Genomic DNA, 144,179 nt, shown 5'->3' with positions numbered 1-144,179 from the left:
AGACCTGGTCTGAAAATTCCTTACCCACTGCAATACATCTCTTATCTATCTCACATGATAGGGGAACTGTGAATGCACAGTACTTGCAGGAATACAGAGGTCATCTAAAATTTTCCTTTTCACTCCCTATTTTACATCTGTACTTCTATGAGTGACAAGACCACTTACACTCTCGTCCCTATTTTTATTCTCCTCTAATAGATCTTGTTCCATCTGCCTAGTAGTACTACTTGCTACAGAGGCCACATCCAGTAGATTGAATATCTGGCAACTGTAATGCTGACTGGTTAGCACTGTTAAGACAGAAATTACTTAATCTCTCTACCAGTACAGAACATTTCTTCCTCCTACCTCTCACATGCAACACATATAATGCAACAACACAATGCCCAGAGAACTTCCCTGTGTGCAGGATGTTCCAGAAATACAGAATATGATCTTCTAAGAAGCAAAATACTTTAGACAACTCAGCCCTTAGGGTATGAACCATTTGAGAACCCATATTTTCCAATGGGCTGAGCGTTAAAATCTGTGTGTGCTTGGAAAGATTTACATAAATTGAAGGGACTTCAACTGCAAAATAATGCAGGTTGAGTTTCCAAAATGAAACAGAAGCTTCACAGAAACTGAATCTCTCTGAACTGTTCAGTAGGGTCTGTTTTTCCCAAGGGCATGTAGACTAACAAAAGCTCCGTCCCACACCTCCCATGATTAATTTCAGCACTTTCAACATTGCCCAAATCGACTTCAAGTGAAGTGAGCACAGCTTTCCAGGAGGCACCTAGCCTAACCATCAACCCTTACTAGTTTGGAAGGCCACTGTGTTAAAATTCACTAAAAGCCTTGTTCTGGCTGATAAAATACAATTTTATCAAACATATGTCTGAGTGCTTTTCTAACCAGCAAGAATACACAGCTGCTGTCACCACTGTACGTCTTTGGATTAAGTCCTACTTCACTGCAGAAGATAGACTGAGTTTTCCTATTACTTCAAAATCAAGAACAACCACATTAACTTAAATTACACAAATTTATCTTTATTTTTATTCATATGTAAGCCCTTTGTTCTCTAGTTTTGCTGGGATATGTCACAGCACAAGTATATACTACATGATCTTAAGATGACATAACCTCTTCTGCTTTGTTTAAGTACTCCTACCTTGGTACTCTGAAATTAGACTTGGTAATATTTTATGTCACCGAAGTTACCACAAACAGGTTTTCACCTTCAGATATATTCAATATGATGTTTATTCACAAAACATTTTCTACTTTATCTGAAACTGAACCATACAAATGAACACTATACACACAAGAGCACTACATACACTTGTAGACACAATATTACGTAGATTATTTTGATTATTAATGATTTCTGTTAACAAAGCATTATTTGTAATTTCAGAATTTGTTTTTAACTAAACGTAAATGATCTTTAAGTACTCCTAAGAAATTATTAAATGGGAAACAAATTGAAGAAAAGAAATGGGAGAAAAGAAAGAAGAGAAAAATAAAAGTGGGGTTGGGTGGGGGGGAAAGCAAGGAAAACGAAAAGGAAAAGAGTAAATGCAGGTGGATGTACATCCAATATAATTTTATGAACACCTGTTCTCCGGTTGATCAAAGCAAGTAAAAAAAAAGCTAGTATCAACAAAATGTTTTAGCAGCCCCTAATGTCAAATGAGGAAAGGAGGAATGCACAGACACCAATAGCACCTTAAACTGGTGGCTGCATTAGCTCAAAAAAGTAATAACTATCTATCTTTCCAATAAAAGAGACAAGCCCATTCTATTCTGCCAACTGTTTGTTGCAGAATGCAGTGTAACTGAAAGGCTTGGGATGCTACACTGACACTGCTGAAGCCTTGAGGACTTTGTGCTGTTGAACCCAACAAGTAGAAAGTTTTTCTGGCTGTTGCTTCTGTTAAGCTAAATTTCTACTACTGGCAGTAAGAGTATTGCTTGAATAAGGACTTCAGGATAATTCTTAACTCAGAGTAGAAAGGATCTGAGTATGCTCTGTAGTCCTGCCTTTGCATAAGGCCAGAGATAGGTATATATGTTACAGGCCCTACATTCACTTAGTAATTTCATTTCCCAATCAGAAGTTGCTGTTTTTACTCAGCGCTCTCACTGGCACAGTCTGCTACTTGTTAATTTTCCCTTTTGAGTTTTTATTGCAGGGAAGGATTACTTCTGAGGAAAACCTCACCCTAGTAAGTCATGTGCTGGATGTATCTTGAAAATGTTATTATGCAAACTATTTGGCAGAGAATTTCTCATGGTCTGCATGGTTATTCAGAACTGGTGCACTTGGAAAAATAAGCTGTAAACTTTTGGTTGTACAGGATTCTGCATAAATATACACGAAATTTTGTAGATAACATAAAGCATGTAAGAACACATAAATAAAGAGGTGCACACTACATTCTGCAAACTTAGATTAAAAGGGAGCACTTTTCTGGACATCCCAGCTTATTCCTAACATAACATAGCCTGGCTGTTTAACTGAGCTTCAGCTCCAAGTAACGAATTCTTACACTAATCCAAACATACTTACTTGAATACCCATAAAGCTTGAAGGACAAATAATAATACTTACAGGGAGCTGGTGAGGTCTTTCGTTCCCCTCTGTCTCTCACTGCCTCTCTTTGCTCCTCTGTGACAGCTGTAGAGCACAGAGGATGCAGCTGCCAGTATATATAGGCAGAGTATCCCTCGCCCCTTCAGCCTATCACAGCCAAGTGCTTTGCATTCAACATTCAGCAGCAGCATCCTTCCCCTCCTCTCACACCTCCTCCAAAATACAGAAAGAAAAGCTGCCCAAAGAGCAGAGGATCTCAGGGAGAAGCAGCCATTACCTACTGTAACTGCTGAGTGAACTCATCTGTGTTTCCCTCTGCAAGTGTCTGACCACACACGCTCCTCATCTGCCTCATGCACTACGTGGTACCTCTCCTGTGGCTGCTGCTGTAGAAGCAATGCACTGAGCCCCCCTATGAAAAGCTCTTTTAGAGAGGAAAGCACAGGTGGGCTTGAAATACCACTCAACTCTCTGCAACACCGAACTGGTAAACATATCCGATTAACAGTGTCACAATAATCCTCCAATATGCCCCATCTAACTTCTTCCAGTTTCTCTCTTCTGTCTACTTAAAAGCTATAGCTATATTTTCAAGTTTTTCTCTGTTCTCAAAGGGAAGTTTTATGAGGAGCTCTCTTTTTTTAGATGACTCCAGATAGCTGGCTGATTGTTTTAAAAAGGCATTACCAGCAACTCACAGCCTTAAACAGCTTATAGCCAGGTACGGCTGCAGGAGCTCCAGGACTGCCACTGTTCCCACACCAACGTTACAGCCAAGTTTTTTGCAAAGGAAGAAAATGTTATTTCTTGACTGTGTAGTATTTCAAAACACTTGTGGCTGTGTTTGCTGTTGTAGTGATACAAGCCCAATTATAACCACTGACCATTCTGAAAGAGCCTGATCAGAATAAAAAGCATAACCTAAAATCTGTGGATGGGCTTGAAGGATTCATCATGCTTGAGCGTGACATTCTCTGTGATCAGTCCTGCACTTTCAGTTCTTGGCTTGTGCCTGCTGTAGGATCAGCACATCACCTTGCAAGCATTGAGAAATCTCACTGTCACTTGCAGCTGGCTCTGTATTTTCCACTGCAAACCGACTCCTGAGTGAGTAGGGTTATGGCCTGGACAAATGTGAAACTCACCAAAATAAAGTGCTTTGGAGATATTCTCTATTATTGTTTTCCTTTCTCCCTGCGTTCAGGTGAAAAGACTGAAAATTCAAAATACATTGTACAAATCTAAGGGAAGCAGAAACAAGCTGTGTCCACTAAGCACAAAGATAACTCACATTAGTTTTGATGCGTCATCTAAATGGCTTGCAAAAGTAAATAAATTCCAAAGGACATTAAAAAAGTGAATCTACCATTAACACTGCTCCCAGCCACTTTGCTGAACCAACACCTCAGAGTAATCTGATGTGTTTTTACCTTTCTGCTGTAACTGTTATTTGCCTTAAAAGTTCCTGTGACCACAGAATACTTAAATTTTCTAAGAAAAATATATTTATTTAATTCCTCAGGAAGAAACAGGACATACAATGTGAGAGATACAGCGGAGAAGGTGAAAAAAGGGAAATAAATGACCTTCTAAAAGGTATTTCCCAAGTTTCTCTCTGTAAGTTTAATAACTCTTCTGGTTAATACTACTTTTCCTAATTCTCCTTATCAACTCTCGGTAATACACAAATACAGAATTTTTCTTTAACGGGCAAAACCAAGAGCATTTCATACTGATAGCTGAGCTCCACCACACTGCTCTCTCATTTCCTCAAAAGAAGAGGGAGAAAACACAATGGTTGAGATAAGGACGGGGACACCACCGGTTATTTGCTGTCATGGGCAAAACAGCATAGGGAGACTAATGTAATTTACTGCCTACTGCTAACAGACTGGAGCAGTGAGAACTAAAAGCAAACGAAGAACTCCTTCCTCCCTACCCACTGTCATCTATTTTCCCTGAACAGCGCAGTGCAGGGAAACAGGGACTCCAGGGAGCGATCAGTCCATAACGTTCAGTCTCTGCCGCTCCTCCCTGGCCTCTCTGTGCCCCATCTCCACGGGGCTCCCTCCCACTAAGCCCTGTCCCGAACTGCTCTGCCTGAGCTTCCCACGGGCTGCAGCTCCGGCCCCGAGCCGCTCCTGCGGGGGTATCGGCGGGCTGTGCCTCGTTCAAGCCACATCCACCGCGTTTCCTTTCCTTAGCTCCTCTCTCTCCGAGGCACACACAAATATCGCTCAAGGCACAGCTGTGGCAGTGATGCGTCCCGTGAGGAGCAGCCGGAGCTGCTCTGCTCTGACACGGGGCAGCGCCGAGCTCTGCGAGCAGAGGCCGCCCCTGCAGCATCCTTGCCGTGTAGGTTCAGCACAGCAGGTGAATGCTGCGGCCCTGCACATTTGTTCCAGACCTTTGTGTTGCTCTGCCTTGTTCAAAGGGAGCTTCTCTTACTGCTGAAACGTGGAGAAAAGAGAACTTCCCTGCACTGCAAAACTGATTAAAAATTCAAGATATCCACGTGTGAGATGAGCCTGAAAGGTGTAAAGGCCAAGATCTGTCGATGAGCAACAAACAGATCATGTTACTCAGAAGAGCTAACAGGATATGGGCTGCTCCAACATGTTTTTTCACATAGAAATTTGTCACCCTGATGACATATACTGACACTTGGCCATGTAATGACAGTACCAACTGAACACCATTTTAACATCTTTGCTGAACTCTTTGGTTTGCAAACGACGGGGAAAGATAACATGTTTGAACAGGAGGCTCCAGCTCTGTACAGAAGAGGATACAGACAATGTGTTATCAGTCACTTTGCAGTCCCATGTGCCAGTCTGTGAGAACTGGGCATGCATCAAAGCTGTGGCAGCTAAACAGCTTGTACCCACTTCCTGATATTTTTCATCTCTTCCATTGCTACACAATGCAGCTTAAAAATTGAAAGGCGGTTTTCTTACCCCTTCAGTCCAGCTATAATTAGGTTACTCACAGATTTGTTTTGCCCTCACTTGTGATTAATGGCACAGTACATTTCATGTTATCCCCCTGGTGTGACTACGTTTGGGCACAATGTGTTTGTGCTGTAGATGACCAAGTCTAATATTATTTGAACAAACCTGTTCTGAGCTATGATGTGAATGACTTCAAATTGACACAGGTATCACCAATGTCTCAGATACTGAGAAAATAAATAACTTGAAGGAATCATATATTACCATTAAGCTTTTTCTTGTTTTCTCCATTTGGTGTCAAATGGAGTGCTTGATTTACAGCAGATCTATAGATTGAAGATGATATCTGGAGGCTGCAGGCCTTTTTTCCTGCTTTCCTATTGCTTCACCAGAAGGAAACAGTAGCAGAACCCTGTGATTATTTAGCTTTTTTGGCCAGATAGTGGCCCCTCTTCCATAATACTGGTAATGAAAATTATCTACAACAAGGAAAAGGAAAGAAAAGTTAAGAATCACTCATATCTACCATATGTCCTTATATATTCCATAAACAAGGTCAAAGCTTGCATGAGTCACAAAGATGAAACAAGTGAATATTTTAGCAGAAATGTGCAACTAAATTTTTTTGGGGGAAAAAAAAAAAAAAAACCAACCAACAAAAACAGTGGATCAACTTCCTTTGGAAGAGAGTAAATTAAATAAAGCTTTCAGACACAAATAGATGGATTACTTGCATTGTACGAGGATAAAAACTAAATCTCCAGCAGAACATAAGTAGACTTTGCAACAGATTAGCCAGGAGATAAATCTCAGACAGAACTGAGAAACTGGGAAAGGGTCTTATCTTTCATGAATATTTTATGTGACTTGCTTTTCCCTATTCGGTTCTGTATTATTGTGTGAACGTGTGAAGGTAAACCAAAGATGGATAAAAAGGAAACCAAAGATGGATAAAAAGGTAACGAAGTGAACACTGAATGTGGACACAGACTCAAATGCATAGCATCAGAGGATTTAATATACACTTTCTGGCTCAAGGCAATCTAAGCATTTTAGTCTTATGGAAGCAAGCCTAAAGAAAAGAGAGAGGATGTCACAAACTGAAGAAGTGTCAATAGGAAAGCTGACAGGCTGTGAAGAGTCACAGGCTGCAATCACAGCGTACATGTTCTTCCAGTACAAAGATAGGAATAGCTTGTGCCATGAGCTGGGATGTGTTTAACCTAGGGATGCAGGCACTGCTGGGGCACTTATCCAGCTATACAGTGATAACAGAAAGAACTTCCTAAAGCACTGTGAGCCTAGTAAGACCTCAGGTCAGAAAAGCTTGTTATAGCAACAAGTTTATGAACTAAATAGTCCACTGAAGATGGATCTAGATGAGGCATGAGGATCAAAATGGCTTGAGACACAAAGGGAATATAGTGCTGTGCTTGCTCTTATGTAGGCGGTTTGTTCTGATCATATAAAGGTATCAAAGATCACAGCGAAACACAGAACAGCTTGGGTTGGAAAGAACCTTAAAGACTACCCAGTTCCATCTCCCTCACATGGGCAGGGTTGCCAGGCTGTACAGGGCCCCTTCTAACCTGGCCTTGAATGATGCTTGGTCCAAAAGGCATTTTGTCACCGCCTGTGATTAATGCATTGTCATAAGAACTACACACCACCATGCACTGCTTTCAATAATGCTGGAAGAGCATTTAAATATAAGTCACCAGTCATTCCTTGTAGGACAAGAACAACATTGGAGTCTCACCTACCTGAAATTACAGCAAGTACCATGGCAAGGGACCACACTGGTGTTCCTTGCCCTTCTTCCCTGACAACTTTGTTGCAAAGGTGTCTGTCTCCACCTCAGCCCTATGCCAACAATAACATTGGTCTTCTAGAGAAGACCAATGCCAACTTGCTTATTAAGGATTGCCAACTTATTATTATATAATTTTTATATATACTATATAAATATATATATATATAATATAAATATATATATAATATATATACTATATAATATAATATTATTATATTAATTATTATATAACTTATTATTTATGCTTAACGCATACACAAAAATTAAAGTTACCAAGTGCATGGATTTAAACTTTCTCCAAAAAAGACAAATTACTTCACACATAACAGACTCATGGCTCTGGACAGCTGAATCTTTCACAGCCACAGATCTCTAGTCTCGGGCAGGTTCAAACCTGAAGCAATGAGAAAGTAACATTCAGTACCTTCTGTGATGGTTTATGGTCTCTTTTTCAGAGGTGGCAGTAAAACGTGTACATGTCTCAACTGCTTGATTATGATGCGTGATTTTTGCTTAGGGGGGGTTGCATTTAGAGTAAAATATGAGGCTTTCCATCAGAGTCTCCAAATATTCACACATTATCTTGCCAGCTCTGTAAGAAGGGCAATCATCTCTAGCTGGGAGGCAAAACAGACAGCCAGAGAAGATAGCAGCTTAAGGGGTTGTAGGTAGCTTCACCGCAGCACAGCTAGCCACATCCCCAATCAGAACTACCTGCCATCTGCTCTCTTTACAGTACTGCTATATTGAACACCTGCGATTATTTAAGCAGGATTTACGTGTGACTGGAGGAGGCAGGCAGTTAAACAAGAAGGATTGTCCTATTCATTCATTACCTTTTTGCCCAGAGATGGATCAATATCTTGTTTTCAAGTACAGAAGCAAGTCTTCGCCCTAAGTTGTGTAATTCTGGTAAGCCCTTAGGAGCAGCTTCCATAAAGTGTTTTGCTGGAAAGGGCTCTCTTTTTAGCTTATGTTTCTTTCTTTCCACATTTGGCTCCAACTCCAGCTAGAATCCAGGTGGTTTCAATCTGGGTCAGGTTAAAGTGGCAGCACCTGCCCACTCACACTCTGGCAAAGTTAGTATCTGATCAGAAGCACAGATTTGGATCCTTTGTATGCTGCCATCAATGATACTAATTGAGAAACAACCTGAGCTTACACCAGTCTGACTTTCTCCATAGTTCTCTGAAAGACAGTCTGGTGAGAAATCAGTACTTGGTGGCAATCTCAGTTATGTTAGACATAATATTCTTAATGACGCTCAACTCCTCAGAATACTGATTAACTTTTTTTTTTTTTTTTTTTTTCATTTTATCCACCAAATATGTGCACTAAAAATAAACATGGAAGAACAATCTGTAGCAAATAGCCTCCATCATATATATAGACATATATATATATTTAATGAGAAGTGGAGGCTAAACTTTGTGCCAAGAACAAGGAAGATAAATCAAAGTGTGTGAATCTATTTTTCCCAGTAATGCAGTACAAACAAGCCAATAGACCCAGCACACACTTGCTGAATGTTAAAATTTGTTTGAGTTTTGAGAACAATGAAGTATCAGAGAGTTAATTTTCTAGCTTAATTGAGATAACTGAAACCAGTTATTTAATGCTCAACAACTGGGTAGAAAAGAACAGGTGGGAAAGAAGGTGCCTGCAAATAGCACTTACTGATCTGTAATACAGTTTCTTACCTTATAAGCTTAATAAAACTGGCTTCCCTTTCTGCCACACCCTTAATATCCAACTCCTATCATTGGCTGTGATATTTCTCCTAAATTAATGAGTCCTTAAAATAACTACTCATAAGGCATATTCCATTCTAAACTGTTGTTCCAGCATGGTACAATGCATTTTTTAAAAAATGTATGAAAATGGGTAAGAAATCTGCTCTTGAAAAAAATTCAAAAAATGTTATCCAAAGGAAACACTGCAATAAGGAAAAAAAAAAATGCAGAAAAAAAGACTGTCTTTTTTAACTGTTGTTACTTATTACAATGATGACCAGAGGGCTGAAACTCCTCTCATACGAAGAAAGGCTGAAGGAGCTGGGCTTTGGGCTTGTTCAGCCTCGAGAATGCTCAGGGGAGACCTCATTGCAGCCTACTTAAAGTTTATAAGCAGGAGGGAAAATGAGTTTTTACACAGGTAGAGAGTGACAGGACTAGGAGGAATGGTTTTAGACTAGAAGAGGAGATTTAGGTTAGATGTTTGGAGGCAGTTCTTCACTCAGAGGGCAGAGAGGCCCTGGCACAGCTGCACAGAGGAGCTGTGGTGCCCCATCCCTGGAGGCACTCAAAGACAGGTTGGATTGGGCCTGGGGCAGCCCTGCCCATGGCATGGCGTTGGGAATGGGTGGGCTTTAAGGTCCTTTCCAAACCAAACCATCCTATGGTTCTATGTTTCTAACGCTTACCTTGAGGGAAATGCAAGGAAGCCACAATAATAGCAAATGATTGTTTCTCTACTCCTTCAAGTCACTTCAGGACTAACACATACTTAAGTAATTAGTGGGCTGAGCAGGCCAACTTTTAATTAGTGTATTATTGTAATGTAAAACAAAAGAGGTTTTTTGTTTTTTTTTTTTAAAAAAAGGATGATTAAATGAGTAAAAATATGTTTGTTTCTCATCGTCATGTCCTTGAAAAAATCAATTACAAAAAAATGAACAGTTATTAACCTCTACAATCATATAATCAGGCTTTATATTTATTAATTAAATTCCATTTGCATAGCTGTGTAGAAAGAAAGTATGTAGAAAGAAAGAAAATGTAATTTTCTTTGTAACTCTCAAAGTCACACCAAGCTGGCTGGACAGTGCTAGAAAAGAACTCAACCAAAGCCAGGAGCATACTCGTTGAAATACTCATAAGTAAACTTTAAAAGAAATTTGTGGAAGCAGATGTAAGAGCAAACCAGAGCATGGATTCGCATAGATATTGTGTGCCCTGGGCAGGTAATCTTGAGATGAGTCTTGTAATTAATTCTGCTGCTCCTGCAGCTACAGAGAATTTTTATTCTTGCACACCGTCATAATAATGTATTTTATTTTGTATCTTAACTGCCATTAGCACAAATCACTTTTGTGAGATGGTGGGGTTTATTTTCTTAATTTACTCATTATGTTCAGTAACCTAGCACAGTAAGGCACCTACCCAGCTGTGGACATCAGTAATTGGCATATATGTACCTCTTTGCCAGGTATCTAAAGATAATGTTTGAATATGGGCGAATTTAAAACCTGGCAAGGCAGGCATGTGAGGGGAAGATGAGCATTCCTAGCCAGAAAATATTTTTGGCATGTGCAAGGCAACAGAAATCAGGAGACAAAAGCATGAGGTACCTGCCTTGTTAGCAACTAGCGCATAAAGGACTTCTGAGAGACTGGAAAGATCTTGTAAAAGGAACTTAATGTCTATAAACATGTGTTGACATACCCACCTGAATAAAGGCTGTACGGTTGCATGTCATTATCCTCAGCAAACATGACAAGGAAGGTGTTACTAAATAATTAAATAAATTCTAGTGTGTTGTGATAAAAAGAAAGATTCTGGGAACAGATGCCAACATTAAATATAAATTTCCTTGGAGGAAAAAGAATACTGAAGGAAGAGAAGATCATGCTATAAGAAAAATGATTAAAACACTAAAAAAATGAAAGAAAGAGAAACAACAAGAGGATGTATTCATCCAGTTAGGATGTATGTGTTCATCCAGTTAGAGCTGGCTGCTTTCCTTCTGGCTCAGGCTCCAGGGCAGCAGCAAAACTCAGGATCACTGCAGAGCCCTTCTGCTATCTCATGGGTGTCCAGCCTTTTGGCTTGCCTTGGCCATGCTGAGTGAAGATGAATTGTCTAGGGCCACATCTGTGACTGTTGCTTTGAAAGTAATGCCTCCTAAATATTTCCATGGGAACTACAGCCAATACAAAGAGTACAATAATATTATTTATAGAGGAAATTCTCAGCTACGAAACATTCTTTCATTCTTTTTCAACACAGTCACAAGCAGTAGCTATGCATTTTTGCCAGGGATGAACAAGAGCCTGCATTCCACACTTACAACAGTCTGCACCAGTGGAGGTGACCCACTGTTGCTGTTTCCACTGCTGAAACACCTGCAGCCTCACTGTTCTCACATCTGCTGTTTCATCTCCACAATTGTTTAGCACGCATCGATGAATGTCAATGGGTGCAATTTTTTCATATGGAGGAATTTAGTGGCACATCTGTGCTTCACCTGTACTTTCATGTCAAACGCCATTCTGTCACACTGTCCCTCTGCTCTCATCTGTCACACAGCAACAACACTTAATAGGATTCCAGTGATAAGGTGCAGCCTCTATTGCCACACTACCAATATCCATCGCTGATGTTATGGGCCAACATCATAAAACAAAAAGTATTGCTTTTGGAGCAGCACTCATAAAATATATAATATAGTTAATGTGTGTAAATAACAAAAATTATTTTTATTTTTTTTTAATTAAAACATATGGAAAAGAAAGCAATAAAACCATAACACAAGTAGGAGATGTGACCTTGTTTTTATAAAATAATGCACCAGGTAGGTTTGATGGCAGTGCTTGCCATTCTCAGTGAACTCTCAAGGTGTTCCTCAGAACTGTTTGATGAAAAAACTCTTCCTGTGCTTCACCCTTGAAAACAGTTGTTCATAATTGTATGTACTGCCAACAGCTGTGACATAGATAAGGCATGGCTGTGCAGTGAGGGATATTTCTCTCTGGTAAGAGAAGGCTTAAACAAGTATGGTAAAGAGGCATAATCCGATTTTGGATTGCAGCTCTATATATTGCATTTAAAAATTTGCAGGCAATGTATTTATATCAACTGAAAAGGGAATGGCAAATATGCCAAAAAAATTGATGTTTTTTTTTTTTACAGTCTTGAAGCCTATTCTCAGACTCCTTTATGAAGACAGAAAGCACAGCTGCGTATTTTTTTTTGCCTTTCACAGGACTGTGTTTATCCAGTATCAAAATCCATAAACTTATTTGCTGTAACTTGAGTTGGCACTGCACTGTGCCTTGTGTCCATGTTCCAGCCCAGAGGGGGTTAACAACACACCGATGTCTCGTTGGTGCTGATGTGAAATGCCCTCTGTTTGAGCATATAAAGCTACACTTCCCTTGTTGGTGTTTACAGAGCTTTCCAAATGCTTTCGTGACTTAATTGGTTAGTCTGAATCAATTGATTGAATAGGTTTATTAAGAGGAATGAGTGAAAATTAAAAAATTACTTGATTTGAGGATTTAAATTTCTGGGAATGATAATTCTATATCTACATGTATGATCAAGTTTGACTCATACTCTAATTTATGTTTGGTTCTTAGTACTGAACAGCATCAAATAGAGTGGTGCAGATTTCCAAGCTGTATCTCTAAAATCCTCTAAAAGGCCTCCTCTGAGTCTATACTGTAACATTAAACTTCCATTATACATTATTTAGGAAACCTACTGATAAGAGGTTTCTAAAACCAAATTCAGGCCATAATTAGCACGCTTTTCACATTTAACAGAAAGACAGTGCTAACAGCTTTCTAGTTTCTACTTTTCAAAAAATGTTCTCCAGTCTTCTTTTTTTTGTCCAGAGATCCATCATTTTGTTCACAGAGTGCTTCCACTTCCTTTGCAAATTCTGTAAAACTAATTGGTCCATGATGTTTGGGCAGAAAATATTACCATTTTATGGAGCACCTAAAGTAGATGTTAACAACGACAGGGAAAAATACCCACAAGTTCTCTCTCTAGGCTTACTTATCACCTCCTGTCTCTGATCTGTCACTACAATACCAGGTTGTATTTCTCCTAGCCCACTCCTTGCATTTTCCATCTCAATCATGGTCCTGGCCAAGGAGGTCAGGCACTTCTGCTCCCTAGAATACATGAAAGCCACATTATGTTTGTAGTTCTTAGTAAGTATCTTTTACTAAACATACAAAAGCTTGTAGTGAAAGGACATAACGTCCAGCTCTTTCTGTTTTTTCTATTAAAGATGCAGCATAGGAACCACGGAGGACTGCTAGGAATGTCACATATTGAATGGCCAGTACAGTTTCAGGAAGCTCAGTAAAATTAATTCTGAAGTAACAAAGCATACAGAGGAAGCATGGAAGAAAAATCTTCAGGGTCAAAATAATGGACTCAGCCTAAGCAATCTTGGTGGCACCATTTAATGAAAACTTCCATTTGATTGGCAGTATGATCAAGAATATTAAGAGCTCAGTATCCAGTAAAAACAAGTTGGTGAATTATACAAGAAACATTCTAGTAGCTTTTGATCTATTACTGGAATGATTCTAGTATGTTCATATTCAGTATGTTCTCAGAATGGAGGTATTAATTGACAGCCAGCTGAAAATGAGCCAGCAGCATGCCCAGGTGGCCAAGAAGGCCAATGGCATCCTGGATAGTATCAGAGGTAGTGTATTCAGTATGGCCAGGGAAGTGATCATCCCTCTGTTCTCAGCCCTGTTGAAGTCGCACCTCGAGTACTGGTTGCAGTTTTGGGCCCCTCACTACAAGAAAGACATTGAGGCCCTGAAGCGTGTCCAGAGAAGGGCAATGAAGCTGATGAGCGGTCTGGAACTCAAGTCTTACCAGGAGCGGCTGAGAGAACTGGATTGTTTAGTTTGAAGAAAAGGAGGCTCAGGGGAAACACACTATAGCTCCCTGAAATGAGGAGGAGTAACCTCTTCTTCCAGGTTACTAGTGAGAGGTTGTGCCCTTAAGTTGTTCCAGGGAGGTTCAAGTTACTAAGAAAAATTAATTCTCAGCAAGAGTGGTTAGGCATTGGAACAGGCTGCCACGGAGGTGGTGGAGTCACCATCCCCAGAGATACTCAGTAGAAGGGTAGGTGTGACCCTGAGGGACATGGTTAGTGGGCATGGTGGTGATAGGTTGATGACTGGACTAGGTGATCTTAGAGGTCTTTTCCAACTGCTATGATTCTATGATTTTCACTTTCATCATGGCTCTCCTGAAGTTTAAGGAGGGACTTCTCCTCAAAGGCAGTCCTCTGCTCGGGGGAAAATTCGTATGTGCAGGCCTGGAACAACAGGATTAAGACAAGGAAAGTAGAAGGAAGGAAAAACTACAAGGAAAATATAAAGAGCTTATGTTTTTCGAATTTCAAAAGCTCAAGAGGGACTGCTCAGTGCAATTAAGAGATAGCAGATTAAAAATAGAAGGAAACAGTTTTTCTCATGATGTGTGGTTAAAACTGCAGAAAAAATAAGTAATTACCACAGGAAGCACAGCAGTCAAAAACTCAGCAAGATTCTGATGGGGTTGCAGATATATAAGGATATCAAACATAGCATGAGCAATTTGAAACTGCTGGAAGGCAGATGTATTTCTTCAGGGAAAACTGTCCAACTTTTTAAAAATTGCACAAAGAAATGTACAAATCAGAGTGAGATACAAAGAAAAAAGCCTCTGAACATGTGAGATAATGCACCCACAGGACGCCATTATAGAAATGCCATCTCGTCCTAAATCCTTTGCATTTATTCTCTCTCCCTTTAAAATGGTATAGAATAGTACAGAAGAGGTCAGTATGAGACATATTGCAAAGACCAGTTCCTTTATGATACGGGATGAAGGGAAAAGGTGTATGCCGGCCACCTTCTTTGGCTGCTTTCAGCCCATCCTAATGTGTGTTAATCACCTGGAAGCACAGACAGTAGGTTCTAGGAGCAGCTAGAGTGTTTCTAATTCTCTGCACTTGGATTGCTTCTAAAAGCAGAAAGTGCCACATATGGTATTTCTGAAATTTCCAATCACTTTTACACATGATTGGTCATAATAATGATGCTTGCCATGTCCTATGGGAATATTTGTGTTATTTCATATATCTGTATGTGCACTCACTCTGCCATGTGTCAGAGAAAAGAAAGTTTAAACTGTGTTATTTTTTTCATTTAAACTAAACACTTTGTTCGGAGGACAACTTTGAGGGTAAAATGCAGGCAGGCATTATTAGCAACCTTGTGGTAGCAGTACTCTGACACCGAATTTATAGCTTTCCTGATCAATATGTTCCAGTGCATTACTATTGTTAATGATGCAGCAGTCTTTTTCTAGGATAGTTTCTCCGTTGAATTTAGTTGGTTACTTTACATCCCCGATCCACCATATGAGATCATCGTTTCCTTATGCAGCATCCTTCTGTGCATTTTAAGAGGTTGAATTACTTCAGCCTGCACAACAGTATTACTCACATCAGTGCTTGACACTACCCTAGCAAAGAGACAGGTATTTGGAATAAAATAAAAAGAATTTTCTGAAACATAAGGATGTCAAAAACTTGTATCTGATGTGGTTGACTTGAAATATTGACAGGCTACCAATAGTCCTCTCCTAAGGTCATAAGCGTTCCAGCTTCTTGCTACTACTGTGCCTTCAGTTCTCTCCCCACATCCTCTGCTCTTACACCCTTCTCAGTGGCAGAAGCCAGGTGACTGGTAAAGAGGGAAGCTGACTATCACAGTTCACCACCCTGAGCTCGGTAAAACTCCTATTTTCACTGCAGATATTCCAGTTTCCTTGTTTTGCTTTTCATTCACACTAGTGGTGGGAGATACACACTTTGTATGGCAGACATTCAGCACGCTCTTCTGAAAAAACCTTTCATCATATATCAGTATTTTTTCTGAAAACTTTTTTTGAAATCAAGTTTTCATTGGGGCATGTGTTGTTTTTCCCTTTTTTTGACATTGACAGAAATATTTTATTCCCCTTTCCTCTTCCAGCCATGTCTCTGAACTGTAGTTCTTATTCCATTATCTTCTTCCTCTCTGAAACCCACAGTTCAAGTAACTTTTCTGTTGAAGCTATTCTACATTTTACCACACATAACGTGCAGTGTCATTATATGAGACCAATGGCATCCTGGCTTCTATCAGGAATGGTGTAATGAGCAGCACAAAGGAAGTAATCCTGCCCCTGTACTCGGCACTAGTGAGGCCTCACCTCGAGTACTGTGTTCAGTTTTGGGCACAGAATCACAGAATTTTAGGGGTTGGAAGGGACCTCCAGAGATCATCGAGTCCAACCCCCCTGCCAAAGCAGGTTCCCTACAGCACCTCAGTACAGAAGGGACACTGAGGTGCTGGAACAGGTCCAAAGGACAATAAGGTTTGTGAGGGGCTCAGAGAATGTGCCCAACGAGGAGAGACTGAAGGAACTGAGGCTGTTTAGTCTGGGGAAGGGGAGGCTGAGGGGAGACCTTGATCTGCTGTTACATGGAAGGTGACTGCAGCGAGAGCAGGGCTGGTTTCTTCTCACTGGACACAGGTGACAGGATGAGGGGAAATGGCCTCAAGTTGTGCTAGGGGAGGTTTAGGTTGGATATCAGGAAGAAATTCTTTACAGAACGGATTGTTAAGCACTGGAATAGGCTACCCAGGGAGGTGCCATCTGTGGATGTGTTTAAAATTCGTGTGAATGTGGTGCTAAGGAATATGACTTAGCAGAGGGCTGTTAAAGTAGGGTAGTATGGTTAGGTTGCGGTTGGACTTCATGATTTCTAAGGTCTTTTCCAACCTGAGCAATTTTATGAAGATAACTCCACTGCCTGCTCCATAAAATGAACCCAATAGGAAGAGAAGCCCAATCTCACACATTTACAATGAAACCAAGCTATAGGAAATGAAGAACTGAGTTTTCTAACAAATGAGATCTTTTCCAATGAAATTTCAACTGGTTAATAGAATTCTCTTATCAACTGGGATTGTCCCTTTTTTGTCCAGTAACCCAGCACACAAAGATATTGATGTCCCATCAGAATGCTTCACCTCACAAGCACTGCCTTCAAGCCCATGTTTAGAAGCAGGTAAAAATGATTCTCTTAAAAATTTTAAACTCAAAATTTTTATTCTAAAATACTTTATGAGCTCTCAATGATTTCAACAAAATTGTCTTAAAAAGATGTCAAAACAGAAATAACTTTAGTATAATATGTTGGATTTGTAAATATTCACAAGCTTAATACTTAACAGATTATGCAGGTTTAGCAGATTGGATTACTTGGTGAAAGTACAGAGATATCTTCACTTTCAAACATTAGTAAGTTTATCCTTACCTGTTTGAAGACTTTGCTCCTTTTCCAGATACTTTGGAAATGGATATTTTCTATAGTTTTCTTATACTCTTGTCCTTTTAAGAACACCTCACAGTATGCAGCTAAAGAATTTTAATCTCAAGAAATTACTTTCCGATAACTACCTGGTCTTCACTGCTATTGAGCTTATCTTGAACTTTTTAGTTAATAATTAAACATGTGCAGCACAATGTTCTCAGCACAAATTCTTTCTCGGTAAGGAGGAAAAAGAAAGCTGAAAACATTCTGTGGCCCTCCACAGGCATTTGGTTAGAGTGGGAGGATAAGTAACATCTCAACTTCTCACTGAGCCTCAAGTGAAAACAAGCTAGAGGCCAACACAACATAGAATAAAAAGAGCCAATGGCCAAGCAAACCATGCCTCCACCAACTTTAAGTTCAGCAGTTATGTTTACAAAGTTATCCACACAACTGTGTCCAGAGGTTCACACTGGGAGGCAGGCAGGCCAACTTATAACATGACTCCCTCCAGTCTCGGGATGAAGCCAGACCCCATATCATCCCACCATAGAATGGCTTGGGTCGGAAGGGACCTCAAGGATTATGTTCCAATCCTCCTGCCACAGGCAGGTTTGCCAGCTGCTAGATCAAGTACTAGATCAGATTGCCCAGGGCCCATTCAACCTGGCTTTGAACACCTGCAGGGATGGGGCATCCACAACCCTCCTGGGCAACCTGTTCCAGCACCTCACCACTCTCTCAGTAAAAAACATCCTCCTGACATCTAATCTAAATATCCCCTCCATTAGTATAAAAACATCCCCCCTTGTCCTATCACTGTCTGTCTGCATTAAAAGTTTATTTTCTTCATGTTCATAAACTGTCTTTAAATATTGGAAGGCTGCAATGAGGTCTCTCCACATCCTTCTCTTTTCCAGGCTGAGCAAGGCCAGTTCCTTCAGCCTGTCTTCATACAGGAAGTGCTCCAGCCCTTGGATCATCATCATGGCCCTCCTCTGGACCCTCTCCAAAATCTCCACATCTTTCCTGAGTGGGGAGCCCCAGACTTGGATGCAGTACTCCAGATGGGGCCTCACAAGGGCAAAGAAGAGAGGGACAATCACCTCGCAGTCCCTGCTGGCCACCCTTCTTCTAATGGCACCCAGGATACCATTGACATTCCAGATTGCAAAGACGCACTTCTGGCTCATGTTAAGTTTTTCACCCACCAGTCCTTCTCAGCATGGCTACTCTCAAGGAATTCTTCTCCAAGTTAGTATACATACCTTGGATAATCTACTGAACCATCTTAGTGTATGTGATTGTTCCTGTAACTGTCTTTCATCCTGTTTGCTCATCGAGCATCTCCTCCATTTCTACCATGCCCTAAGATTCCATTTTCATTGCTGCTTCAGTTCCTGCTCCCTTATCCCTTCAAGGACTACAGTTCTAGGATTTTGTTTGCAAACGAGTGCATAAAAGAAAATAATGCCTCCTCAGGCACATTTACCTTCTCTGCAATGTGATTTTCTAAGAGAAATCAAGGGCATGTCCAAGCAATTCATTTTAAGTATGTTGAGGCAAACTTTTTAAGCCGTGAGTGATTTTCTGCCTTGTTTAGCCAGCTGTTTTCACAAACCACATAGTCTTCTACCCACCCATTCTGTCATTATTAACTTATTTCTTTCCATGACTAATTGTGTAGTCAGAGAGTTTTTAAAAAAAAACTGTAATCCTCACAGTTTGCCTCACTTCTGTTTTGGTTTTCGGACATGATTATGAGAGAACTTCACTGACACAAAAACTGAGCATATACAAGTTACACAGAATGCATCAATATGTTGCAGAAATTCAGAGGAAAAGAGAAGTGTACTGGAAGAAATTAAATGCTAAAAAAGTCTAACTAAATTTAAAACACTTCGAAATAGGATGTATCTAGCAGCCACTGTAAGTTGTGCATTTTCACGATATGACTTGGCCATTGGTTTTAAAACATTCTCAGCATAAAATTATTGTTGATAGAGCATTAAATTTACTTTCCTTTAGTCTTGATGGCAATTGCACAGACTATGTAAAGAATGAACAAGGGAGAGAAAACATCAATTCCACAACTATTTCTCTGATTACTAAAAACAGTGATTCTTCCACCTCTGCGGAAAATGCATCAAAAGGCAAGTGAAATGAAAGTCTTCAATACAGAGTGTCTTCACCAGCTTGAGAGGAGGGGAAATTAACTTCATAAGGGACTGGTGACCAGTACTCAAGTAATGCAATAGCTACGTTCCAAATAATACCTAAAACAAAAGCAAGAAAATACTACCCAAGAGTAATTTTTCTCCCACTTCATTTCACAGAAAACGGAATGCCCTGGGTTGGAAGGGACTTCTTCTAATCCACACCCCTGCTACAGTAGGCTCCCTATAGTGAGCAACCCAGGAAAGCATCCAGACTCTCCACACGCTCTGGACAGCCTAGTTTGCTGCTCTGATATCCTCACAGTCAAGAAGTATTACTCATGTTCGCACAGAATTTCCTGTGTTCCTGTGTGTGCCCGTTGCCTCTTAATTCAGTCACTCAGCAACAGCAAAAAGAGGCTGGCCCCAACCATCGACTACTGTCCATCAGATATTTATAAGCATTGATAAGACCAACTCTCAGCCTTCTCTTCTTGCGCTGAGGAGCCCGGGACAGGACACGGTACTCCAGATGCGGCCTCACCAGGGCAGGGGAGAAGGGGAGGATCACCTCCCTTGACCTGCTGGTCACGCTCTTTGGAAGGCAACCCAGGATCCCACTGGCCTTCTTGGCCGCCTGAGCACCCTGCTGCCTCATAGTCAGCCGACTGTCCGTCAGTACACCAAGTCCTTTTCCGTCAGGCAGCTTTCCAGCCATCCCTCCCCAAGCCCGTAGGGTTGCCTGGGGCTGTTGTGACCAAAATGCAGGACCCGACACCTGGCCCTACGGAAATTCATAGAGTTTACCGCGGCCCAGCGACCCAGGTCCCTCTGTAGTGCCTTTTCCCCCCTCTGGCAGAGCAACGCTCCCTCCCAACTTGGAGTCATCCGCAAACCCACTGAGGGTGCACTCAATTCCCTCATCAAGATCGTTAATAAAGATGTTAAACAGAAGCGGCCTCAGTACCGAGCCCTGGAGGACACCACTCTGGACTGGCCGCCACCTGCACTTAACTCCACTGACCACAGCTCTTTGGGCCCGGCGTTTCACCCAGCAGAGCACACGCCCATCCAAACCGTTGGCAGCCGCCTCTCCACAAGGATGTTGTGGGGGAGAGTGCCAAAGGCTTTACTGAAGTCCAGGCAGACCACATTGACAGCCATACCTTCATCCACTGAGTGCCTTACCTTGTCATAGAATGAAGTCAGGTTTGTCAGGATCTACCATTCATAAAGCCATGCTGATTGGGCCTCATCCCCCAGTTTACTATTAACTGGTCTGTGAGGCCTCCCGAGATTATCCATTTCATGGCCTTCCTACTGAGGTGAGACTACAGGTCTGTAGCTATCAGGATCATCTTTCCAGCCCTTCTTGAAGATGGGTGTCACGTTTGCCAGTCCAACGGGACGTTTCCAGTTAGCCAGGACTGCCGAAAGAGGGTGGAGAGTGGCTCGGCAACCACATCCGCCAACTCCCTCAGCACCCTAGGACGCAGTCCATCTGGCCCCACGGACTTGTGAGCACCCAGCTTTCAGACAGAGCAGGTCCCAAACCATCTCATCGTGGATTGTGCAGGGCCTATTCTGTTCCCCATCCCTACTTACCGGCACAAGGGGCTGTGTGCCCAGGGAGTAACTAGTCTTACTATTAAGGACTGAGGCAAAGAAGGTGTATGGGAGCTGCTGAGTCACAGCCTGAACCACTGATTGATCGCCTGAGGCAAGGACTGACTCAGCCACGGGAGCACGGGTGGAGGCAGTTCAACTGTGTGACCCGGAGGGGTGCAGCCTGGCTCCACCTCTCCCAGACCCCATTTGAGGGCTGACTGCCGCTGGGGAAGGATCTCTTTCCGGAGATCCCTCCCTTTGCAGTTTTCTACTGTGAGCCTAGGGCCACGGCTGAGCGTCTAATTTTTGATTCTCCCTTTCCACCACGATAATCCTTCTAATGATAAAACCCGTATAATACCATCCTAACCACGCCACTCTGCTATCTGTATGTTTGTAAATCATACAGAACAAGTACCTCAGCCTTACCCTGACCCTTGGTCACCACGTTGCCCTCAGCATCATCCAGCAGGGGATGGAGACTCTCCCTAGCCTTCCACTCGCTGCTGATGTATTTACAGAAATATTTACTGTTGTCCTTCACCTTAGCGGCCAAGTTCAGTTCTAGCTGGCCTTTAGCTTTTCTAATTTTCTCCCTGCACGGCTTCACTACGTACTCGTAATTGCCATAAGTTGCTTGCCCATTCTTCAAATACCCAAAACTTTACTTTTGTTCCCGAGTTCCAGCCAAAGGTCTCTGTTCAGCCTGACCAGCTTCCTTGCCCATCAGCTTGTCTTCCATGACTCGGTGATGGTCAGCTCCTGCACTTTTAAAATAACTTCCATAAAAGTATGCCCAGCCTTCCCGGGCTCCTGTGCGCTCCAGAACTGCCTCCCAAGGGACCTTCTCAACCACGGTCCAAAGGAGGCCAAGGTCTGCCCTCTGGAAGTCCAAGGGGGCAGCAGTTCCTGCTGACTCCCATCCGTGCTTCAACAGGGATCGGAAAATGCAGTATCTTGGGATCACTTTGCCAACTCCCAACCAGCCGCTCCCTCCCTCCTCCTCCCCAACAGGAGAGCAGGAGAAAAGGGAATGAAAAGGCTTATGGGGCGAGATAGACAATGGGGAGATCTCTTAACAGTTACTCCGATGGACAAAAGAGACTCAACATGGGAAAAGTTGAATGAATTGATGTTATATTTGATGTTAACGTTGTGGCTTTGTGATTTTTGTTGCTGATATTCCACCTCAGAAGATCACGTAAAATAGTGGGAGTTAAAGAGTTAATGTTCTGGTTCCTTGAACTGCCATTCATGGGCATGTGGGGTCCTCGGATGGGAGGGGAGGAGCGGCATTCCCGAGGACCTAGCGCGCAGAGGAAGAAAGGTGGAGCTACTGGCAGGACACCAGCCTCTTCTTCCCACTCTTGGTTTGCCACGGAGAAAAGCACGTGCTTCCCCTGCAGGCTTCTAACATGAGATCTTGTATTTTGGATACTTCCGTCTCTCTCATTTTGTTTGATTTTGTTGGATTCAGTAAATTCAGCTCCTCCTCAGACAGTTGCCGTTGATTTTGTTTTTGTTGTTGGTTGTTTTTTTTGTTGTCAGACACACGTGTTGTCTCCCTTCCCCCTCTCCTGGAGCGCACGGCCCACATCATGCCTTGCCTTGTTAGTCACAGAGCCGGGGCCGGATGTGCCGCGCTGTTAGAAGGTAGGATAATTTTTGTTGCCACTCCTCTTTCGTCCCCTGGGTTTGTGCCCCTGTCACGGGCTCAGATCTGGAGACCCCTCCATGAAAGGTAAACCAAGTGGCTTTCCCTTAGCTTCACCGTCAGGGGCTGGATTGCCGTGGAGCCTGAACTGATACACACAGGTGTAGTCCGGGTGGCCCCAGTTGCTCAGCACTCGCAGCTTGATGTAATTGATGAACCCGGAGTGCTCATTCTGCAATGGGAAAAAGAAATGAACTGTGTTTTCCTCTCTCCTCTTTGGCCACTGACAATGCAGGAGTGACACACTCACGCAACATCCTACTTCAGGCTGCCTTGCTAGGTCTTCTGACATGCTGATAAGCTGCCATAGCGCAATCAAGACATTTCTTACCCTGCTCCACCTCTTTGGCCACGTGAGTTTTAAAGAAATAAAACAGCTACCAAAAGCTGCAGCAAATACACAGCCAAGTTCTTTGCACTTGCTTTGAGTGTGTGTTCTCGCACAGAAAAACGCAGGGGTCGTAACTCTCATTGCTTTCTCTAGAATGTCACCCATCAGAATGGCCTCCCTGATGCTGCCCGTTACCGGCAACGACAAAGTCCTTGGAAAGCCACACATCCCCAGTGTGAAAGTAGCCCGCCAACAGTACTGCACCCTACGTGAGGCAGCCGCTTGCGTGCAATTGGAAGCCACCTGGTCATGGCAATTTCTGCTGCAAGTGTAGCTGGAGCTTAGCGGTGCTATAAGCTGAAGCAGCTCTGAAGCTTAAAAGCCAGAAGGAAACAGAAACAGCCCAGCGGTCCGGGCATATGCAGGCAGTATAGAGGCAGCAGCAGAAATGCAAGAGGGCCCCCATATGCCTCAGGCTTGGAAGCTTTTCCCCAGCCAACCGCGGTTCCCCTCTCCCACGCTTCACGTCCCTCTTTGTAACCTTACCTGCAGCTGGAAGGTCTGACTGGGATCCTGGCCTGGCGTGAAGGTGAACTCTCCTAGCAAAGTTCCTTCCTCGTCACCTTCTTCCTGCAGGCCCTACAGGAAGACAGGGGTGGAGAAAACAGAACAGTGGAATGTGCTGCTGGAAGAGGATCACAAAGCCCCACAGGGCTTTCTGAAGCAAAGGTGGTCTAGGACCATCCACTGTGCCACTTCCCTTTCCCTCTGCCTCTCAAACTACCAACTCGCCCCAAGAACGGGAAACCTTCTTTGCTGTGCTACCTTGGACAAAAAAGGAACGCTGTGGAAATGGAGCAACTCTGAGGAGCTTGTTACTTGCCCTGTGCAGGAAAGAACCGCACGCAGCAGCCCTCTTGGATCTGCAACCACCCTCCACGTCAAACGCTACGCAAAACTACCACCACAACCCAGAGGAATCACTTACATAGACAGCAAAGTCCTTAGGAGCACTGGAGGTGCTGTCTGCATGGTAGGCCGTTGCTGGAACTCCATGGTTTAACGTAACTGCCGTGGGAAAGATGGCCCTGGGCAACTTGATGAAGACGTGCCCTTGGCTTCCTGGGAAGGGCCAGCAGTTACCTGGCTGATTGTCAGCCTGAAAAGAGAAGAAACAGCGTTCATGTGCAAAAGAGCGTCCTGGCTGAAAATCCTGCTGCAGCATCAGGGGCTCTGCAGGTGTACTGGCCCATCAGCTCTGCTCCAAAGCACAGGCATACGGGCATGGCGGTGAGCTGGGTGCACAACCTGCAGAAGCTCTTGGGCTCCTTCTTTTGTGGGGCAGCTTGCAAAAAATAAAAAAGAGGGGCTGCTGTGGCTGAAAGGCACCTGCCCGGGGCAAAGAAGGGCCCACCTGCATGAACCTTTCCTGCAAGGGGAAGCTCCCTCTCATCCAGTCCCACCCCCTTCCCCCGGCACCAGCCAGGGCTCCGACTTGTGCAGGTAGCTCAGGAGCAGTGCCAGGATGGGCTGGCAAACACAACATGGGGCCCTCCTGCAGTGCACGCCCTCCGTGCCCTCTGGGGTTCATTAAGAGCCCCAGCGTTCTCGCAGCCCAGATCTCTCGTGGCACCTTATGGGTTCTCCTTCAGTGCCGGCCAGACAGCTCCACAATGGCTGGGAAGACAAGCAAGCTAGCCTGGCAGAAGCTTCCACAGAGGACCTGGGGCAGTCTGGCAGAAGAAATTCTCTGCCAGGATACACAAGAGGGGAGTAGGTCCTCGCAAGAAGGGGTGAAGACAAGGGTAAAGGCAACCCTCAGCAGGGCGTTTGGCCCCCTCTGCCCCGCACCATTCTTCCTCTGTTTCACATTGTTCTTACCTCAAGAATAATCTCAGGAGGCCTCATATATGGTGTCACCAGCAACGAGTGCCAGAAGGCTTTCCCGCTTCCAATCCAGGAGGGAGAAGTCTTGGAACGAACGATAGCGGCGCCTGCAAATAAAAACACGGGCACAGTGGTCAAGCAAGGCCAGGAGGAACCAAGGGCTGCTGACTGTGTTTTCCACACGAACAGCTGCACAGAAATGCCGGCTGCCTTTGCACTGTCCTCTTCAAAAGACTTTCAAAGGCAGCCATACATCCCCAACAGTGATACTCCCCTTGTTCTCACTTGCCGTATCCCTCTGCAACACAATGCAGGGACTCGCTCAGCTATCCTAAGGGGCCACATAAACTGACAGCCAGCTGAGCAGTCACGTGAGAAACAACACCAAGTAGGAGTAGTGCTTTTCAGATGTGCTCCAGCCCGCTGAAGGCTCTCTCAGCAAGCACATTCTCAGGGCACAAGGTGGCCATTCACTCCTCACCCCTTCTCCCCTACCCTGCCCAAATGCCCGTCCAGTCAAACTGGACAAGACGCCCTTTGGAACCACCATCTGTGGTCTGGTTGTTTCTACAGCTTAACGGCACCTGAAGTTTTGCTGGCATAATTACGCATCTGGAATGGGCTTTCTTCCAGCTTCTCCAGGACTTGATTGATCATCTCTTGAACAGCCTGGGAAGGAGGACAAAGGAGAGCGCTCGTCAGAAGGAAAAGGGAAAAGAGTTGCCTCCCAGCTCCCCTACAAAGCCTGCCAAAGCAAACTCGGCTGCTCCACTTGGATGTAATTCACGCTGCCTGGGAGTTGCCTGCGAACCTCCAGAGCTCTACTATGACCATCTGGCACGGGAACAGAGAGGCTGCTCACTCCAGCGCACTGGACATGGATGCGGCACAAATGGGCTTTTCCTGTCGAGATGCCCCATGACAGGCAGGCTGCGCTGACAGTCCTGCTGGCCAGGAGATGGGGCTCGAGTCAGGCACGAGGCAGGGATTGCCCAGAGGTCACCACAACTGCTGCAGGCCAGCCACACACAGAGAGTTAACTTAAAGCAGAAGACAGAGCTTGCCTACTGCAATGGGGAAGAAAGGCAAAACGCAGAAGGAACTAATGCCTGCCAGGCCTCGGGCTAACATGGCCTTTGAGATTCCCATCACGGGAATCACCGTCAGCTTAGGCTTCGGGCAGACCTGGGGCCGTGTGAGCTCAAGCCACCAAAAGAGACGGTATCCACGGAGCAAGGGCTCTGAAACCAGAACAGCCTTCAGACTGGATGCCCCACGGGGAGGCTGAAACAGCGTCTCCTGTGCATCTGCACAGGCCCCAGGCACCCAGGCTCAACTCAGGGTGCTGGCTTACAGGTCTTCCAGGAGAACCTGCCACCTCATGCATAGCAGCAGGTGCAGGGAAGGACTGACAGAGAGCAAGAAACAACTAAAAAGCATCTGAAATTCCCATCAGAGTTCATTCCTTTCCCCTACAAGAGCTCCGGAGCAACAGAGAAAAGGACCGATGGTGATGCACCATCATTTCTTCCTGCTGGACAAGCCTTTTAGCTGTCTGTGACAGGGAACGCTAGCGAGATATAATGCCACAGTGGGGAAAGAACTCTCTCAGCAGAGCTTTTTGCTATGTCCTCTTACCTCGCCGGTAAAGCCTGGGAGCTCAGTTCTCTTCAGGGCCTCGTGGAGAGCACGCAGGGTGATGTCCTTTGCTCCCCATTGCAGGAAACGAAGCTGCTGCTGGATCTTCTCGAGCTCTTGTTCCATGCTCAGCATTTCCAGATCATCACCCACCAGCCTAGAGACAGCAGGTAATTAATGGAGAGAGCGCACACAGCTGTCTTCTCACAAGCCGTGAGATGTGAGGCAGAGAACGAGCCTCACTCCGCGTGACGACAGGGTAACCGAGGTTTAATAGAGAGCTGACAATACTGGTTGGCAAGCTCCAAGAGCTCCCGACCGAGAAGCTGCTTCCTGGCTTCCTGGCTAACTTTGGGGGAACTAACGGACATGGAGAGATAGCAGCTCGAATGGGGAAGGGGAGAAACTCGGGGCATTGGTCACAGAAGTTGGACTCGAGTAACAAGTGGTCATGGACAAGGGGCAGAGCTCTTGTAAAGGAGAGTCCAGCCAAAGGGAGATTCTTTTCTTACCATGAAGTCATTTCTTCCGCTGCCCTTGAGCCTCCAGCAAGACTTCCAACGCAGTAAACACCTGCCAGGAATTCCACAAAGCTCTCAATAAATCATCTCTATAAATGTTCTGCCTTGGGCTGCCCACTCCCCTATCCCTGGGCAGAACAAATTGTTGGAGGCTTCCGAAAGAAGCATCCTCAAATCAGAGCTCTACTGAGACTCACCGAAGGACACCACAGCCACGGTGAACAGCAGCAGGGAAACTGTCATCCAAGCCTTAGGTTGCCTACAAAGAAGGAGAAGCGTGGTGAAGAATGGTGAAGCAGGCCGTATCTGTACAGTGCAGAAGACGATTACGGAGCAACAGATGTTTAAAACTTGGGAAGGAACCATATCCTTACCAGTCCCCACGCCTGCCTTGCCGTCGTTTCGCCATTTCTCCGAAGCACAGCGACAAAAGACGCAGCTCGAAGCACAGCGACAAAAGACGCAGCTCGAAGCACAAGCCACAAAAGACGCAGCTCGAAGCACAAGCCACAAAAGACGCAGCTCGCAAGGAGTGAGCCAAACCCTGTCCAACAGCTATGCCGCCAGGACCGAGAGTGGCTAAGGGCGGGGACAAGCTGCCTCAGTGCTGAGGGCCCTTTGTGACTTCACAATGGTCAGTGATGTCACCGCAGAACAGGCAGCGCCATGTTTTGAGGGACAGGGAACAGGCTTTGCACCTCCTGCCTGCAGGGGAAAAGATCCTACAAGGTCAAAAAAACCCAAACACCTCCTGCCCAGCAGCCTGCTTGGTAGGATTTTGCTGAAGGGGAACGGGCCGGGAGCTACAAGCCGCCTGCCTTTTTCGGTCCCTGCTTTTGATGCCCTGTACATCAGATGTCTCACTCCGGGTACCCAGACTTTTCCAATGCTTTCCTATATCTGTCTTCCTACTGTCAGCCAGCGCTTCATTACAGCCAGGGCACAAGCAGACGTGAAGCACCACAGATGTTGGTAGAAAGCACCAACAGGAAAAAACTGCACGTAGTTCTCCCTGCTCGTGAGAATTTCCACGCACGTACATGCACGTCAGTTGTTGCCTTTTATAAGATGTCAAGTAAATTATCCCGTGGTCAAAAAAACACCAAAATTCTTCTGATTGCACCAACCTCTAAGGCATTTATTTGTGAGGTGGCTTTTGCTGATCCTCTTTGTATCCTTCCCCGCCACGGAAGGGGCAGAAGAAAAAACCACTTGCACACCCGCTCCACCAACTACCCGCGCAAGTCCTCTGAAGTCTTTTTTCATAGTCCTCATGCTTTTCTTGGTGACTTCATCACTGCCGGCCTGAACTATCAATAAGGGGTAATAATCAGAAGGGCCAATGAGACCAGGAAGTTTCCCAGAAACGTCCCTGACCCACGCCCCAAGGAGGCAGCAGTCCTCCCTACTGGTAGGGTCCAGCTGACAAGCAGGGCCCTCCGCTCCTCTCAGCAGGGAGCTGCCAATGACAGCCACCCTTCTTTCCTTCCGGGTGGAGGCAGTCTTGACGCGTGAGGTTGACTGCTTTGCCCGGGACAGCCTCACAAGTGGACCTTCCCCCACACCCTGATCCACCTCTCCCTCGAGTTCCGGGGCCTCACACCTATTTTGCAGAGGCACCTGGGGAACCGAGCTTGGTCAGGACGGCGCTTGCCTACATCACCTGGCCGGGACCCATTTCCACTCCTCCTCTTCTCTCAAACTGCCTCGCTCCGCTTGGCAACAGCAGGGCAGGGGGCCCACCTCTGCCTGATGAGTATCACCCCCACGTCTACCTCTCAGAGGCTTACACCACAAGCCTGCCTCCCGCTCACGCTTTCTGATACTCCTGAACCTCTCAGCCTCCTCCTGGAGTGCAGCCACCATATGGAGCACATCATCCACCTGCTCGCACTTCAGGCAGCTTGCCTTTCTGCCTGCCTTCTCCGGCACCAACGGCCTCAGTCACTTGCTGCAGCCACAGACTTGAACTTCCGCTTCTCTCAGTCACCACTGTATTTCTCCCCAGGTCTTTCCACCTGGTGGACACCACGGTGAGATACGTTATCCGGGAGGCAGGCGGCAGTTCTACTAGTGGGCAGAGATTCCAGGCCCCCTGCACGCTGCCGCGCCTCCCCGCTTCTCTGCCCAGCCCACTGCCGTCTCGTGCCCCGTAAGCTCGCCCTGCTCGCTGCGCCCCGCAGCAGGTTATACACGCAGGGGCGGTCCGCCGCCGCTCCTGGCTCCGCCGCCTCGGCGTCAGTTCACTGCTGCCGCGCGGAGGACAATGGCGGCCGGCAGTGCTCTCTGATAGGGCCACCCGTCAAGCCGAGGCGATTCCCTGCTGCAGTGCGGAATGCGTCCGCACCGTGCCGAGTACCTGTTAAAGCACGTTCCCTGTGGCGGGCTACCCAGGAAAGCGTCCAGCCTGGTTCACTGCTCTGATAGCCACACAGTCAAGAAACATTCCCTCGTGTTCGCATGGAATTTCCTCTGTTCCTCCGTGTGCCCGTTGCCCCTTAATCCTGGCTGTAGGCACCAGCAAAAAGAGCCTGACCCCACCCACTCGACTACTGTGCATTAGATATTTACAAGCGGTGATAAGATCCCCCCTCAGCCTTCTCTTCTCCAGGCTGAACAGGCCCAGCCCTCCCACCCTTTCCCCACGAGGGAGATGCTCCCCAGGACACGGTACTCCAGATGCGGCCTCACCAGGGCAGGGGAGAGGGAGAGGATTACCTCCCTTGACCTGCGGGCCGCGCTTTTCGGAAGGCAGCCCAGGATCCCACTGGCCACAAGGCGTACTGCTGGCTCACGGCCAACCCGTTGCCCACCGGGACACCGAGGCCGTTCCACGCTGAGCTTCTCTCCAGCAGGTCGTTCCCTCACCTGTACTGACGCATGCCCTTATTCCTCTTCAGGTCTCACTGAACTCTGCTCGTCAGGCTGTTCATATCTCGCTGAATGGCAGCACAGCCTTCTGCTGTGTCAGCCACTCCTTCCATCTCCTCTCCCTCTTTAGCTCTTCTGAGCTCCCCTTTTCTCAAGTGTCACACTTCTGCCTGCATCTTGGCTCAGCACTGGAGTCCATAAACCCAGGGTGCACCTTGACTCAGAGCTGCCTGCTTTGTTTATACTTTCACCTTCCTGTTAGGAACTTGAGGCACCTGAACCCTGCAGCCAGCATGTGGCAAACACCCGATTACAACCATTCAACCTGACAAATCAAGAAGTGTTGTAGGACCCTGTTAGGCACAGCTTAGCAACTTCTGATAAAGTAAAAACATCTGCTCTCACCTGTTTGAAATGACGAGCAATTAGAGCAGAACATCTTCAGCTGTGAGTTTGCAAGATTAGTGTTGTACAAACTGATTTATTTTGAGGTCTCAGATGTGACTACCCACAATATGTAATGAAAATCATATGGCTCTTGGACATAGTTGTGGTTATATTAGGTTCTCAAAACCTAATTAAAGGAAGAAAGGCATAATATTTGAGAATATTGAGATTAATCCCAAATTATTGGGATATTCAAAGCACCATCTCTTCTCCAACTGTTGTGAAGTTTCCAAAATGTCAGACAATCAATGACTGAATCACAAAGCAATATGCAAGGTGGTCACTGACAAACCAGATTAAAGAGTAACTAAATTAGCAGTGACTTAAGTCTGAAGTTGTCTGTAGTTCAACTTTCTTGGTGGGAAATGTTTCCTCTGGTGGTGGTCTTCTTTGCAGGTGCAAGGCTGAAGCAGCCATTTGGTTTTAAACAGAATTTTATGCTTCTGTGCATGCATCAGGATGAAAGTGCTGCAGTTAAAGGCTGCAAAGCACTTGTCTGATTTCAGTTTACTTGTAGGTTCAAACGCATTTTTTCAGTATTTTGCAAGGTGAGCTTCATGCCAAAAGGCTTCACGGGGGTTCAGACATTGCCTGATCATGTCAGATACTGTCCGTTTCCTGTAACTAATGTGACACCAGCACAAACCTCCTATCAGGCACAACAATTATTTCAACTCTTACATATTCCCATCTCTGACCCAGATTAATGCTGTACTTGGGAGTGTGCTGATAGCACAGGACCTGCTGAGGAAAACACCTCAGGCCAGATTTGCAGGCATCATTTTGCACATGCCGCAGTTGCGGGTGGGTTGCAGTAACATGCAGATGGCAGTACTGCTCTGCCATGGGGCAGGCTTAGGAACACCTGTTCGCCATGATTCCTTTTTTTTATATAATGCCATCCTCTTGTCCGTTCCAAATGTAACACATAGTGAAATAACTTTCTTCAAACAAACGGTTGTGCACAACTTCTTTAGATACAGGACATACTGAACACAGATATTTCCACAGAACAGTGGAAACAGAGGCATTTTATTCTGTTTTCCTTTCAGCTCTTCTTAAGAGATGTTTAATGATAACCCCCCCCCAAATAACCTAGAATTAAGACAAGAGATAAGCTGTGAACACAGACACACCCAAGAGAAGACATTCATTCCAATATAAAATGAATAGCATTGTATTAACGTTTATTTCTAATTACAAGAAACAGAATATCAGTCCCTTATTTGTACAAAAATACCTGAAAGATTACAATTAGGTTCACAAGCCAAAAAGCTATTTACAGTATGAAGCAAAGCATATTGAATAAAGGTTTTGTCTCTTAAGTTAATACCTTTTGCATTCCCTGAAACTTTAAACTTTATTCCATTTTACAGTCACTAAATCTTGCATTGTGACAATATAATTTACGATAAGCAAGTCTTGCCACTGGAAAGGTGCATTGATTGGTCAAACTGTCAGGTATTTAGTGCAGAAAAGATAAGACAAAACATCTAAACTGAGGCACGTGTTTCTTCAAGATTAATTAACAAATAAAAAGTTTTTTTGTACTTTTAACACCTATCGTAACATAACTTAACTAGTAACCTCATTACCAAAATGGTTTGGCATTTTCCTTCTCAACATATTCAAGATTGCTACATGAAGTATTTATTTAGAAAATAAAATCACAGGCAAAAAGATAAAAATTCAACAGGCTCCAAAACAACCCTGAGCATCCCCTTTACATTCATGTCATTTAAATACAAAAATAAGAGTCAAATGTCCTTCAGTCCTTGGTATTCTGAGCTGGCAGCCAGCTGAATCTGTTGGAAAACTAAGGTGGTATCGACTGTTTTCCAGCAGAAAGAAGACAAAGCAGTGATCTGCTTAAGTAAGATTGTTGCCACTTTGAAGGTGGTCACTTTCTCAAAACAGCTCACTTTAGCTGGGAAAAGTACAAAATACTAAGTCAACCATCTACATACAAAAATCATGATTCATAGTCAAACTTTTATTCTCAATTTAAATAAGATGCAAGTTTTTCTTTTTTTCTTTTTTTATAAATATGAAACACTGCAAGTACTATCCGCCTACTGGGGAAAATGCATGGCTGTCACTAAGCTATGTAAACAGAAAAACTTAAAACTACAGCATAAATGGTCTTATTAAACTGGTAATGTAGTCAATACAAGAATCGTTTTTCTCCTAATAGGGGCCAAATAGAAGCATGCAAAGTGAAGTCAGACTGAAGTTAGCTTAATTTCAAGGTTTTAAAATACATCGTCTAGAAAGCAGGAACACTCGTTTCACTATGTACAATTTAAAAAAAAAAAGTTTCTACTAAAAACAAAATCAAGTTTCTTCATTTTTATATCTAGACATTAAATGGAAAAAAATACTAAATGTGTTCTGTAAACTAAAATACAGTGTTTCTATACCATTGACATAGTTATAAGCTGATATGGATGACTCAGGCAGGTTATGGTTTGTCTTAAGCTATTCTCAACACTACATGAAGACCTAAAGGTGTGGAATTTTCTTCCTTGTCTACCCTTTCCGATGGCTAGGATTTCAAACCCAGTGGCAAACATTTAACGAGGATGAACGAGTCTGCATAAATCGTTCTCCATCTCAAGAATGCTCCATTCTGCACTACGTTCTCAAAGTTCCCAGGCTAAAATATTTCACACTACGGATAACCGCATGAAGTGTTGGAAAGCTAATTCAGTAACAGTTCCTGCACGGACTGTGTTGTTCAAAGAATGCTTTTTGCAATTAAGGGAGTAAAAGGGGACTCGTTTAATTTCAGTACTGATTTATCATCAGAAAGAATCACTGTGTAAACATTAAATAATTGATTTAAGCATTAACAGTAAAGTAATTCTGATGACAGACCAGCACCAAAGCAGGATATATGCTTGTCTGCAGTAGGTACCGGTGTGCATTAGCGTGTACGACACAAGAATCACCAGTTAGCTCCGTGGATGGTACTGCCAGCAGCTGGTTCACAATTGCAAATCCCAGTGAAATCAGTTTCCATTCTCAGTATGTTCTTTCTCACCATGCAAACTTTCATGGCCATACCAAAAAGCAGAAGGGAGATACTTCTTCTATGCCCTATTCCCCAAGAGAGCTTTGTGTCACTGTATCTTTACAGTATGGAAATTGCTCTTTGAAACAGTCCAAAAATTCAAGGAGCTATAAAGCTAAAAACTGTTGTTTTTGTTTGTTTGTTTGTTTTCATTTTCCCGAACTAAGACTACCTGCAGAAGAATCTTCTCACAAAAATTTCAGATACAATTGTCATTCAGTCCTATTCTATTTAGTAACAGTAGGTTTCCTCAGGAGAACAGTCAAAAGGCTGTAAAAAACAAATCACCACTTCAATAATAAAAGTTTGTGCATAGAATCTAATACAGTCTTCGCATGACTGGGTGCCACTAATATGCCACCAACATACTACAGCCATAATGCTACAAGTCAACAGTTTTGAGAGTGCACGCATGGTGGTATGTTCTTTTAGAATTGTATCCTCGTTGCTTCTTCAAAGACATCTGCAGATCATGGAACCTCAGGTCTCCAGAGAAGTTTTGAGACACACACGCACACACACACACAGACACACAACACGCACACTTCTTGATTTTCTTCTAGATCCGTTTAGGCTGAAGCATTCCATACATTTTAGGGTGCAGATTAATACCCAACTCCTGCATGAATTTTAAAAGCCACATCAGCTCCTAATATAGGCTGCATACAATATCCAAAACAAAGAAGGAGTGCAAAAAAAGTGATCAATACAAAAAGTAAACACACTAGTCTTAATTGTCAAGATTATTCCAGGGCAAGAGTTCTTTTCAAAGATTTCTCTTCACACTTGTTCCTGTTAAGTGGCCCAGCCAAGACAGTTTCCAGTTTTGTTTCAAATTTACTAATGGTTGTACATACCCTCCCCCCCCCCATTTTTGGGATGCTGGGACACTCAGCAGCAATCACTCTTAGGTGTTAGACAAACCAGTAATGTCGGTCTGTTGGCACCTGTCGAATCCATCCCTTTCAGAGTCCCAAGGTGCATAATATTTTTATTTATTTTTACCAACTTACAAATCTGCCAATTCCCCAGTATCAACGTTCTCTTACAATTCTAGCAAATCCAGTCTTCAGTGAGAGTCAAATTTGAGGTCATAAGGCCACTCGGATGCAGTGGTGTTTGAGTTTGCAGGGCAAGACTCCTTTGTTTAGTTGATAGAATTCAACAAGCTGGATTAGATCACTGAATTTGGTGTTCCCATCATCCAGGCTGAAAAATATCTGTCCATCATCCTCACACTGGGGAAATAAAACGTCCTTTTCAAGTTAGCACATGAGAAGATGCAAGCGTTGCAAACACAGGACAAGTAAAAGTGTGTGACATGACATAAATGATGGGCACTGCACAGAGAGCCCAGTGTGTAGAGTTCTGCGTGAAACCAGGCACAATGCTAGAAAAGAATTTATGCTAAGCCAACTGGAAATCTTTTCTGCACAAAAATGAAAGCTGGTGGGCAGAGTAATTCTACGTTGTAGAGACAGCACTGGTTTTTTTTACATAAAACAAAAATACCACAAAAATAATTGATGGCTGTTTCCAAAATTAGCAAGCAAGACAAGATGAGAGGGTTTGGACCAATAAGCAGGTCTACATGATCTTAAACTTCTGCTGCTCTTTCTGGCCGAGACAAAATCAACCAGCTCTTACTATCTCAATAGAACATTTTTTAAAGCTCAACATTAGGGGATGAAATTCCAAATAAAATTTTTAAAACTTCCTGTAACTTATTCTAAGGTTGCCAAAGTGATATGGAGACAAGTGCAGCTGTTGCTGCCAGTCACAGAGCACAAGTTGTATTGCATTACTTCTATACCTCAGTGACTTAAATCAGTTTTCCAAGTAATGTTAAGATGGAATTTTACTCAGACATTTGACAATTCTAAAGAATTACATTTCCTGATGGAGACATGCCTGTTCATGCCATTAGTAGGTAAAAAGAGGCCTCTCTGGATAATGCCAATACTGTCTGTTTAAAGCTTATTTTATTTTTTATGATCAGTTTTGAAAAGAAAAGAAAAAAGTTACTTACCGGCAAAATTTGAAAATGCTTTATTTTTTGATGATGGCAAAGTGTAAGTACAAATGCCTTTGGATTGCTTTGGCTGTCCCGGAGAAGAAATAGCCTAGGAGAGAATATTTTTAAGCACACAGTAAATACAATAATCCATTTCTCCATTAATAATCAGAAGTACTGAGTAGTTTCGTACTGCTGCCTAACTCTTTTTCAGTTGCTTTAACAGGCAGTTTGCTTTTCATTTTTATACCAGGCTTATGAAAGACTAACTGAAGAAGAAAAAGTGAAGAATGCATGTCATTATTTCTTCCCTTATGTATGAGGGCTGCTTCGAAAGTAATGCCTCCTATTTTATGATGTTGGCCCACGATGTCAAAGGCAGATGGTGATGGTATGGCAGTAGAGGTTGAACATTCCCAGCAATATTTCATTACATTTTGCTGCCGTGCAACAGATGGCAGCAGAGGGGCAGTCTGACAGAATGGCATCTGATGTGGAAGTGTGGATAAAGCCAAGTGATTAAGTCACTGAATTCCTCCATGCAAAAGAAACTGTACCCACTGACATTCACTGACGTTTACTGAACATTTATGGAGACAGAACAGTGGATGTGAGCACAGTGAAATGGTGACTGATGTGTTTCAGCAGTGGCAGCAGTCATGTGAAAGATAATCTGCATGAATCTCCAGAATATAACCACAGAACTGTGTATGGAGCTGAATATAAGCTTCAACTACTTTGGAAACTATGGTGGGAAACCGGAATATTGTAAAGTTTACACCAAGTGGGCTCCCAAAAACTCAAATACAGAGGCAGAGAGAACACGGTGTGCAAGGTTGTCAGGACACTGAACCAATAAAAGGCTGAAGGTATCAGCTTCATGGATCACATTTTTACCGGTGACAAGACATAGTGTCACCACTACAAGCCAGAGTCAAAATGGCAGTTTATGGAGTGGCAACATGTGAATTCCCCATCAGAGAATAAGTTCAAGACACAGCCCTCAGTGGCTAAAGTGATGTGTACTGTCTTTTGGAATAGGAAAGGGGCAATCCTTCTGGATTTCCTGGAACCCAAGCAAACCATCAACTCTTGACTGCTGCATCATAATGCTGACTAAGCTGAAGGCTCAAGCTTTCAGACTCAGGCAAGAGAAGATAACATTTCCTCTGCAACACGGTAACACCAGGCCCCATAGCAGTTCATAGATGGTGGAGCACATTGCCCATCTTGGCTAGACTGTCCTACCACACCCACCACGAAATCCCAATTTGGCACACTGTGATATCCATTTGTTTAGGCATAAAAAGGATGAACTGTGTGGGCAACAACACTATCATAGCAGCTGTGAAACTCTGGGTCACTTCCACTGGCACAGATTTTTATGAGTGCAGCATGCATGCTCTTGTTCTTCACTGGTGAAAATGCTTAGCTAGTAATGGTGTTTTGTAGCTGAGAATTTGCTCTATCAAATAGTTTTTATTGTGCTCTTTGTATCTGTGTTTTTCTTCCCACAGAAATAAATAGAAACCATTACTTCTGGAGCAACTGATATAGGAGGCATTACTTTCGGGGTGACCTACGTATGCATGAAGCTTTTGTATTTTAATATACAAGAATTTGTTCCGATTCTCCAATATCTTGCATTAGTTTACAGAATTTCAGCGTTAGTAAATTACACTTAAGCTAAGTGGCTGCAATTCCACAGAAAAAGATCATTACTTTCTTAAAATGATTTCTCAGTTAAGTAAGATCCAGGATGGGGAAAACACACACTGATTTTCCCCGAAGAGACTATTTTTCTTTCAGTATCCTCAGAAAAGAACTTACTTTAGGAACTATAACTAGCAACAACACATACCATGGAACTGTCACTTCTGAGTTGACCCACAAAGTCCTAATTCAATCGTTAAATCTATACTTTAGCAAGGAAAAGTATAAAGACATTTTAAGTCCTCAAAAACGTCTCCTTTCCTTAACATTTATGAGCTGAGGTAGGAGAACCTCTCCATGCCACAGGAAACAAGTATATCCCTTTGGCATGAGGCCCAGAATGCTAATCACAAGTGGACTTGTGAGATGGCCAAGTGTTGTAGTTGGGCAGGCCTCAAGCCCTCTTACTGGCTAACCACTAAGGCAGGAACATGCTCTTTCAAGGCTGAGTTGCAAGAACTGCTTGTACTTTACGGACCTGAAAGAACTTACCCTAGCTTCTCAGAGCCAATTGAGAAATGTCAATACCACAAAAATGCATCATCGTAACCAGGATCACTCCAATACCAAGAGATGGCATGTCTTGCCACTACGGGAAAACATGCTTCACTTTCCTTTTTCTTCCTAGTAAGACAAGATGTGTGGAAAAGGAGCCTAAGACTTTACAAATTGGGATTCATCTCAGCAAGAAAGATCTTACCTGCCCCTGCCCTACAGTAACTCCAGCTGGTCCTGCAGATATTTCTAAATTACCTTTCATCTAGCTATTTCAGATAATGCAAAGTATCATTAACTGGGGGTACAATGCACAGCTCAGCACAATTGACCCTGCAGGTGTTTAAGCCACTTCTTTGGCAAAAAAAACAGCCTGTCTGCAGTAACAATGACTGCATATACAGATATACCCTCAACAAACAGCTTCAAGAAACAAACAAAGAATAGAAGCATCACCTGCATATTTACATCGCCGGATATGTTAACAAGAGCCACTAGAAGCCTTCTCTATTCTTCCCCAGTGTTAACTTTTTAGCTTCCTTTGTTCAAGAACACACATAGCAGGAAAACACACACAAGACTTTTTTTGTTCTGAAAACTGTCACCTACAGATCCCAGAACACACAGGTAATACAATTCCTTTGCTGTAAGTGAATGACCTCACTACAACTGAATGCTAACTAATCTCAGCCTTCCATAGTGACTGAGTTGTCTGAGTACAAATTGAACAGTCTCAAAGGCGTCAATGATTGTATGAATACTCAAGAAAGCATGGGCTACTAGATTCTTAATGCATCATGTCAAAATGGACCCAAAATAGCCAAGCAGTTCCGTTATGAGAGAGACCCAGAAACTCAGCAGATCAGCTGTGCCCGCCTTCAGCAGTGCTCTTTTGCTTTCACTGGTCTGATAGCTAAAATCTTTTTCATACAAATCTCAATAGCTTTGGGCCACCAACACTGACCAAAAAACAAACAAGCAAACAAACAAAAACAATTAAAAACACTGTTTGATGAATGTGATGAATGTGCACAAGCAGTATTTCTCTAATGTGTTTCGTTCTCCACAAGCCATGAATCAAAAAAATTATTTATGCTCCTGAGTCAGAAAATGCTGTTGCAAGGTTTGACTCCTCAAAAGACAATATGGAAACTTCTACCTAAACCCTGCAGGCAGTGAAATCAATGAAATTAAGACAACTATGTTCTTCTCATCCAATAAATAATTCATTGTTGAACTCCAATTTAAGGAGTTTCCCTAGAATTACCATAGCTACATGCAACTAAGTGAAACAAAGAAGCTCAGAAAATACTTAAAATCTCAGCTATAGACAATTTACAGAAATGGAACAGGTACTTTCTTTCATTTATAACAGAAATAAATAGGAAGAAATAATCATTAACTGCTCTGATACATGCAAAAAAGCACAAACAGCTGATTACAAATGTGTGTGCAAATGGATAATTACAGCTTTGTCTGAAGAAATATTTCCTCAATGCAGGTTAAAGTAATTAATTGTTTTCAAATTCTAACATTCTCTAAAATTTGATTACCTCTACTGAAAAAAAAAAACAAAAAACATCCAACAGAACAACAAGTTGTGTATTCTTAATGTTTTCCAGATTAAGTGTTAGAACCCACTCCTACAAACATGTACTCAGGCTTTTGGAATTCCAGGCAAGTTACAATGGGATTGCTAAGAGTCAGGTTACTCATCAGCGCTCACAAACCTGTAAGCCCTTACAGCAGAAGTTATGTTCTTATCCATAGTACTTACCATGAAATCATAAATACCAAACAACAGCAATACCTACCCATCTACTAGCCCCTGCTGCTTAATAATCCTGTGAGATTCTTCTCTGGAGATTCTGCCATGAAACCAATGCTGTGTCCTATGAATAACTGGAGGTGAGAGGGAAAAGAGACAATGGTTAAAAAACAGTAAGGTGTACCAGTTACTTCCACATGATATTTATTTAAACATTTTAAAAGTGGGTATAGTTTTGTTGCAGAACATAAAACGTCTGTAATTGATTAGTATAAAAATGAATCATTATGAAGAAGATGCACCAGCTGTTGCATAACCATGATAAACCAAGTGCACAGGCAGCATCTCCATGGACTGCAGGATTTGCAGATACACGATCAGGGTAGTGATACATTGCCCTTTCACCATTTCTTGAAAATGCTGCACCTGAACAATTCTTGGAATACAATATATGAGCTAACAAGGTCGAACCCAGTCCCTTTAACTCTAGAAGAATGAAAAGCACTTCAGATTGTGCTTTCGAGGGTGCAGCTATCCTCAGATGTTTTTATTATTGCTTCATTGTTTTTCTAATGATATGTTTAAGTTCTATTCAGCAGAATAAAAACTCAGAATACCTATGTTCCCTCTTAAGGAATGCAGGACACTAATATGCAGTTGGCTATTATTTTAATAAACTTACAATGTCAAAGAGACGTTCAGGGCTCACATTACAGGTATCTGTACTTCATGCAATCATTACAGAATAAAGGCTATTTTGAAGACTCCTACTTAAAAGATTATCAAATCACTTGTTGACCTTCCTTGTTTAAAATGAAGAACTGACTTTTGGATTATTATTTTTTTTTTACTGGAAACATTATATAGTCTCAATTTTTGTAAAATCTGGGTTAAAAAGATTAAAATTGAAGCAAATCTTAAGCGTGCCTTAAAAGATAGCTAATTTTCTTCTATTATGTCTTTATAGGTAGGCATACTAATGACAGAAGTTACTCATAAACATAAAACACAGTATTTCATATAAAGGCATTAACAGATTGCAGTCTATCTTTGCAGGAAATGATCTTTTGCTTACTCAAAAAAGCCTCTTACACTATGCTTACAAACAGCAGAATTTACCTGTACTCAGTGTGGAAGGGTGGAGTGGACTTTGGCTACCCAAGATGTTCATTCTTGTGCTACGTTTCTATAGAGAAAATGAATTACCATTAAATCCAGACTAAAACCTCAACAGAAGAGAATTAGTGCACATGCAATACAGATTTAATTTACAGGAAACTTGGGGCTCGGCAAGTTTAGTGCCAGGATGAGAAAAAGAAATGCAACTTTGAAGGGAACTAATCTACAAGCAGCAGCTCAGTTCAGTTGGCTTAAAACGCAAGCCAGATGTTAATGGTGAAAGCTCAGTATCTTTAAAATAAAAAAAGGAAAAGAAAAAATATGACAGAAAAAAAGAAAAATCTGATATGTTTCTGCTCAGGCAAAATACTGGGCACTCAGTAAATCAAGCAGTATTTCCCTCCCATACATAAAGCACTAGCTAGTGCTTCAGTGATGACTCCTATTCCCTAAGAGACGAGCATGGGGGAAAACTTGTACTGCAGCTGTCTGTCCACAAGACACTATAAACAAGTTACATCAGTTTTCATTGCAAGAGGTTCTGCCTCTTGTATATTCTGCAATTAAACTTACTGGGAGCAAGCCATTAGTCAGAGCCCCAGACTCTTCCATGTGGGGAAGCATTTAATTTGACATATTCCTCCTCAGAGACTGGTTTTGCAAACTGGCAGTAAAGTTCTGGTGAGTCTGCTTTCCCCCTCAACTTTCCTCTGGACACTAGGGGGACAGAGAAGCAGTGGTAGAAGGTTGTTGTGAATGTGACAGTTTTGCTAAAGATGGATATTGACTTTCAGATCTGCATGCTTGCAGTGTGATTGTTTCAGGTCGGATCTAAGCTATACTATGACCAGCACTGCACTAGTATCATAGCACACTCTGTGTCTTGGCTCTCAACAGACACTGATGAAAAAAAAAAAAATAGAAAAGAAGAGAAAATAGCTACCCTCCAAGCATGTCCTTCTTCCATGGCAGCACTCTGTGCTTCAACAGGATTTTCAATAACTCTTCCTATTTGCCCCGAAAAATCCATTGCTACTAGTGAGTTTTCAGATACACTTCTCTGAAAAGGAATTTTCACTTGTTTCAAAAAACAGGGAAAGAAAAAACCAACTTGAGAGAGTTTCATTTCAAAATGTTTTGCTTTCAGAAGACTTTCCAAAGCTATCCTTCAACAACACGGGAAACAAAGCTAATTTTCTTTCCCTTGAAAAGCATTAACAGACACAAAAATACATGGTGTTTCTTCATAGGCCATATGGAATGGAGAAGATCCAAAGTTTCTGTTGTTCAGGTTGCCCACTTGCCCTATTACCATACCCCACTCATTTCCAGGGCCAGCTGGGATCCAAATATAGCATCTTCAATTTTAGATAGCTAACACTCAGCTTTTGGCCCAACACTTTTTATGAGATTTAGGAGTGTGTTTTGCCAGACCTAAGCTGGCTTCTGCAGGGACAGCCAGATGTCTCTGTGCTGTACATCTCTTAAGTGCCTGGCATATCCAAGATTTTTCACTCACGTGGATAATGTAAACCTAAGATAAGTGGAGAGCCAGCTACATAAATTGTACTCATAAAAAATGTGAACTTTACATCGATATGCTACATAATGCTGAATTCACATTTCTTAGTGTAAAATTTTCCACTTTTAAAATGCAAAAGTAAATACATCTTTTTAAGCACAATAATTAGGGAAACAAAGTTCATTACTTACTACTGGAGTGGAAAAGTGTGGAAGCATGGCTTTTCTCTGCTGGGGAATTCTGTAATTCTGATACAACAGCATTCCATACTGTCAACAGAAAAGTGAATAAATTGTTATTCAAAGGTATGCCCTAGAAAAAAAAATTGTAGTGATTCCACTTAAACTGGAACAAGGTGCTGTCAGTTTATTTCCATGATCAGAAACTGTCCCAGAGCAATTTGCATTGAGGAATAGTGATTGGCAGGTGGGAACAGAGCAGTAAGTATGCACAATAACTTTATTTAAAAGGTGGCACTTGTATAAGATTGAGCAAAATACACAGCTCATCTCTGCCATTCTCAGCTATTAACTTATATTCCTTATGGAATACGAGCTTTCACTCAAGGTCCAGATATCACCTCCTCCTCTTTTTACCTTCCAATAATTTGAAATTAATTATATATATATATATGCATAAGAAGTTTACTAAAAGATAACACAAAGATGAAATCAGCTTTCATAATGTTATAATGCTTTCTAATTCACTCGATGTTTTAATAAATTTTGACAGAAAATAACACTTCCAGTATTTTTCTCATCTTTAAAAAGTGAGTGAACTACTCATGTCCCTCCTTCACTGAGATCAATTTTAGAAACACTAGTAGCTAGGACAGTAGGAGAACATCTACTCAGTGCCCCCCCAAGAGGGGCATAAATGAAGTATATCAACACTGCTTACAGAATGTTCTAATTGAAGTTGTATATGTAATTTTCTGAACACATAAGATGCATGTCTACACATTCAGTATGAATAGCTAACTCTACACTGGGGAGGTTCTTCCTTGCCATTCCAGGATCATAGTGTGTTGACCAGTGCACCTAAACTCTTCTTTCTTTTGATGATACCATAAATGATAACCTCAAGGCACAATTCACTACAATTAACTGATCCACTCTTTCTGCAGTTCGCTCACAATGAAAAATTAAGTATAAATCAGAAATAACAGTAACAACAGAGGGAAAAGGGCATTTTGCTGTAGAGGTCTGGAGTGGAGCGAAAGACACAGATTTTGCTGATGTGGCCTGCTGCTTAGGCAGGAAAAGCAACGGTAGTCATTTGGGTAAGAGACCAAGCAAATGGAGCCCACAGCCGCCTCAAGGAACATCCTGGCATTGCCTTGAAGCTGTGTCCCCATCCTAGCGGCTTCCTTGCAGTGCTAATGATGACAAAACATCTTGGGCACAGCTTGGCAGACAGCAGTCACAGACAGCACACGGTGTCCAAGGAGGACCACATCCTGGCCTCATTCCCACTGCAGTATCTGGGGCCAGCCCTGCTCCCTGACATAAAGTAGAGGGATTTTGTGGTTGGCTCTTTCCAAGTATCTGGAATTATATGCTTACTATAGAGAGAGCCAAAGTTGACTGAGTTCAGTGTTTCCATTTCTGTTTTGGTGGATCTAGTATGGGGTACCACAGTACCAGTTTCTACATGCCCATACTTTTTTAAATTACATTTCTTTGTTAGATTTTGAAACAGAATACTAGAGATAGGATAAATGCATGGAAGAGAAGTGGGATTTTCATGGGCAACCCATTAGAGAGAACTGGTACATATTTTATATATTTTATTTTTCTATAGGTGTATATTCCCTTTAACATGATGTAGGACTTAGGTAGAATGAACAAAGTAATAGTTGTTTTTGAGGCAGCATCTTCAGGAATAGATTTAAAAAGAAAATAATTTCTGCTTCAAACAGCACAAAATAACCAACGTTCTCCTCAGTTCTTCCTACAGTAAATTTGTTTAAAAAGTACTGAGAAGCCTCTTTCCATATTATCAAGAAATTTAATTATTTAGTCTCAGGTATGAATAACTTTAATATAGAGACAGAGGGGCTTATTTTTGTTATTTAACTTATTGCTGAACCTTCGAAAAATTGAAAAAACTAAGAAGTGTGTAGAAAGCAGTCTGTTCTAGGTGAGATATTCACTTACCGCAACCAAAATGTTTTCTATACGGTACTTGCAAATAAGTGTCACACAGTTTTGTTGGTTCATTCACATACCTTTGCCTCAAACTCTGAAATTATACTGGATTCATATGCACAGAGGATTCATCTCAGTGCAGTGCTTAAAAGTTCGGGAGGGACAGTTCTATCAGGCATGCTGCTCTTAGCCATTATTTTGGAGGTAGACGACATTCAAGAACATGTAGATATTTTTTAATGAGCAAAAAAATGGCAACTGCAACTTGACAACAGGTGTAGCTCTATTTACAGAAGAAATCTGATACCTTGAGGAGTCGAAAGGCAGTCATCCAGCATGTCCTGCTTTGCTCATCTTCAGCACACAACAACCTCAGTTCCTTTGTTTCATTTCTTACTCTGTTGGGCTATAGTGGATTAGAAAGAATTCAGCTCCATTCAGTAAAAACCAACAACACTGTAAGTTTACTGTAAAATAAAGGCAGATACAGTATATGTCTACAAATTGGACAGAGAAGGCTTACATCGCTCTGAATTCAGCCTCATCAGAAGCTGAACAAGTTTTGAATGAAATTCCTTTCTCTGCTTGATCCAGCAAGATAAACTTCAGAGCTCTGTAATACTTGCAATTCTTGCAGTTTGTAGGAACAAGGTACTCAAGTCATTTCAGAATGAGAAACAAAGAGTATACCTGATTTTGTTTGTTTGGAGACCCAAAGTTTCAGTAACTGATTCTAAGACACTCATAAGCCTTCAAAAATCAGATACGGAGACCAGATCCTTCCCTACCACACCCTCTTTGCTGTACCACCATCATTCCAATAAGTCATCACTCACTCTGGAAGTTCTCCTGCAGTTTAAAGCTTTTCCTGCTGTTTATGTTCAGATTTTTATGCATCTCCCTGAGCAGTACTCTCATCATCTCCACATGTGGGCCTCCATGTTGCAAGCATCACAGATCAGCCCTCACAACTTTCTAACCTAATGCACTCAGTTGCTGATAGTGGCAGCTTCTGAAGCTGATCATAAATTAAGTGCCCAATGCCTGTAGGGAATGACAGGCTTTGTCCTGAATGGACCAGAAATGCCTATATTGGCATGATGCTGTCCTGCAGGGAGTGCTTGGGCTCTTCCCGCTGAGTACCTTCCAAATGTCTGCTTCCATCAGTTCAGTACATATCCTTAGCCAGCCTCTACTAAGTCAAACCGAAGCAGACTAGCTCCAGAACAGTTGCTAGGAAGGAGATGACTTCATTTCTGTCAATAAAACCAGCTCCCATCCATATTTTCTTGACAGAAAATGAGATGGAGCTTTGAAGTACTTTTTACTGACATTTCAGTGGCAGCACATAAAAGGGACAACTCTGGATGCAATCCGATCAGGAAAAAGACAGCTTATGCTGCTATGCCTTACTTTTCTTCCTCTATAAGAATAAGTTGTACAAGTATATGCATGTACTAGAGAATGAGTATCTCTAAAGGAAGCAGTATTAATAATAATTCTAAATGCTAAGAACTCTTCTGAACTGTTTTGGTTATTCTTGCCAAAAATGCAATCCTATCCATCAGCACAACAATTTTAGAATCCTTAAGGGCAACTGCTTATTTGTATTTCTATCTTCCATGACAATCTTTCACTTGAAATAAATGCAAACCTCTGGCCCATAATTATGGTACAGTTACACAAGATCACAGTTTGATCTTTGCTGCTACACAGTTCTGGTGCTCACTATCCAAAGAATCTTTCCTGTTTCATCACAGTACCAGAAGAAAATGATTTCATGTGTAAGGTGAACCAAGGCCACCTCACAGGCACACCATGCTTCAGCACTGAGCTGATCCTGCACAGAAATTTCCCAATCCAAAGAAGCAACAGACAAAGTGTTAAAAATGTCACATAAAATGATGGCAAGATTCATAGAACGTCTGCCAAACAAAAGACTTTCAAGATCAGGTTTTCCTGACAGGAATACTTGCTGACTTTTACATACAAACCCCATTTAGCTGGCAGGGCTCTGAGCTACTGTCACCATCTTGTATTCTGAAAGAACTTTGTGAGATTTACCTTTATACAAAATCCATACTCGGCAGGTGCATTGTACAACTTCTTGCCTGCTATCAATGAGAAGATATTGCTGTCTTCTAGGTCAGCCAACAATTGCAAATGTCTTGGCTCCTGCAGGAGTAATGTGTTTTAGAACATGTAAGAATAACCTTACATAAACCTCTGGAACACCTTGCTGCAAGCTCTGCAATCTTGAAAGACCAACATCCAACAGAGGGCAGTATGTGAACACTTTGCTCCTCTCAGACAGCCTGAAGTGGACATTGCATGCTGCAATTACCAGCCTACTAGCCTAAGGTGCTTCATAGAAGTTGACAAAGTATTTATTCCAATGCACTGAATTGAAAATGGCATAGCCTATTTCATTGCTTCTGGAAACTCTGAAAATAAGATAATGCAAAATATTTTTTGAAGTAGCATTTAAAATAGATTAATCAACAACATGTTTGAAAAGTAGGATTTTTCTTGCTAACCTTGTTAAGGTGACTTCAGCAATCACAATTCTGTTGTCTGGCTAGGTTGGTTTTGTTATATAACACAGTTACAAAGCCACTGTCATAAACTGAGCCCAAGACTTGTTTTCATTTGATCATGGTTTGCTTACCCTTTTCTATGCAATAAAAAGGGAAACACTTTGTGCAAATATTAAAAAAAAAAAGCCAAAAAAAAAAAAAATCCACTGTAAAAGAAGAAAATCACATGCTAGTAGTTGCAACTTCTTTTTTTAATCTTACCTTTGAAGTTCCTTTTGTAGAACAATAAAGTCCTGATCTCCTCAAACACACATACAATTTCTTCCATGATTTCCTACCCAGCTCCTTCACATGCAAGAAACCTTGTATTTCAGGACAGCTACTCGAGTTTAGAAAGTTCTGTTGGAGATGAAAACATAAGTGATAACTGTCCTAAGCATTTATCATAAAATCGACATTTTTCTTTGCAGAAAAGACAGGCAAATTGCAAGTCACTTCACTGACTTTGGGCATTGTTTCACTATATGCTTAAATTGACCTACATGTTTTAACTGATTTACAGCCAAGATGGACATTCCTTCTCCTCCTATCACATCTACCTGGCTAACTTTCTGCCATTTCCTTTGTGCCATGACTAGCAGCCTTAGTGATGCAAAGCCCAATGAACTACTGTTCAAACCCTCCCCAATCCAGAATAGCTCATGTATTGACAGATAAATGAAATGTGCCAAGACATCCAGTCTCCACACCGTTTCAACTGGAGGCAATTTAGCAACATGGCCAGGGGCACAGAACAGCAACGGCCACTGGCAGCTACAGCTGGACTGGTTTGAATGCAGATGTGAAGTAGGAGCCTTAATTACGAAGTTTGTGTTTCTGAATGTATGTTTCTGAAGCAGAATCTCAGTGTTTATTATACAGCAGGTTTATCTATAGTATGGTAAAAACAGTCAATTCAGGTTCATGACTAAATCCTTCTCTGCATCCTCATTCTACTTGTGCTTGACCTGAAAGGACCTAGAGTAAGCATATTCATTATTTAAAGAAAGTAATAGCCCGTCCATACAATTCAGCCAATTAATCTAACTTGGAAACATTGGCCAAAATCTGCAACTTCATCCAAAGTTTTAGAGTGGGAACAGCCTACTGCAGGATTCCCCATACCAAAATCCCGTACAGCATACATGCACCTGTCCCAGGGCAAGGCGTATGACAGGCCTCGGGGATTGGACTCAATCACTTCCCGAGGCTCCTCCCAACCCCTGCAATTCTGTGATTCTGTGACAACAGAGTACATAACTCAAATAGAAACTCAGAGCAGTAAAAGAAATGTCAGCAATGATACTACACCTCCAGATCCAGAAGTATTTAAGTTACGTTCTTGGCATAATTAGAGGGACCACATATGGAATCATTTCTTTTGCCGTATGTCAAAGGAAGGAAGTATTAACTATGGTTAGCCAGTTGATGGATTGTTCCTTTACTACAGTGGGCTACATTTTTAAATGACAGAGAGCTTGGTAAGTAATTTAAATGCCAAACTCTTAATAAATTCATGTAATAGGAAGAAAAATTCATAAAACCTGTTGGTCTAGATACCTCTGAAATGTTGTATTTTGGTGTTATTTGGTAGGCAGTGCTCACAGAAAACAAACCAAAAACCACTGCTCTTTGTTAGAATTTTTAGTTGCATTAAAATTTACTCATTTTTGATTTCCCTCCCAACATCTTATCTAACAGACTAGAAAAGCATAGTCAAATGTCTTGCTGTTTATAGTATAAATCTACTTCCCAGCTCTGGAAATTAGAGACCAAAGGAAGGCAATATTCTCTCTAAAGGCAGCTAAGCTATAGTCCAGGTAGATAAAACCAAAAGTAAACTAAGATGCAAGATTTTTGTATATCTGAGCAAGCCTAACATCAGAGAAAACAGATCCCACCATTATTAATGCTACTGTTAAGACTAGAAATAATAACTCTTAAAGCTGCACATGATATTCTGACATGATGCTTCATTTCTTTGCTATACTCTGTGTAACCAACAAACCAGCGCACACACTCGATGTTTGAGGTAGTCTTGGATGCAACATGCTTAATGACTACTAGATTGCAGGAAGTTTACCTTCAACAAATTACAGCAGTCACTGAAATTATGAACAACAGTTGCATGTTTGTTTTTAAAAACAAAGGGATATTTAATATAAATGCGTTAAGTAAGATTTATTTTTACAGTTGTACAACGAACTAAAGAGTATGTATCCATGCTCTCTGCCCAACTTTCTTGCACTGTTAATCCCCATGAGTCAGCTCTTTTCCAGGACGGCACCTAACTGAACCTTCATGGAATCAACTCTCCTATTTCACAGTGTTGTACAGTTTTCCTATGAAATTGCACTAGGCTCCAAACTTTCCAAAATTTCTTGCTCTTTTAATCAGTCCTTCTTCTCATCCTAACGAGCAAACTTGATTCCACGCTTAACACTGCTGAAGAATCCAAGGTGTATTCACTTCTATTCCAACCAGTCTGGGTTCCTGATTACCACAAGATAAAGCACTGGAAAGAGTGCTTGCCCATTCAGAGTGCTTTCTCTCTGTGTGGGACACCTCTCTGCAGATTACCCAGACTGAATAAGTAGGCCATGAAGTACTTGCGTGGCGACATGAAGGAGAAGTTCCTGCTCTAGAAGTATTTAGTGCGCCATGAAAAGCTAGGTCCTAATTAGAGAAGTACGAGTGCAAAGTTGACCCAAGGACATTTGACTTTGTTGCACGTGAATTTCATTTTTAATTACAGAAACTGTCTTTTTGTTTCCCCCCAAAATGCATGTTAGTGCATCAAGCTCTTTTTGGTGAAAATGGAACCATTATTTATTAGATTTTAAAGTGGTTACAGGTCAAAATGAGCAAACTAGTTCAAAAGCGAGTGGAAAATTCAATTTTACCGAGTGGTCAATGTGAATTTGCACATGTGCAAAATGACAGAAATCAGTAGAGTTATTTGTACTTTGTTCATATACTTGAGCCTTCTGCTTTATAATTTCCCCATGTTATTCATGGTACATGTTATTCACGTCTTTAAGGCACCACTGTCTTACACACTGAATATGGTATTATTTAACAGTGTGTTTTAATTTGGCCTCAACACACCTGTGAGTTACATGTCTCCTGTTTGAGAAAATGACTTAAAGTGAAAAAGATTTGACCAGAGGGTTTAGCATAGTGTGCTTAAATGTAAAGTTTAAGTGAACAAGCTATAGGTCAGGGTGGTAGCCCTTCTGCATCGTCCTCAAAGATTAACTGACTGCACCACAGCTACTTCATGAGCAAGCAAGAAACTGTACAGTGACATCAAAAAACTTCAGTAAAAATTCAGGGCACATACAAGTCACTGCCACCCAGATTACAGAACTCTAACAACACACAGGGTACACACACCTGTAATTTGGGCTGGAAAGCTTTATGTGGGGTAACTTTGCAAATAATACACCTAGTTTTCTGTAATTATCTGCACGCGCTTGCTTTGGTACTTTAAAAATACTCGGTGTGTTAGGATTAGGAACCCAAAGCATAATCTAGGACTTCTATCTGAACTACTGATAGAAGTCAGCAAGGGGGGTAGCAGCTAGTAGCACAAAAACACTAGAGAAGGAGAGAAAGTAAGTCCTTTTGTGACAGTAATACACAGAGGCAGCTGCCTCTGGGTACCCACAGAGCATTTACCTGAGAAAGCTCAATAACCATGGAACAAATACATATGAATACAGCTATAAATACTTTGTGTTTGTACCTTACATTTCAAAGCCAATGAGTTAGTTCTTTGTCAGGTCCAACATTAATAATACCTGCTAACTAAGCAGTCTTTCCCCAACCAGCCATTTCTAGACCTTTAAATTCCCCCTCCCCTTTCCCCTAACCTCTCCCCTACTGTTCCAAAACCTTGTGCACACAGATAACTTCCAGTACCTGCAAAAGTTGTGACTGTGGAATACTGCCATTTGTTTGTTGGCACCAGGCAACCATCTGCTCTGGAAAGAAATTCTAAACACAAGAAAACAAATGTAAGTCATACTATATTTGAACACTTTTATATAGAATCAGTGAAATTTTGTTCCAGTCATAATTTTATCAAACTATCATTCTTAAATCAACTTGGAGATCTCTTTTCACACAAAGTAACACTAGGGCTTCTAAGTGCCATTCTTTCCTCCCTTCTGGTCACCAAAGCTGTAAGCCATGAGGCCATGCAGCCAGAATCTGGATTTTTAAACATCCTGTACACAGTACTTCCTAAGTTCATTTTCCCAATGCTTCCTCTTCTCCTGAGGGCTTTCTGGGTCTTTAAAGGCCTCTACTTTCTAGGGAGGAACAGGAAAAGTGATCCTGCAGGTTGGGTACTCAACAGCTCTTGTTTATTGCACATTTTGCCACTGAATTTCAGTGTTTACCTCTCTATCCAGGAAGGCTATCACAAACTCTCTGTAACTCCACTTGCCTGCAGAACAGGAGAAATAAAAGGATATCTCTAACTTGCAGAGCCAAACAGTATGAAAATGCATTAAAAGAAATCTCATGTGGAAATGCTGCAGAATCTCCAGTAAGTACTTTTACCTTCAATAGTACTCTCCTTTTATCCAAATTACAGTTCTTTGGCATTGCATCTGTCCGAACCTAAAACTCGCTCAATTCCATCAGAACACTCCACATGAGTTGCCATTCAAGGCTTATGTGTGACTGTTGATGCTTTCAGTTGGTTGTTCAACAATGAGTTTACATTCAGGACTTCAAACTTTTCAATCCATCTTTTGTAAAACCTACCCCTATATCTATTTGCAGTTCAGGATGATATAACACAGCCCACTATTTTTTCTTGTAACGACCAGTCAGCTTTGTGTTCTAGGAAATGAAATACTAAAAACTTAAAAAGGACAAGTGCAACGATTCTGACTGATGTCACATTCCCTGTTTCACATGCTACATTTGAATAATGTCAAAGTAAGCGTCTATTCTCTTCTCCCCCATCCTGTCATCACAAAGCAAATATTGCCTAACACAAAAACAAGGTGCTTCTGCAGACATTTTAATTTTCAGCCCTTCTTCACAATATCTCATTCATGCCGAATCTTTACATCACAAAAGTCAAACAGCTCCTTGCTAAACAGATTTACATTTTTTGATTTACATTTTTTTCCTTCAGTTCTCCTTTTCTTTTACCATGTTTAAAAGTGCTCATGTAATTCAGTACAATTCCGTTAAATCAATCTTGAAATATTTCAACATTATTTCAAGCACGAAGACATGCAGAAATGCCTGAAATAAAACAATGACTACAACACGATGAATAACAACAAAAAATGTTCTAGTTGAAAACATACCACTCTTCAGGCAATATAGATTTCAGTCTTTAAGGCATAAAGAGAAGCGCTGAAGAGAAATCACTCTATTGCCAGGTAGGTTGCACAATGAATTATGAAAGCTAACATTTACCAGCTTCTTTGAGAAGAAACAGTGCCATATGGCAATAGCTAATGCAATGGATAGGAAGCATTTGCATTCTTAAACCAAAAGAATGATTTATTCTCAGATTGCAAGAGTCTGGGACTGAATGCCAAGCATTCTGCGTCTTACTCCCCTACTCTGTTATTAATTAAAGCACACCACATTAAACTATGTGCTAGCTCTTATGATACCAAACGTTCTGTAAAACACTCATGTGTTTTACACTGAACATTTACAGTGAACACTCAGGTGTTCATTGGTTATCAGATGGGAAGTTCAACAGAAGCGCAAAATTACAAACATTTTGTGTGCAAGAAGGTTTCAAGCAGTAAATCAAGGCATGAGCTCCAAAGCAAGCACTAAGAAATGACAAACGCGTGTGGAGGAACATATGTGAGGATGCAGCAGTTGTGCCTGACTGTCCATGAGAAAGGAAATTAATTTCTCACCTGCAGTAACTTCTGCAATGAGTTTTCATGTGACCTCGGGTATCTTTTTGCTTCTGGCACCAGAAATACCAGACTGACACAAAATCTGTTCTAATCTAAACCTTCTTCAGATTGCCCTCCCTTCAGCAGTTTAGATGAGCTGCACGAACTGACTTAGGTTCACGTCACTTGCCTGCTCCCACTTAACTGTTCAGATAAAATCTGAGAAGTAATTCCCAAATAAGCAACTACACTACAGACAGTTGAAAATTACATCATTCTAAGGGCATGATAAGAGCAGTGTTACACACAGTTATGATATACCACTTACTTTTCTAACATGGATAAACATGAGGGCATGGAGAGGGTGAGTTTCAATAAGTAGCAAAGACAGAGCACACTAGTAAAGCACAGCCATATGGGAGACAACATTCAACATATATATATCATGAAGAACCGTAAATTCCTTGTACATAACAAGGGGTTACAAAGAGATTTTTTTAGTACTACTCTCAGAAATTAAAAACTTGATACTGTATACTATTTGATCAACTTGCATCAAATCAAGGAACTTTGGGAAAGAATGAGAAAATTTGCTTGTTTTTCTTGAATCAATAAAGATTTTTCTGTGTTGGTCACACTCCAACACAGCAATGGTGATTTTTAAACAAGTATATAAAGCCTCAACGTAGAAAAACAGTTGAGGCTTTTAGGCTGGGAATAGAATACAAGGAATATAAACATCACTTACAATTTCTTTGGAAAGATTTCTGTTCGGTTTTGTTGTGCTTTTTTCTTTTTTTAATAGATCTTCTAAGACCTAGCAGTGCCCATCACTGTTACTGCAACCCATCCTCCTCTGTGGTACAAACAATGAAGTAGAAAGACTCACCATGGGATTTTTGAAAAATTCATATTTTGCATAATTCTTCCTGAACAAAAATTTACTTTCACTTCCCATTGTGGACTCAACTTGAACTATGAGCTCATGATCTTCCAAGCATCTCTCTGTGGAAAAAGAACATAATGTTAACACACAACCAACGAGAAGCAGCAGCAAAATCAACTTCCAGAGAATATTAGTGAAAGCAACTTAGTATAATTCCATTATCTTTATTGAAGTTAACAAAGCATTTTATAGCTCTCAAATCATACTGTCATGAGGTTTTAAAGGAACTAGGGCTTAAGCATTACAAAGTTTAATGTTACATGGCAGAGTTTGTTAAAAATATCTTTTGCTGGGGCTACACAAGCATGGACTTCTGAGAAAAGAAGAAACAAGATTTTTTTGTGTGCCTCACTGTCTGTCAGTAGCTTAAATAATACACACTAATCTCTGCCTTGTTTTTTTCTATTTGCTGTGGAACTGGAAACATGGAAAGATTTAAGGGGGAAAAAATTGTGAAAAGGCCACTGTTAGGTCTTGAACTATAGTGGAAATACAGTGTCTTATTTGACTACGCTCTATTAAAATAGTTCATTTCAAGGTGAACTTCAGGCCTTTATTGTAGATGCTAGACAATGGGGTTTATTATGAAAAAGGTCACAGGACCTACTTTACAAGAATACTGACAGAGACAAATGTTTTGTACACATGACAGGGCAATTTTCTGCTCTACATTTGGTTACAAGGTAACTCCCCATAACCACTATTTCTTTGGTCAAAAGAATGACACATCAAAGCATGATCAGATAGCTTAACAAATCCAATTCAGTGAAAGCAGTAACTCAAAAGAGGGCAACTGGCCTAAGTGTACACTACTAAATGAAATCATTATCTTGGCAAATCTTCAAAAGTTTCTAAGAAAATACGTAACGTTCTTCAAAAGTCTCATAGCCTGTACTTTCCTCTCATATGTAATAGGGAATAAAAAGTGAGATCAAACAAAAAGTGACTTTCACGTAGCTCTATCCAAATCACATCACTGGCTGACCAAAAAAGTTTGGATAGCCCCTTCCCCACTTCATATTCCTGCATCCTGCATTCTCACAATTAGAAATGCCAGCCAGCCCCCCAGGTTCACTTGGGGAATATTCTGGATATAAAGCAACCGGTATCTCAAAAAGCAGCATGTTCTTGAATGTCACTTGAATTATCTGAGTTGGCATAATGACGCCAAGTTCTTTGAAAATTTAACTCCTCCCTGAATGATCCCATTGTCTTTCATCTGCACTTAGACTGTCAGTCATCACCATCTCATTGATGAACTCAGAATTTGCCATGCTTTTGCAATGTCCAGCTTTGCTACAGATTACATTTCAACACTGAAAATTTTCCACATTGGGTGGCTTTTACATTAAGAGCTGCTTCCTAATGCATTAGCCACAACACCACTTTTAGGGACAGTTCTTTGACTAATGTACACTGGAACACTACCACTGATATAACTTAATGACATTTCATACTACCAGAGTCCTCATCATCTGAATCCCTCTACATTATCTAGAGGCTTCACAGGTGAAGTTATATTGCCACTGATTTATTGCTGTTGTCATGGTTTGAGAAAACCCCTTAGGTCAATCTCCTCTCTTCACACCATGAGGAAAATGGTGGGACTTTGAGGGTGGATGGTCTTTCCGTTGTTTTTTTTTTATTGTTGTTGTTGTTTTTTTTTTCTCCAAAAATTTGCTAAGTTATATTGATAGTAATCTTCATCACAGTATGAACCCCGAAAGAAATGCTTTACTGCTGGATGCTTCTGTTACCTCACAAAGTTGTGATCTTTGCTTTCCTAACACTCTGTAGACTTGCCTAAAGGCAAGGACAAACCATGTCTCCTTTCTTCTGCAGTACAGAAGAACAGTTGTCAGTTTGGCATTCATAGGTCAAGTATATGAAAGGAAGTTAGTCTGGGTTGGCCGCTTGGAAAATCCTGGGCAATTTGCACTAGGTTAGTACAAGTGGTATGGAATGCCATTTGATATGCCAGCAACTAAACTTCAGCCCTGCTTTGAGCTTTCTTCTACAAAACCAGAAGCACAGATGCCAGCCTGTTAAGTTCAACAGGTCAGTTTGTCTTCAATTGTCATTGCAGCAAAAGTGACCAGAAATATCTCTTTCCTTATCAGATAGGATTGACTCAGTCTCCTCTAAGCAGGTGCTGGAGGGACAGAACATACTTCTTTTTTTCCTCCAAACTGCCCTCCATGACCAACTAGAAATATACAGAAGTGTGGAACTGACACAAGGTGGGAACATTAGTCAGATTCCATACTGAACAACACACAGGCATGTCCCATAATTAGTGTGAAAAAGCCCACCCTGTTTTTGTATTTTAGCAAGCAGTGTGGGTTACACTTTTAATTTGTTCACATTAAAGCAAATCAAATTCAATACACGTGTAAACAAAAAATATATGCATGAAACTCTGCATTATTATTTCTATTAATTTCTAATACAGATATCTCATCCTATTCCTAAATTAATGATAGTTAAGATTGGAGTAGCACGAGGAGAACAGCACATTTTAAGAAGAGCTTAGGTATATATTTCCAGATACAAATGAAATAACATGACCAAGTTTCACATTGCTTACATCTTGACCACAAAGCATTTTAGATAGATACTAGTTGCAAAGTGCAGCAGCAATCATTTACACATGTCAAATCTAAGCGAGTCTCATGATAGATTGCCACCATTGCCTCCAGTGAAAGTAAAAATAATCTGTGCAATCCAATAGCTGCTATTTGCAAGCTTGTATGTTGTTTGGAAGACAACTGAGTATGTGTGGAAAGTAACCAGTTAGAGGAAGGCTCCTTAAAAACTGGGACCTAGAAGATCACCATAGTGATAACTACATGGTAGCGCTGAAGATTTACTCTTGTCCTCAGTCTGACCAGTACTAAAAGATGAACTGGTTCTGCAAACAGAACTCTTTTGAAACAAACGTTAGGCAAGCCCAAGATGTTAAATGAAAGGAATTTGCTTCCTTTGGTGGGCTTCTGGATTGCCACCTGCAGCTCCAAGTCAGCAAAGATATCTCAATGTATCTTCTATAGAAACATAAGATCACAGGATTCTCGCTGCTCTGAAAACATTTTTCTTTCCACACTGCTAAATTTCTATCCATCATGGCTTCATATTTCTGCTACATCAGATGTGCTATCTTAATTTTAGAGGGAAAAATATGGAACTTCGGTCAGCTACTGGTATCTTCACCTGAGGTGAGGAGATTAGTACCTTAATCTGACAGTATTTGACATACATAGGGAGGCACTTAGGTCACCAAGAACCTGAAAGTATGCAGCCACATAGCAGAACTCAAACTGCAACCACAAGAGGGAGAACGCCTAGAAGCTGGTATTTGAAATTCATTGCGTATGTCGCAATGAACGCTTAGGTCCCCAAAAGATGAATTTTATCCCCTTCTCTGCCCACACCCCTTCAAGCACTAAACATGTAAATTCTGTATCGTGTCTTTTCCACACTTGAAACGTTCGCCTCACGCCCTCAAACAATGCGCTGTTTTGCCTGGCCTTCAGCTATGGAGCCTGGGGACAAAGTCTGGTGGCTGCTGGCGTCATCGCCTACACCCCTACTTCTGTGGGACAGCCTTTGTGCTCCGCTGAGAGCGAGAGCCCCGAGACAGGCAGGCTCTAATGTATATAAATGCAGCTGATAAGTATCTTGCTCTTTTCCCATCATTGTTAATTACCAAGTTATTTGTGTGTAAACAGAAGCTTTTGATTTCCTAATCAGCCTCCTGCCCGTTTCATTCAGAGATGTCACACACCAGAGTTTGACAGCACAATTAGTCACCATGGAAGCTATTGTGATGTCACAAACACTGAATTGTGGCATCATTGAATGAATCTGGCAGGAGAAGGATGTTGGTCACAAAGGAGAAGGCTTCTGTTTACACAATACCTTGGTAATCAGCAATGATGGGAAAGGGAATATAGCAAAAGGGAGCCTGGTAGTTTAATGAGCATTGATAAAACTCAACATTTGTAAAGGCTGTTACAAGTGTGCATATGGCACATGAAGCAAGGGACATAAAGATTCTGTAATTTATACCTTAATTCTTCACCTCATCCTACGTCCTCAAAACTGAAAGTATACCACAGCCATATATAAATGCTTCCTGTTAATTTTTTCACAGATTTATATATTAGGAGAGATACTCAATTAAAATCCCTGAATAATCAGAATATCCAACCATTCCTCTTCTTTTTTTTCTTTTTTTCTTCTTTCTTTTTTCGAGTGCTATTCTGGGGAGCAGTGAATCTATGTTAAGCAATGTCAACATGGGGCACTATATTTCCAGCAAATTCTTTCTTATTCATAAGGATTCTGAATTACGTTTTTAGAACTAAAAAACTCTATTAGCTACAGACAGCAGTCACAGTCCTAGTGCTGTTGACTGCAGCTTACAGTTTGTCTTCCTTTATTTTCTAGAAAAAGACTCACCATTAAGCACATCGACTAATACTCCAAGTGCTACGCTTTTCTAAAGCACTGTCCTATGGCAGAATTTTAGACAGCACATCTGAACAATATGTAGTTGCATATTGTGCATCAGAGCCACGCAACTCATCAGAGCCACAAAATAACAGGAAAAGCAAGACCGAATAACACAAGACTCCTTCGGGTAGTGTAATTAAACCGATTTGTGGTGTTATTTAACTCCTCACAGTTTTTCTTCTTGCTGCCTTCTTGGAAATGTAACCATGACACCTTAATTCCAGTCAGGTGAAGAATACTGCCTGGGGAGCAGATGCCACCACTGGTCCGGGGTCTGCCCATGTACCTGGTGGTGCCACTGCTTTTCCTTCCCCAGGTCAAGTTTGGCAGCCCCCTGTTCCCCCCCACCCCCGCTCCAGCTTCCATAAGCACTGCTGAGGGCATGTGAAACCGAGTGTGCTCTCCAGGGCTCTGACTGGTGATGAGCTGAGCTGCTCACAGGACCAGCTCCATGGATCAGGCTTAATTTGCCTAAGCTGTTTATGTGCAATAGCTTCAGACACAGCAAGGTAGCAACAGAGCTCTAGCGTGAGGATTAGGCAGTTACTGTTATTTTTTAAAATAAAAATAGAAGATGGGAAACAAGAGAAAGGCTTAACACAACAAATTGCAATACACAAAGGCACGTATGTGGCTTCAGCTAATGTCACAAATAAAAGCAGCAGAAAGGAAACGATCCAGCTGAAAGCGCATTCACATGAACCACCCGTCAGGTCCCCAGGTAACCATGCCACCCCTTTAACCATTCCCTACCTAATCCTAGGTGAGGGTGATGCTCCACTAGAGTCCAGCTGTTATCATCCACACAATGACTTTTGTAAACCAGCAGCTGGCAGAGGTCCCTGGCTGTCATGTCTGCTAGAATCTCGACCACTTTGCTCGTTCCATCTTCACTAAAGACTTTTACATCCTGCAACATAAAGGGTACACTTACAGATCAGCAGCTCTGGAAAGAGGCAAACCGCACGGCCGCCGCCGGACGGAGCGAGTCCTCGTTGTGCCTGGGCTGGGGGAGCTGCAGCAGGGGCACGTCGGGTGGGCGTGTGGCACTGGGCAGCACTGGTGGCGAGGCCTTGGCCTCCTGCCCCTCCCCCAGTGCCTCCCTGCACCAGACAAAGATGAAGCAGCGTTAATAGGACCACATAGACAGGAGCAAGCCGGCAGCAGGTTCTTTATCAGGCTGTGCGAGGAAAGCAAATGTGAAAAATGAAGGGAGTGAGCGCTCCTGCAGGGCACTGGGGTGCAGGAAGGCAGACGTGGTGGGCACCTGCTGTTCTCCCGTCGGTGCAGTTGGAGGCCTCTGGATGCTGGCGGAGTGGCAGGCCAGGACCCTGGGGAGAAAATGGCTTGTGGAGCCCTGCTAACTTTGGGCTGCCGTGCCGGGGAAGTGCCACGCGCGGCTCAGTACACGCAGTGCTCTCCTTTCCCGACTTCTCCATCCTGGATTCCGAGTGCTTCGGAACCAAACCTGCCTGACCCACACATCCCAGATAATAAAAGAGAGAAAGAGCAAGTCAGGAACCTTCTCCCCACCTCCTGGATTACACAGATGCTCTCCTCTTGGCATTGTTCTACTCAGACACGACACAGACACACTTGCTGTGGAATTATGTCCCCCACCAGCCCGCAGCCTGACGCTGGAGAGGAACTCCCCGCTTCCAACGCCGCATTCTGGCCGGAGAAGACAAACCTAACAAAAACCCGGAGGGTAATCCGAGACGGAAAATCTTACCTCAGCAGCACGTAAGAGGCAGCAGTCGGAAGAACAAGATGGCATTTTAAACACCGATCGCCTCTTGGCAGAGAGTTTGCTCTGCTGCCGGCCTCGGGGCCGGGCCGGGCCCTGCCCGCTCAGCACCTGTCGCCTCCCTGCCCGGGCTGCGGAGCGAAGCGGCCCCACCGAGCTCCGCTCAAAGGGTTACACGCAACCTTTGCGGTAGTGAATCAAACCACACCGCGCAGACCAATCCTAGCCCTCCCTCCGACTGATGTAATCGTTTCCCACACACTATCAGACTTCCAAATTATTCCCGCCCCCCCACCTCCCCCCCCCCACACCCTCCCATACAACAACAACAAAAAACTTACAAAGGAAACTCGCTTTCACGCCCGCCGCCCTGCGGGCACCCCTCCGGCAGCCCAAAGGGGAAGCCCCGCGGCCGCTGCAGCCTGGAGGGAGGAGTCAGCCCGGACAGCAAAAAGTTGTCTTTAAAAAAGAGCGCTCTGATCGGGCCGGCAAACTGCAAACCCAACAGCGAGCGAGACGGAAAGTTGTTGCTCCAGTTTGCAGGGAAAGAGGAGGCAATAGTACCCATTTAATTCTATTTCTTTACTGACTACTTTCCCGTCACAATCGACTGAAAAGGAATGGTACGAGTGAAAAGAATTCCCTGCTACTTTCTGCGGGGACACCAGCCGGTGCTGTCCCTCACAAGCAGCCCAAGCAGCTCCTCACCAGGCCTTACTAGGCCTGGGGGGCTGAGGCTGCACTCAGTGCCTGCTGCTGACCGGTTCCAGGCAGGAGGAAAGCTCTTCTATCAAGGGTGCCTCTCTCATACAGAGTAAGCTGTACAACCACCTTGCTCCTATGAATGGCAAGTCTTGGTGGGGTACCGCCAATGGAAGAAACCTGCCACTGCCTTTCAGACCCACTCAGGTCATGCTTCCTCGTGCTCCCAACCATCCGTCCTCGCCCTGAGTGCGGCCAGACACCGGGCTCTGGGGAAGCACGCTGGCATCTCACTGCACAGACACGAGCCGAGCTGTGTCAAAAACCCCACCATGCTTATGGCCACGGCTGGTCGCAGCAGTGCTCCATCATGGTGCCTTTAAAGCCAAGGGACAGGCTGCACGCAGGAATTAAGAAGTTAACATCACTGACTATTAATAGTGCTGAGTTTGCCATCAAGGACAGCGCAAGGCCGCGTATCGCCACTGACATCAGGGATATAAAAGACTCCATCAGCAGCAGACAGAACGGCCTGAGCTGAACCTCACAACAGAGGACAAGAGAGAGGAGTGATGTGAAACCCCATCCCTCTGCAGAGGCGAGACCGCCAAGGTCCCAGAGAGGCTGATGCAAAGTGTAAGAGGATGCCTTGCCCTGCAGAGTGCTGCAGAGCATGACCTACAGCCACAGCAGAGCCACTGACTCACAGTAAGGATTCGGCTCAAAACTTTCGGACACTTCCAGCAACAAAAGAGGCAGATAACGATATTTCACTAGCAGAGGGGTCCTGAAGTGAGTTGGTTCAATCCAACCCTCACACACTCCCTATCATGTCTCCCCTCCCCCCCTCCTTTTTTTTAACCACTTAAAGACATGAAGAGATCCCCAACCAAACTTCTTCCATCAGAAATATTATTTCACTTGCAAAATTTATTTGGAACTTAATATCCGCAAAAGAAAATGAAGCAGAACTCATTCTGAAAAAAGCACCGCAATAATGAAATCGCTTAGCTTGCAGCGGGGTTCAGAAAGTTAGCCTGACACTTCTGCCCTGCATCCCTCAGAGAAATGCAGTAAGATACAACAGCACTGCCTGCAACAGTGATTTACAAAAGGCCCCAATTACGTCAGCAGCACAAGGCACCTTCTATTCAAAATTAAGGTTAAGAATGCTAAGCCAACCAGAGCACTATATTGGCTGAACATTCAGTGCTTTACAGCGCAGAGGAGCAGATAACAGACTGCGCCATTGTTCTGCGAGGAATTCTTCCCTCCAGCTTTTTTTCTTTTTTTTCTTTTTTTTAAAGACAAAGGCTTAAAAATCAAAAATTTAAAAGAAGATTAATATTCACCACTTCACTAGTTGCATATAATGGGTTGTGTATCAGGAGTGCCCTCATGGCTATTTCATCTCCCAGCCTCAGCTCCTCAACCTCATAGTACCAAGTGGAGCATTTTACATGCATCAAGTAATGCAAACAGCATGCACTACTAGAGGACAAAAAAGTAAGCCCAGTTGTGTCATGATTACATTACTTTCCTCCTCCTTCTCCACTTTTATATTTGTGCTATCTTCTTTCCTTTTTGTGCAAAAGAAAACTTAAAAGCGTAAATAATCATCACAAAAAAAAAAAAAGACAAACCCTTAGGCTTTGAAGAGAAGTTATGCTGACAATCTTTGGAGCAAATGGATCAGCTTTTGCATTGTACAATCTGAAACAGATTACAGTGTAATTGATGCCAGTGCCAACCAACCTCTGCTGTGTCCTGGGCTCTAACTCCCAGCTGAGTCTAAGGAGAGAGCACTGAGGATGAGAGACCATCTGACAGCAACCTAGCAGAGAAAAGGCTGCTGTATGTTAGTTCTTCACACGTTTTCCTTTGTAATAGCAAACATCACAGGAAGCCATTAAAATACACCAAAGAGTCATTTCAGCTTTCTGTTGTACTAAGAGCCGCCCATCAATCCAGCAAGTTTCGATATTCATCTTCAAATGTCACTTGTTTGTTCAGACTTTAGAAGCATACCACCAACGATGTTAATAAAAAAGAAAAGTGAATCGAAATGCATGTACTTTGTACAAGCAGAAAGAGTGACTTATTCCTGATGGCACTTATGTCACAGACAGGTACACCAAGATTGCACCATTTTGATGTGATCAATTTTCTGAAAGCTCTCCGTGTTCATGGGCTTACAAGGGTAGGATGAAAGTTGGAAGTGCAGGGAAGCTTTTGGTCAACCCAACGCTGCTGAAGGCAGCAGCTTTGCATGCACGTTACCCTTGAACTGCTAATTGCCTAGCTGAATTGTAACAGAAAGATAGTCGGGTATGCTTCTTGGAGCTGTAACCTTTGGTGAAGAAAAGCCCCTTATGCACACTCTGTGCACATCTGCAAAGCAAGCAGCAGCTCAACCAACCCCAGCCCTGGAGTACCACCCAGTTCCCCCCCTCAGTGCCCAGCAGCACTGAGACAGCTTTGTGAAGTGAGGGAATTTCAAGCGCTGCAATGAAATAAATATATAGGTCAATCTTGTGGCTCTTTTTGCCTCCTTTGTTGCACAGCTCATGCAGGAAAGAAAGCCCTTCAAACAAACTGCAGCAGTAATAGCAATAATTTGGCAGATAGCACCACTTGTATACAGGTCATTGGACAGCACTTATTAAAAAAAAAAAAAAGTGACTTATTTGATCATTGCTTTTTTGCTCTCCACATACAAACATAAAACCCTAGGAAATGCTGAGGTTAAGGTTCTCATAGCAACATTAACTCTCTCCTCTGGCATATACTATATTTAGGTACACATTTAGCAGCCTATGAACAACAAAGGAGAACAATTGTTGTAAGATCAAGATCTTACTCTTTGACTTTCATATTCAGAGTAGCAATCAAAAGCAAAGGAAAGAAAAAAAAAAAGATTTGTCGTATTTGTTATAAAATCCCTGTTCTGTCCGCCTTTGCTGGGGTATCAAATTTTATATCCATTTCCAAGAGCCAAAAGAACAACTTGACATGAAGGTGAATTGTCACATGATCAGCAGTCATCAAACACTGATATTAAAGCCATCAAATTTCTGAGGGTCATGGCAACAAGGCAGGTTTTGGGAACCACAACAAGATGGGCAGAGAAGGACATGGTGGGATTAACACTCCATTGGAGTAAGAATCTATACTTGTATGCCAGCGCTTCAGAACTGCTCATGTACAAACAGTCCGGCCCAGATTCACCCCAGGTAATTTTAGAGAGTTAAATTCCTCTTCGAGCTCAGGGACAGAGAGAGGGTAACTTAAGAGCTAAAGCACATGATAAAGGCATTTGTCTCTGCTCACCGCAGAGAGAAACCAGGCTCCTATCTTGGGACCTCAGTTGGATGCCTTAAGCTATACTGGCTGGATTCAGGCCTTGGTGACTAATCAAGCAAACACGTTTCCCTACACGACTGGCATCACTACAGACTCAATTGTTGACATTTGAGCTTAAAAAAAATTATCTGGTGTGTGATGTTGCATATACAGAAAGCACATTCAAACAGAACTCACAGGATGAGAACATTTGGTGTCCAATTAAAGTTTAAAAACTAGAACACTGTGAAAACAAACCAAAGCTTTCTCTCTTCTCATTCAAAACCACATGTGAAAATGGCCATTTGTTATAGATACACCCGACAAAGCCCATTCTTACAGTTTCCATCTTCCCAAAGCTACAGGTTTGAGTGCCCTCTGTATAAGCTTAGGCTTGCACCATAATTGTGCCAAGGCTTCAAAAATCTCAGCTGTTTACATGGAAAGGTGTGAACTTCACCATGTGCTTTAAAGAAAAAAATGCACCGTGCACATTTTCGTGACACAGGCACTGCCTGTGCAACAAAAGATTTATTCCAGCATGTACTCAACATATTTGAAGGCTGAAGGTTTGAAAACTGCAAGTTGCTACCCTGTAATTTCCATATTTTACAAATAAATAGCAGAATGCAGATTTAAGTGCTACATGCCTACATACAGACAACACACTGATTTTCTGTCAGTATCTTCTAAAGCTATTTCTCTCTTTCCCTCTTTGGTTTAATGCTCACATGCTCAGTTAAGTCATTTGACCTATTTGACATTTTTCTGTCTTCCCACTCGATTCCTCCTTTGCCTCTGGTAATTTACAGGTAAAAAAGAGAAAGACTGATTTTCAATCCTCGCAACAGAATAACAATAGGCCTTTATGAATTTTGCTGAAGCTTCTGGGTATCTGCAGTGTACTGGTGGTGAGAAAACTGAGGAAGGAATTCAGACAGGCCTTGAAAAAGTTACCAGCTGTAGAGGAGGGAAGGCACCCCATCCGCCAACTCACCCAGTCCTGATCTGAGGCCCAGACTGGTGGTCACAGCACTGACACACTGCGTGTTCCTCTTTGCCTGTGCCCTCCCCCATCCAGCACTTACCATTACTTTTGATCATCAGCCTGCAAATGAGTTCTCTTCTCTCCACACAGCTCCTCCCAACTGCAATTGCTTTTCATGCAAAAATGCTTTCTAGTTCCTAGATCCTTTATGTAAGTAAAAAAAATAGTTACACTGTTACACTCCTTTGATTATGTAATGAAGACATTAAGTGGTGTTGATGGCATTAACCTTTATCTGCCATATACTTTACTGTGCAATTTATCCCTAGATAGTTTGCAATCTTCCTCAGCTGTGCTTACAGAATGCATTATTTATTGCCTGAGTTTGCTCCAACAGAAAGGTTTAGTAAAAAAGTTCTTGCAAACGCAATTTAAGTCCCTAACAATTCTAGAAAGGGTAATATAAAAAAAACCTAATACTTTCTTGATTAAAATTCTTAAGTAACCAAGCTAGTTACCAAGTATTTAAAATTGTTTTGTCATCGTAAATTACTCTTTAGAAAAACAATTATTACCACATCTTCCTTGCTATACAGGCTTTCGACCACAAGAACCACATTAATTTGAAGCTTGGCAGGCAGCGTAACAAGGCTCCAGGGAGCAGCCTTCCATAGGATTCACTAAAATGGCGCAGGCCCTGTCGGCTTGGACTGCTGCTTCCTTCCCAGTTGGACACTGCAGCAACAGCAGCTGCGGCCCTTGCCAACTGACAGCCCTGGCCATGCTCTGAGCCAAAGAGCCACCTCAGTATAGGGTCTGGCAACGAACATTTAGCTTCTCACTATGACCTACTGCAGTCCAAGAACAACTTCCACATGGGCAGCCCGCAAAATCCCCTTTCCCTTTCAGGCTTGTCTGAGGAAAAAGGAGCAAGGAGCTTACAGAATAGAGCACAGGAACACCATGAAGAGCATTACATACAATCAGACTGAGCTCCAGCCCTCAATCTCTAGTCTCATAAGGTTGGTAAAGAAACCAGAAGCCACCTTTTAAGATACCTTTGGAAACTGAAGATGAGTATTAGAAAACACTTTCATTTTTAGTGCATAGGAAAATCTTTAGGGTAGCTCCATGTTACATAGTATAGTAAGAACCCAGGTTTCTGACTGTGGTAGACTCAGTAGCAGAAATAAAACCCAATCCAACATCCATGGATGATGCCAAATATGCTATAATGGGAACGTCCAGACATGACAAAACAAATACATTTGTTTTAAGAACTGGTAGTTATGAAACTGGCCTTGAACTACTGCAATTCAATTTACATGGACTAATAACAAAGAAATGTAAGCAAGTACCATATTTTTGAGACCCAAACATGTAGAGATGGTCAGAAACTACAAATGCAATACGGAAGAAGACAAAGGCAGACCCTCTTCCCTGTCCTGTATATCTCTGGGCAGCTTGGTCTAGTGGTTGGCAACCCTGCACATAGCAGGGGGGGTTGAAACTAGATGATCACTGTGGTCCTTTTCAACCCAGGCCATTCTATGATTCTATGATTCCTCCCCTCCACTCCTACCCTCTCCGCTCCATCCTTCCAAGAACAAAAAAAAAAAAAAGCAGAGAAACAAAGGGCATCTGAGCCTGCTTCCTGGTACAGGCAGTCGTAGTGTTCCTATGTTTGTTTTCTACAGCTCTGGGGAGTAAAAGAAACTAAAAAAAAATAATTAAACCTAGTCCTCAGCTGAAGCCCCAGATCCTGAATCCAACATTTCTTGCCAGAGTACCAGGATAAAGGAGAGTGTTCACGACAAGTACAGAGGTGTACTGAATTACAAGAAGCAATTATCTGTCTTTCCAGGAGTCACTTCACTACTCTCCACATCCAAAGGAAATGATGTTGATGTCTTAGCTCAGGAACTTAACTCAGCTGCAAGGAGAGAGGGAGAAGCTAGAAACTAAAACAGAAATTGAAACTTTTTAAAGAAGTCCATGAGCTTGAAAACATGAAGATGAGAGCAACTTAGGGCAGTGAAAAAGGTAACACCAGCTAAAGGAAGAAAAGGCGAAAACTATAGAAAGACCCTTAGTGAAAGCTGGACAAGACCTCTGAGCACACAAGTAGCAATGACTGTTTAACAGTGTTGACCTGAAGAGTACTGGAAGTACTGAAAGTCACAGGCTAATGGCCTCTGCGTGCTCTGTGTTCCAGTGTACCTTGGAAACAGAAGTTTCCTGCACATTGATAGCCTCAGCTGAAATTCACAACAGATTTTCCCAACAGGGCTGAGTTTGTCCTGCTCAAACAAAATCGGGGTGCTTTGCAGTCAGCTTAGCTGGGGCAGCAGGCAAAGCATCACTGATGCCTGGCCACCAACTCCTTCCTCACTGTCTTCCACACTATTGGTAACTTTGAGCCATGAGCATTGGCTGATTGTTGCTACCTTCACCATTCAGGATGTTTTATAGGTTGGTTTGTCGCACACAATAATGCCTCCTCCAAAGCTGCTCACATATGGACAATGTTTTTGTGCAACTACGTATGCATCAATTGTGTGAGCAGAATGAACCCCTTACAGATAAGAGCCTGACAAAGCTTGTGTCAATGGGAGAAGAGGGCTTGTATCATCCTCTCTCCAGTACACATACAATTCTCATTTTCCACAATTGCTTTCATCAGACACTGCTCCATAAAACTGTTTGCTCCACTGTCTAATTTGTACTAAATTTAGACACTGGAGCAAAACAATAGTTTTCCACAAATTCAAGAATGATATATTGAAAATTTCCAGGACTGATGCAAAATGTGGGGATATGTCATGACTACACTCGAAATTTTCTCTTGAACGCAGCAAGTCCCATGCAATTCTCACTCCCTTCCAATCCAACTGGAGAAAAAACAAAAACGACCATTTGAGAAATTGATTAATAAATGTCTAGCTGCCTTTCGTCAAAGCATCCTGTGCAGAGAGAGACATCAGCAAGACACTCTGACATCTCCCCTTAGGCTGTCCCATTGCTGTACTGGCGGGACTGACTCATGGACAGTTCTGGAAAGCTTGAAACACCACTCATCTCTGTGCATCTGTCCCAAGGTCCATCTGAAGGGCTCACTCCAGGCCCATCTGTAAACCCCTTCCTCCTAGTGGGAGCACTGCAAACAACAACAACAACAACAACAACAACAACAACAAAAAAAAAACCCACACAAACCAACCCTTTGCAGAGCTCCCAGGGACAAATTCCCTGCTGCCATGGTTACCACTCCAAATTGTCTGGTGGAACTAGAAATAAAAAACTTCCTTGAGAACAGAAGGCTATATAATGTTAGCTCTTCCTCCCTCCCCTCACTCATCATTGTTAGCCACTAAATCAGCTACATCTGGCAAATTTAATTTGGGCTAAATAAAACGTCACTAATTAAAAAGATGCCGAACAAGCAATACATGACATTATAGAAATGAAGAGCTCAGTATCTGAACACAGCCTTTTAGGAACTGAAAAGATTCAGCTAGTTTTTACCAAAAGCTGCAAAGCAAAGGAAACTAAATGGCCCTCTGTGCAATCATACTCATGGCAGCATCCCCCAGCAACTCTCCCTTATCACCCAAGTGTATGGAGGTTTCCAAGCATTCCTTCCTGGAACAATGGCAAAGCAGCTAGCTTATCACATACTGTAACAATAGGCTGCAAGTCTGCAGCTTGAATTCTAACTTTTGAAAAGAAGATTACTTTGCTAAAGCTACAACAGCTAAGCTGTTTGGCAGACCTGCATGTGAGCTGCATGAAAGCACCTATGGCCACGGAACAGATCCTGAGCAGCAGCCTCCCCCCTCCTCTGAGAACAGATCTGCTAAGTGCTTTGGACCAGATCCCCAGCATTTACACATCAGACCACTGGTTCCTCTCTGGTTTTGCTGGTCTTTGCTTATGCTTTCAATACCATTTCTTAGTTTCATTCCTATTGATAGTCAAGTGAGATTCACATATACAGCATAGACATCCCTCACCAATAAAGTGAATTTTAACAGAATTCTCCCAAGATGATTAAGTGAATCACATTGATAATGCATCTATACATAAGGCTGTTGATATGTGCTAAGTAAAAAGATTATTCTTTTCAGAGTAATCAGTATTCATAACTTGATATTCATAAATAACTTAACAGTAGCCTTTATCGTCACCATTCCAAACCTCAATGTTAGGCATAACAGGAAAGTGATACATTTCAAAACCATCATATCTTCCTCTGCTTTCTGTTACAAAAGCCTAAGCAGAATCACAGAATGGCTCCACCAGAGCAACCCAGAGCCTGTGCTGGTGCTCAGTCACCTGCACAGCACAGAAGTGCGGCCTGATGTCCAGAAGGAATCTGGTGTTTCTTTGTGCTGAGTCATGCTATAGTGGCTCAGAGTGATACAGAAATACTTGAAAGTCCATTCATCCAAAGCCAATGGATATCTCTTTAAGTTAAAATACAAGGCAGCATGCTGAAACCAACATCATCATTTAAAAAAATGCTTCCTGATATAAAACTAGATAACATAATGCTAAGAGATTTGATGCCAGATCTTGCATGAAAGAAAATGCCACTTCTTCATTCAACATCTGCCTCAGATTATTTTACATGGAAGCTGCTGCTGCTCTGAAGCTGTTAAGACACTCAGCTTGCAATTAAGCCATCTTATCTTTGAAGCTGATGGGAAGTAAAGCTTTCTACTCCCTATAGACATCTCCCTAAAATAAGATAATCTGAGACAAATTCCAAATGCATTTACTCTGTGTTGTCCACTCAATTAAACATCTTGCTCAAATGCAATCAACGAGTCTTCTCTCTAATTGAAAAGCTTATCCAACAATTTTCATGAGACTGCCATTAAACATTTAAAATAATTAGCTGAATTAGAAAGACATTTATATTCAAATAGCTCACAAGCCTAGTTTCTTTGTTTAGCATAAGCAAATGAATATGAAAAAGATCCCCAGAGAAAAAGAACAAATATTGGGTGAATCTTTTCTTTAAGACAATAGACACTCCCTAGAAACCAATTCTGCACGGTATTAAATGGGAAATCTTTGAACAACGGCTTTATTACTGTAATTGACAGCAGAGAAACCAACCATTCGCAAGACTGAGACAACGACAAGAGATTTTACTCTGTATTTTTATATTTTACAGATAATATAAGTCGATATGTTCAAGCATGCTTTGTTCTTCCCCCTCCCCCTCTACTAAGAAGTGAAAGAAATCCACAATGCAAAGCCATCAGTAACTTTACTTCCATCCTGACACAAACAACTGGCTTCACATTTACATCATAGATCTTCTTTACAAATTATGCTGAGAAAAATCTAGGTCATCGAAACCTTCTTGAAATGAACTGTGTAGAAACTAAGAGCACTGATGTCAAATTTATTTTGCCTTTCACAAGCTCATTTTCTTTTTTTTCCAGATTGACTGGAAGGTAGGTCAACCTTTGGACATCTTTCTGATTCTGAAGTTTCTATGAGTGAGTAAATTTCATTTCCATCCAACAAAAAACATTCTGAGCAAGCTGCATATATAAGAACAACTTTAAGGCAGCTAGACTTAAATTGCCAAAGTACAACTTACATCAACACAGACGATAAGCAAACATCCCAGTTTAAAATTCTTGACAACATACTGCATGGAATATTCTTTTTCACTCAAAACTTTATTATCTAAATAAACAAACATATATGAATGAAAATAGCGTTTTGCTTCTTCCTTTTTTTTTTTTTTTTTTTTTTTTTAACAATTTTTGGCATGAACTTGAATTCTTAACCAAATTCTATTTTCTTTAGAATATATTGTTACTGTTGATCTCCATTTATCTAAACTAGCAATTTCATTCTACAGACTTCAACTTAAAACATCTGCCACTTCAGCTCAATCATCATGTCTAATTTTTTTTGCTTAATTACATTGCTGAACACATTTCAAAACTATTTTATTTCGAAGTGTCCATTAAAACAGCTACTGTGCTAATTTCTAACTGTCAAACACAAATCTACCCTGACTTTAGCCAATATATCAAGTTCTGAATCATCACTCTTTGTTCACTCATTTGGAGACAATGCCATTTGTGGGAAAAACATCATTGCCTCTTCCAGCTTTAGAAAATTGCGTCATTGAATGGTGGTTTAGCATAACAATATATCTTACTATTTGTACAGTGTAGGAAAATGAGATAGCATTTGCTTCTTCCACAATTTTCCCATCCTACTGCACAAGATTACACACTGGAAGAAAAAAAAAAGCCAACTGTAGAGTATTGATGAAAAATACTCTATACTGAACTGTTTCTTGTACTCCTATTAACAAAACAGACATGGTCAGACACAAAGTGTAACTTACAAGTGGTTTTACAGGTTTCTGGCTAGATTTCTGCACTATTTCTTTCATTGCACTCATCCCCACAGAAAACAACCCAAGTTTCATTGCTTTACTTCCATCAGCTGAGGCTCTGTCAGTATATATAGTAAGAATTTCACTTTTTGATATGTAACAAAATAGCTAGTGCATGAACTTATGCAAGCTACCCTATGAAAACTGTGTTTAGGGAGCAATTGGAAAGGTCCATTCTCTTCTAGACAACTGTGACATATTTCTTCTCCCATATACAATGCTACGTTAAGCCTAAGAGCTTGGTCTTCTGTGTAAAGACCATTATTTTCCATGTGTACAGAACAGAGTAGAGAAACCATCAGGGAACTAGCTTTACTCTAGAGTTCAGCATGAAAGCCATCTTGAGAGGACAAATTCGCCTTACCTCAAGCATTACAGTATCGTTCCAATGACTTTGCCACCCCAATTTCAAAATAATTTATTTAGGGAAATTTCTCCTTCAAAAACCAAATTATGTTTGTTGCATTTGGTTTTGTACTCAAAACAAATGCTAAGGATAGCTTTCCCTATTTCAAAAACTGCTGGAAAATAGCAGGTCGTTTACTTTTTGAAATAGTGACCAAATGCCTTAAAAATCCACTGTAGAAACTTCTGCTATCAATTCTCCTGTGGGCTTACTGGCTCTCAAACACCTTTTTTCCCTGTTTCACAGATTCCTGTTTGTTCCTCAAACCTATTCTTTCACAGAATTGGGGTCACTATAAGGTATTAACTACTGAGGGCTATGAGTATTTGACTTAGAAAAGTTCACATTTGTTTCCCAAATGATTTACACATAAATCTATCTGTTGAAAAATGCTACCTCAGATGTCTGAACATTACATACATGAGTTAAAATACTAAGATGATGTGTGGAGGAACACTGGCTTTAATTAATCTATACGACAAGAATCTAGTTATAAACTGGTCATTTTTCTGAAGTCTACAACAGATGACAAACAAAATTAGCCCTATGGTTGCCAGCATCTCTCCCGATACACAAATTATGCTGTTTCTGCCATGTGGAGTAACTGATAAGGAGGCCAGTCAATAAGGTGAACGGGCAACATAAATCTCCCACTCAGAAACAAAGCAAGACTTACTCCTTATAAAAAAGTTCAGTAACTTAAGGGAAGGAAAGAAGGTCTTACATCACAGATCGCTGTCTAGTTGAAGATTTTTTTTTGCACTCCATCCAAACCGCAAAGGTGGCATCCATTTCAGTTGTCACTATCTATCTCAACCTAAGCACGTAGTCTTCACTTATCATTAAGGTTCTAAGGTCAGTGGAGAGAGAAAGAGGCCCTTCAATACAGTTTATCTTCTATAGTTTTGCTACCATAAAATGTCATGAGTATTCTTGAAAGATATTCTTTTATATCAACTAGTAGGAGACAACCAGACAAGCAACTCAAATTACCTATTTAATCACAGAAATAAATCCCACCAAAAGACTATTCTATTTCTTGACACTGTGAAAAACCACAATAAATGGTTTAATAATATTACATTTCTTCATCTTTCTATTCTTAAGAGTAAAGAAGTGTTACTTACGATTAGCTCTTAGTAGAGGTATTTGTTAGAAAGTTCTATTTTACTTTTCGTACAGAATAAATTCAAAGGGAAAGATAAAATTTTGTAAGTAACTTTTTGTTTCCGCACGGAACACCAGAATTTTGAGCAGAGCATACACAATTTGGCCAAACTTGAGGCTATGAGCAAAAACATGGAAAGCAATACCTTCTTGAAGTAGCACTGAAGTGTTGTTTTTAAAATGAAGGGGTGCCTGAGCAGAAGGACAGTAAAAGACTGGGGCTATCATACCTACCCTGAAGGAATCTGACAGCAGGAGTCTGATAAGCGAAGGGTGAATAAACCCAACTCTTGTTAGAGTTTATGTGCCACTTTGTACACTGAATCCCACTCACACACTGACACTAGCTTTCAAAATATGAGGTCAGATACAGAAAGGTGAAGATCCCCCACAGCAAGAAACTCCAGTGTCTTTCTCCAGACATACAGCAAGCCTTGCAAGCTGAGATTCAAGAAAGGACTGTCCACAGTTGGAATAACCAGATATGTTCATTCACCTACATACCACTTTCAAGCAACAACAAAAAAATGCCAGCACACAATATGAAAAACAAGGCATTCCTACTGCTCGTTCAATGTACATAATGACTCTGAGTAAGTCTTGCATTAATGCACAACTTTTACAATTCAGTATCTAAGCAAAGTACTTATTCCAGATATTAGTACTTTAGCTGCAGCATATAAACCTAATTTGTAGTCACATTATGAAAAGTCAAATATGTCCTTTCCAAGTACTGCTAGTGCTCAGAATAACCCAAAATATGGTTATAGTGAAAAAGGAGAATCTCTCAGCCTTCCAAAGGACCTGTTAAGTCAGTAAAACTGACCTTGTGAAAATCTGCACCAACAGATTTTTTTTTACTTGAAAATAATAGACAAAGCCCTCTTATATAAGGAACCAAGTTTGCCACTGAAACATACAGCTGCGCTATGTAATGTAAGTTGCACTCAACTCAGAATTTAAATACTTCTCAAATTTTTCTACTGATATATTTATTGAACTCAGTGAGACTTTACTGGTTTGAAATTCCATTTAAATACTGTCACATTCTGAGGGAAAATAAATTAGTTTCTACTTCCCTACAATCATGGACTTCAAGAGGGAGTAACAAAGCACCTCACAGAGAGAAGTAAGCATTTCCTCCACGCTCTCCTTCAATGCCCTTACCCAGATATTGCTTTTAAGCAGTACCTCCTGATATAAATGTACATTCAGAAGACACATGATTGGTAGAAGAGATTAAATAAATGACACAGAATGCAGAGGTTACTGCAAGCTCATAAAGAAATGCAGTTACTGTGAATGATGTCTGGTACTGTAAACATTTTTTACATTATTTTTGCTAGAATTTTATTACTCTTCCTTTCCTTAATGGCTGCTAAATGTAGGAGATTAGCACTTATAAGGTTCTGGCTTAGAGGAAAAACATCTTTTGCATCTACAACATCGTCAATCATTTTGCTAGACAGGAATCAGTTAACAATCATAGTTTTTACAGCTGTATGTTAGAGAAGGCTCGAGAAAGAGGTAAAGAAGAAAAATTGATGTGAGCATGTTTAAAGTGCTGTAAAATTTATTTAATCATCTGCAGAACTACTAGATTGTTTATTTATTTAAGGGATGAAAGTAATATATAGAAAGCTTTCTGCAGAAACTTCATAAAGTTCATTCAGCTCTTTCATTTTAATGGTTATTCCCCAACATAGCAAAGTCTTTCAGCTTAGACCCATTTGGGCATGTGTTCGATGGATGAACTGCTAGAGATATTCAAAGCCAGCAGCTGCCATGCAAGAAATTTCCTGACCCACTCACAGAGCCCATCGTGCCCATATCACCTCTTGCAGAATTTCCTGCTTCAGATAAAAATCCTAAAATTTCTCCTAGACCAACTGTGTGATTGCTCAAGTGCTATTCCAAGCAAATAAGAGAGGGCAATCAGAATGAAGCCTACACACAGAGCAACTAGAGCAACCTTGTGCAGCTCTCTAAGTTAATTTCTTGTTAGCTAGACTGACTTTAAGTTCCTCTGTATTGCTCTAAGTGTTGCAATTAAGTACTGCTCTAAGCTATGCTTAATTAGCTTGTAAGCAAATGCTCTTTTGTAACTTGCAGTGTAACGCAGAACTGAATGTTCACTGAGTGCAAAGGGAAATCACACTGAAGGTACATTTGCAAAAATATAGTTGGTTGCCTCCTGACAGACTTTGCTGTCTTATTAATATCCTAGAAAAAATTAAGAAATGTGTCACACTGTACAAATAGTTTGAAATATATATTCCCCAGTCTTGGAACTGAAAGCAGTGCTTTCCTGCCAGCTCCAGCTCACAAGCACTCTATTGCTCTCAGAAGATGGAAGATTACGTTTTTCATCTGTTTAGTTTAAGAAAAAAAAAAAAAAGGTGGAGGGGGGGAGGAGAGACAAGGACACAAATTATGAAACATACAGATACTCAAAATAAACAAGATTGTGTGGTCCACACAATGGAAAAAATGTGTAAAATCCCCCAAAAATAAACAAGAAGTATGAACAATCTTCACTAAAGCGCAATTAGCCCATTAGTCAGAGTAAAATCCAACATTCAGGAATAAAGCTGAACTTCAGCACCTCCTGTGAAGTGCACAGAAAATGAAATTAGTATGAGGTTCTTAAGTACATTTAGTATCTTTCTAATACCACAAGCAAAATGACATTAGCTTCGAGCATAGCTCCAAGTCTGAAATTGAGTCTGCCTATCAGAGGATTTGACAAGGCTGTAACACAAGAGCCAAGGCTCAGTCTCACTTGAACAAGCTTTACAGTGCTTTGCCAAACTACTTAGCATGTTAAAGAAAAAGGTGCAAAGGTCATCTGTGGAAATCATTCATAGAATAAAACTGTATTTAACACAGAGAAATATTTTCAGTATAGCAAATACAAGGTCTTATTGTATGATTGTTGCTATTCCCGTAATGTCAGCTTTCAAGTCTTTGTCTAATGAAGAGGAGGGTAATCTGTATGCCTGTTTCTTTTCAAATTGTTCCACAGATTATTTAGAAGGTGTGAGACAGCACTGCAAGCCATCTATCCTCCAGTATATATATTTAGGTGTATGTTTTTAAATGTTAAGTGTATATATGTGTATATGAGGATATATACACTTAACATATAAAAACACTTAAAAATAACTAATCAGGAGTTTGGGACTACTTAGTGAAGAACACTGTTAACTTAAAGCACGATAGGCATCCTTCTGTGCTAAAATTGTGTACCTGACACTTGTCACTTACCATAGACTACGTGTCCAGTTTATAACACTCCATTGAGTATTTGGGGAATGAGAGTGGTTGCAAATATGTGTAGAGGTATTTAAAAGGTCTGGAAATACTGTGGTTTGCTTGTTTTCAGTGGATTTTAGTAAGCAATAGGGAAAAGTGTGACCTCCAGCAGTATGGCAAATTACTTAAGAGTAATCAGCTGCTTCTAACAGCTTGCAGGCAAGGACAAGCTCAAAAATGACTGAAAAATTAAAACTCGCTGTTCTACTACCAAAATGTTGTTTTCTAGCTTAGAATATTATTTTCTGTAATCTTTTTGCACCTCGTGTTATTTTATTTTTACTTTCTTATGTAATATTTTTTCCTTAGGGATGGATAGCTTCTATTCCTATTATCTACTCTGTCAAGGATGGTGGGAATCATGTTCTGGAAAGGTAAATAACAAGATGAGTAGAGGAACACATGCAAGACTACACACAATAACTTAAGCTTCCCTTGCTGCTGCAGAACACAGACACACTGAAGGCACCTGAAGCCATTTCTTCACACCCAGCCCCTGCATGACAGCTGAGCATTCTTCAGTATGCCTGACAATACCTTCTGAAACATTCTAAGCCTGTTCCTGAGGCATGAAGCAAGCAAAAGGTGCAGGAGTTGATGATAATAAACTTATGTTTCTGGAAATACAGCACACACTGAGGAAATTGCATGTGCAGTGGAAAGTAGTGTTGAAACCATTCCTTGAGAAAGGGCAACTGCCATACCTACATATCCCCAAAAAGCAGAGCAGTTTCTCAGTCTGGCCTGCTGGTGTATCTAGGTGGATAAAGGGGGTAGCTGGAAAGATGGCTCCTGTTTGGTAAGAAACTAACAAAGCGCTAAAAGCTCTTGCCAGCCTTCATTCTCTTCCCATCACAAAAACTCATGGAAGATTTTTTGTTTTGCTGTTAATGAAATTTCACTTATTATAAGCCTGCTGGGATAAAATTACTTTTTCCACCCTACCCAGAAACACTCTGTGCTCAGCACAGGCTCACACCCCAACTCCCAGCTGATGGTTAATTCACTTTGCTTCCAAATGCTAATCGTTTCCCCCTCAGGAACAGGAGAAAAAACAAACACTTATTCTTCATATCATCATGAAGACATTTTCAACTCTTGCTTCCTGAAATACAGTGGGATGGACATGCTCCAGTAACCCTCACAGCAGCAGGATCTATCAGTGGACGGAATAAGCAATCCTAATGCCAGTGGAGGAATATGACGTGCAGTTTTTATGAACTGGTGATGGCTTGCCTCTTAAAAGTTCAGATTGAACTTACTTTTATGTACACTTTGTGAATGACGTTCAGATTGCAGTCGGGTTAAAGCAAAAACTGAAGGTACTTACATAAATTAAACAAAATCACTTTTTAAAATATTAATTTTGCATCGTAAGGAGAAACAATAATAAAATAAGAATTTAATAATAATGAGACTATAAATCAAGAGAACAAAGAACTGAAACTTGTCCCATGATGACTTAACCAACTCAGCTGTACTCTTCTAATGCAAAAATGTTATTAAATTCCATCTAACATTCCTTCCATTTAGGAAATGGAACAAAGACATACATGTAAGTCTTAGAGGAATGCATAAACATCCAGTTACCACACCGATGAACTTGGAAGTTCATTCTTCCTCTCTGCAACCACACCCAATCATCGCCTAAGCAAAGACAGAAATTTCAAACAGATTGCCTTTTTTAAGTGTGGGCACACTTCACTGCTACAGGTAATTACTGCAAGTCTAAAAAAAGCTCTCTTCCTGCTGAGAATGAGCAGCATTAATCCCAACACTTGTGCAGCCACTCTTCTGAGAGTTTGGAAGTGAACACTGGACACCGGCTCTTCCCATTGTCCCTAGAAGTGGATGCCAACACAATCAAGCTAAAAGTTGGGCACCTTCCCAGTCCCACGCTGTGCACATCCACAGCACCCACCAGGAGATTGCATGCAGCTCAGTAGCAGGCGCTAGCCCTGTTCTCTAAGGGCTGCCTTGGATCACCTCAGGTTTCAGAAGCAACCTCATGACCAACTCGCCTGCTGGTCACTGGAAACAGCATGATGCTGCAAGATCACATAGGATACATAGGGGCAAAGTTCCCTGTTTCAAGCTGGTGCTTTCTTGCATCTGTCCTACTTGGGTAGCAGAGGTCCAAAAGGTTTTTATTCAGAATGCTTAAGTAAGATCAGAATCTGCACCTTGAGTCCAGACAGCACAGAGGGCAAGGGGAGCTTAGACTTAGTGTAGCAATGCTCATGATGTTGGGTAGCTCCTTAAAGGCTATCAGTAGAAAGTTATGACATCTCTAATTCATCTCAGACATTCACTTACAGTGTAATTAGAATCACTCAATATAGCTCTGCGCTTTTTTTTTTAATTCCCTACTGCATTGATGTTTATATTAAAACCCACTTCTGTCTGCCTCACTAAGAATTACAGTTTCTCCCATCTTCTCATTTTTTCCCACACCTTCAGCCTGGTAGCTTCTCACTTCTATCAACTCCTATCTACTCCTGATCAAAGTAGAGGATAGCTAAATTTTATTTTCACTGTACTATTACCAAAAGAAACCAAGAACACTGTTACACGACAAAAAACGTGCAAGGCCACTCCTAAGCTGTGCAGACAAAAGCAGTGTGAATACGGCAGTGCACAGCTATTATAGCTTATGCTACAGCCCACTCACTATTTACACAAGGCAGTCCTGAAGGCTAATTGCAACGGTGCTGCTACTGCACAGGGGTTGTTAAGGCAGCTGCAGGCCATGCTGCATGGCAGCAGTCCCGGGGGGCTGCCAGTGCAGGCGGTAGGCCAGGCCTAGCAGAGCGTCTCCCACGGCGCAGCCACACTCCTCAGCACACAGCCCGCCTGCAGCATGCTCGCCTCGGGGTAGAGAGCCAGAATGCGCCTGGGAGCAAGGCCAGGTTTGCGTCATTAAAAACAAAACCAAAAAAAACCTCCAGCAAATAACATACTTTTCGGTTTGAATGCGAGACGCTCTTCATATTTCCCGTAATCAATGTTGGGACTACAGCTACTGTTCTGGCACTTCCCAAAATCAAGTATGTGAAGAGACTCGATTCTTCCTACCAAGCCTCATGATCAAAACAAGCATGAGGAAGAAGAAACAGCGGCTTTGAATCCATCCTGATCCTGGGCCCCAACAGCCTCCAATGCTCTATCCAAAAAGCCTCCAAACACCCATGGACCGCGCATGCACCATCAGCACTTAAGGCTGCACAGTCCAGTGAACTCATTACTACTTCCTTCATTAGTCTCATTTTCGGTAATGAGCTACTGAGATTTTCAAAACCACATGAGCTCACTCCCTAATTTCTTCAAGAGTAATTGGACAACACATCCGCGTGATACAGGTCACAAGATGACAAGAAATGAGATGCCTTTCCTACATGTCATCTCAGTATTTGTCCACTGCACTTAGTTCATCTGGTTTGGGAAAGTGTTGTTTCTCCAGGTAAGAGGTACCCAGGGCAAATACAAGGTCCAGTTTTACACAGATAGATTACAGCCCCACCACAGAGGCCTGATCTTTCCCAGTCACAACTTTCTCTAAAAAAAATAAATAAAAAATAAAGAAGTTAAATATGCTACAGAGTGATCTATGTATCTTTTAATTATATAGCTTAAGAGTCTTCATTCAAAGGAAGATTTGAGGAAGACAAGATGATGCATCACGGCCATGGAAACACATTTTATAGTTGGGCCATAGGGAGAGCCCTTGAGTTGGACCTAAGGAATTGCCTCAGTTAATGTAGGTGCAGGATTTGGCCTGTTTAGAGAAAGTAAAGACTTGTTCACTCATCCTCTTGTCAACAGTTGTTCTCAACAAGTCTTGTTAGTAAGTGTTATTTCATTTAAAGATTAAGTAAAAAATTTGCTGTCACACATGTGAAATTTAACTTGGTACGTGGAGTTTCCATTATTAAAAAGTTCATACTTTTATATAGCTTCTCTTTTCAAAATCAACATCCTTGTCTTCAAAAGAGTCAATATGAAAGCTTTGCGGGAAGAAAAAACAAACAACAAAATTATCGTAACATGGAATTAAAGCAAAACTAAAAAGTCTGTTCATATGAATTCCCTTGAAGGGTTACTAAATCTGGAAAAAAGAATAACATAAATTCATACCCACTTGTGAATTTAATTTGCTAGAAAAGAGTAAGCAATTTTGGTGCATCAAACTGCTATTTGGAAGTTTGCCTGGGCTGTATAGAGGGGGGATGTGAGAAATTTGCCCTATTTTTACAGTTGAAAGCTTCATTGACTCACACGAGATACTTTAGACTAATATCCTGTGGCATCACAGTGACCTACATGTAATTATTGCATACTTTTTCCAAAATATTTGTACACAGCCAAAAATTATAACCTAAGTTACCAACCAGTTCTTAGTTTATACCAGCAACACAGAGATGGACTTCAATTAGTGGTAACCTTGCTGTCTGATGCTTTTAGCAATTTTTTAGATGAATGTCTGGTCTCGATTTGGTGTAATTTTCTGGTCACTGTTTTTCCTACACAAACATATTTATCCGGTTAAGTAAATGATGTTTAAAAACTTGCAGCTGTCCTTCCTCCATACCCGCAATCAGTGCCCCCTCAGACGTGCAGTGATTTCATGTTTGTAGGTGTGCACACTTCTCACAAAGACAGACATGGGAAAAAGGGTCTTGAGTGCCCCCATCGAGCAGGACTTCCTTCCTGCTCCTGCCTTCACCCATCCTTCCTTCCCAGGGCAGAAAGCAGGGGCACTGAGGCAGTTGTGAGATCTGCTGGAGTTTCACTTGGCTGGTGGCCAGGCGCTGTGGGGAAGGCGGATGGGTGGTGCTGGAAGGACATGATAAAGATAGGAACACTTAGTCCCGCAGTCTCTCCAGTCAGAGCTCGCCTGCCAAAGCTCATGGACAAAACTTACTCAGTTCAGACGTTTAGTTCGTACTTTATGTTTAGAAAAAGAAGTTAAAAGCTTTTTGGCAGTTACTGCTTGAAAGGTCATCATTTTTCCAAACGTGAGACATCTGAAGTATCTTGCTCATCACATCAGTAGCTGATGAAATTACAACCATTTGCAGTCATGTTTTTTCTTAAGTAGCTATTGATTCAGCAGCCCAGGTAGTCAGTTTTTCCCACCCCTGTGCTCACAACCTTGTTGACTTCAGTGGTGCTAATTTATCCAGAACTGCTTGGGTTGACATCTAAAACTTCTCAGAATAAAACTTAACATAAAATGGGCTTTTTCCACCTGCAGAATTGTCAGAAAGGATAATAACACTAATCCTCCTAGGAGCACTTGTCTGTTTAACTACAACATATTTTTTAACCTCTCATGCTAGGAAGCATTTGGTCACACAGCTGTATTAGCTCAGACCTTCCCCAGACCATGGATGTTGGTCAGTGCAGCCAGCAAATAATATATCTACATCATTCTGCAGCCCAAGATGACTTGGGGACCTCTAGATTGTCCTCTATCTATTCCATCAGATAGAAGCTGACCAAAGGAAACATTTTGCCCATGCCACCCACGTGCTTTGACATAACTTGTGATTAGAGCTTTTGGGGCTCAGCAGTACAGGCTGCGATTGCTCTTTGCCTATTTGTCCCAAAGGCTCAGCAGGCTACAGGGAATCCCTTTTCATTAACACATCGCATAACCAATATGAGCAGAACAGCTCATTCCAATCTCCAATTTTAATCCTTGTTTATAACCTGCAAGCAGAGAACCTTACATTTAGCATCATTATGTTTGATCGTGGTTTGCATTCAGCATTCTAAATCTATAGCTTGTATTCAAGCTTTTTGTTGTTGGTTGTTTTTTTTGTTTTGTTTTGTTTTTTACATGGCTCCTTTTCACTAAATGCTGGCCATTAAAATGTGCTTTCACAATCCTCCTTTAACTAAACGTGTCATTTACTCTGTTAACCAGTAGCTTATAACCCACTTATCTAAACAAAAGTGTATCCTAAAATAATATATCAAAATTCCCAAAGTTTATGTTTGCTTTTTTTTTAAATTGGATGAAGGTACAAAAACTTGTAACATTTCTCAAGATTTTTTTAAAACCAATTATGTTTCCAGATTCTGTTGAATGGCACTACTACTGGATTAAATATACTTAAGGTGCTCTGGGGAGCCTGAATGGGCAGGTTTTTTTTGTTATCCTGCAATACTTCACATTTATTTGAGATATTAAACAAAATGTTTCTCTTCATGAAGAAACAATTCACCAATTCACTTTTTTTTTAATTGTATCAATATTCTAAAGCTAGAGGATTTTTTCAGTTCTGTTTCTACTATTTTATAGAAGAAAATGATGACTTCCTACCTTTCCTTCGGTCTAAGCGAGTGTTTCTTATTTGCCTCCAATCAGTTGATGAACTGAAATGAGCAGTATATCTGCATTTATAGAAGTCGTTACTACCTAAATGTTTCAGCTCTTCCTCTTACACCCTACAACTTTCACAATTACAATGGTTTGTCTGATTAAAAATTTGAGCAGCATGCACAGCTACACAATGTAAGTATGTATTTTATTTTAGGCCTTGGAATGGCTTGTCACAATTTATCATTGTAAGATTAAGTATATTTCTAACAGAAAATTATGAAGTAGAACTTAGGAAAAAATGCTATTATTCAGTCTTTATAGCCAGTTCCTTACACATGCTAGGGTATGTTTACTTTTATTCTTAGACACTGCTAAACCCCTAGTTTCTAAATATCACCGAAAAATGACACACAGATACTTAGGATTCTGAGGGCTTTGTAGAGCAATTCTTTTGGTGGTGTGGTAAGATCTAGTGAAACAAAAATAAAAAGCAATGAATCCCTGAAACTGAGAAATATTTAGAAAGATAAATGCAGGTTCATCTGTAACTTTAGCTTGCCTCCAAAAGCTGCCATGCTGCTGGCAGCAGCCAGCACACACAAGAGAATTGCCCATTATTTTCTCTCCCCAGAGTCAGATTACCACTCCCTTGGCAGAACAGCCTCTCTGCTTAGCAGTTACTGAGGACTCACACAAGACCACATTAAATTTATAACTGCATGACTCAGTTTTCTCTTCAGGCATTATTTGGTTATCTATCTCAACTTTTATATATGTAAGAAATACTGCAAAACCAAAGAAGATGCACTGTATCTTTCAAGAAAGCTGACAGCTGTTTATAGAGATATAAAATAATGCAGAATATACAGGACTATATGTTATGGTCTACTGCTTGTAGCTGAACCGCCTCCCCAAACCCTTTTATCAGCCATACCAATCATAGGAGCTACTTACAAACTAAACCAGCAGCAATACAGAACAACATCATGTTTGTGGGTACTCAAGCGCAAAGCCATTCTAAGGCAGTATTCAGTATAAGCAACACTTTGTTGTTTTTGTGTTGTTGTTTTTTGTTTGTTTGTTTTTTAAATCCCTGTGCAAGACAGCATAGTTTACAAAATTGTGAAGAACTTCATTGTAATGGACTTGGGAAGCTACTCAACCATGGGACAGTTCTGCTCATCGGTCCCATTAGAAGGAACTGTGCCTAGTTACATGCTCTAAGAAGTGTATTTTGCTTCCTGAAGAACAGCAGAACAATGAGGCACCATGTCCTTAAAGAAAACAGACAGCTTCTTATAGAGGCAATGAATTTTAAATGGAAACAGGCTGTTAAATGGCTTTGAGGCAACTAGAGTTGTTGTGTAACATTCACAGATGCTGCTCCAATCCTAACCTGACATCTGAATTAGCAAGTCATTACCTTGGGTAATGAAATTCCAAAGATATTAGGCATTACTGCTTCATTGACAACATGCGTATGCTTGAAAAAGAATTGCTTTACTCTTACAAACCTTTAACAAGAAACAAAAACTTTGAAGCCTCTCTGAAGATGTTCTCTTGCTAGTGCTGCCCTACTCACAAACGAAGCCTACAGACTTTTCTAGGTATCTGGAAAGCTAGTCTCTGCCTTCAAAATGAAATTGTTCACTGCGGGTTTGAACGCTAACATATGACAGAAAGCTTTGTTCCATACTCACATGCTTATTAGCAGGTTGACTTTGAGGTAATGATCCAGGGGCCAGCACAGGAGAACTTGCAGGACTGCAGAGTTCTGGAAATGGATTGGGTATGGCTGGCAACGACGATGTTCTGAATTGCTGTTCTTCTTCTTGTAGACGCCTACAGACATAGAAGCATTAAGAGGAGCAAACTGGCATGACCAGGCCTGTATCTCCTGCTCCACCATTCAGTGTACTGACATTAAAAAAAGAGAAAAAAAAAACGACACCTCTATAGCTACAGCAACAGCAAGCCCAATTTAGGTAACTGTATGTGAAAAAACAACCAGTCATGCATCTAGTTTGTTTTGTTGTTTATAACTTGATCACTTGGGTGAATAAATAAGGTAATCGTGCACAAAAGGTAAACAGAAATATCAGTCTATACCCTCTGTTGTAAGCACTAACTTACAGGCTTAAGCTCCGTGTGTCAGAAAGTCATTTCAGACCTAAAGAAGGAGGAGGACATAACTGCAGTAATTTGGAGCCAAATTCCACATGGATCTGCAAACAATCATGTCTCCCAGTAAAGCATGTAGGCTGGGGTTGAAGTCGATACTGTCACTTCATTATAATATGACATTCTATTTCTCAGCAATTCAGCTTGAGCAATAAACTGCAATTACACTATCCTAGCTTACACTATTTGTAAGATTACTGTTTAGACAAGTTTTACATGCATCTCCTGAGATGCATCTCATTAAGTCTAACTAAGGCCAACACAATTTCAAGTTCTAGTTTGCAGTACGCCTGTACTGCTCACACTAACTGAAGGTCTACTAGCTAACACAATAATGTTAGAAAAGATGTAACACCTGTTCATAACCATACAGACTGCTTTAATTTTCCTACTGGTCCTGATACTAGGTAACTGTCAGGTTTGCCTCTGACTCCTTTGCCGAATGCACCACCTAGTGGCAACTGTAAAAGTTTCCAAAGGCAATCAACTAACTCCTGTATTTGAAATGCAAATCACTCAAAACTTAATTTGGCTACTTTTTTTTTCTGTATGTTCTTCAGCCTACTACCTTCACCAAGCTCTTATCAGAGCCCTCTTGGACACAACTGTTAGTTTTGCCTCTAATAACACGTCCCATTTTGAGTACGTTTTCCATGCCTACACCAGAACTGCAGCGCTTTGATAAAATCACTAACACGGAATCTGCTCCACAGGTAATTCTATCCCTTAATTAAGTTGCCTTGGTATTCCATGAATGACCCAATAGTTTTGTTTCTTGCTGCCAATAGCAGGTTCCAACTGTAACTATGAGCTACGGAAATGACTGCTTCCTTTTTTGTGCTACCCGTGTGCACACTTCTGTAAAGCATGAAGTAAATAATTGTGTAAGATCTCTTCAGCACAGTGGACTTAACGTTTCAGCAACTGTGTAATAGTTCTTTGTATTGCAAATTTTGGACTACATGTTTGCAATGATCCGCATTATAAGAACTGGAATTACAGATTACAGAAATTAGACAATGCTGCACTCTGCTCTGCATAGAATGCTGCCATGCATCATTTATTTTATTACTTAGCTAAACATAAAGCAGTACTTTCAAGAGTAATAACCATTCTGTTGTGGCTGAGGAAAAGACACAGCCACTGCCTGGTACTAGAAAGATGTCTAATTAAATCTGAATAAAAGTTTTGCCATTATTTTCTTCAATGTTAAACACGTGATGCTCTATAGGATTTACAGAAGCACAGAGTTCAGAAAGCTGGAGTGTCTTTCAAAGAAAGTATCAAAGTTTAGAAATGCCATAAACAATTAAAAGGAGTGTTTTGACTAAGATACTTAGAACAAAACATGAATTATACTGCTCTAGAGAGTGAATTTGTTAACACAGCACTATTCAAGGTTCAATCTGAAACTTGTAAAAAAAACTGCATCATTAACTGTCTTGGCTGTAGCACACAGTAACTGCATACTACACTTTCATACAGCAAATCTGCCTGTCTTAAGAATGTAATTCCCATAGGAAATACATCAGTGTAAAGAATTAGGAGCAACCCTTATTAGATCTTGGATTTTTCGTCTACTATTATTGCTCCCCACTTGTCTCAGAGAATCCTTTGTCAGCTAGAAGGAAAATTCCAAATATACCTGATTCAAGAAATATACCTGCACATACTGACCTTTCTTAAAAAGATTTTAAGAATCTCAGTGTTATCTACAGACTCTCCAGTTATCACCAGTCTGTGTTGTAGAGTATTCCACTTTAAGCTTGAATTCAAGTCCCCATCCTGACAACAGAGAGACAACCTAAACACTTCTTTTTCTGTGAAGTCTACCATAACGCACTCGAGTGAAATAGAGCGCTTTTAGGAAGCACTTTAGGAAGAATGGTTAGAGAAGTACAATGGTTAAAGAAGTGCAATGCGTTCATGTTTATTTGTCTTGGACCCAACAGGAAGCCTCCACTAAGAGAGGTATTTTTATATATCAAAACCAGCTGAATGCAACCTCATTTAACTACTGATCATGATATATAAAGTCAAAAAGCCGTTAATTGCCAGTACTGCCGGCAGAACAGTGTTTTTAAACATTTGGATTTATTTCCAAACATGGACATTGCGTCTGAAAATTGATATCAATACTACGCTTCTATGCATGTCTGCTATCAAAGGCACAGCAGACACTGGTGAAACAAGTAGAAGTGTGGCACGTTTGCATTTTACAAAATACAAAATCTACATGTAAAATCTATATCCTCCACCTACCCATTGAATCTTTCCTCCTGCGCAGCAGACCACTGTGACCTTACAAGAACCCTACTGGGGTTTATCTCCTATTTCAAAACATAGTTCCTTCAAAGCTGCTTCAAGATGACTTGAAGCAAACAGTGTGCTGTCCTCTGATCCTACCTGACCGCCATAATGCGCACGGGCTGAGACCTCTGCACTTTCTGCCTGGGAGACGTGGGCTGCAGGGCACTGGATCCTGAGGTGGGCAGCGGGCTGCGGTTAAGCTGGCCATTCTGAAGGAGTGGAGTGGTTTCTGACTGCATGCTGCACGTCGAGTACAAACTTTCAAATGATGAATTCATGTCATTTACCAAAGCTTCTAGGTCCACGTCGTCATCTGAAAGACGTAAAGTAAAAGCAGCATAACGTATGTGAAAGTCGCAGATAAAATAAATTTGGGAAGATTGATGACTAAATTTCCGCCAAGTTGTTACATATTCTATAGCTATAACTTTACAGTACAAATTTTTATCTTTTACAGAAAAAACAATGCAGCTAGTAACTTACAAAAACACTGATGATCACGTCTGTCTTCTTCAGCAAAAAGCTGAATGAAATATTTCTACTATAATATTTACTGACCTTTTTAGTATATGTATAGTGTTTACTGACAATTGGTGTGATTTTTAATACCAGTGCTGATGTGGAGCACCACTTAAACTGACAGACATCCATTTCCAAGAACATATCACAAATATCTCAGTTCAGCTTGTCAGTGTATCAAGCTCAGACTGTCAAACAGCATGATAAATACCACTTGGAAGATCCAGTACCCTAAAGACAAAAAAGGATAGCGTTGCACAAGTCAAAAGGTGAAAGATGAACACCTCCATTGTATTAAGGGTGAAAATGTATTGTTATAGTTTCTTGAAAACATCTCATCTGCACATTTGCCTATTTTTGAGATACAGTGCTTTGAAGGGTGATGATGAGTTTTTAACTGTCATTCCATTGACTTCATAAGAAGTTTTGTAAGCTTATTCCTGAAATGCACTGAAGAGACTACTGCCTTAAGGAGCTTAAAGTAAATCAACCAGGGATGTGGTATGCATGGTTGGAGGAACATCATTAGTCCCTAAGAAGTACACCAATCCTCCTGTACATGCCAATTTACCTTCAAGGAAGTAACTCATGTTCATTTGTTCCTCTTTAACAGTAATTACTCTGCAAGACAAAACTGGGAGCCTTTTGAACTAACCACTCTTTGAACTTCAATCTCAGTCTAATTACTCCCTAGCCACAAGTTACTCTGTATCAGAAGTTCAACACACCGAGGAACACACACATAGATACCTGCTTTTGTTCAGATGCTCACTGTGAAGTAATCAATCACTTCAGACCAAAATCAACTTGGTTTCCAACAATTTGCCCTTTCTTCCAACTATATCAGCTGGCCTAGTAAAACATAACACAGCTGCCTCTAATTTCTCAAAACTGTTCATGACAGAGATCGCAGAGACAACCAACAGAGCTAGCTAACATTTACAAAGCACTGGGAGCTAAAATACTATTCTTGCCTGAAATAAGTACTTACATTGATACTTTGGCCACATTTTCTAGAAATCGTAGAAAATCCTGAGCTGGAAGGGACCCGTAAGGATCACTGAGTCCAACTTGACCCAACAGGAACAATTTTTCACCTTATGACCCACTACCAGATTTTTTTATTTTTATTTTTTTGAGATGACATAAGTTATCTTGTACCAGTGTCAACTTTCTGTAGGCATTATCAGAAACAGTATCACTGCACTGACACTGCATTTGTTTTGAACACTGACAACCATAGTTCTTGGCACTGGATGAACTGAAAAATCTGCTGAGAAAAGGTGCTGATCATGCACATACATCTGAGCTCCATGTCATTACTAGAAATATTACATTCCTCAGTGAAAGTTAGGACAACCGGTACTAAAGTAAGAACCACTTGGCCTTCACTGAAAATGTACTCATAGCATTTCTAAGTTTGAACATCTATTTAAAACAAACAAACAAACAAACAAACAAACAAAAGAACAGCCCTAAAACCAACCACCACCCGCAAACAGGTTTCTTCTTTTTTATTTCCTCATGGCTATTTCCCTCAGACTCTGTACTTAACAGGTACTATCCAACTATTAAGATACCTTTGCTAGGCTACACCATCTTCTCTATCTGCCAGTTCACACATTTTTTAACAGTCTAGTCCTTGCTTTGCTTGGATAAAGTCAACAATAATTTTCAGACTATTTTGAGGGATCTTGAGACAGAGTTGCAATTTAAATGTCATTACATCCTCCACATTCTTATCCTGTTTGGAGAACACATATCTAAAACACTTCTTGAGCAATCAGAAGGGAACCACAGGAGTAGGAGTACAGAAAGGGAGAGGCTGGATTACGTGGCTTCTGAATTTTATCATTCATCTTTAGTACCAGAGGACTAAGCTGTAGGGTTTCAGATGTCTGTCAAGTAAAGCTTAGGGATTGGTGAAGGAGGTGCAGAATAAAGACCCTGACCACACAGTCAATGAGTGAATTTACAGCTGCTAACAACTGTTTAGCAGAAGGGAAGAAAGTCTAGGCATACAATCTGAGGAAGTCTGTACAGCTCTGTCCCTGAGGGTGCTAATTTATTAACAACCTACAGAAGGCTATAAGTGTGCAAGATCATTAAATTTTCATTCAGATGATTGTAACTCATGAGGAACAATTAAGAGTCAGCACAAGCTACCTGACTAACCAAACAGACACAAAGGTGTAATACAAAGTCTTAATAAAGCACAAAATGAGGCACTTCATGCAAAACAGTAAGCAAACCTCTTAAAGCACTGAATAGCCATTAGCAGGCTTTAAGCATATCAATTATACATCTAAATTCAATTTCCAACAAGACAGGCAAATATAGAGCTTTCTTAATAACATGTTTCACTGAAGTCCACAATCTGGTTTCACTCCTCCAGTCAGTTCCTTTCCTTGAGGGATGAAGCACTGCTAATTAAAGCCTTCATCTATACTACAAAACTTTTGCAGGAGTGCAGATCCTAAAGCTTTGTGGAGATAAAGCCTTCAATCCTGAATTTCATACAGTTTCATCTTCATACAATGGCATTTACTATTAAGTACCGTTATGTTCTGGAGAGATTGGAGCACATTGCAATAGGGAAACCTCACTGCTGCAGCCTGCCTCAGAAGTGCCAGCAGATGTCTCAGCTGCCAAGCAATACAGCGCTATTTGTGATACTTCTCTACAGAGCCCAATTAAATAAAAATAAAACTGGCGATCCACGGGATTTCTGAGATAAGCTTTAATCATTTGCAGGTACAGTATCCAAAAGGAAACTGCAGATACAGTGCAATCCTTCAGAGTACCCTTCCCTACCTACCAGCGAGATTCAACCTCTATCAAGATCACACATGGAATAAAATGCTGACTGAGCTGGATTTTGAGGAGACTTACTAGCTAATAACAAAATTTAAAAATCATAAGTCTCTGAGTCAGCGTGTTATCATGCTGGGCCTCCAAAAACACACACACCCAAATACTGTAACTGACGTGGAAGGATTATCTTTGTTGGTTATAGCAGGCAGAGCTGCAGGTAGCCAAGGAAGCTCTTTCTTTCCCCAGCTATCTCTCAGAGGTACGCTTCCAGGGATGCTAGTAACTATTTTCCTTAATCCGCATTACATTCTGCACTGGAAGAGGATATTCAACGTCTGCTTTTTTTCTCTGAATTGAACTGCATAGAGGCTAGCTTATCACTTCCATGCACAAACATGGAAGCAGCCTTGAGCTTGAGTTGTTTTTCAAGGAAAACATTGGCGAAAACTAGCTCTGACAAACTCCCACAATTTTTATTTTTTTATTTTTAAATAAAAGAACTTTCAATGTATATTTTATTTTTTGAGTAGTAAGTTTTTGCTGGGGGAGAAAATGCTGGCAGTTCTGGAGACTTCCTATACCCTAAGAAAATATACTTGGCGTGGCAGTGAGCAATACTGGCATGCTTTTCCCCTCCCCAAGTAGAACTAAAGTGCACTCCGTGGCAGCAATTTGAACGTAATTTTGCTTTTTTGTCTACAGTTTGTTAAACTTTGGCTTTCACAAACCAGCTCCACTGGATGTTGCAAGTAATATTTTTGATAAATTAGATCATGATTTCAATTACAAGAAAGAATAAAAAAAAAATCAGTCCAAGGCAAGAGACAATTCTGTTATAAAAATAAAACCACTATTGAGTTATTAAGTTAAGCTCTCACGCTCCATAAAAATTAAAGCACTTTGAATACCATTTGATTGTTTTTGAGCACACCATAGTGGGATGACAGCCACTCAATTAGGTCTGAGTAAACTTCATTCCATGCCTAACCAAAGGACTTCCAAGTCCCATTTATCTTTCTGCTTTCTAGCCCTCCCCTGTCTCCTAGATCCTAATTTATTTACTTATTTTGGTCCTTCTTGGCCTTGATGTGTCAGCTCAGTAATGGGAACAAGCAGGATCCCACTTAGTCTGAAGCAGGATAATGCTGAAGTGAGTTCTGCTCAGCTTCATCTGTGGCAGCCTCCTGAATTAAGCAGGTATTTCTACAGCTGTCAAGGGGCTTGTTACACTGCAGAGCTTCTGTTTACTGAAAAAGAGCTGAACATGGAAAGAATCCTGGCTCTGGACTGGAGACCAGGTTACATTTTATTTCTCTAAATGGCAGCCCAGCAAACACCCTTTTCACATACAATCTGGGCAGCTCATAGGGAATACTATGAAAAACACTGCAGGAATTAAGTGAGCTGTGATAAAACACTGTATACTTATATATGTAATTTCCTTCTTCGCTCATTTCAGAATTTATTTCTTCAGCCTTACTTCTCATATCATTTCACAGAAAAGACCAATGTGAGTGCTGCTAGGAATTCAGCAGAAGATTTACAAGGCTATGCTACCTCTCCATCTCCATGGAAGTGTATTTGATACTATAGGTAACATAACAGTGTGTATATAAACAAGTGCTTGATATCGCAGTAGGACAGCTGCTGATTTTGATCCTCTGTCCCCATCTGACAGCCTGTGGTAAATCAGTTTGCCCAAATCAGCTTCAGTGCTGAATATTCAGTGCTCAGGTTAGATACTAAAAACAACTTATTCTCAGAAAGGGTGGCAGTGCATCAGAACAGGCTGCCCAGGGCAGTGGTGGCATCACTGAACCTGGAGGTTTGCAAGAAACGTACCTAGGTGGCACTTAAGGACATGGTTTAATGGGCATGGTGATGATGGATAAATAGCTGGACTAGATTATCTTAGCAGCCTTTTCCAACGTTAATGATTCTATGACATTCAAGAACCTACTTGGCAAAGCTAAGGTGAAACTAAAGCAAGATTTAACCCAAGTTAAGCTGAAGGATATTTCTAAGGCACTTTGAACACGTATTAATTGATCCTCAAGGAGTCAGAAGGAAACACTGAAAGAAGAGGAACACACACAGTTGCTTTGATTATGCAGTGAAACGCTATATAAATTGTAGGTAAAACAGGAAAAACATTCTTATTTTAAAATGAACAGAAGGTCTCAAACAGATTAACAGGGAAAAAGACATCTAAAATATCTGCAGTATCTACCTCAACAGAAAGGGTGGGTGATGGAAAGCAATTTCCTACATTTTTCTTTGACTCTTCCTCCATGACCTTGACAGAGATGCCACAGCTTAGTGACACATCCCAGCTTCCAGTACCAGCTCCACTTCCACACAACCACTCCCTCCAACATTAAGAACCGCAGACAGGCAGATTTACACAAGAAACAAAAAGACCAGTAATTTAAAACATCTGCAAATTGCAAATCCTATGCATTCATTCTGTTTTCCAGGTCCTCTGCTGTAACCAACTCTAACAGCATCGAAAGACTAAATTTGTTCAACATTAGAACCCTGGAGGTTGGTATGTTTGTGTGAAGACACGAGCTCAGGTCTGTCTCCCACAGTCATCGTCAAGTTCAAAGTGATCTAATCTGATTTAAAAATGCCAATCCTGCACCTCTGAACTCCCCATTTCTGTGTACCCTGTGTGCCCTCATGGGACTCCGCACTGAAGAACTCTCTACTTTCTAAGTAACATCCATGACCTTAAGTGAAATCCTCTACTTCACACTATAACCATGGTTGCTGGCTTACAGAATGTCACATCAGTGTATGTACAGCTTCCCAAATGCTAAACATGCCATGGAAAGAAGAGAAAGAAGCAGAAATGATGGTCTGTAAATGAGCATGACAGTGAGACAAGCATCTGCAATCCTTGAGCTCACTGAAATGCCACACAGAGAAATCATCAGGGAATTTGTAGCCACTCCTGCATTCTCCAGGTAATTTTTTAAATTCCATGTGCATCTAATTCAATTTCTGTCAAAAAGGCTGGAAATGTTAATGCAAAACGCAGGCACGTTAATTAGTGGTGGTGGGGAGAATTCACTTTATAAACATCTTGCTAAAGGTTTATGGTTAGACTCCAGTATTGCTCTTACAACATGCTTTAAAAACTTCTTGACACAGAAGACAAACTAAATTGAACAAAATTAATGTTGCTAGGTAACAACTACAGGAATTACGTACGTATGAAGGGTATTTGTCAAAATCAAAGCAGTAATGATAACAGGAACAACTAGTTACAGGTGTCCTACAGAAGAAAATAATCACAGAATCACCAAGGCTGAAAAAGATCTCCGAGATCATCCAGCCGAACCATCCACCTACCACCAATATTTCCCCACTAAACCACCTCCCTCAGTACAACATCTAAACATTTCTTGAACACGTCCAGGGACAGTGACTCCACCATCAGCCTGTGCAGCCTGTTCCAATGCCTCGCCACACTTCTGAAGAAATTTTTCCTAACATTCAACCTGAACCTCTCCTGGAACAACTTGAGGGCCATTCTCTCTAATCCTATTGCAACTTACATGAGAGAAGGAGCTGATTGCCACCTCACCACAACCTCCTTTTATGTAGTTGTAGAGACCAATAAGGTCTCCCTTGAGCCTCTTCTTCTTCACATTAAACAATCCCAGTTTCCTCATCTGCTCCACACAAAATTTGTGCTCCAGTTGTAATTCAGTTGCATCCTCTTAGACTAGTCTTGCTCGCATAAAACTAGTTCTGGGAATCCTGATGGAGAGCAAATGCAGGGTTTAATAACGAAAAATTCAGCTCTTGCCTAGTTCTCACACCTAACAAGTAGTCATCATAAAGAGTGAAGATGACAAAAGATGACAACCTAAGGGATAGAGGGCATGGATAATGAGGCTCTGTTTAATTTCAGAGACAAATCAAGGTAAAGAATATCTCTAATAAAGGCTTTTAATGGTTTTGTCCTTTGATGAGTTTGCAGTTATTCACAGATGACTTTGAGAAGCATTTCCCAGTGTGCACCTTCCCAATTGTAACCTAGGAACTGTCAAGTCACGCTGGCCTTTCATTGCAAAGCACTTACGTTTGTCATCTCAACTGAAGGCTGTCTGCAGTGGGTTCCAACATCACCTCTGAAACCTCACTTGGTTCTAAGACACAGCTGCTGAAGCACTAATGACTTTGCTGTAGGACAGAGTAACCTACAAAAAACTAAGAAAACATCTAGAACACCTAGAACAATGATCATACACATACCTATGAGCTTTATTACAATTACAAGGGAGACGATAAAAGAGCTCTCTTATGGCCAGTTCCTTTTATGTACCCAAAGACTCCAGTTAGGGAACGCAAAGTTGGGATTCAGTCTTTCCAGCATGCATTTTCTAGGAAAACACTGACAGCTTAAAAAGAAAAAAAATGGGGGAAAAAAAAAACATTCTTAAAAAAAGCATCAGGTCAACATTTGAACCAAATCCCAAATACATACACCAGTTGATTCAGTGCTACTGTGCAGGCAGTAGGAATGACCAACTGCTGGTCAGCAAACGTACCACACCCTGGTTCCAGCAGCCACTGATGGCAGAGCTCCTGTCAGCAGCAACCGCCAGCCTTTCAAAAGGCTTTTTGCACAGCCCATGTTTGCAGAGGCAATGCTGTAGAGTAAATAGTGAGTAAACAGATCACTTAAAGCAGTCTGAAGTTAAGTAGACCTCTGGGAGATTATCATTCCTGGGACGGTTACAAAATCCAGTCATGATTAATTTTCAAGAGACTGGTAACATCTGCAATTTTCTTCTATGAATGTTAGTTTCAGTGGTTTCCCTGACCCATTTTATTGTGTCACCTGATTTTAACATACTAGTTAAAGAAAAAGTCTGAGAAAGCTCTTAAACAGAAAGTATGTGTTTGGTCGAGCTTGTAAAGACGGGAAAAAATAACCTAAAACCCAAAATGCTTCAGTTACACAGGGGATAGAAAATAACATTGATGAGAGAAGTGACCCCTGTGAGAACCACACAGGACACTGGGGTACTATTTCCAAGGCCAAACCTGGAGCTGGAGGAGACCAGTCCTCAGGAAGCCCTACAGAAGAGTACAGCGGTTCCATCAGAGAAAACCTTGATACACCATGGGGTAGGCAGACCCCAGAGGAGAGTCATGATCATGTCGTAGCCCTTTACGTACACAGGTGGAAAAAAATTAAAGAGAGCAAGGGAATAAGTGCATGAGGCAATCAGACCTACCAAACAACTAGCTCAGGGATCCTCAGCTCATATCCCATCTTAGTGGTAAGGTGAATTGGATACCTCAGCCTTGGTGCATCATCTCTACAGCAAAATCAGGAAAGAGAGCTGTGCTGTTGCATTTCAAAGTCACAACTGTAAGAAGGCTGTCATTTATCCTCCCAAAGAACACAGCTGGGTAATTCCTGGCATGCCCAACAGAGCAGCAGAACTGCTGCTAGGCTGTGTAGGCCACACAAAAATTAACAGAAAATCCACTTTGGCTTTTCAGAGAAAGGGGAAAACAGCATTAACCTACTGACCTGTTACAAGGTACTTCCAGTCCAAACTCAGGAAGCACAACACCGGATAGCAACAGATTGATGAATTGAAATACTGTCTGCTGGCCACACAGCAAACGCTTGGCAGACTGCATCTTACATTAGAAAGTCGTATTTATGGGTGAGCAAGTTTAAGAGGATATCCTGTATCGGCAAGAGCTGCAATTTGACACAGCAAAGGCCAGGCTTGCTTGAATGTTTATTAATACTGCATATTTTTACACTGAGAAAACCAAAGAAATGTTTTAAAAATAGTGTGTTCTCCTTATGCTTGTATGAATGAAAATGATTGTTTTTTTCAAGTTTACTCTATCATTTCCTCATGTACGTATTTATATCCGTGACACTAGTTTATGATATCTTTTTCTTATTACTCATTCCAGAAAAAAAAAAGTGCACAAATCAAATATACACAAATAAATAACACTCTGAAAGACAAGTCAGAGTTCAAAAAGTAGTTAAAAACTGAGACAGATGAGAAGAGTAACCACATGTCTTGCAAGTCCTAAACGCTTAAAGGAAAGTAAAAAATGCAGTCAAAGCATCTATCGCTTTCCTTCAGGGAATCTATGCTCTCTCCCTGATTAATGTCGTAATGCCTAGCCACATAATCCCAGCTGAACACTACTTACGACCTGATATAAATACTCCCGCCAGGATTAGTCACTCCCACCCTGCCAAGAAAGACCAAGCTTCACCCCAACTCCAGGGTGCAACAACACATAGCCCTGTACAGAGCTGCTACTCACCCACAGCCAGAGCCCCAAAAACCCCACTCAGGGCTGCAGGGCAGGCTGGGGATGGGGGCTGTGTGCCTGGAGCAGCAGCATCATTTTGCTTCAACAGTGCTATGCTGCAAGCTGAGCAAAGCTTCCATGTGATATAAGCTGGGGGTTCCACTAGTGCATCCCTTCACGCAGGGGCAAAGCCTGAGAGCCAGCACTGGAATATCATCATCATTAAATAAGGTTGCTACCTCCTCACGCCAGATAATCAAACTTTTGGTCTTTGGCTCATTAAACCACAAGTTTTTAGGATTTCCTTGGAACAATTTTATTGTTGGCTTAGGGAGCGCTTTGAAGAGGATGTAATGCAAGTTCCAGAAGTCGCACATGGCAATTAATGAATCAGCTACGTTAATTAAAGATTGCCATTTCAAAGCATAATAGTTACCTCGCTGTGATCCACATACCAGCAATACAGACAACAGAAACACATATTTTAAGGTACTTCTAGTCAGAATTTAGCTAACAGAACTGAAGTAATGAAAAAATACAGTTCTTTAATACTGGTGTAATTTGGGGTTCTTTTACCAGCTGCTTTAATAGTTTACTATTAACTCCAGCTGTAACTTCAGTAAATCATCTACAAGAAACTGAGCTGCAGGAGTGTCATTCATAATTTCAACATTTCAAAGTCTCCCAAGAGCCTCTAACTGGTGACTCTCTAAATTCGCAAATGAAGTAACAGCGAGTGAGCTGTCATTTTATTATAGACGAAGGCGGCTGCTGTCAGATATTCTCTTGTTTCTTCAGCATAACCTGCTATCAGCTTTCTTTACATTTCTTCATCCTCTATGGACAAAGAGTATTTTGGGGTATTCGTCTAGTTCCATATGCACATGGATACCTTGCCCTTGGGTCAGAAGCCTGTTTCAGCCTACTTTCTTCCCATCAGTTTAGCTCAGGAGTCAGCAAACCAAGCAGTGCTTTCAAGTGCAAAACTGGCTCTGCCAGTAGAAGAAGCCAAGCAACAGGAGTGGATAATTTCAGAATTGTAACTGTAATAAAGTACGAACCTCTCTGCCGCCTTAGAAGGGAACACCACAGCCCTGTCACACAGATTCGCAGATGGCACAGCATATTGCTGTGTTCGCATCCCAAATGGCTGCCTGGAGACACTGCCGCGTGCACCCCAAGCCAGGACGTGGGAGCTGGGCTTGGAAAGAGGAATGGCCACTGCCAAATGGCACCTTTCCCCCTGGTCTCAAGAGCTCCTATTGGAGAACTTACTGGTTTTATTTTTATTTTAAGTATAAATGGAGGCTAAAAACAGGTCAATGAAAATGAAGAACACACAAAAACAGCACTAATAAGGAAAAACCAGAGATGCTGAGATGACATAGAACAGTAAAGAAGTTTCCTCCACCGTCCAAAAATCTCCCTACTCCTGTGTCACACTGCATAACCAGACATTACCATTCTAATTGATATTAACTGTTTGCAGCCAGTCATCTGAGACCAGCCACAATGCAAAAGAAAAAACAACCAATTTAGCAATATATCTAGGTCCAAGGAAAACATGCTATTTGCTTCTTCTAGAATCACAGAATTCTAGGCACACCAAATCAAGTTTTCTTTTTAAATCAGCTACTCAAAAACTTGGTCCTTCATCGTTTCACATCCTGCAGGCAAGCTGCACCACTTAAAGTAAGTTAGGATCAGGTTAACCCAAAAGCGAAAGCCACAGACATGCTACAGAGAAAACCCACCATAGCTCTATATGACTCAGATCTCAGTGGCCAGTTACGCTCCTTGTCCTTAGGAGACCCATACACTCAATTTCACAAGGCGCACACATTCCCAGTTTGGTACTCAGAATGTCATGTGATTCCTAAGGACCAGTTTGATGCTCTTCTCCACCCCGTTCTGTTTCACAGTGTTGTGGGCAGAGACCTGGGGCTACCTCCATGCATACACAATATACACAAAACAATACTGCTAACTGGACAGACAGCACGTATTTTCTCTTGCCTGTATTCTGTTAATAAATTATCCCTTTTTGCAAGGCACTCTCCATTTTCTCCACTCCAACAGCAACCAAGCTGTGTAAGCCAGAGGCAGCTGCATCCATGACAAAGGAAACCCAGGGTCCCAGGGGTATCAGCACTGGCCATAGGAAATGGCCTGCTCACCTCACTGCGTTTTACATGTGAAACAAAGCCCAGAAAGTCAGTAAAGACTGGTTCTTCCCCCAAATGCATGCCCACGCACCACAGACCAAGGCCTAAAAAGAGGCCACGCATGAAGCATGAACAGGACAGAGCTTAAGGTAGGCAAAATGTGTAACCATAGAGCTGTAAAGCACTTGTGTTCTGATGGACTTTCACTGATGGCTTTTTAACAGCAGCAGCAAGCTCAGGTTAACTGCTACAGTAGCAATACCCATCATCATCCAAGCAGCAAGCTGCTATTGCTTCAGTCACCTGAATGGAGAAACCTGCAGCCCAACAGTGCTGCCACAGCACCTTAGAGGTAGACCTGCACTTGGACCTTGTTATAGATCCTAGATCTGTGTTATTCTTCTACCCATTCTCTAATACTCATCATTATCTGCTGAAGAATATTTTAATGGTTATTCATGAGGGTACAAGCCATCCACTTGCACATCTTGCTGTGTTCACTACATCATCCACTTGCCATTCAGCTGCAAACCTCCTGGGTTAAAAACTCTTCACCTGCAGCTCTTGAGATTTTGGAAGAACTATTTAAGTAGGCCTGAGCTCTCCAGGATTTTTCAACCATGTAAGCACAAACCACGAAAATCCAAGCAAAAAGAATAACTTGGGTGTTTTGTTGTTGTTGTTGTTTTATATAAATAAGAGCAAGCTCATAACTGAATTGCAAAAACAAACTCAAAAAATAAGTAGTCCCATGATGCCTTTTTAATATACAAACTTACAAACATGCAAGCTTATAAAAATTTGTGCGTGTAAGCTTGCAAGCAATAGATACCTACCAAGAAGCACTAACAAGATGCACAGTGTAAAAGATGTCCTTGCGCAGTAACAAATCCACTCAGACAGTGGTGCTATAGCATACCATAATCTTGCGTGGCTTCCAGCCTCACCCTGTGCATGTCACAAACTGCCTACAATCTTGATTTGGACAGAAAGACTCAAATGTTGTTACTGCAATCTCAGCTTCATTAATGAAATTACATACTAATTGCTTTGGTCAATAGCACCTTAAACACTTTAATTACTTAAGAAGCTGCTTGCTGTCAAAAACAACAAATGCAGCTGTATCTTCCATCCTATGTTTTGGTTTCTTACGGTATTTTTTTGCCCCACTTTAAATGTGTTGTGTTCTGGTTTTTGTTTTTGTTTTTTAGCTAAAAGCATCATTAGTTCAACAGAAGCTTATCCAAGAGATTTAAGTCAATTAATGAACTCAGACTGATCTTCCCTTGAAATCGCTTGGCTTTAGGAAAAGTGCTGCAATCTTCTGCATCTCGAATGCAAGAATGTCAGCTGCTTGGGAATTATGCATTTCTCAAGTATCCTCACATGACACAGCTCATCATCCCACTTGCAGCACTGTGTTTACGTAAAGGCAGAAATAAATACTCTAGTGCTTTATCACAGGTAAGTTGGAAGACAGTGATGACTGAGGTTTATTGCTACAATGCTACATTGGGGATAAATATTACTGCACAACTGATATCAAATCACAGCAGTTCTATTATAGATCTCTAGTTTATCAAACTAGAAAATTTGTCAATTTTTCTCTTTTATCACATGAGCTTAAAAAATGTTTGCTTTATAAATGATAAAGAAATCATTGCATTGCCTCCAACAAGAAATCACAGAAGGATACTGTCCTAATTCATTTTGGAACAGATTTAATACCACAAGGAGATTTTTCAATGCTAAAGGCACTATAAATAATGCAAAACACTGCAATATCATCAAAACGATTTTCTTTGGAGCAATAATGTGGTTCCACTGATGATATACAATTTTTTATTAGATCCTTAATGAACTTGTAGACCATCTACATTCAAAACAAAGCAAAACAAAAAAGCAAGGATGTTGTCTTCTTATTTGGCAAATACAAAGTGTAAAGCATAAACCACAGCACTAGCAGTGTTACATCAAAACATACAGTTATCTAAAAGTATTATAAAGTTTTAGGAGAAAAAAGTAAATGAAGTTTGTTTCTGTTTTCTCATATGCTTATACAACCGTGAATTCTTAACTAAGATCATAAAACGGATGAAACTCCAACACAGTTTGAAAACAGGCATGTATGAGAACTTGTACGCTACAGAAAGTGCTAGAACTAGCTTCATAGTTTTCTCCATCTGCAATAACTCTCCATTGTGGATTCTCCATCCAAGTTTCCTCCACAATCTCTGGGAACTCATTTTGCTATTTACCTTGCATGAACTGAAGGGCAGCACTTCCTTTTTTTACCTGAGGTAAGTAAAATTCAGATTCTTGTCATCTTACTATTCCATCACGGAGGCACTTTGTCAATTACAGCCAATTACTTGCTTGCTCTTTGCTATCACATTAACTTCTATAGTGTCCCCTCTACCAACAATCCTAATTTTGTCCCCCCTAGGTAACTCTTCTCCTGATACCCCTGCCCCAAACTGAGGTTGTGCTAGACCACTCTGCCTTCCTACATTCCTCAATAAAGAGCATACTGAATTAACCTGGACAGGGCACATCATGTGTTTTGACTGATGTTTTTTGGGCAGATGCTCAAAATAACAAGTAGTACTCAGTGGCAGTTGTATCAGGTCAGTGAATAAAACATAGTCTGCTACATAGTAGTATCTTTCCAGCTCAACTTAATCCATATACAAGGACCTACCACAAGTATAAAATACTGTAAATGGATTGCAAACCCATAATGATAATATTATATACATAGAAGTTTGAGATTAGGTTCCTTCCAAGCCTATTTAAAACCTATTTAACTTACGCCACTAAAAATCTCTTTCACTTCATATACTTCAAGCCACCAAAGAAGTATTTAGGTAACAGCACAAAAACATTTTTCCTCTACCCCTTCTGTGACAGATTTGTGCTCACAATGAATATAGATCCAACACTCGGGGATGAGCCATCTTCTGCATTTGTATGGTAACAACATCAGAAGGACTGGTTTCAGGCTGGACCTGGGACACATGCAATAGTCAAAGTTAAGCTCTTGAATTCACTCAGTATAGGGCTCTACGTTTGCCTGGAATACACAAACGAGTGCTCATTTCCACATTCACTGCAAACAAACTCACACAAATTATTTTTCTTGCTAAATTATCTGTATTTCTAGCCCAATATGAATATCTACAAATGCTTCTACTGCAGCATTTCATTTCACCTGTTAAATCAGCTTTTCCTTCAGAAGAAGTGTTGGCTTTTTTGCCATTACCAGCTGTACCATCAAACCTCTGGGAGACACAAGACTCTGGGGAATGCAAATGGCCTGAGAACAGAACAGCAAACGGTCTGAGAACAGCTTACTTGAACGGACAGCTTTTTTCAGGGAAAAGTCATCAGCGCTGCGATCACAAAGTGCTCCTGCTCAAGCAGTCGCTGTAAGAAAGGAGGCTTTCACCCAAGCAGTGTCTTTAACAAATTTCTCCACAACAGTCTCAATTTGCCTCGGAGCCAACAATCTGCCAAATTCATCTCTGAACTTGTTCTTCAGTGAGAGATCTCTCTGTTCCATGTTTCACCAGCTTAGCGCAGCAGGAGACGTGTAGCCTGGCCCCAACTGCTATGCACTATTGCCATACAGAGAGAGGGTTGAGAGGCTTTTTGTTTTGCTTTGTTTGGCTGTTTTTTTAAACAGAAGGTTTACAGAGATACACAATGGTGGAAAGATATTACTACAAACATAAATACTGTATTAGTAGACATCTTGGCTCCTACGGTAATGAAAATGAATTATATCTCATTCAATAGTTACACTCCAGCTAAATGCTAAAATCATCTTAAAGAAACTCCAGGGCTTTTCACCATGCTTTATGCCTCAAGTGGTTTTCCCTTATCTCATCCTGCATTTATTCCATTTTTTTTTTCTTTTAATAAACATTCTAAGCTCAGTCTGTGAAGCTGCTCATGACTCCCAACTTCGACTTCATATCCCCACACACATACACATGAAAAGAAAGCTTCAACTATCCTTCAGCTTAATTCACATCCCTACTGCAAGTTCAGAAATATATACCTTGAATCCCTCTTAAAAAAAGACATTTATAGCACTGAAATCTGCATTATCATTCCCCACTTCCAAGTCACACGCCGCATACAAACAAGTCACTCTATAGAATGGCTGCGCATCACATCAAATTAACAGTCCTTAACTTTCCCTTATACTTGAGATTATATCTTATTATATGTTCACATGTTATGTGTTCTTTCCAAGCCTCTATTAATTACAGAAACAATATATCACAATGAGAATGAGATAGTTTGCTTCCCTCCCTATCAATGAGTGAAGCCCCATCCATAACTGAAAATGCACCAGTTGGGACAGGATAAAACTGTTTTATATTTCTGCATAGACTTCTACGCGACACCTCATGTGTGAAGGCTGCCTTAGAAGTAATGTCTCCTGTTTATTATGTTGATCTGTGACATCAGAGGTGGATGTTGGTGGTATGGCAGTAGAAGATGAACCTTCCCACCAACATTCCATCACATTTTGCTGTGTGACAGATGGCATCAGAGGGGCACTCTGACAGAGTCTAACGTGGAAGTATGTACAAAGCAGAAGTATGTCTCGGAATTCCCGCATGCAGAAGAAGTGGCATCCACTGACATTCAGTGACACATTCTGAATGTTTCCGGAGACCAAATAGTGGATGTGAGCACAGTAAGGCGGTGGGTGGTGCAATTCAGCAGTGGCCACAGTCAAATGAAAGAAAGACAAACCGTGTTCTGGACAGCCTTGTAGAGTTGGGTTTTTGTTGTTGTTTTTTGTTTGTTTGCTTGGGGGGGGGTGTATTTATTTATTTATTTTACATGAACATGGCATGCAGACTCTTGTTCACTGCTGGTGCAAACGCATAGCTGTGATGGCAATGTTGAAAAATAGTGTTTTGTAGCTGACAATTTGCTCTATCAAATGCTGTCACTGTACTTTTTGTACGTGGTGTAGTTTCTATGGAAATAAACAGGAGACGCTACTTTCAGAGCGATCTACATAATATGCAAGCCTCAAAACAATATCGTTGATCTTCAAAACAGTGGTTGAGGCCAGGAGGTTTTCCATGGTAAGGCACACAGGACTCAGAAGAGTTACAGTGGAAACACTTCAGTTTTGATTATGTCTCTCCAGGACTGGTTCCCAACTTAATGCCATAAACAAAACAAGAATTCATCTGTGAAAACAGCACGCACCCTATGAAGCACATCTCAACTGCATACTTGACAGAAATTTTGCAACAACAATATCCTCATTTTGCTAATGGGAAAAAGGTAGACAACCAAGAGTGATTTGTTTCATCCCACGTAAGAGGTAATTTGTTGAACAAGCACTTCTAGCTCCTTGCCCAGCTGTCAACACCAGCAAGTACTGCTCTCATCCAATGAGCATGTAAAGACATAGGTCTTACCAGCACGTTCCTGTCATCAGAACTTGTGTCATTTTACACAGTTCTTGCTATCTTAAGTCTGACTTCAATCATGAACTTAGAAACACTTTTTTTAAACACAAAAAATCATTTCGTACTTATACAAACACAACTTTGCCAGCATGAAAGACTGCTTTCATGTTTACCCAACAATAACAAAAAATTTAGCCAAGTATTTTAGTGACATCCATTTTCTTGAATAGACTGTGGTATATACTCATCTTGACATAACTGAGTAGAGTTATAATTGCTGATATAGACCATGAACACATTCCAATGCAACTTGTTTGAACCAGCTAGAGGAAATACATTACCATGCTGGAAAAACCTGGAAATCTGCAGTTCTCAGCTTCACAGTACCTGCCAGAACCAATGTCTTTTATAAACAGATTAGAAAACGCATTTTTAAGAAAGATGTTGTTTAAAGCTTTAACTTGTATTCGGCATTTTCTTCTCAGCTACAAGATGCGTTCTGTCTTTATTTGATGATTCCAATTTTCTAGTACATAAGTTCCTGCAATTTATCCTACCATACAGAAAATGATACTAAAATCTTAAACTAGTTCTATGCTTGTTCAGACTGCTTAACCTAAATTTGATGTAATTGTGCCCGCCAAGTATTACAACCTTTTTTTACTTTCAAGTACCAAGTAAACTTTTGTTTAGTACTCGTAATTCCTCCTCTAACTTAGACCTGCAAACAAGTAAAAAGGAAGCCCAGTAAGCTGCTGACTCCTAAGGAATTCTGAAGCCTTTGCTGAGAAAACTGCCATGTCTCAAATATGCCCCATTTCCCTCTTGCACACAAATCTTACCTTCCCGCTCGTTCTGTTTCTTAACTCTGAAAATGTTTGTGATTTAAACATTGCTTCATTTTATGTATTCACTTGCTTATTTTAAGGGGAGCAAAGTGAATTTCTATATTTATTCATTAGATAAAAGCCTTGCTTAGGAAATGAAGCTCATAAAAAGAGAAAATAATATATATTTTGCTTCACCTGAGGCACTGGAAATAAGAGACAGAAACCAAATGTTAAGACACTTTATCATCAGGACAAACAATGGAAGGAAATAAAGAGCTGCACTGCCTGTTCCCCATCCTCTCAGCACTTTGATAGAGACCAAAAATACAACCTCAAAGGTCAAGGAAAATAAAAACCTAAAAACTGAATACATGCCTAACAGCACTGTTTGCAGACAAGAGGGCTGCATTGTGTCAGCTATTAGAAATTATCTGCCATCACTAGAGAGATCAAAGGTACATGGCTGATCAGAGGCAGAACACAAATCAGTTCAGTGTTCTTTAAATGGGGGTGGGAGTAACTCTGGTCTTTATCTGAAGAAGTTAAATGGATTTTATTCTGGGAAAAAAATGATATCTAGTCCTAGAATTGCTAAATTGTACTGGTGTTCTAAGGCTGCAAAAGGACTCTTGCCAAGCCTAAGTCTAGCTGGTTTCGAGAATTCAGGGAGAAAGTAGTTTCTGGCATAACAACTTCCTCCACTTTGCCACACCACTGTTACGACGTTCTTAGAAATAAGTTTTGCAGGAAAGTGGGAGGGGAGCTGTATGACAGCAGAGGCACTGTGCTCTGCATATTGATTTCACTAAAGTAGGCAGAGATTTAAAAAAGAAAACAGTTCTCTCTTTGGTCATAGTAATTTCAAATATTGCATGTATTGTGAATTTGATTGCAATTTATCTGCATTTATTTGTATTCCAGTGAACAGAATATCTTTATTTTAGACTCAAACTGAGCAGTGATGAAGCCAGATTAACACCTTCGAGTCTTCAATGCAATGAAATATTGAATGGCAGTGAAAAAGACTGTTTCCATCTTCAAATATACCCCTCCCCTTTACGTGTCAAATCATCTTTGAAGCTTCAGATTTGATTTTGGGTACAGAGCTAGAATTTGAAACTATTATGATACCAGAGAGACACTGTTTTTATTGAACAACTGCTTTTGTTATGGTGTGATGAAAAACTAGGCTACCTAATAAATCAACTTTTCTAGCTGGAAAGTTCATTATGCTGAGACAATTTAAGTGCCCGCAGACATGTTTTGACATTTGGCTATGACAACTTCACTGAAAGGTTCAAAAAGTTCTTATATAAAGCAAAATACACTTGAAGACACCTCCTAAGAGGGAAAAAATAAGCAGAATCCATGGACATACAGGAAGATGGTAATGTAGCACTGGCAAGAATTCAGCTCAGCCACGTTAAAAACATTGTTTCTAAGCTACCAAAAGAGCTTTTGCTGCTAGTATTACTTCCCAACCTTCTTCTCTCAACATCTTGGCAGTACAAATTTAGTCAGATTACGAAAGAAAACATAAGCATAAATATAGGCAATAAAATTATTCCAGAAAACATATGAGCTCATCTCAAGGTTTTACAGTCAACTTACATTGATTAAATTAGAAGAGGGCATTTCAAATCACTCAGCTCAATTATGGACCATTAACTCAAATGGAAGAAATAAGCCACCTAGGAAGCAGAGGACAACTTGAGACTGCAAGTCTCCCCGTACCTGTTGGACAGTAAATACATCAGCATATAAAACAATAAAAAATATTGAAATCTATTGCACTTGGCTGCTTTAGTAATCTGCTTACAGAAAGGATGACGTAAGTAGTTAAGAACATAGATTTGCACAGAAGAGAGCACACTAAAAGTAGGATTTGGGGCTCATTTATTAAAAAAAAAAAAAAAAAAAAAAAAAAAAAAAGCCAACCACAAAGTGAGAGCTCAAGAAATGAAGGAATGAGCTCAGCCCAGCCCAAATACACGGGACAAGTGCCTCATCAGAACCAGATCTTGAGACCTTGCTTTCCATCTAGTATCTAAGTTTCCTCAAGCATATCATTTCCAACTGACACATGAGCTCGAGCTCCACGCAATCAGCTGAACAGCAGCACTGTTCCACATGGATACCGGCTGTCGTGGTTTCCTGCCCATCACTGAAGCAGACTGCTGGTTTCTTAGGCTCAAGCTTTACAACCTGCAAGACCACATCCTCAGTCAACATTCCACACTGACAATAGAACTTAACCTTGCTCAAGTTCAATCATCAGCCACAAAAGCGACTTCTTAGCACAACGAAGACTTCTGATGAACTACTATTGCTTGGGAGACTGGGACAGACCAGACAGAGGCAAAGAGGAAACTTCCCGATAGCTTTTCTCCGGATGCCTGCCAGCTTGTGCAAGGTACTGTTACCCACTCCCTCAGCAGCCAGCCTGGCCTTGCATCAGCCTAGCAGCAGACAAGCGCTTGGCAGCCAGCCAGCCCTGCAAGCACAACTGGAGGAACACAGGAGCTATTTGTGATGGCAATGACATCACCTCTCCAAGCTCATAGACCTCTGGGAGAGCGTGCCAACAGTCAACAAATACATTGTTTGAGCATTTAACCTCTGCCAACAGAACAGGTTCATGTACAGAGTAACACATCTACGAACCTAGCAGCACCTCAGCCCCTTCCCAACCACCTCACCTCATGTTTCACTGTGTTGCCAATAGCTGGAGCACACACTACCAAAATTTTCCACAAGATGCCCAGAAGTGCACTCCTTCCTCCTCCATGAGAAGAGGATAACTTTGCACTGATCCTCTGCATTACCCCAGCTGAAAGCTGGCCCAAGAATGCAGAAGTACAACCACTCCAACGTTTAGTCTTAGCTGCACTTTAGTGGCAGCAGGAAATACACATAACTTAGATTAAGACAAAAAAAAAAAAAAGTTTTAAGAAGGAGACACTATTAAATAAATAACCCTTGTGGGCATTTTCTTACAGTCATCAAACGCATACTTCAGGCTTATATTAGTATTATGCCAACTTGTTTTCAAGTAAATCTGTATAAGGGGTGAGGGAAGAAAACACCCTCTTGCAGAGAAAGACATTTAGAAAGCAGCACCAGATGCTACCCAGATGACCAATTCAGACCTTCCCCTCCCAAAGCCTCAGGCAAGAATTTAGGAAGAATGACAAGAAATGAACTTCTAATCACCCCAAAGTACACCTGATGAATCTCCTCCCGCAATAACTGGAATCAGAAATCTTCAAAGATAGTGTAGGAACACCATCCTTCCGTTTTCAGTATGACAGAAAGACTTAATCACCATAAAACCTACAGAGCTTCAGTCCCTAGGGATAGTGTTACGTCCTTTGAGTAGGGAGCCTAACTCCTCAGCCCAGCTCCTGCAGTGCAACTAACTACTCTTCCCTGGAAACTCTTTTCTCTAACACATCAAGATCTTCGCTTATGTAATAACTTTACTTCTTCTTTTTTCCATAAGTCACAATAGAAAATAGGCTTAAGATTTACTTTGACGATCAACATGAATAGCAAGCATGCATTCATAATACCGTAATACCCATTTTACACTTACTTTAAAATCTCACTTGTAGAACAATGAACAAGGGCACCCAAATGATGCCACACTGTGTACCTATGAAATCCAGATAGAGGGGTCCTTCCATTACCACACTGCCCCATAACAGAATATGAGACAGCTGGGATATTTGAATATTTTTTTAATCCAAACTCATACTGGGTAGCTTCAGCAGAATACATTCCATTTTAAAAATCTTGATACTTATTTAAACTCCTACAAGTTAATGCATAGCCTTTTTCTCCCTTATTTTACTGTCTGTCCCCTAGTTAATGAAAAATAAAAGGCAATCTGTCACCTGCAAATACGTTTATGTGACACACAAACATTTTAAACTGTTCTTAGTCTTTATTCTCATTTCGCTGATTGCATTCAATCATCATCATCAGCTTTTGTACAAGTAGAGTATTCCTGACACTCCATCAGCTAGCCTATTCTGTCATCCTGTAGCTTGATGCAGATCTCTGAAGTTATCTGTATTAAAAACCAACCTACTTTGTCTTCTTTTCATTTTTTAATTTGTTTCAATTCTGTGTGTTCATAGGTTTGGGAACTAATATAATTAGGGAAATCAAACTTCCACAGAGCTATTATGGATGTCCTCCTAGTAACTGTGCTAACAAAATTCATCACGAAGTACAATAGAAGCCTTCTCTAAAATAAGACAAAGCTACTGTAATGAGCAAGGCAGGAAGCGGGAGCTCAGTTCTGAGCGTAATGGTAGTTAGTGTAAATCCTTTTGGCACTAATGGTGTTTTTTTTCTAAAGCTGGACAATGACAACAACATTTATACAATACATGAGAATTCACGAATGTCTTGGCAGCTTTTGGTATTGTCTGTAACAAACAAACTATCTGTATTTCGTTCTACATTTTCCATTCAGCACCAGTTGGATTCTGGAAAAAAAAAAAAAGGGTTAGTTCTGATGCACCAAATAACTGATTCATCCTAATGGGATCCCATAACTGAAGCATATCAGAGGTAGCACTGGTGCTTACTGAACACATTCTTTAGCTACAGAACTAATAACAAAACCACCTCAATTTCACATGCCTATCACCAGACAGATGCAAGAGGCAACACATTTAAAGCAAGTAATAATTGTAGTGCTTGAGAAAGAGGCCTATGCAAGATCATTTCTCTAGGTTAAATGAGGAACCATACTGCTTCATCTACACCCACAGTCATTCAAAAATCCTTATTTATTTACATAGGCCCTTTTTTTTTTTTTTCTTTAAGAAGCATGTTAGAAAGGTAGACTCCACCACCACTGATTGGTATCCCTTTTACAGAAGCTCCCTATCAATTAGAAGCTAAATGTAAAACTGACCAATTGCAACATGCTCGCCATCTTGCTGTAGGTAAGATTTCTACCACAACCAGCCAAAAAAGACCAAAGGGTCAGCCTACTGTTGACTCTAACAACTCATCTCATTGCTGTCAAAGCCAGAAGCATGGCAGCATTCGGCTCAGGCTCTCCCTCTGGGAACTCTTCAGGTCTTCTCTGGGAACTCCTGGGACAAAAAGCATCAAATCCAATAACAGATGAAACAGCTACTAGGAGAGCAAATGCATAACAAAAAGGAAGATGAATCTTTCACTGCAGACCCATGGCAAAATGTATTTGTACAGATACTGGCAATCATCTCTACAAGAAAATACAAAGAAAGCACCAGTACTGCATGATTAATACTTCAATTAAAAGCTCAGGTGACAGAATGCATCTTATTTATGCCTAACTTCAAAATCCTGAATTATAATTAGATACAGTATCTCAAAAGTACGTCAAGTATTAATAAAAGGCACTGCCCATAAACTTCACGTCTGTGACTGGAGTTGGCATAAATTACTGCTTGTTAGAAAACCAAACAGAAATATGAGCTCTGAAATGCCTCAATGAAGAAAAGCCCAGAAGTATGAAGTGAGAAGAGAAACAAGCAGCGGCATAGCAAGCAGGTTAAGCTTACCCCCTGAAGTCTAAGGGTAAATAAATGTAGTTGTTTTTCCAGTTTTCTGTAGCATGTCGTATTTTGCTATCATATTTCATGCGGCAAAGCCACTGCTAGCTAGCACAAGGAAATCAATTAAGTAACTTTATCTTGCTAATAAAGCACATTGAAGAACAACTCCTGTGGCACCCAATCGAGGGTACTCAACCAAGGGGAATGAGGCTGAGCTACCAGATGCTTGGAGAGAAAGTAGAACCCTTGGGATGGGGCAGGGGGAATGAGTGCTGGAGCTAATGGGCTCTAATAAGGACTTCAGAACTTCTCAGTGTTCTGAACTCTTGAATGCAAGAATTTAGACTAAAATAACCATGACAGTTTCCAGCTCTGTCCTGTGCTACTGGACAGGGCAGGAATGCTGCAAGCATCCCTGTCACTGTGAAATATGAAGAACATGCAAGCACTAAAAGTTTTACAGAATTGAGACATGGCTAAGTCCAAACTCCTTTGTTTGGAAAAAAATGAAATCATTGCTTCCCTCCCCCACCAAGCATGCTTTTACTTCCCCTTTCTCTCTGTGGGTTTAAAGACAGTAAATAATCATTCTGACCACTTCCATGCCTCTTTCCTTAATTCCTCAGGAAATGCCACGTAGGTTAGACATTTTTCTTCTCTATGCTCTAGTCTTCACTACACCTTTTGAGTGACTGCTGGAGAAATATTTGACTTGCTGTCTATTCATTGTTAAATATTGGCTGTTGGACTTTCTCTGGTGGACAAAAAGGCCTGCTGGACTTCCTATGGCTTTCAGTCAGCAGCTGAAGTGTATCTGCTTCTTTACTTCACTGAATGTTAATACTATTCCACTAGATGAAATTTAGTTTTTATTTATGAAGTAGCTTTTGGGAATATAGGTAAGAAATCCTAATGCCTGCTCCCTGGGTTTAGTACCTTTATTATACTTACTTGCAGAATTATTGGAAAATGAATACTACATAATGGTTATAGATAAAAATGTATGTTATTAGCTTTTCTATACATAAGCAGTTATTAACCTATTCAAAAGGAAAAATACCACTCCATCTGCACTCAACTTCCAACATTTGTTTTACCTGAGTATTTTAAGACTCCTTGCTTTACATAAAGTATTCTCTGCTACCAAATCAGCATCTGCCTGAGTAAAAGAATGATTCAGCAGGAAACACGTACTTGAAATACCCTTCACAAGAAAGAGTTTATTCATGCAGGGACAGTTGGCAGGGATATCTCAGTCTCTACTTGCATGCTCTTTTTCCAGTTTGTGTAGAAAAGATTCAGATGCCTCAAAGGAAGCTAATCACCATTTTTATAGGCTGTGGAAAGCAGGGTCTGGTTCAGAATTGTAAGTGCTTGAGTAAAAAGCAAAGGGCTGTAAGTTAATGTTCAAAAGAAACTGGCAAATCTGCTGTGCTGCCTGAGCAAGGTGGCCAGGTATGAATTACAAGTGTATACACTAGAAACAAACAGAAAAATTAACTTCAGAAACTCGTGAGAATAACAACTCTGCCCTGACTTAGAAACAGGCCTGTAACAATCACCATTCTCCGTTAAAAGCATTCTGTGTGAAGATACCTGCTTTGGAAATTAGTTTGGACCATTTTGGACAGACATCTGACTCCAAGCAGCACAAGCAGAGCCACACTCTAGGTGACCCCATATGGATGACCCCATTAATTTAAAGGGGATATTCACAAATAGCTTCAGAAGAAGTCACCTACGTAAATCCGCTCCAGAATTTGCACATCCCAAGGTAGGTGAAATTAATGCTATGTCCAAGAAGGAAATTGTGCTGCATGAGAGCATGCTACAATGCACTGCTTCTGCTATTAAGATTTGGATTTTTCTTCGGGGCAACCTGTTATTTCCTATTTTCAATGGAAAGTAAAGTTTTAAACCAAAAAATCTAAGGTGAGAGATTCTTGATATGTTTGAAACCCAAATAGTATTGAGGACCTACAAGTCATGAAATTCCAGTCTTGCCGCCCTTGGCAAATCAATTAAACTGGATTTTTAAAGGAAAAGTTAAGCATATAACTTTTAGAAGACTAGGTTCAAGGACTTGATTCCAAGTTAAGCCATCAGGAACCCTAAAGATAAGAGCGCTCACTGATTGACACAGCACTTTCCATTATTCATTATTTCTAAGCCAAAAACTGAAGGTGTGCTAAATAGTCCCCACTATGACAGTAAATATCTTTTTTTTTTTTTTTTTTTTTCCTAAGATGTCTGGAGTCTTTAAAGTTTTTTTTTTTTTTAAACACTGCAAATGCTGAATTAAATTTCAGTATTCCCTAAAAACAGGACGACATTCCTTCTGCTCAGGCTAGTAAACTTAGCTTGAGCTGCAAGACTTCAGATTCTTCTAAGTAGGTACTTAGTGAACTTCATGCACATCTCACAGCACAGTTGTGATGAAAAATCCCACATCGCCAGCTCTTCTACTCCAACCACCCAGAGCTTAATTTCATAAACGAGAAAGAAAAAACGCAAAACGGACACAAAACTTTTCTTCATCCTCAGCACTTTTCCTTCAAGGAGACTGACTCCCACTCATCATTCCTTACCTTGGTGATTTAGGGACATGCGATTAGATGGTTCCTGGAAACCTGGCTCCACCAGATCCCGCCGACCATGAGCTGAAGTCTGATCTACATTGTCCTAAAAAGAAAAGAATAGAAAAATCTCAATGAAAATGGGCACGGTGCTCTCTGTAAGCTACACTGCATAGACCAAATAACACTGACACAAGAAAAATGTCTGCTGTATCTCTCAAAGGAGAAGCCAGTATTGGAGAATGGGGGAAAGAATAGGTTAGTGCACAGAGAGGGGATACTGGTCAGCTACAGTAATACAGGCAGCACAAATCCAGAATAAATGACTATGCTGATGGCTCATTTGGATGTCAATTTCACATTTCAAAATGGGAAATAGCAATGCAAATGCATTTCCCAGTTCAACAGAAGTTTCTTCTTGCATCAAATTATGCAGAGGTTTGGGGTTTTGTTTTCTTTAATTCCAGCTCTGTGGCTTAGGGGTTAGTAACTAATTAACTGGACTGAAACAGATTCAGTAGTGAACTACCAAACCTCGAGAGGAATCAGAAGTTCAGTTTAGAAAAACATCCATGGTTCTGGATGCCAACCTGAATTTTTTTCATACTAGAACTCTCACAAGATCAGGTTTCACGAAGTTTTAACACAGACTGAATTTGGCTAAGTCTAAAATACCATGGTTTCTCACAGGGCTTGCCAAAAATGAAAACTAAGAAAAAGCAGGAAAATTGAAATATAAATAACAACAACAAAAAAGAAAAGCAAGATAAGTCACAATGGGTTTCAGAAATATAAGTAGGAAATTTAGAGCTGGTACACAGTTTTACAAAGCTCGTATGTCTTTGTATATACCAGTTCAATGTTACAAAGAAAAACAAAAGCATGTACCTGGAGTTGATTGCACAAATACATAAGCGCCCATGACATACACAACGGCACTTATGTCAAAGCACAGGAACCACCTTCATGGCAAAGTATATAATTACAGCAGACTAAGGACATGGACTCTGAGCAGCACTTCAGCTACATGTAACTGTGAGCTAAGCTCAACAGTTCTAGCTTACAGAATATAAGCTAATGCTCAAAATCAGAACGTACAGTGTTTGAGGATAAGAATGTAAATAGTTAAATAGGATATTAAATAAATTATATTATCTGTTCTTCAGAGAGACTGCCTCAAACAGCGTATTTGAGCTTTGCTGAAAGAACTGATTGATACCTAAAAGGAGTGCCTCTGGAGCCAGCACCACTGGGACCAATTCAGGAATCCATAGGCACTCATAAGACAAGAACTGTCATCACTGGCAAGACTAAGTGAGGCTTTTATAAATAAATAATATATGATAAGATGCACATAATATCTATCTATGCCAGATAAAATAGAGACCACTCAGGAGGTTGGCTACCTCTTCCCTTCAGATCTCACTTTCCATAGTTCTCTTTTCCTCTGGGGAACACACAGTCAGCACTGACCTGGACCAGAACAAATCAATTTCAAATTTCAGGCAGGAGAGTTGGGACTAACTAGTATGAGAAGATAACTGCAGGAAGCAGAAATTACACAGAAAACAAAGAGCCTGTTCACCAAGAAGTTCAGTTTAAATCCTTCAAAAGCTCTAAGGGCAAAAGTGGGTAAGTTTATATAGGAAAAGCTTCAGTCAAAACTCACAGCTGAAGCTGATTTGCTCCTCAGTTATTTCAAACCCAGTACATAGTCTGAGCTGAACTTTGCAGGCACTGAGAATAAAGCAGAGCATCTTTCCTCTCAGCACAGAGCTCATCTTTGTACATTTCCATCTGTGAAACTCAGTATCATGTATGTTTGTCATGTAGATAAAACCCACAGATGCAGTTGAGCAGCGTTAGTTCCCTCCCTGGAAACAAGTGTGGACAACTTACTCATGGATGCAGCTGTATATTGCCCTGTGCTAGAGGAGAGGAACAGGTCATACCAACAGAAATGAAAAGAGGAACAAGAAAAACAGTTATAAGCTATCGGTTGCAAGCATAAGGTGCTTTCAGCTGTCCCAACACATAAAAGCCCTTACTAAAAGGCAAAGTACTTGCTTCTACAAGGTAATGGAGGTAAGATGTGATCAGAATGCACCTGTTTACTTTGGGGCACTCACAGCACAACACACAGTGGTTAATGAAGAAGACATTATTTCAGAGATGAAGGCTCACAGCTGGCTGCAAGCACATAACTCCTCAATTAAAACAGATTTTTAACTAGCATTTGCCAGTAATTTAGAGGAACAGCACATCCCTCCTCTGGTATAACCTCACAGTTGCACCAGAAGATGCTGAAAACCATAAGCCTTATTCACAACGTTTAATCCAAGATCACAGTACAATAAGTAAATCAGTGATTTCAGAAGCAGAAATTTCAGTTCCTAGGCCAGCGATGGGATGCCCCTGCCTGTTTCCGAAGGTGCAAAAGGTGCAACGCTCACTCAGGTCTGCAGAGTTTGCCCAAAGGTTGAGCCAAGCACAGAGCAAAAGGTTTCCTCAGCGCGCTCAGGGCCAGCACAACCCTGTTGCTAACATAAAGCAGCAGGCCTGCATAAACAAAACCACACCTGCTAATGCAATGCGGGCAGCCGAGGAAAGGTAAGCACTGGGCAATTTTTAAAAGCTCATGATATTTTCACATGACCCGCCAGAATCTATTTGTGTCAGTTTTTTAAAGACAAATAATGGCAACTCGCCAGCTGCAGCAGAGATCAGACAGACACGGGAACGAGGTTAAAGGAAAGAAATGAGGGGAAAAAAAGTTATAGTTGCTCTGTGCCAAGGTGCTGTGGCACAACCCCAACACGGCCTCGTCAGGAGCACAGTCACAGCCCAGGCCCCTAAGCACACAGGCACCTGCTTTGGCCCATCACTGCCCCACTGCTGAAACCAGGCTCCCCATAAGTCATGTGTTCCACCATGTCTTAATCCTCAGATCCCTCTTCTCTTCCAATAAACGCTCTCAATATGAAATTAATGCATGTTACTTAACTTACTGTACCATCCAGCTATTACTGTATTTTTAGAAGCTAGTTGAGGCATTAGCCCTCACAAACTTGTTTGCACATACTATTTTCTCTGTCAGTCAGCATCTGTGACCAAGGATGATTTAATCAAGTGACTAGCAAGAGTGTGAGAAGGATCTGAAGCATGGTTTATTTTTGTAGAGTCTCTTAAAGCAGTTAGCATTTTATATAGCCAAACATTGGCATTATAGGTTAGATTTCAATGTCCTTTTGTAAACTGCAATGCAGAATGTTCCATGTTGGCATCATACCAAGGGCCAAAGTCCATTCATAGAGAGTGTTATCTCTATGTATCAGTAACCCAGACAAGCTGAGTCCATTTTTCAATCTATAACCAAGCCTTTCAAGGTACACTCCTTCAAGTTCAATACACTGTTGTCTGCTGCTATTTGTGCTAGCGTAAGTATTTCAGTTATCAAAGAAAACACTGGATTTGGTATTTAAATCAGAGAATCAGTCAGCCGCATACTACAGTAGCTCTGCTGTCTGCACAAGCGTTCTCTAATCACTGCCTTGGGTCCCCACACTACTGTTCCTGCCTGCAGTTTAGCTCAGTGTTTGCTTGGAAGAACATCTATCAGCATGAGATGTTATTCAGCTGACCACTGTATTGCTGCTACTCTCATCCTGGTTCCTCCAGAGAAGGTTATCTAGTCAGTCAGGCTAATCTTAAACAGGGCTTAGACAGGAGGAAGTACATCCAAAAGTACGCATAATAAAGCACCGCCCACACTTCCCTTCTCCCCCACTTCTTTGCACAAAAGGGACCTGAATTCAGCTGAGACAGAGTAGCTTTCTCTTGAGGTCTGGAAATCCCCTTTTCTTGAACACTTCAGCTTTTTCTAACTTAAGCAGTCACTAGAAGTTTAAGAGATTAAGGAAGGCTACCAGCAACAGCAGAGCTTCTCAGAAGCTCCTGGGACTGTGCCCAAACCATGATGTCCAGACCACCAAGATGACAGTCCCTTTTAGATTTACTGTAGCTGTTTGCAAGCCCATACAGCCGTGCCCCTGAACAAAAGGTTCAATTGAGCAAGAGTCACGCATACTCATGCCAGCAATCCCACAGTGACAAATTAAGATCATGACATACTTCTGATGTTTGTACACTGTCCAGCACAACAGAGTCAAGTCAGACATGCTGACGGGTTCCACTGCAGTTTGAGACTATCAACACAGATACGCCTCAGTTTACACACAAGCACTCCTACAGCAATAGTAGCTCCCTACCTGGTGATGTGACTTAATCATACCAAGTAGATATTTCAAAACTAGTCAAGCATAAACAGAAGATAAGCCAGGTCATTACCTGAATCATCCTAGCTTTACCCTGTTTAGGCTACTTGTGTGAAGCAGAATTAAGTATTCTCTTAGTACAGGTTGAAAAAAATATTGCAAAGCACAAGCCATTATTAAAATTCACTCAGGAAGAATCTACCAAAGGCAGCTGAAGAGTAGACAACTCCTGGCCCAGGCAGCCCAGAAGGAGAAAGGATAAACACCTGCAACTTGCTATTCTGAATCAAAGGACAAAGAAATGTTCATCTGCCTCTGCATCTGACCCAGTATTGCTGTTCTTTGTATGCTTCTGTAATTTCATTAGGCAATAAACAGATAAAGAAGCACTTCTGCTGAGGACCATATCATGCAATTTTTTACTTCACAAATGAAACACTATTTGCACGAAAATGAAAGAACTCTGTGTTTTTTTTTTTTGTGAGCTAGGCTTCTTTTTTCATACCACAGTTTTGCAGCTTTGGTCTACATAAAGCATTAGATGTACAGAGTCTATTATGGTAAGAACCACGTAGTCAGCTATTCACCAAGTTCACTTTTCTATGGCTGGTACACGTAGCCATCAACATAGTTTTTGTTCTATCACAGACCCTTAGTATACACATATGCCTTCATAGGACTATTACAGGAAAAAATCCACCCAACAGAGCCAACTGAGTGTTCAAGTTCTAATCTAAACTTGACAGTTGAGATCAACTGGTAACACACACAATGCTTTCTCAAAAGATGCATGTCATCGAGCTTTTCTGCAGCTAAATACAGCAGCACAGTTCCCCAGCAGATAGCTGTTTGGTACTACGTGCTTTCAGCCTACCTTATCACCAATACCTCAGACCTTGAGGACATTTTTCTCAAGTACAGTTGTGAGGGAAAAGCCAAGCTCTCAGGTTTGACCAATGTCACAGCTTTGCATATGATTTCAAATTTACTCAAAAATATTTATTGCTGCCTTTTCTTAGAGCATCAATCACATCTTTCCCTGGGCCAGTGCTTAATGCACAGCAGAAACAAGGAGAAAAATAAAAAGGCTTTGCACACCAGGCAAAAAAACTTTACAGCAAAGACAACCCACATATTACATAATTAAAGAGCTGTAACTAGGTTTTCTGACTCTAAACTACAGTCGTTTGATTAAGTAAGAGCCAAGTGAAAGGCTCAGTAAGTCAACAATGTAACTGTGAACCTAAAATTTTAACATTCCCATTGCTAAGAGAGCTTGTACAAACAAGGGCTTAAAATACAGCCACTTAGCTCTGTCAAAAGTCAGGCTCTGTCCTAAACCAGCAAAACCATTAACTGCTGGAATTATTCTGATTTTACAAGACTTCTGTTAAGACTGACAGTGATAACCCTAGGGGCCAGCAACAAATAAACCCAGTTTGGGATTATCTGAGCAGCAAAGCTTGCAGCATGCTCCGTCCTGTACTCCACCTGATGCACCACAGCACCTCTGAGCACAGAGGCTGAGAATCACAGAAAGCATGCAGTAACCTGGCAGGGCACACAGAACGATCACTATCCTCATATTCACACAACTCTCAACAGATTTAACAGCTCGCTATACACATATGCAAAAAGTTACAAGAAACACAACATATCAGGAATTACTAAAGATAGAAAGAAAATGAGAGACTGACAGACAGACCTGCGTCCATGGTTTACGTCTCTGCAGTGGCAGGGAATTTGTTAAAGTTGTGATCACAGGAATTATATTACATCTCATGATACACAGAAGGCAGAAATGCTTGCCAATTTGCCCTTGGAAGAACTTCTCTCCTGACCCCCTTCTGGGTTTTAATACCCCACTGCCCAGAAAGTCCTTCAAGTCAGCAAAAACTGGGCTCTGGAGACTGTCAACACCTAAACCCCATGGTGTGCACGCCCCCAATCAGCAAAGCATTTCTTCTCCTACATCAAGGAAAACAGCTTTCTTAAATACATGGACTGATACAGTTACACAACATGCTGGTATAGCTGAGCCAGAAAGTTATTTTCTGAGGGTGTTTCAGATTTATTTTAAGGAGTATTTCTAGTTAAGGGACTCATCATTACCTGCACTACAGCTGCTACCCTGGCAGCATTGCTTCTTATCAAGAGATACCACTAGCTACTGGTCAGTTTATCCATTAAAAAAAAAATAAAAAATAAAGTGGCTCTTCAGTCCCAAATCCCAGAAAAAAGAACTACTACTGTTGCAAGAGCTGGAGCATGATTAGCATCCTCCCAACAGATTTGGCAACAGCAGTCTATTTGTAAAAGACTTTTCTCTGTATATTGGAGTTAGCTGACAACTTCAGCAATGCAACCCTTCAGATGCACACAGCTAGCTTTGCAGACACCACTTCTATAAGATAGTCTTGGTAAAACCGGTATTAGCAGGGCTTGCAACGCTATTGTACAAATAATTTGGCAAGAGTTACATCAAACTAAATTTGTTTCATTGTAACAGTTCTCTTTTAGCATAAATTAACCACTTCTGCAAGAATTCAGCTGTCTCCTCACAGAGAAAATGGGTAGTATATTCCACAGTGTGCACTCTTTGGACCATAGTGTCATTTATTATGGTAGAAGAAATCCAGTGCATCATGATTGTTGCCTTTTAATCAGCTAGCAAGAAGCAAATCCAACTGACAGGCTTAGAAATGCTAAAAGCTTTGTTCTATTTTTAATGAGTCTAAAACCACTCCAGCTGTTAAGAAACAGTTTACATAGTTTACAGCTAAAATAAAGTCTTGAAATACAGAGAAGAAACAAGCACAAGATTCTCAATGAACACAATAACTTCTCAGAGCTGTCTTATGCTAGAAAGCACTTACAGAAATGAAGCATTTACTTTCTTATGTCTGTTCTTTTTTGATACATACACTAAGTTTCTTTCCGCTTCTATCTCTAAGTAAGTTTAGTATTACAGGTCTGAGATGTTTACAGTGGATAATTACATGCTTATATGGAAAATGTATTTCTTCAACTGGTGCCCATAGAACCTGAGGATGAATCTTTAGCCTGTACTTATCCACAAATTTTCCTGACCTCCAAGGCAAGGTCCTGGCACTGACAAGGCTACCAAAATTCTTTTTTACTGCATGTTCCAAACTCTTTGCTTTTGGTCAATATTGACTCCAACAGTCTCTAGAAGATCTATTTTCTGTGAAAGAACTGTATCTACCAACAGAAATTATGCAGACTAACTGAGCTTTGTTACTCAAAGCATAAAATCAACTTCAGTAAGAAATCATATTGCTCTGTTTTTTTAAAGAGGCTTTTTAGCAAGTTCAGCATCATTCTATTATTGAAGAACTGGTATTTAATAGACTAAATTATGTCATCCATGACAGTGTTGCTACTTTCTAACATACAGAAAGATCATATAGGACAATCATTTCCAACCTGCTGCTCTCCCCGCGCTCATCAGATCTGTGAAATGTAAGGTAGCTTGTCTGTTCTATTTGGCATCACCTCCACTAGAGCTCTGATTATAGCAATGCTGCTTCTAAGAACGCTGGCTTTGGGAGCCAGGTCTGGAAAGCAGCCTCGCACGAAGTGGACAGGAGATGTTCTACGAACCGCCTCGGACAGTCTGTCCCAGGCTGAGGCCGACTCCACCCTGCATTAACCCTGGGAGGCTCAGTGCTTGGAGAGATGACCTGATCCGGTGGCCTCTGAGATTTGGCAACAAAGCAAGGCACTCGTGTGTCTCAGGCCAGGGGAGCGGGGGAGGGAGGAGAGAAAGGAAGATTCTATCTAGGTTGTAGGTATTAACATCTCTACGTAAGCACACGCTCTTTAAGGATAAGACATTCAAGCCTGTACACTCTGGGAAGCAGCAGCTACAGCCCGATAACCTAAATCATACTGAAGCGTAGTCTCTCATAGGTCGTTTTCTCTGAAAACTCAACAGTGATGAAATACTAACAATGGAATGGCAGTAGCAATAAAACACACAACAGAGGAATTTATGTCACTCATATATGGCTCTGTTTGCTTACAGGCAACAATACTGTCCTTTTTTGTCTTCTTGTTGGCTCAGGTGTGCAGAGGATTTGAGCCCTTTAGGGCAGGTGACAGCAATTCCTTACAGCCGTTGGCAGAGCTGGTGAAGCAATAAATCTCCCAAAGGTAAGTGCCACCATGCTCACAGAGACCTCAAAAGCTCACCAGACACTAGCTAACAAAGTAACCCCCAAAGTGCTAATGAGATCTTAGGAACTTCAAATTTGAAATATGATGAATTTCAAATGCCACATTAAACAAATCTATATATAAGATTGCTCTGATATCCTTACTTGCTTCAACAATTAGCTATATGGTCTGTACTTATTTCCTATCCTATTTGATCAAATTTTGTAATTTTGGGTGTGCTTGATATCCCACCCTTCCTTCCTTCCCTGAAGAGTGATTCTTGGCACTAGATAAGTAATTTAACTAGATCTAGAAGTAGCTGTCCTATCCAATCAAGCATATGATCCCAACTGTACTGGCCACACACCTTCTTTCTACATGGTGAGTTTGACCCTCAACTAACTCTTCATCCCAGAAAAGGACATCTGCAGTTCAGGTTGCTTGTCCTCAGTTAGATACAGAACTGGCTCTTTAAGCACCTCCAGAACAGCAAGTCCCAAAAGTATTAAACAATCTCAGATGTAGGATAGAAAACCACGTGCATCTCTATGTCACAACCATCATGTCTTCCACCACTAGCAATCCAGCATCATATCTCTCACAGAAACGGACCGTTATGCTAAGCAAACATCAGGGTTCCACACTTTGCATTGCTTGCAAAGAAAACTATGGATTGTAAGGAATAGTCTACAATGCATGGGTAGCATGGGTACTTAAAAAAAAAAAAAAAAAAAAAAAAAAAAAAGCACAGAAAAGCATAATTTTTTTGTTCTGCTTATCCTGTAAGCCTCTGGAAAAAAAAACAAAACAAAAACAAAAACAGTTTTATAATTAAACCAGAACATGCATGTATTTCTGCATTTTGTTATGTCTGAATCTCATTTCACTTCCAGAGTTTTAAGAAAGTGACATTACTGTATCTTTCATGCCAGTGATCACAACAGTTTTCATAAAAAATCTCGAGAACTGATGTGTATTAGATTCAAAGTCACCACTTCCAAACAATACCGACAGTTGAACAATATTTCCAATACAAATTATGCTGCGACATACAAGTTCTCATTTTGCACACGCATATATCTCAATGCAGTGACTGCCATGTTTCCCTTTTCTTAAGGAAAGTGTGCTCTACCAGTAATCTTGCGTCAAGATGACTTCATCACAAAACCTTCCTTGACTTAACATTCTCCAAAGAAAGAAAATTCTCAAAAGTTTAGCCATTTGCATTTAAATAATAAGTAATTACATGTGAAGGCAAGCTGTCCCAAGAAAATCCAATACAATGCGTAAATTTTAGTTTTTGCACAAACTGGTACTTCGGGAAAAAACCAACAAAACTCCACCTGCCTGCTAACAGCAAGACTGTCCATCACCTTCTCAAAATAGGAAGGTTTTGTTTTCATTTTAACACTTGCTGTTTGTATCATAAATGTGTCAAGAGAACCCTGGGGCACCTTCAAACAAGTATCTCAAAGCACTTCTGAACCTTCACTGCAACACTTCAACATTGTTAACGAGAGCTGCTTTACTTCTGTATAAATCCTCTGAGTACGTTAACGTAGGTTAAAGCCTAGACAGATCTAAGAGTTCTCATAATTGCCAGTGCGATACTGAATGAAGGACCAGTGTGCCAAAAACTACAAAACAAGGTAACCAACACAAACTAGATAAGCACAGGTACACGGTCTCCAACAGGGGATGCATTTCAACAGACATTGCAAAGCTGGTCAACAGAAAAGCCTAAGAAACCCCCCAGCAATAAGATTATTTGACTGCGCCAGTTTCAGCAGTGCTACAGCTACTAATCATAAGAATGTTTCTCTCACATGGCTTTATAACATTCCTTCCATGGAAGGTAGGGTACAACCTCCTCTTTTCCCTGAAAGCATCACTGAAGATATTGGAGGAAATGACTTTGCAGGTCATGGGGTAGGTGCTTCCATGTGAGTAGTTACCTGGCTCCAGCTAAGCTAGTGATCAGCTGTGGGGTTCAGGCTGGAAACTTAAAGCAGCACCATCAGTATTTATGACACTGCTCTCTCTGGTTTTCAGCACTTTTTTTCCTCAACCAAAAAATGCAAATCTACAGAACAAAGGTAGAAAAATCTCCTTGCTGAGATTAAACACTAATTTGAGATTAAAAAATCCCCCAAAACTACAAAAACTGTAGGATTAGGAAGAAAAGAAATACTTTGAACTTGGCTTCAGAAGGAAACTGTGAGTGAAAGAAGCCACCTCTGGATACAGTTGTCCTGAGGACAACTAGCTAAAAAAATTCAAGTTAATAGTGACAAATTTCTTGGGAGCTCATTAACATACCAGCACAATACAGACAGCATGCATGTAATCTTGCATCCTAGAAATGTGTATTATTGTGTCAATATTCCTGTTTCAGAATTTGCTGGTGGGATAGTTTGATGAAAAGTTTCTGGTCTTGTGGGTTTGAGTTTATTTTAATCCAAAGGGCAAGCCATACTCTAAAAGACACGGTGTCAGAAAACTATTTTTCCAACGTGCTCTCATCCAGCATAGCAGTTATGGTTTGTGACTAAACTATCCAGCCAATTCACATTCAACTACCAGCAGTTTATCACAATTTGGAGGACATAAAGAACTCCAGAAAAACAAAAACACAAAAGATGTCTTTTTCAGAAAATGCTTAGCACTCTTTGGTAACCATTTGCTCATGCCAGAAAAAAAAAAATACTTCATGGAGAATTTTCATCAGCATGCATGCAAGAAGGTATTCCTCTCAGTGAACTTACAACACAGTAGCCTATACTTCCACATGGTCAGAAGTAGAGAAATGGGCACTTCAAAGTCATAATTCACATTCATCTTAGAGAACAAGTTCTGCAAGTGCCTCCAGCTACAAAACGTATGAAGTGATGATCTCATATGTTGAAGACAGTACTCAGTTTGAAAAATCCCAAGTTCATAAGGAGTTCTAACTTCTTATTATTTTCTTTACTTTAAATCTCAGAACCTTGAGTGCAAAAGCTCACAAACCACATAGCAAGGGACAGCTTCCCCACACTGCCCCAAGGCTGAGTCAGGGGAGATATGGCTGGCAGTACATCCTCAGAAAAGGCAGTGTGGCAGAGAGCCTGCTTCAATCTAAGCTTCGGGAAAGAAGCTACCCACCAAAGAAGGCAGCAGCATGCTGTGATAGGAGACTGAGTACCAAAACAAGGACAAAGAAGAATGGCTTTAAGCTAAAAGAAGGGACATCCAGATTAGATTTTATGAGGGAATTCTTTACTCAGAAGGCAAAGTGGCACTGGCATAGAAAAGCTGTGGGCACCCCAACCCTGGAGGCACTCAAGACCAGGTTGGATGGGGCTCCAGGTAGCTGGATCTGGTGGGTGGCAGCCCTGCCCATGGGAGGGCTGGGTGAAACTGGATGAGCCCTTTCAATTCAAGCCACTCTACGAAATGCTTGGCTGGGAAGCCACAAAGGATATCAGAGGGCAAGGAGGCACCTAGGCCATGGGCCCCTAAGTTCTCTTTTGCTTGTGTCACATCCTTGTTTCCCATCTCAACAGTTGCTTCCAAGAGGTCTCCACCATCTTGGGGAAATTGAAAGATGGGAGTACCTGCCTTGCCCTGGCCAAAACAAGTTTATTTTTGCAGACAGGCACAAATGATGATGAGAAACTGGAGACAGGCCAGCGAAATCACTTTATTGACCCACTTACAAGCAAACAGTGCAATTCCACATGCAGCCAGCACTGCACACTGCAAAGATTTCTGGAGTGGGCTGAAAATAACTTCACTACACCAGTGATCATTAAGGCAACCAGAGAAATACTCTGCTGTACCAACAAGCTAACAAAGCTGACTCATGGGCAGAGAACAACCACTTGGAGAAAGAAGATGATGGCAGCTCAATACCATCCTTAGATGAAGGGAATAACAATACTAGCAGAATTTCAGTGCTGGACTGCAAGAAAGCAGTTTTTGGCTTGCTCAAGGACCTGCTTGCCAGGTTCCCATAGGAGACTGCCCTGAGCGTCCACAGGTCCCAAGAGAACAAGCTGATCTCCAAGAACAGCCTTCTTAAAGCATAAGAACGGCATGCAGAAAGTTACAGGGGAATGGCAGAAAGCCAGAATTAATGGACAGGGAACTCCTGCCTGAGCTCGAATGCTGAAATGCAAAGATGGAAGGATAGCATAAGGAATATCAAGAGATCGTCCAAGCAGAAGAGCTGGAGCTACCAAAGGATGCCAGTAACAACAAGGAATGTTTCTATAGGTAAGCAAGAACAAAAGGACAGCTAGAGTTACCGTGGTTAGTGCTTAGTTATGGATGGGACACAGCAGCTGAGGACACAAGAGATCCATGGTTTCTTTGTCCTACTGAGGTTTTCCCTCATATCTCCCAGATCTTCAAGCACAGTGTCAGCATCTGAGCGAGTGAACATTCACACACCAAAGGTGGCATAAGCTAACTGGACCAAGTCCACATGACCAGACAGGATGCATTGGAAGGTGCTAAGCAAGTGGCCTAATATTATCGTGAGGATGGTCTCTCATCTTGAATAAAATAAATACAATTTAAGCCACTGTGAGAAATCTGATGACTGCAGAGGCAAACCACACATTGTACTACGTTTCGAGTTCCTCGTGTCATTGCACTTGCTAGGTTCTTCAAATACATAGCAAAAATGTCACAAGATCGGTCAGTCTTGCAGAATATCTCATTACTCTGATTAGAGACGTAAGCATCTCATTCGTACTTTTCAAAGCAATATGCCTAAGCTATAGATGAAGATCGTAGAAAAGTTTACTTTGAACTTGAGAAGGATCCACTGCAACTGTTTAAGATTAAACACAAACACTTCTTTGCTTCCACTAAAATATCAGTTTTACAGAAACCCCCATGAGATGAAATAATGGCCTGTCACTCTTTTACACTAATAGCTTCAAGAACTTCTCCAAGAAAGGTGCCAGTGCCACTTTGATAGAAACCCCCTCCTGAACTGGGCAAAAGTATTTGGTATTCTGGGGAACTTGCCAGAATGACAGTATTTACTGTATGACTAATATGCATTAATGAAGCACAAATGGACAACTATTTACTTGTGCTAATAACTAAAGCGCTTTATTAGAGCTTAGGCTTCCAGCATGAAGGATTGCGAGGCTCTCCCTACTTGCCAAAATTATGTCAAAAAATGGAACCAGTGTGTAAGACATCAAGAGCTACAGCCAGTGTGTAGCAGTCTTAAGCCATTGTTTAACACTCAGTCTGCAAAGGACAAGTACACTCCAAAACAACTGGCTGTTTCTGAGGGCTTGTCTTTCCATTGTAGAGGCTAGAATTTCAAACATGCACACTGGTCTTACCAACAGTACACAAGCCAAAGCTATCTTAAAATAGCAGTAAAGCTTGAGAGCTTTGCTAACATTTGTGATCTACATTTGATTGCTTGCTGTTCTTTCAAGAGAAGAAAGAGAACACTGTATCATAAGATGTCAGATTAAAATATCAATATTATCTATCATGAAAGGCCATTAATACCAATAATTTGCCACTTTCTACATGAAAGTTTTCTGAAAGCCCATTAATTTGGTTAAAATTCCACCTGGGAAATGCAAAGCCAATTCCTCCAGAACAAGAATGAAGTCCTAGTTCAACTTTGTGTTCTCAATGTAAGGAACATACCTGTAATGCCAGAAATGAATCTGTTAAAATGGCAGTTTTGTGGGAATTAAGAGTTAACTATGAGGTGGTCTGCAAGCACAGATTCAAAATGAGCTCTGCCGTAAGACATTCCATTAACAATAACATTAGTTTCATCTTAGATGTTTCATCTTAGAAATAGAAAAATTCTGCTCTCTCATTTTATGCAGAATTAAGGGTTTCTGTCTGCTTGGTTTTTGTTGTTGTTTAGTTAGTTTTGTTTAGGTTGGAAAACATCATTGCATAAGTGCTTATGAAATAATATCCTTCCTTTGATCAGTTTCCCTTCAGACTGTGTAAGGCAAGAAAAATCTGTTGGGTATAACTTTTAGCAAGGTCTGAGTCTAGATATATTTCTTAGAAATACTTGTGTATAACACAACATTATATCTGTTCTTTACCAAGGACAAAAAGTGGTTAGTCAGAGCCAACTGGCATGGACAGTAACTCTAGGAATTATCTGAGCCACAGCATTTTCTTGAAAAGTGACAGCTCCAAATGCACAGGAATCTGATATTTCTCTTAAAAAAATAAAGTTGTCTCCAGCAGTTATTGTTTTCTCATAAGTACAGAACATCTGCTGAAGAAAAGTTCATTAAAAACAACTCTCCCCAAATATCACTCAAGTAATTCCAGTTGACTATAGTAAAGCCAATTTAAAATATTTCAATTATTCTATATTTACAGAGTTTTTTGAAGTATGAAGCCATCTAACATCAACTTCTCTCTCGTATTTTGAGTTGATAATAACTTGCATACGTTATGCAGTAACTATCTTATATAGCTAGATTCAATATTTCCTCTTTCAAAAATGGTATTGCTCCTCTCCAGGTGCAAGACTTTGCTCTTCCCCTTGCTAAACCTCCTGAAGTTCTGTCAGCCTCTCTCTCCAGCCTGCCCAGGTCCCTCTGAATGGCAGCATGGCCCTCTGGTGAATCAGCCACACCTCATAACTTTGTGTCATCAAACCTGCTTAAGGTATGCTTTGCCCCACAATCCACATCGCCAGCAAAGACGTCAAACTGGACCGGGCTCAGTGGTGACCCCTGGAGTACTTCACTCATTACTGCTCTCCAGCAAGACTTCATGCCACTGACCACTACCTTCTGCGACCAGCCATTCAGACATTTTCCAGTCTGCCTCACTGCATACTCACCTGGCTCATACATCAACAAATTCTAAATGAATAACTTGCAGGAGAGAGCGCTGAAAGCTTTACTGAGTCTAGGTAAATTATATTAACTGCTCTCCCCACAGACACCAGTCCAGTCATTTTATCATATACTTGGATAAAGTTAGTTAAGTATGACTTTTCCTTTATAAATCCGTGCTGACAAGTTTTGACGATTTTCTTGTCATTCACGTACCTGGAAATTTTCTTGCCAAGTAGTCTTACAAAGAATCTGAACAAATTCCATTATGTTTTCCCTGTAAGTTATGTCATCAATTTTTGACTGCAGCTATGAGACTTACTAAAAATAGAGAAAACAAGCATTACATGCATTTGAATGGAAAAGAATGGCATAAAGGAGACACATCTTTCAACTCCGTAGTCAGTTGTGAATGCACTTTAAATCTGACTTACTATACCAGGAGCCTTATCAAGGGATTCTTGAGAGAAGCACTGAACTTCGGAGATTTAAGCAGTAGAGATTAATCAAGAGATAAATCCAAGAGGCTGCTCATATAAAAGTGATGATTTAAAAGACAGATTCTATCTACTACTGTCCAAGCATAAGCATAAAACCATTAATATAAATATGCAAAATTAAGCTTCTTTACTTGTAGTTTCCTCATATGATTTCCAATATCTAGATTGTTTCCTTACTGCTGTAAGTAGTAATGTAAGCTGTAAATAGGAGGGATGCTTGGCCATTAGAATGTTTTGGGTCTTTTTTTGTGAGTTGAAAATAATACATAAAGAAATCTGGATCTAGTATGCTGAACTTTCTTGTTAACATTTAACTTTGTTTAAGAAGTCTGGTTTTGCTGAGCAACTTCTGTGTAAATTAGTAGGAAAAAGCAGAAGTGTAAACAGTTACGTACAGTTTTTTTTTTTCCAATTGAAATTGCTGAAGGAGACTAAAAAAAAAAGTAACTGGTGGGTATTTAAGAATAAAAACTACATAGTTTTATAAAAGCTTCAAAGGATGATACAAATTTCTTTAGCTTTCTTTTGCCTCATATAAAATATTCAGATCACATGTGCACCACACTTGAATTTCCACATCAGTGGAAAAAAAGTGCTTCTGGGACAATTCTTATAACAGATCTTTTCAACAAAAATGTAGACCAAAGCTAGAAATCCATCTCCAGTTGCTCTTCAACAAAATCTACTAAGTAGCTTCGACTCTATCTGTAAAAGACATTTGCAATCTGCACTTGGCGAGACAGATTTCATAACTTCATATTGGAGGCAACACATCCTGTTAAAACATTCACTAATGTTCTCACTGCTTTGTACTTTACGTCTGCTGCAGTCCGTCAACCCTATACACCATATACACCATGAAAACTGTTAAAACAAGAGCATCATCAAGAAAAGAACTGTTGACTGACACCGTATTTCAGATATCTGATGACTTTTTGCAATGGCAGAAGCAACATTTCAGCTTTATTTCTTCATACTATACGTAGAATGATGCAATTCAATAAAGGCACTGGTGTTTTTTTGCTCAGCTACAACCAAGTATTTGAAAGCTTGTTTGTACCCTCCAGTTGATCTATATTGCCCTGTTGAGATACAAAAGTATTCTGGATCAAACTCTTGTACATTTAAGCCCAAAGAGGGTAAGTTAAACCACTATTCCAACAGTGTCAGGCAGATATGGGGGCAAAACATTCCTCTTGACAACTCTGCCCACATAGGTTTTCAGGCCATGTGGACACAAATTCTGCAAGTGATTTTTCATGCTTTCTAACAAAGCAATGAAGACATTTTATTCACATAAAAATAGCGCATATAGAATCACATACACCTACACTGATCCTGAATATCAGACTATTCTATCCTAAAGTAACAGAGATAAGACTAAGTCACATACAAACTAGGCTTCTGACATCTACCAAGGCAATTCTGAGCTACACATGTCCATCATGTGGGAAGAACATAGGAATGCTGTCCGGACTTGCAGAGATAGGATTAGGAAAATCAAGGCACAGATGGAATTAAAACTCGGTGAGGGATGTTAAAAACAACAAGAAGGAATGCTACACATACATATGTCAGAAGAGATAAGCCAAAGAGAGCACGTGTCCTCTGCTAAATGGGAAAGAACTGGCGACAACAGATATAGAGAAGGCTGAGGTACTAAATGAGTTCTTTCCTCAGTCTTCACTGGCAGCCAGGCTTCTCACAATGCTGAACATCACATCCCTGAACCTCTAGGTGGGAACTGAGGAAGCAAACCACCCCCCTCTCCCCCACACACAATGTAAGGGCAAGAGCAAGCGTGAGACCAACTCAAGAGACTGAATGGTTAAAGTCCAAGAGGCTAGATGACACGCATTCCATGGTCCTAAGGGACCTGGCTGATGTGGTTGCTGAGACACTCTCCATCATATTTGAAAAGTCACAGCAGTCAGACCAAGTCCCTGGGGACTGGAAAAGGGAAACATCACACGCATTAACATGAAAGGGAGGAAGGAGGACCCAGCGAACTACAAGCTGGTGAGCTTTACCTCTGTGCCTGAGAAGATCATGCAATGGATCAGCCTGGAAGACATACTAAAGCACATGAGGGATGAACGGTGACCCAAGACTGTCAGCATGCCTTCACTGAAGACAGGTCATGCCTGACCAATTCAGCAGCCTCCTATGATGAAGCGACAGCATCAATGGACAAAGGAAAAGCAACTGATGTCATCTACCTGGAGTTCTGCAAGGCCTTTGGTGTCATCCCTCACCACGTCCTTATCTCTAAATTGGACACATATGAATTTAAAGGATGGACTAATTAGTGGATAAGGAATTGGTTGGAAGGTCACAGCCAAGGGTTGTGGTCAATGGCTCTATGTCCAAGTGGAGGCCAGTAACGAGTGGTAACCCCAGACATGTATACAAACTGGAAGAACTCCTTGAGAGTAGCCATGCTGAGAAAGACTTAGGGGTCCTGGCTCATATGTTAAACATGAGCCAGCAGTGCACGCTTGCAGTGCAGAAGGACAACGGTATCCTGGACTCCCTCAGAAAAGGGGTGGCCAGCAGGGACAGGGAGGCGATTGTCCCTCTCTTCTTCGCCCTCATGAGGCCCCAGCTGGAGTACCATGTCTAAGTCTGGGGCCCCCAAAACAGGAAAGATGCGAAGCTTCTGGAGAGGGTCCAGAGAAGGGCCATGAAGATGATTCAAGGGCCGGAGCACCTCTCCTATGAAGACTGTGGGGAGAACTCATTGTGGCCTTCCAATATTTAAAGGCAGTATATGAACGAGAGAAATCAACTCTTTACACAGGTAGATAGTGACAGGACAAAAGGGGAAGGTTTTAAACTAAAGGAAGGGAGATCCAGATCAGGTGTCAGGGGGAAGTTTTTTTTACTGAGAGAGTGGTGAGGTGCTGGAACAGGTTGCTGAGAGAGGCCATGGATGCCCCATCACTGGAGATGTTTGAGGGCAGGTTGGATGGGGCCCTGGGCAATCTGATCTAGTATGTGATCTAGCGGCTGGTAAACCCGCCTGTGGCAGGGGAACTTGATAATCCTTGAGGTCCCTTCCAAACCAAGCCATTCTATGATTATATGATTATCTTTCTTTCTGCTAAAACGGATTCCCTCTTCAAACAATCAAAGCAAATAACCCCCAAACCTCACAATTCACAGAGATGAAGCAGCCTTGCAAAACAGATATAACCTCAAGATGCCGCAGACTTTGATCGTATAATCTCCAAAGATGCCTTTCAATTCAGTGTATGATTTTACAGAAAACAAGAATCAAAATTGCCATATTAAAACCAGAAAACTTGTACTTCATTGTACACCCAGCTCAAGGCAAAGTCTAACTAGTTCTGTTGTATTAACAGCAATCAATTTTCTTCACAACTACAGTTCTAGCTAGACTCTGCTTACTTCTAGTAAGTGTTTATTTCCCTGATCTTGAAGGGCACAAAACTTCTCAAGTATAACGTGCAATACTATGCCATCTCACCTGGTCAACAGGACCAACCCTGAAATGCACCAGGCTATAAATGTCTTCTCCATTTTGTGATCACATGCTTGCAGAATATTTTATGGAAAGCTAGCCGTAGAGTACGATGTGAACAAGCTTTTTCTCTAGTAAAAATCCAGCTCTCAAAAACCAAACTCTATGAAGCTTAATTATTCAGAAAGTCATTCCAGCATCACGGTTATGAGAAAATAAACAGAAGGGAGAAAATAGATGAACAGAACACCTAATTCCCACATGCCTAGAATTTTATCTTTAGAAGCTAAGAAAAACATCATTTTGCTATTTATGTCACTAAGACTTGTACAACTAATGCGTCAAAGGGTTAAAGAACTAAATCTTCCCCAAGAGTTCAAGTCACTGCACATAAATACTGTTGTGACTACAGATTGCAAAAGAACGGAAACACAGTAAATCATCCCATTTTTTTCTGAGAAATTCTGGGACTATGTTCTGAATTTCCAGGAACAGAAGACAAACACTGCCAATTCTCACTGCCGGATTTTTATTGAAGAGTTAGAGAATTTGGAAAGGGCTCCTGAAAGCCACTAAAAGGTAGTATTGATTTTTTCCACAAAGCTAGAGATTGTTTCTAGGAGAATACACACAGTAAAACTGTTTTATGTGCTAACTCCTGAGAAAACTAAAATAAATGAATGAATGAATAAATAAATAAAATAAGCTCTTAAAGAAGACCTCAAAGGTTCTAAAAGCAAGAAATACTGCAAATGAAGAGCCCAATACAGAAGTTAAAAGATGCATATCTTTTCTCTCTCCCCAAAAATAAGAGGGTAGAGGTAGCTCAGCAACAGGCCATCCTAAAGGGCATTCTGTAGTGCATATTCACCTAGCTAGGCTCTCAGTTCGTTTGCCTTATGTTTTAAATATAGTCCCAAACTCGAACGTGTCAATTTATTCTAAATATTGAAGTTGCTGCTCTAAGATTCCAGCCTCAGAGACTCTGGAGAAGTGTTTCATACAGGCCTCCATTCGGAAGTCAAAAAACGTACTCCAAAAAAATAGAATACTCCTCACACTCTAATCTAAAGCATATTTACTTTAACCTTCTTTCAGCCTTTTACCAACACAAAACCGGCACAGTAGCCAAAACTGAAAGATAAGTTGATGAAAGCTTTTAAGTCAGATTTAGTAGGGGTGGAAAAACAGATGTCCATTTTTTTTCATGCTAACTTAACTTCTGACAGAAGGCACAATAGTTGTCAATAGGCCTCCAAAGCTCATCTTTAAACCTGTTACAAGCACTCAGAATAGCTAACACAAAATAAGCTATGATCAAAAATACTAACAGGGAGTCACATTCCCACTGCCTTATACTTAGAGAATTCCAGTCTCTAGACTGCCCTAGACTAAAGCTGATTATCTACAGCGTTTGGAAAAGCAAGGGAAATTCACATTCTTATTTGTCATGAACCAACAGCCCTATGATGTACCTCAAGGCTGTTGAACAGGGGTACTAAACATTCTGTTTGCATGACAAAGTTTAACATCCACAGCTCAAAAACAACTACCTACACTGCTTACAAGTGTCACATTTCCCTCAGCCTAGAATCAGGACTCAAGTGATGCTCCAGATGAATTGGTAGCATAATTTCAAAGAGCATCACATTTATGAAGTCCATCTATTCATGAAGCCTTTTAAAATTACACCTAAATATATAACAACAGATTTGCAGAACACCTGATTTCTTGAACTGCATTCTAGCGGTTATAAAGGAATTGTTATATTTCTCATGCTATCAGGAGAAGTCTTCAGGTACATTCAGCTGGCAACTCAGCATATACCAACATTAGTATAAGCGACTAATAGTAATTAGTTAATAAATTTGAAGTTTCCTGTTGGGAAAAAAATTGTTAGCTGGCACATTATGAAACAGATGAGTACCCCGTTGAGGATTTTTTTTTCCTCAGATATGCAGCATGACTAGTAATTACTATTAGTAATGTTTCTCTTGGGAAAAGAGAAAAAAGTTTCTATATTATAGTATATTCTGTTTAATCATTTATGTATCTGCAGGGCCCAAATTCATAACTAAATCCTTAGGGTAGTAAGTACTGTATGATAACAAGAGAAAAAAGGGCAAAAAACAGGTCATGCCTGAAATAACAGATTTGCAGTTCCATAAAAATTACAAATCATGCATTATACCAACAACAACTGCCTGGAGAAAACATACAAAAAAAAAAAAAAAACCAAACATGAGAACTTGCATGCATTTTTGCCTAGGACCTTTAAATTAAGATTTTTTTGTTTGTTTGTTCATTTTAAATCTAATATTCTTTGTAATATGCCATATTGGCTGCTTAAATACAGCACAAACTTAAGACATGACCAAGTACAAAAATCTCTAACATTGTTTCTACAAATGCAGCATTAAGCAAATGAATCCTTTTTGGTGCAAGACATTTCACCAGTACTGCAGCTCGTCTTTTTTTTTTTTTTTTTTTTTTTTTTTTTTTTTGAGGGGGATGAGGGAGGGGAGAGAAGGGAGGAGCAGAGGAGATAGAATAGTGAAGACCAAGTGCTTTCTTTCAAATATGAACTGACTGTTTTGAGGACAAGTATCAAGTCTTAACCAGTGACCCAAATTATTATGTGTTAGTGACCCAATTTTTTCAACAGGACTAAAATACAGGATAGTAACAGAGGCTCTGCTACTAAATCTTAGCAAAACCCAGAGAACTGCCAGACAGCTATTAGCAGTTCGATGAAAAGTTTGAATGCACAATCAATCACTGGCACATAGCAATATGATGCTACAAGCTGACATGCACATGCGATTTCGTAACTTACTATCCGATAAGGAAGATGTAAAAAGGAGTCTGGGCAGCCAGCTAAAGCCATTTGTTCCTTCAAATTTTCTTCAAATTACATCTAGTGCTTCACAGGACCTGCAGAGTACAAACAAACTGTCAGAAACCATACTGAAGATATCACATCAACTTATTATTGAAAACAGTTGGAGGGGGGAAGACCGAGAAGAGCAAGATGAGGTGACAAGGATTTGCATCAACTTGAAGTAGCAAATCTGCAAGTTTGCTGTCTGTAGCCTAGAATACATATTCAGATTGATATTTCCTCATAGGAAAAAGAGCCTACAATGCTGTTCCCAGGCTGGGTGGATCCTCTATTTTCATGATACAGGCAACAGAGAAAGCCATTCATCTCACACAGACCCAAGCCCCCCAGAGTCTGGCACTTACCAGCCAATGCTACATTCTCAATTGTAGGAAAAAAGAAGAAAATAAGTTTGAAATCTGGTAGTCAATGCAACAACCACCTTCAATAGCCTTCAATATCTAGCTATACAACCTCTCCCCTTTACCCTCTCCAGCATGTCTTTTCCCCCGCAGCTTCATTCTCATGTTGTTCATCAGTCATGTTTCCCAAGCAAATTTGCATTCGAGTCTTGCATTTCCTTCTCCAAGTGATTATTAACAGGAACTTGGTAAGCTAAGCAGTATTTCTTTTAAGCAACACCTCTACTCTCAGAAACAATTTGAATTCTACATAATTTAAAGGTGCATCTGGCTATAGAAATAAAAAACTAATTAAAAAAAAACAGTACTAAAATAAATAAGGCCACTGCATGTGAAGAAAGGAAAAAAGCTAAACAAAAGCATATATGTTAAACAGTATTTGCTATTCCCAGTGTTTCTCCCAACCAGTTGCATCCAGTGTAAGATATCCCTGCAATGCCAGCCAAGCTACTTCACTTCTGAGCAGATGAAAGAATGGATGGGTGGAAGCAAGAGAGGAGACTGCAAAGCAGATACAGAACTTTTGCTTCTACCACAAACACTCTCTTGCCTAGTTCACTACTACAGTTATCAACTACGTTCTCAGAACAACAGACTAAGTTCACGGCACTCCAGTAGACATGAACTATTACCAAACCAAAGCTCTTGGGGAGATTTATGTGACAGTGAAGTCATGAACAAAGGTAAAAAGACCTTGGGAAAACAGCTCCAAGAGGAGGTGCAGCCTATGGCCCAAGGAAACCATTCCCTCACTGAGGCAGCTCTATTCTACCTAGCTCCAGGATAGATTTAGCTAAGATATGGCAGCCTCCCTGCCCTTTAGAAAGGCAGATGCACCTTGGGGAGCTTCTTTCCAGGAAGAAGCTACTGTGCTTCTGAGGTTTTCCTGAGGCACTAACTTTCTGGGGTCAATACTTATAGCCTATTGCCTTGGCAGAAACCAGTTTCTGGCAATAGCAAGAAATTCAATATGGATAAATCAAGTTGTTTATTCAAGATACTTTGTCCATACCATTTACTTAAGTTTAAGACTAAAATCATACTGAATTCATTTGTTTGGTGGTTTTTTTTTTTTGTTTTTTTTTTTTTGTTTGTTTGTTTGTTTTTTGGGGGGTGGAGGGGGGAAGGGGAGAGACTACCTCAACCATGTAATTCTGTAGAGATGAGGCCAACTTGTTGCTAGGATCCTTCATCATAGAAGCCTCTAAACACAGTGGTCTACAGCTCCCTAGCTCCCACTCCACACCTCTTAAAAGAGAACTGAAGATTTCATTTTCAGAGCGAGATTTCCCATTCTTCTACTACGTTCTGGAAAACAGAGATTCACAAAAACCCTTTAAATCTTGGCTGATCATAAAAACAAAAACATACAAAAAAAAAATTTTAAAAATCTTTTAACTTTGGGAGTACAGTTTTCTACGTACCTCTAAAGTGAAATTAGGCAAGCCACTAGATCAACTGTTCTCAATACAGTAAGAACAGAAAATTGTATTACTAGCCTCCGAACCCACAAAGATTGAAGAAACTTTGCCTAAAGGGATATAGGAACAGATTTCAGCCTTGCATTGCAATAATTTTACATTTATTGTTTACTTCAATATTTAGAGAACAGGAAATCAGGACTGCTGTAAATTCAACTGTAGGGTTTTTTGAACTAAGTATCAAAATGATGGCCTTTATCTTGATGTTTCAGCAAAAGCCACTGTGATTCACTTACAGCAAGAGAGATTAAATACGTTCCTAAACAATACCAAACCAATTTGTCTGCTCTAGGGTGTGCTGCAGTTTATGCTACAGCTCCATTACAGCAGTGGAAGATCATCAATTACCTCAAACAATAGCTCTAGTCAAGACTGCATAATTTATCAAGACCTATTTGCTTCACTGCTACATTCTTCAGTACTCACTTGTTAACACCGCAGAAACAGAGGAAAGCAATAATCTTTAGATGATATCACTCCTTGTCAGTCATACATTAACACTGATTTAAGATCGCATCTCTTTTGTCTGTCTAAAAGCAGTTTATCAAAGGAGCCTTGCCCTAATAATACAGAAAGCCTTTGCTCACCTTTGAGATATAAGGCTTTACTGTAGCACAACACTAATATGTGATATTTTATAGGAACAGAACTCTGTATCAATTCACATGTCAGTTGATAAGAGGATTAAAAAATAATCAACTTTTCTTTCCTATTGTCTTTAAACATGATTTTTAGCCTGTACACAGATTCACACGCTCTCCCATGCACATGAAACACCGCAAAAAGGAAGAAAGATATTCAAGTGCCAGTTTTCTGCCCTTTAGATGCAGTAGATGGTGGAGGGAAATTCCACGGGCTTTTAAGTAGAAAACCAGCTTTGCAGTCAATTACTGTCACAAAACTCAGTACATTCGTGGACAGCAGTTCATGTAGAACAACAGTTATGCAGCATAAACCCAGACAATTTGGGCACATTGAAAACCAAATGACTTCACACGCTTTCAATGGCCAAGGAGGTCTTCCATGGATAGTAGCCCTGAACAATGTACAGTCAGGATAAACCCAATTTCAAAGGTTGAAAGAAGATTTGCTTTCAGTATGATATCCACAAGTCTAAAGAACAGTCTGTTGTGAGGCATGACATCTCAGTCTCTCAAAAGTATTAAACCAACTCGCATAATCTAAACAAACATTGATATTTACACAGGAAAGTATCCTGGAGATTAATGCTGGTCTCAATGAGTTGCTTCTACTTGCACTGAAATTACTTGGCAAACCAGTAGATTAAGTTACCTATTAACTGGAAATTACGCTTGTCACCAGGCTATGCTTTCTGATCTATCACTTGTTCCTTACATACCCTCAGCAAAGGGAATGGCACCTCTGGAAGCACAGAGCCCACACACCTACTGCCACACAACAGGGAGATGGCAACAGTATGGTCACTGCCAACCCAGGAAGGTTTCCAGATTCTACTTGTGCCATCTGTCAGAGTCTTTAAATTCAAGAGAAAAATAATTAAAAAAACAACAACACCACCACCACCACAAACAACTAATCTGCAAGTGATTGTTAGGAACAGGAGGAGGGTAAGGAAAAAAAAAAATTCAACCTGGCAGAGTTGCAAGACAAGCTCCAGAGCTCTTGAAAACCAGAAGTTAGGTTCTTTTATGAAAGGTAGCTTAACAAATCTACTGGATGCTATTCTCTTTCAAGTCCTGAGTAATTTAGTGTTTGTTTTTTTTTTCCCCTGTCGCATTCTGCTTTCTTCAACAGAACCACTGTGGAAAAAAGAGAGGGAAAAAAGCTTCAGTACTGCCTTACATTTTTACCTACCTAGTCTTTCTCCAAGTCCTCAGGTGTAACCTAAAGGTTAACAATCTTTCCCTCTCTTGTGCATCTTTCACTCTCTCAGATACTGTGTCACCATTTCTCCCCACACCATAGCTTTAGTCTGCACTGGAAATGCTATGTTTTGATGAGAAATTAAAACAAAATCTTAAAACCAAATTCATGCATTACTCATCTCTAAGTCACCTTCAGAACCACCTAGGTCAACATTAAGTTCAATCTCCTGAGAGGCAGGGAAAAGAGGCTATGTTTTGTTAATCCACACAAAGAACGCAATCTACAAGATCCCAGCTCCTTCCTCTCTGCTTCCAGGTCCTCAGGGCTTCATGCCAGTTAGGAGAGGTTTTTGCTTTCTCTAAAGACTCAAGTCCTGAAGCCATACTTCAGAAACACATGAAGGCATCTAATAAGCCCCAATACCAATGCAAGGCATAAGGACTTAGACTCATTCGCCTTCTTATTAGGCTACTCCTACTGCCACAGCTACAATGGAAACAAGATTTGGCTAACAGCAGCACAAGGCACACCAGCACATTTTCTGCTATTGAGACTTGCAATCTAACAAAGGCCCAGTTGCACTTCTCTACATGAAGAGATCAAGATGACCCACATAGCTGCTCAGGAGGGAAGACGTGCGCATTTGCCACCAGGCTTCAATGTCACTTTAGCAATCAGTACATGGAAGGATTTCTAATTGACCTTCCCTCTTTTGGTGGTGATTTCCATAGAAACTGCCAATTTACAAGACAGAGGAGCCCCCCAGTATCAATTTGGTCAAGAAGGACCTAAAGTTTCCTTAGTGCTAGCTGGCAAACAAATACACCCAAAAGCCCGACTTTCACTTACTGTTGGTGATTTCCTGCACAAGTAACAGCACCGTGCAGCTCTGCTAGGTATATATTTAATAAGCATACTGCACGGCAAATGTAGATTAAAGGTGTCTCCCCACACCTTCTATGTTTCCATGGGCAACCCAACAGCATCTGAACAGGTTTCTCAAAATTTATCTCTCCATCACTCCAAACACCTGCCTGCTTCTTTCCCAGCTCTCGTGGTCCCTCCCTGCACTCAGTCTCTCATTTTCCCAGGCTGAAAACCGGTACTTGGGCAACTTCCATTTCCAAAAATCTCTTTTGCCTGATATTCCAAAATTACCTCATCAAATACTCCAGAATGTCATTGCTCTGCAACGGCAAAGGATTCAATGACATTATCACTGACATCTGATGGCCTACTGAGATTAGTATTAAATAACATTTAAGAATACTTGCAAGTTTCCTAATTTCTTCCCATTTCCCTTGCACAAGGTGGCACGTGCACACACATTTTGTTAAAACGTAAGCACCCAAAACACATTTGCAAGTCTATGATACAGAGCAGCTGCCTAGCTAGAGTAATACTTTGAATACGGCTTCAAAAACAACGCATTGTTCTAGTTAAAATTTCAAGTGAGTGTTGCACACTAAAATGAAAAGCACTGTTCAAAATATAAATCATCAATCAAAAGCACTTCAGTCAAGTCCAAATACACCCACGATTCCATACTAAAAAATCTGGTCTTATAAAAAAGGGGAATATAATTCTCTTTGCCATTCTTAATTGCAAAGCTGTTAGTCTAAATATTACACCTTGTAAAGGAAGCCATTTGCCATTGTAATTTTGCCAGAAAGTGAAGAATCTTGGCAACAGCAATTCAGGCTTTTGAAAGCCAAAACAGATACATACTTCAGAAGAAGCACAGAGGAATCGATGCCATCCCACTTTAACTCTTGCCAAATAAAATTAAATAAAATTAAATAAAATTAAATATAAATAAAATATAGGCAGTTCAGCATTTTTGGGTTTCCTGAAAACTCTGAAAAGGCTCCTCAAGACTCAGAGTTCATGTTTGTCCAACCAGGACAGCTTTGCTGACATTAAAGATAAAAAGTGCTAGGAGAAAAACAGGTACTTTGCACCTTACCCATTTAGGCAAGGATTTTTCTCCCTGTCCCTGAAGAAAGTATTCCAGCTTAAAATCAAACTTTGTTACAAACCATGAAATATTTATGAAACTGCAGTTCTACCATCTCCCTTGATCACTTGAAATCCTGTTCTACCCTGTAATAGTTAAACCTATAGCTTTGAAGCAGGAACTTTGATAACTAAACAGACTGCCTCCCAGTCTAAATGAAATGTTAATTAGACACAAAGTGAAGTAAAGAACTCTGCTGCACCATACAGTACACAGACCCATTAGCCATATGCAGAAGTAGGGCAGGTCCATAGATGCATGGCTAGGGCAAGAGATGCATAAGAAGGCTGCCCAGGGATGTCAACTGAAAATTCAGAGAATAATTCAAGTCTGTAATTTTGCATATACGCTTCCTCACTACCTTTTCTCCCACAAAACAAAGAAATTCACCCTTACACACTACTGATTCTGTCCTCTGTGTTGTTTTTTCTTCTTTTTTTTTTTTCCTCCACAGTCCGTTCACATTTCTCATACTACGCAAACCAGAGTTCTGTAAATTTGGGAAACAGCCTAAATAATTATTTCCTTCTGTTATTTTAGGCTTTTATTATCTAACCTGAAGACTTAGAATGAAGTTACACAACAGTTGGGATGATTTAATAGCTTATTACTGCCAAGAACAGGACAGGCATCCCACTCTTCATCATCTCTTGCCCTGCTTTCTTCTTCCACTTCCTCCTAGCCACTTTCTGGCATTCCCTTCATCCCCTCTTTCTGCAACTTGCATGGTCCTTAATGAGTTGAGTTTGCAAAATAAAATAAATAAAAACTTCTATGTTCTCTTAATTAGCTCACTGTTTTTGCTGGGTTATTTTTCTGTTAAGTTTATTAAACTTAGGTTTGACAAGCAGCTTGGCTGGCACAAAGCTAATGGCAGCAGAGGGTGTGCAGGAAGGGAAGGGAACAGGAACACTCCTTTCCAGTGGCAGCAAAATATAACTTTCATTTTCTTTGTCTACTGCCATTAGGAGCTGGCAAACCTTTCCTGTTGCATGTCTGTGAGAATTATGGCTTTCCAAGCATCTCACAGAAGATAAACATTTAGGTAAGTCTCCAAACAAAATATAAAGTTGCATCTTCTCAAGTGCACTTAATTTCTGGTTTTCCTGAGTACTCACCAAAGCACAGAGCTTTAAATCCAGCACACTAAACCTCTGTTCTTTCAACCTTCCACTGGTGAGAATGGTCCTTCTTTCTGACATTGGGGTGGGATTCGAAAGCCAGTGGCTCTTAGCCCCCAAATCAGATCAAACTACAGAAAAGACATTTTTCTACATAGCTGCTGTACAAATACAACAAGCGCATCAGCTTTCACACTATGCATTTTGCCATTGCCGAAGGAAATCATATCATTACAGATTCCGGCCGAGAACACAGCTTAAAACAATAGCGTATCACTAAGTGTTATGTCAAGATGTACCCAAGAATTTCTATCACCTTACTAAGGTGACAAAAAGATTGGATGCTCCCCTCTCCTGTGATCTTTGGAACCCCCTGACAAACATTAGCAGAGCAAGTAGTCGAAACATACACATGCATCTGGGGCAAAAGGGACACTCAAATTCACAAAAGCAGTAATCTAAAGCATCTGCACCCTGTCTTCCCTCTGTTTCCTCATTTCTCTGCAATGTTCCTTGATTTAGGAGGAACATCTTCCTCCCCTTCTAACCAACGCAAAATAAAGAGAAAAGAAAAAACTAAGAACAAAACCATCTCTTACCACACGACAATATGACCAGCTTTCACCCAAGATCCATTCTACAACAATCACAGTTATTCACAGCTTGCATTTCTTTGCCTGGATGCTTTTTATATGGAAGCTTCCCTCAGAAGAGGGCTTAGCAAAGCTTCTCTCAGAACTCAGCAGTTTTTGTAACACAGGTCTGGCTACAACACCTTAACCAACCTGCATACAGAGGCGTAGGTAAGTATCTGTCAACGCCCCCACGATTCTTCCTCTTGTCTTTCCTGCCTTCTGAAATTTTCACGTGGGTCAAAATATTTCTCTTGGATTTAACTACGCCAGAAAAGCATCAATGCAGAGCAAGGACATTAGAAAGGTTTTTCATTTTGATGATTTACAGCACTTACTAATAACAGTTAACACAACACTCAGCTTAAGTGTACATGTGTCACTCACTGTTCTCTTTGTACAAGTTCTCTTTTTTTTTTTTTTTTTGGAGAGTTATTAACTAGGATTATCAGAAGCTTATATTTAGACAGCGAGGTTCGTGTTTTTAGAGCAAATCAGTTGACTGAGGCTTTTACAGTTATCTATAATTTATGTTAGTGAATAAGCACTAGTTTATTTACATTGCCTAATACCATATAAATGGCTGAAGCTGTAGGGCAAGTTTAGACATTCCAATTCAAACACAGTGCTTCTCACTACGATGGTATCTCTGAGTATCACAAGAGGTACACTTAAGCACAGAGGTTATTCTTGCTATACTCCTCTTTCACTTGGTTAGAATGCTCAGAACAAAGTCTTCCTGCATAATCTCTGCAAAAATTGCACACTGTAAGCAGAGATGCATTCCCCAATCTCAACAGCACATTAATTTGTTATCTGAAGAATTTCAGAGTGACATATTCCCAAATACGGTTTATTCTACAGAAGTCAGCTGTTCAAACAGCCACAAGCCAGCTGAAATACAGCAAAGGAATAAGTAATAACAGTAACTATTAGCACTGAACAAGGAAACACATT

At 40.9% G+C, this 144,179-nt stretch overlaps 2 protein-coding genes across 3 annotated transcripts; both read right to left on the bottom strand.

Annotated features, from left to right (window-relative positions):
• Positions 1-22,925: 22,925 nt before the first annotated feature.
• Positions 22,926-27,160, bottom strand: LOC306945191 (SUN domain-containing protein 3-like; the record flags this gene model as incomplete). The annotated part of the gene is made up of 7 exons (XM_079533896.1): positions 22,926-23,105; positions 23,811-23,903; positions 24,253-24,423; positions 25,146-25,258; positions 25,736-25,820; positions 26,790-26,946; positions 27,033-27,160. 7 exons carry the CDS (start codon positions 27,158-27,160, stop codon positions 22,926-22,928), a joined length of 927 nt encoding a protein of 308 aa, XP_079390022.1.
• A 7,632-nt stretch (positions 27,161-34,792) lies between these two features.
• On the bottom strand, positions 34,793-135,725 carry GRB10 (growth factor receptor bound protein 10; the record flags this gene model as incomplete). Of its 2 annotated transcripts, XM_079533402.1 has the most annotated exons (16): positions 135,657-135,725; positions 113,560-113,653; positions 87,423-87,639; positions 84,536-84,677; positions 59,161-59,317; positions 53,836-53,951; positions 50,983-51,057; positions 47,281-47,418; positions 46,547-46,657; positions 44,790-44,888; positions 42,524-42,601; positions 41,754-41,870; positions 40,811-40,877; positions 39,738-39,825; positions 35,731-35,824; positions 34,793-34,939 (listed from the first exon to the last, which is right to left on the bottom strand). In XM_079533402.1, the coding sequence occupies exons 1-16, from the start codon at positions 135,705-135,707 to the stop codon at positions 34,793-34,795; spliced, it is 1,791 nt and encodes a 596-aa protein (XP_079389528.1). In that variant the 5' UTR covers positions 135,708-135,725. The 2 variants fall into 2 exon arrangements, with proteins under 2 accessions (XP_079389528.1, XP_079389529.1); XM_079533403.1 differs by lacking the exons at positions 47,281-47,418; positions 113,560-113,653; positions 135,657-135,725 and having other exon boundaries at positions 87,423-87,631.
• Positions 135,726-144,179: the final 8,454 nt, after the last annotated feature.

This window comes from Tetrao urogallus (assembly GCF_951394365.1).
Source record: "Tetrao urogallus genome assembly, chromosome: 3".
Taxonomy (NCBI): domain Eukaryota; kingdom Metazoa; phylum Chordata; class Aves; order Galliformes; family Phasianidae; genus Tetrao; species Tetrao urogallus.
The sequence above is the reverse complement of the archived record's forward strand: the minus strand, read 5'-3'. Positions and strand labels throughout refer to the sequence as shown.